Source organism: Clytia hemisphaerica, unplaced genomic scaffold, assembly GCF_902728285.1.
Source record: "Clytia hemisphaerica strain Z4C2 unplaced genomic scaffold, Clytia hemisphaerica genome assembly, whole genome shotgun sequence".
Classification (NCBI taxonomy): domain Eukaryota; kingdom Metazoa; phylum Cnidaria; class Hydrozoa; order Leptothecata; family Clytiidae; genus Clytia; species Clytia hemisphaerica.
This window is the reverse complement of record NW_027104391.1, coordinates 174,683-301,987: the sequence shown is the minus strand read 5'-3', so window position 1 is coordinate 301,987 and position 127,305 is coordinate 174,683. Positions and strand designations below refer to the sequence as shown.

The following is a 127,305-nucleotide window of genomic DNA, read 5'->3' as shown; positions in this document are numbered from 1 at the left end:
AAGGTGTGTCTGTTGGGTATAGATTTGAAACTTTCAGCCTTTGTATATGATGATTTAATGTTAGTCGTCTGAAATGAAAATGTTATATATGCATAACATGCTTGAGTCTTGATCTCCGTTTGTCCCAGTGCACTCCTCCTTTGCATCTTTGTTGGAAGAATGGACCTGAGTGAGCTCTCCACCCTGGCTTTATAAGAGCCTGTTCTCTCCAGCAAGGATGAGTTCAAGCCTGACCATCAACCAACATCAACAAGACGAGATGAAGGTTCTTTGATACTGAAATATTAGCACAAGGATCCTAGGTTATGTATTAGGATTTATTCAGTTCAGAACAAATGTCTTACAATGTAAATATATTCGGTCAAGTCATGTAAACACCTCTCATCATATTAAAAGATCTAAAACAGCCACCCAGAAAACACTGCAAAGAAACTTACCAGCTGGCCAGATAATTTGACTGACAAAAGTGCGGTCTTGATATTTTAATGCTATAATTATTTGAAGACAAGACCAAATTTAAAGAAAGTTAAAGATTATAATAGGTTGATATATTATAGATTACACAAGTCAGGTGAATAAAAACAACTTCACGTGCTAGACTGTGAACAAAGATATTTTTTGGGTTCTCCTAAGATTGTCATTATGATTTTTCAAGTATAAGGTTGGAAAAAGCTGGTAAAAATAGTTCGAAAAAATTGCTTTCATATACTTTTGGAAGGACCACCTCATGGTCAGATGCTTTTTGGCAAATTTCATTTAAACTCTTCAACAGTTTTTTTTTATTTAAGGGTAGCAATCTTGAAGCAATCATGAAGGTATATTTGTGGGGTAATTTTGACTTTTTTGACAATAATTTTGCTAATGTGACTTTTCTCACTGGGTTGATCAAACAGGTGGTTGGGTGGTTTGTTATTTTTAATCTTTAAGGGTAATGAAACAATATTCACTAAAAAAATGCCTAAGAGCGGTCTGAATTTTCATGTAGTATTTCAATGTCTTTATTATGTGTTAACTATTTAAGCATTGTATTGTTGGGATAGGAAAGAGAAAAAAGGTAAGTCAAGCAGGCTTAATTGTCAGCTGTCAGGGGGTGTTAAAAGAACACAAGTTTATTTTTATCAAAAACAAAACAGAGATTTTACCAAGCTGTAAAAACGATCTCAAAATAAACATTCCATGCTTACAGGCATCGGAATAAGAGATAGAAAGTGCATTGCAATTTTTTGATAAGCATGACTTTTGATCCTAAAATGGATCAATTTTCAAATTTTAGCTTGTAAGTAATCCAAAAACGCATCGCGAATTGCGAAATGCGATACGCTAATTCAATCCCTGGCTTAAGATGAAAACAGTGGATTACTTATCCAGGCCAAAAGAACGTTTTTATAACCAAGCCCAAACATGACCTGATAATGTTTGGTGGTCTTGCAAAATTATGGAGAAATGAAAAACACTGTTCACATATCAACTTCGAAATAAAAAGATACAGCAACAACACAGCCTTATTTTGCCTTTGCAGCGGTTTTCCTTTTTTTTTTTTTACTTTTTTTTTTTCTTAGCCTGCAGGTCCACATCAGTTTTTACTTCCAATATTATATGTATACAGTTTGTATACTTAAAGTCTATTCACGATAGGTGTGCACTCTTTTTTCATTTACCTATAACTTTTGAAGGAATTCTTCAATCTTTATAAATTTGGTATCATTGGAAAGATATTAGTGAGTGGAACAATTTGGAGTAAAAAAATCGATAAAAAAGTTCTAAAAATGAAGATGAAAATGAAGAAGAAAAAAATGAAGATCTTGTAGAAAAGTGCTATAAGTATAACTATCATTTTCACTGAAGCAAATCCTTGATTATCGAACGTCATCACTGTGAAAAAATTTCTCAAAAATAATCATTCAGTCAAAAGATATCAAACAAAGTTATAAGCTGATTGACGTCTAAAAACGCTGTTTTCTCCTGTTTTCTGCTGTTTTTTGGGGTCAGTCACTTATAAACTTTGTATCATAACTTTATCTTGAATAAATATTTTAGTAAAATTTTTTCACAGTGATGACCTCCTAAGATCAAAAAATCTCTCCAATGAAAATGAAAGTTATAGCACTTCTCTACAAGATCTTCATTTTTTTCTTCTTCATTTTCATCTTCGTTTTTAGAATTTTTTTAAAGACTTTTATTTCAAATTGTTCCACTCACAAATATCTTTCCAACGATACCAAATTTATAAAGATTGAAGAATTCCTTCAAAAGTTATAGGTAAAAGAAAAAAGAGTGCACACTTATCGTGAACAGACTTTAGTTTTGTATATAGAACCTGACCTGTGTTGATAAATGAATTAACAACAATAATAAAAATAATAATAATAATAATAATAATAGATAAAAACCGTATTGCTTTGAATAAATGCCCCTCCTAAATCAGCTCGGGAAATACCATGTGTTTCCATTTCAAGAAATGAAGCCCAAGACATCAATGACCCAAGAAATCAACAAAAGAAACCAATAAAAGACCAAAGAGAAAAGCCATAAGTGGGAAAAATGATTGTTCGCCAATCTTGGGAATTTGCCAAACTAAAATCAAGTTTTCCTGTCTGTGGTATAAATGAAGATTCCCCGAATTAACACAATCTGGAAATGAGGAAAATGTTGCGCCAGAGGCATTTTAGGCGTAGCCAAAAGCTGTGCCAAAAGGTAATAGGAAATTATCACCGAAGCCAGCCCAAATCAGCCACAGGTGCGTGTAGTGAGATTAAATCTGGCGCTAGCTACTATGCACCAATGCACCAAGGCCAATCTTGAGTCTGTGCCGGATATACATGAAGGAAATAGAAGAAAATCTAAAAATTCACTGGAAAATATTTAGATTGTTTTATTTTGTTAAATTGCAAACGCTCATGAAAGCACCAAATATTTTAATATCCAATCACGGCGATATCGATTGTTTTATTTTGCCCGATAAAAATATTGCTGTGCGATTGTTTAAAAAGAAATATCCAATCAAATAAAGGTAAAGCACTTTCATCCAATAAGAAAGGATTCTTTGAAAAAATAATGCTTGCATCAAAATTCCTGCTTTCGCTTGAGAACTAAAGATAAGAAAACAATTGAAACAAATAAAGTTATATGACTACTCGTTATCCAAGGGGCCAAAAAGCCATTAGCGCCAAAAAGTAGGGCCAGTCATTAACATTCACCATACACGGCAATCTCATTGGTTGAAATTTAAAAAAGACTTTCCGATGGAGCAAATTACAAAGCAACTGAGAAGAGACCACTTTCAATGTGTATTATATGTCAATTATGTAAGCATTTTATTGTTGGAATAGAAAAGAGGTAAGTCTACCCTAATTGTCAGCTGTCAGGGGGTATAAAAAGAATGTGAAGAAAGCTTATTTATATCAAAAGAAAAACAAACAGATTTTACCAAGCTGCCAATAACTGACAGTAGGAACCTCTGAGAGTGTCATTCAAGCTGGTTGGCAAACGATATCATCCACCTATATCATGCATCCTCTCTTATTTCCCCTTTTTCTACTTTGGCCATGCCTAATTGATAGTTTGGTTTGTTTCCTCCAACCGACTCTAAGTTTTTGAGAAAAAGTGTTTCACTTTGAGTCGGAAAAATCAAAAAAATGTTACCTCCTTTTCACATGATAACAACTATCCCTGCGGTTCTTTTTTAACTGACTGCTTTGATTCTTCTATAAAGAACATCCACTTTGCACACAGAAAATGTCCCGGTGTAACCTGTACTTAAAAACAAATATTAAGCACCTAAAAGCAGAGAGTCACAGCTGTATTCATTTAAGCGCACACTATGAATGCCTTTATCTCCAACTAGAAGTTATCTTGCGATCGTGGCGTGTGCCTTTGTGGATCTGGGCTTTAGGCTATTTCTTTACATTTGCGGTTTGATTCCAGAAAAATTGAAGTTTTTGGTGGGAAAATGAAAAAAAGGTTCCAATTTTAGCTACCGACAGATCCACCCATTTTTCAAAGCTTCTAGCTAGGACACGAACCAAACAATCAATTGGGCCTGGCCTTTCCTCTCTTCTATCCTGATTATTTTCTGACTTTCTCAAGTGCTTCTTACTGTTTTCTAAGTATATTTTTCTGAAATTTGCCCATACTGGTTAAAAAGGTCTCTGACTCCGGCTCAAACCACCAAACAGTTAGTCACACTAGGATGTATTTGCAACAACAAGGATGAGAGTTACATGAATCAAGTTCGCAAGACAATTAATTAAAACTTGAAAGTTTGAAACAAAATATAAAACATGCAGCAGCCAAAATCAACCAACCAAAGTTTGTCATTCAATTCCCAAGACAGCGCTTTGATTTTAAGGCCTTGTTTATACGCTAATGTAAACAATTCCGCACATGCAAATGGGTCAGTGTTTGAGGTCCAGCAAAATTTCCGGGAAATAGCCTATCCGGCAGTGCGAAGATCTAGGTGGGTTCCGCCCTCCCCTAAGATCTTTTTCTTCTTTAAAATGGCAATAAAATTTTTTGGGTCGGCAGGTTTGAGGTAGGGTCGGTCGGGTGACGGCAAACCAACAATTTTTTAAGTCCAGCCTGAATCCCTTTCCAGACGATCTCAATCTAACAGAATCGATGATCGAACCAGTCAAACCAAATCGAACGCAATCGACCGATTGAAATTCTATTGTCGAACGCAATCGAATCTCAATCGAATATTACCGCAATTTTCAGATTTGATTGATATTCGATTGCGTTCGATTGATTGATGTTCGATTGCGTTCGATTGATGTTCCATTGCATTCGATTGATGTTCGATTGCGTTTGATCGTCGATTCATTGACCCCGGATTGTTCATCGCATAATTTTAGGGGGGATGTTATTTTGCAAAAATGGCATAAATTCTTAGCCCATTTGTCAAAAGTTGCCTTTGGGTATAAAAAGAAGAAAAAATTATGTTAAAACCCTGTGGTACCCTTTTCAAGGTTGCCACGGGCAGGGTGCCACCGTAAGAAAATCAATATTGTAAGGGTGAAAGACACTCTCACAAGATGTAACTTAAGAAAAACGATCAAAAAATTGCGTTTTTAGCAAAATCCTCAAAATTTTGCCAACTGTTGGAAATTACTTTTTGTGACAGTGTTATTCAACCTCATTATATTGATTTTCTTAACCAGCATGAAAATACCTTTCAAATGAGGGGTCACTTCACTATGTTTTGAAAATTTTTGAAATTTCGATTTTGCTGGCGGAGCGGCGGTGGCACCCTACCCGTGGCAACCTTGAAAAAAGTTCCACAGGGTTTTCACATGAATTTTTCTTCTTTTTATACCCAATGGCAACTTTTGACAAATGGGCTTAAAAAATTAGTCCTAACATCCCCCCTAATAATTTCTACAGGAAATCGAAAGTAATTTCATACGGCTTGTGATGTTTGAGAGCTTGGATGTTGGAAAGCTGCAAGAATAAAGCCAGACGATCTCAATCGAACGGAATCGTCGATCGAACCAGTCAAACAACAATCGAACCAATCGAATATTACCCAGAATTTTGACGTTCGATTGAGATTCGATTGCGTTCGACAATCAAATTTCAATCGGTCGATTGCGTTTGATTTGGTTCAACTGGTTCGATCGTCGATTCTGTTCGATTGAGATCGTCTGGCCCTTTAGAAGTTTTGTGGCGCATTTTTTGCTTGAGAGTCAGGTAAACGATAAAGCGCTTTTGCAGCATTAATCTTTGATACGCATTTTGGTGGAATTTTTATCCAGCCAGGGAAATGCCGTGGCCGCAATGTTTTGCTTTAGTGAGATTGACCATTTTGTTGTGATGATTTGAGCGGGCAAAATTTCTGTACAAACCAAAATATGGCTTCGTTGGAATACCGGTTGAAACACTTGTGGATTGCACCAACAAGACACGACTTATAGTGTGTTATTTACAGAAAAAGCTCCCAATCCTACAGGTGCCCCTACAAGATTCTAAGTTAAGTCTCAGAGGGTGTACGAATGCCACTAAGAAGAAGGCCTTCAGCCTTTATACATTGCGACTACTCTCCTTCTCGAGCTCCATCAACCCTAGCCCTCTAACATTGGATCTACCACCGTGTCCGTGAGATTGGGTAACTTGCATCAGAGGAGGCTAACATGCATAGCCCTCAAATGAAAGACCTGGGTGGTCATTAAAATACAACTACGCATCTCTGCTCGCAGCTCTACTCTAACATTTTTGTTTTGATTTAACTTTGTATTTTCATTTGAGGGCTATGCATGTTAGCCTCCACTGATGCAAGTTACCCAATCTCACAGTAACTGATAATAGCCGAACCCCGTCTAGGTCAGCAGATTGAATAATTTCACTTGCATCCTGGTGGATGAAATCGTTTGCCAACCATTCCAAATCCTCCCTCCATCCAGATTCCAAAAACAAAAATATGACAAGAGCAACAAAAACAATTTAAAAAAAAAATCTCTAATCTTTTAGGCACCTTTGTTAAGGCAAGCTAATGGAATGAAAATGAATCAAAAATTACTTAGCTTATCACACAACAAGATTGCAATATCATCCTATATCAGCATCTTTTTGTTGAGGTTTTAAATGCTGGTGGGTTTTTGCTGATTCTTTCTGCTGATTTGTCTGTTTGTGCTGGACACGGACTTTTAAAAGCACCCCCTCATCATAGAATTGACCTTTGCCCTTCTAAATTTCCTTCGCTTCATGTTAAGCGAACAATAAATTAAGACAGACAGCTTATGTTTTCTCGCCGTTTCACTTGAATTAATTAATGAAATACTTTTGTTTACGAAGAGGCTCGGAAAACACGAGTTAAAAAACACGAGTTAAAAAACACGAGTTACAAAAAACACGAGTTACGTTAAATGTGACGTCATCAATGGGAAATGATGACGTCACAAGTAGATAATTTAACTCGTCAATTTATGGTGCACCTCAATCTTACGAGTTAATTAACTCGTCAATTTATGGTGCACCATAATCTTACGAGTTAATTAACTCGTCAATTTATGGTGCACCCTAATCTTACGAGTTAATTAACTCGTCAATTTATGGTGCACCTTAAATTGACGAGTTAAATTTTCATGAAACCAAAGTTGGTCAAAAATTCTAAAATTCAGATTAAAATTTTTCGATTTTTTCCAACCCCCGGACCTTATTAAAGTCTATTCACGATAAGTGTGCACTCTTTTTTCATTTACCTATAACTTTTGAAGGAATTCTTAAATCTTTATAAATTTGGTATCATTGGAAAGATATTAGTGAGTGGAACAATTTGAAATAAAAAAAACTTTAAAAAAATTATAATAATGAAGATGAAAACGAAGAAGAAAAAAATGAAGATCTTGTAGAAAGTGCTATAACTATCATTTTCACTGAAGTGAATTCTTAATCATCGAACGTCATCACTGTGAAAAAAATTCTCAAAAATAATCATTCAGTCAAAAGATATCAAACAAAGTTATAAGCTGATTGACGTCTAAAAACGCTGTTTTCTGCAGTTTTTTGCTGTTTTTTGGGGTCAATCACTTATTAACTTTGTATCATAACTTTATATTGAATAAATATTTTAATGAAATTTTTTCACAGTGATGATCTCCTAAGATCAAAGAATCTCTCCAGTGAAAATGAAAGTTATAGCACTTTTCTACAAGATCTTCATTTTTTTCTTCTTCATTTTCATCTTCATTTTTAGAATTCTTTTAAAGATTTTTTTATTTCAAATTGTTCCACTCACTAATATCTTTCCAACGATACCAAATTTATAAAGATTGAAGAATTCCTTCAAAAGTTATAGGTAAAAGAAAAAAGAGTGCACACTTATCGTGAATAGACTTTAGGACCCCCCCCCCCCCCCCGTTTATTGATTTTTCAAAAAATTCACAGCTACCAAAAGAAAAGCTCCTCATTTTGCTATAAAGCTTCAAAATTCGTAATTTTATTTTTAAATCTCTACAGGAAACAAAACTCTATACATATGACCTCCCTTAGCATTTGAGCCAGCCTAAATACTTTTTGTCAACTGCTGTCTCAGTTAAAGACTATAGAATATTATGAGAGAAAATTACCATTCCAATAGTTTTAAACTAAAAATAGGCTCAAAAAATAATTTAACCACCATTTTAGAATTTTTGACCAACTTGGTTTCATGAAAATTTAACTCGTCAATTTAAGGTGCACCATAAATTGACGAGTTAATTAACTCGTCAGTTTAAGGTGCACCATAAATTGACGAGTTAATTAACTCGTAAGATTATGGTGCACCATAAATTGACGAGTTAAATTATCTACTTGTGACGTCATCATTTCCCATTGATGACGTCACATTTAACGTAACTCGTGTTTTTTGTAACTCGTGTTTTTTAACTCGTGTTTTTTAACTCGTGTTTTCCGAGCCTCGTTTACGAACGGATGTTGAGGTAAGGAAGCGGAACACGTTGCATTGCACACCTCTACCATTCCCTTTTCTTGCCTTCTTTCGACGAAATGAAAAGAAAGTTGAGGCCTAAAAGGCTTTCTCCCATAGATTGAAACACTTTTTCAAAAAACTATGAGCTTTTCTTTCGATATGGAAGGTTTTTTTAAAGCCCAAAAATTCCAAGTTCAAATTTAGGTATTGCTTCACAACAGAGTTAATTTTCATGTAAAATGTCCATGCGGACGCAAACGGACCAAATACCAAATACACATGTTTTTTTTGAAAGCTGGCTGAAGAATCTGGAAGAACTGAAGTAACTACAACCAACAACGGAAAGAAAAGCAATGAGAGTAAGAGGGATACATTTCAGTCAGCTTGTTGTTGCATCACTTGTTGGTATTGCAGGTGGGTTCTATATTTTCAACCCTATCTATTTTGTTCATCGAAACAGAACTGAACTTGAAAAAAGAGAACACGAAATTACCACAACGAACCTCACCACTACTACTGCTGCTGTTGATACAGACAGACAACAAAAGAAACAATGAATATAGGTATATCTTGATTTTATCTTGATCTCAATCAAACAGAAAAACGTTCAGGGATATTCTTCCAATTATATCTTTCTGCCTTTTATTATAGACCTTTTTTCAAAGAGGACGTCCTGTTGAATAATTATGATTATGTAGTCCAGCCATAAAAACAATGATAGAGCCATGCATAATTACCGTATCATGCATATTGTATAATTATGCATGGTTTTATCATTGTTTTTCTGCTGGACTACATAATTATTCAACAGGGTGGCCTCTTTGAAAAAAGGTCTATTAGTGGGCTGTGACGGACTGGTTCGGTTGCAAATACAATGTAGCAAAACATATTGGCAGTGCGTCACAAAGAGCGATATTTCGATTGCACGGAAGCGCTTCAAAACACCAGCCTTTTTTTAGTTTTGTTTTGTTTACCCAAGCCAAACGCTTCAATCTCGCGTAGTCTTAGGTTAGGGGTCAAGACTAGAACCCCCAATACGAGACATTTGCCCATTTGCCTGACATTCATAGTTTTTAAATACTATTTTTTGAAAGTCAAAGAAGGACAATTAAAGTGAATTTTTAAATCTTAAAAGATGATTGAGTGGGCGGGCGTTAATTGCACGTTCCGAGATCTTAAATTAGACGAGAGTAAAAGATGGGGGCATTTTAGTATGTAAAGAAGCAGCTAAACAGTGCGTCTCAAACCGCGATATTTCGAGAGCACGGAAGCGCGTCAAAACACCAGCTTTTTTAGAGTTTTGTCTCGTTTACCCAAACGCTGCAATCCTGCGTAGGCTTTGGGCTCAAGACTAGAACCCCCAATACGAGACATTGGCCTGACCGAAAAAAAATCATCATCATCAATTTTGTTAATTGTCAGAGTCGTTTACTCACTGGAAATACGCAACTTTCTGAAGTTTCGTTTTTTTTCGGTTGTGCTTCATTTTAAAAATAACGAAGATGAAAAGTTACCATCAATCCCGCGAGTAAAAGAAAGTACTCCGACTAGTCTACGAAAAGTGCGCTCGCGCGGCGAATAGAATATCTCGCAAATTAATATATGCATAAAACTGACGAAATCCTTTCTTTTTTATGCTTAGGTGACGTCACCATCGATCTGACTCGACAATGGAGAACCAAATTTGGCAATGTATAATTATTACGAGCGGCCGAGAAAGTTTGTGTGACGCAAAAATTGCGCGATAAACGAAGCCCTAGAAGAACGCCCACTGAAAATTGAAACCAGGAATTTATTGAATATTTCACTAATGAAGTATCAAACTTTTTGTTTTTTGTAATTAATATAACTTTATAATTTTTAAATACTATTTTTTGAATGTCAAAGGACAATTAAAGTGAATTTAAGCTGATTGGGTGGATATTGGGCGGACGGGCGTTTTGCACGTGCCGAGATTGGAAAGTAAATGAGAGTAAAAGACGGGGGCGTCTTAGTATGTAATATTAATTCATTTTTATTTTATTTTTATTTTTCGCGAATGAAAAATGAATTTTTGATTTTTGAATTAAGGAAATATAGTATAATATATTGTATTTGATTGTCAATGCCAAAAGATACTTACGAATAATCTGCTGTGTTGCTTCGCTATTAACCCCCGGATTGTTTTAGTAGGCACTTCGGTCACGTAAATAAAAACACGTGTATATGTTGAAGCCGACTGTGGACTGACCGCAATTGCAATTACATAAATTATTGTGGAAGGGAACGCTTGAGACGAATGTCTGGGAAAACAAAAAGACAACTTTTGTGAGAATGTTGAGTTTTGTTTATATGGCTGTTTGTGTCGCACTGCTAAATGCCGAGAAAACGCAAGTCGTTATTTTCCCCGAATTTCCCAATTTCTCGATTAAATCCAAATCAGGTAGTTTATCATTTTGGGATTCACTTTCGTTTTCGGACTTAGTGATTTCTTCAGACTATTTCTCAGGAACCTGTGGAAGGAAGTGTGTTTCCTAAAAAGAAAAAACGTGTAACCCAAAAATATGAGGGCTTGATGGCTTGATGACTAAATTGAAACTTGGTATATATATGTCCTGCCTTACTTAAAAATAACTTTGTAAAATCAAATATGACTGGCAGAGTCCATGCACTTGATGTTGATGTGGATAACATTAATTGCAAAGTGCAAAATTATGTTTATGTTCTTCAGTGTTTGTCTTGTTTTGTCCAATATGTTGGTGAAAGTGCTGTCTCTCTTAATCTTAGAATGAATATTCACAGAAAAGGAAAATCAGGTTGTGAAATTTCCATTGATCACTATAAGAATGTGTGTCCCGGTGCTACTTTTACCATCCAGATTCTTGAACTTTTGCCCGGTGATGGTTATTTAAATGGGAAAATTGATCCTGCAATGTTAAAACTTCGACTAGAAAGAGAAGATCATTGGATAAAAACTTTACGATCTATTTATCCATATGGTTTGAATGAGCGAGTAAAATCTATGAACAAGGACATTCCGGCTGGGAAATTATTTCCACCTCTTCCCAGACATGGCACTAAGTTTGTTGAGCACCGTTACCGCTCCAAAGTTAAGGCTAGGATCTCTGATCTAGATTCTCTTGTTCATTCCATTTTTTCTTTTTCTCCGGAAGAACGTTCCAAGAAATGTCGCATTTTGTTTGATAGGCTTCGACAGTCAAATTTACGAAAACTTGCAGAACAAGCTAGCACTTCACTTTTTTCTTGCGAAAGTCATCTGAAAAGATGGTATGAATTATTGATCGATACTTTTCTCACAAAGACTATGAAAATTGATAAAGCTAATGTTAAGAAATCTCCTTCCCACATCCTTCCTATTTATTTCCACAATAAAGGTCTTGAGTTTATTCAGCTCAAAAATATTCTTCGCAAGCCTTGTGTGAATTCCAAACTTCCTGAAATACTTCAAAAAGATCCACCATCGATTGTTTACTCTTTAACTCCTACGATTAGAAATAAAATCTTTAATTATAAAGAAACTGTAAATTCCATCAATACAGCAGATTTAGAAACTTTTGGCACCAACCTTCCATCTTGTGAGTGTCACGATTCTCCTTTTATTGATCTAGACCATGGTCATGTCATGACCGGAGATTTAAGTTTCATTAAAAATAACCATTTGCGAAAATTGATATCCAAGGGACCAAATTATCGTGAACCTCGAAATATCAATTGGAATAAATGCAGAGATGTTATTTCTAGTGGTCTGGATAGTTTTGTGAATAAAACTTCAGCCAAAATTAATGAGACTGACGAAAACTTTCTTCAATGGAAAGTTGAAGTGTTAAAACAGGTGGATAAAAAGATAAAGTTTTTGAAAAAGAAGATCAGGTACAATAAAGTGAGCTCTGTGCTCAAAAGACAAGATGTTACTGATTATTTGAATGTTTTACACACTAATTTTGTTATTGTCCCCATTGATAAAGCTGCTAATAACGTTGCATTTATTTGTAAACGTTTCTATGTTGAAGTAATTTTGAAGGAGATTGGGATTTTGGGTGCAGGAAATGAAACATACATTAGAGTTAATCAGAATAAAGCAGAAATGGTGAATGAAAATGTTCGTTTTTCTAAACGTTTTGGTCTTGCTGTTTCTGAGAAGGACTTGGATCTTCCATGTATCTATTGGACTCCAAAGAAACACAAGACTCCTACTGGTAAACGTTTCATTATCGCTTCAAAACATTGTTCCACCAAACTGATTTCTAGATCTGTCAGTCTAGTTTTTAAGCTTGTTTACAGACAAGTTGAAAATTTCCATACAAAAGCAAAGTTTTTGAGCAATTATAATAAATTTTGGGTACTTCAAAATTGTGATCCAGTACTAGATTCACTCAACCGAATCAATAAAAAGAAAAACGCCAAATCTATTTCCACCTTTGACTTTAGTACATTGTACACAAAGATTCCTCATGACAAACTGATTAAAGAACTATCAGAGGTCATTGATTTTGTATTTGATGCAGGTAACTGCAAGTTTATCGCTATTTCTAAAAATGATAAAGCGTATTGGTCAAAAACAAAACCCAAATCTTCTGTGTCTTTTACACAGAATTCTTTGAAAACTGCTATGAAACATCTGATAAAAAATTGTTTTTTCAATGCAGGTGATATTGTTATGTGTCAAGTGATCGGGATTCCCATGGGAATCGATCCGGCGCCATTTTGGGCTAATCTTTTCCTCTACCAATACGAACAAAGGTATATGAGCAGGGTCATTGAGGAAAATAAGGTTAAGGCTCGCCATTTTCATTCGACTAAAAGATTCATTGATGATTTGTGTGCTATCAATGACGGTAACTTGTTTCAGTCTGTGTATAGAGATATCTATCCAGATGAGCTTGAACTCAAAATTGAGCACTCGGGTAATCATGCTTCTTTTTTAAACCTGGATATTACCATCAAAGACGGGATATTTATTTATAAGTTGTTTGATAAACGGGATGCATTTCCTTTTTCCATAGTCCGAATGCCACATAAAGATAGCAACTTGCCAGAATCGATTTTTTATTCTTCTTTTGTTGGTGAACTTCTCAGGATTGCTCGTTCTACGTTACTTTTCGAGGACTTGAAAGTTAAAGCCAAAGTTTTTATACAAAGAATGCGATGTCAAGGTGCTGAAAACGCAAAGTTAGATTGCAGTCTTCGACGGGTTATAGTTCGTCATTTTTCAGAATTTTCAAGATTTCAACTCTCTCAAGATTCACTCGTTCGCCAGCTCTTGCGGTGAGCGGTCACGGTGTACGGGGCTTCGAACCGGGTTATAGTCCGATTTTTTAAATTCTCATTCTTTCCCCACTCTTTCCATCTTATTCTTTGAACTGTAAAATGTGTGTGAGAGCCACAGGGTTGGATAGTGGCAATCCAATCCCAGTTCCTTCTCTTCTAGTATGCTTTCTTCAACGTTGTGGCAGAAACGTGTCAAAGGTGTGGCAACTTTGTCTAGTAGAAAGTATACTTCTTTTCTCATTGTAATTTTAGTTTCTTCGGCTGGTTCCGTGGTTTTTACGTTTTAGTTTATTTTATATTATTGCGCGCGTTTTATACTTTCAATAAACACATCTTTTTACTATCTTTTATCTGTGGTGGTGTTTAATTAACACTGCTTGGCCTACCTACACAACCCTATTTCCATCATATAGGAGGATATTTTCGTAAAAGGCCGAAATCCTGTGTAGGTCGAAAACTGAGGAACAGATAATGTGTTTTCTTGAAATATTTTTTTGACTCATATTGAGTTACTTCATTCCATCTTAACTCATATTGAGTTACTTTCTTCCTTAAAGTCATTTTAGATCACTAGTTTTACATTGACGGATTTCTATGTCATCATATTTTCCTTTTCTACTCCAACCTGATTGATTTTCTGTGAATGTTCATTCTAGATTTTTGTTGTATTTGTATTGTCTTTTTGTTTTGTGGGTTTTTGTCTTTATTGTTTCCATTTTGAGTAGTTGAAGGTTTTATACTTCTAGACTATATATATACCGTTCATGAACATATAGCCACTAAAATGAAAAATCTAACTTTTTAACCACTGATTCAATTATTATATTTTCTAGACATGCCTATAACCAGATCGCAAACTCGGGGAGGGCAGCCCCCTCCCCGGGTGACTTCCCCTAGGGATGGTGGGAATCGCCCTAGGAGGTTGGTTAATCCTCGACAGGGTAAAGCCGTAGTTGGTGTTTCAGCGGAAGCAGGAAGTCCTTCCACATCTGTTTCATCAGCCAATGGGGATCAGCCATCCGGTCGTGCACAGTCTCACAGGCTTAGATGCATGACTTGCCCTAACCTTTCAACAAATTCTTTTTTCATGTCTAATGTGACTAAAAAAACTTATCAAATAATAAATCATTCCAATGAAACCATTTCCTGCCATTCTCAAAATCTTATATATCTTCTTTCTTGCAAACATTGTAAACTACAATATGTTGGAGAAACTACAAAACAATTAAATATCCGAATGAACATCCATAGAACTGCAAAGACTGGTTGTCAACATATGATAAATCATTTCAAAGATGCTTGCCCAGGTGCAGGTTTCAATATTCAGGTCATTGAAGTTTTCAATGGGGATGGTTATGTAGAAAAGAAAGTCTGTCCAGAAGCTAGAAAACAACGTGTAGACCGAGAAAATTTCTGGATGAAGGAGCTCCGAACTGTCTTCCCCTACGGTCTTAATGAGAGAGCTAGGGGACATGATCAAAATCTTCCAGTGGGAAAACTATTTCCTAAAATCACCAGATTTATCTCTCGAATGACACACAGTGGTAATAATAGAAATAACCATCAAATACTTTCTAGCCACACAGACTTTTTCAATTTTCTTGACAATCATCTTCAGAATGACATCATTGATTCTTTCTATGATATCAGAGTTGCACTTAACAGGCTAAAGAAATCGACTTTGAAGAAAATTGCTTCCGAAATTATCTCACGTGGTCCTTTGGTTTCTCTTGACTCTTTCTCTGAGCAACACTATCTTTACATTTTGGATATCATCGAAACTCTTATTTATATTCCACTCCCTAGTAAAGCAAAGAAAGTAGCACCAAAACATATTTGCAATGTATTTTTTGACAACAAAGCCATAGAACTCATTCATCTTCCTTCTATTTTAAACCAACCTGACATTTTAGAACTTCTTCCTGAACCTTTCACAACCAAAGAAAATAGACCAGTTGTCACTTATTCTCTACATAAAACTATACGAAATAAAATTCTCAATTATCAAGACACTGTAAATTCTATTTTTATCGATGATGAGGTCTCATTTACACTTGACTCTGATCGTTGTGAATGTGTTAATTCAGAATTTTGTGATCCTTTCCACCAACACATTATAACTGGTGATTTGAGAATTGTAGAAAACTCTAAATTACGTAAACTTTTAACAAAAGGCCCCAACTACCGTGAACCAAAACATGTAAATTTTAAAAGAGCTTTAGAAAATATCATTACTAGTTTAGATGAATGCATTGATACTTTAGAGCAAAAAACTAAATTCAAAGCTAGGGCATTTAAATTTTGGAGGGACACAATTATTTCGAAAGTTGAAATTAAGATTAGAAAACTCAAAAAGAAAACGAAAATACATGACACTAAACCTATTCTAAAGAATCCAGAAGTGCTGGCATATCTGGAAACCTTACAGAAAAGATTTGTCATTGTCACAATCGACAAAGCATCTAAGAACTTTGCTTTGATTTGTAAAAAGTTTTATGTTTCTAGATTACTTAGAGAAATCTCTGGAAATAACACCTATCAGCCTTCTAATCTTGATTTGAACTCCATTTTAGAAAATAGCGAAAACTTGTGTAAAACATTTGGATTATCATTATCTGACAAAATGAAAACTCTCCCCATTATGTATTGGATTCCTAAAATGCATAAGAATCCTATTGGTTGCCGCTTCATCATTGCTTCCAAATCATGTAGTACCAAACCGCTGTCTCGTGCTGTATCCATGGTCTTCAAAGTTCTATACAAACATGTTGAGCAATTCCATCATAAATCTCGTTTCTTTTCTAGTTTCAATAAGTTCTGGGTTGTACAAAATTCTTCGCCTGTTATTGGACATCTTAACAGAATCAATGCCAAGAAAAAAGCAAAACGAATTTCGACATTCGATTTTGCAACACTGTACACAACCCTTCCACACGATCTTCTCATTGAAATTTTAACCAAAATTATTAACTTTGTGTTTGATTTAGGTTGTAGAAATAAACTTGGTTTTTCAAATACTTCAGCATACTGGACTACAAAAGGGAAGGATGATAGGTTCTTTACTAGTACTTCACTGTCTGAGTGTGTGTCCTTTCTGATAAAAAATTGCTTTTCAAAGTTGGCAATTCTATCCTTAAACAGTGCATTGGAATTCCCATGGGAATAGATCCTGCTCCTTTTTGGGCAAATCTGTTTTTGTACCATTTTGAATCTGAGTATGTCAAAGGTCTCATTTCTGCTAGTTCGCCTAGTGCCTATAACTTCCACTCTGTAGGTAGATTTATTGATGATTTGTGTGCCTTAAATGACAGAGATGAGTTTCATAATTGCTACAAACAGATTTACCCTAAAGAATTAGATCTCAAAGTTGAGCACCATGGAAACCATGCATCGTTTTTAGATTTAGATATCACCGTTGAAAACAATATTTTTAGATATAAACTTTTTGATAAGAGAGATGCCTTTCCCTTCTTCATTGTAAGGATGCCACATGCCGACAGTAACATCCCATCGTGCATTTTTTATGGATCCGTCTTTTCAGAAATTTTACGGATAGCACGTAGCACACTCATGTTTGAAGATCTGACTCCTAGAGTCACTGAGCTTTTCATTCGAATGCGAAACCAGGGTGCTTCAAACGCTTTCTTGAAGAAGCAAGTTGTCAAATGTTTTTCCAGGTTTCCTGACTGTTTTATGAAGTATGGGAAAACCGTCGAAGAATTTTTACATATTTTCAAATTGTGAAATTGTTTCTTGTGTATTGTATGTGTGTTTGTTTGTTTTTCTTGTTTTTTTTTTTTTTTTTTTTTTTTTTTTTTTTTTTTTTTTTTTTTTCTGTCTAAAGAATTAGCATTAGCATCGGAGGTATTCATTTCCTACTTTTCTCTGCCCTGTGCAGTCCTCCCGTCGCGGCACGCCGAACCGAGTTCTCGGCCAACTTACGATTCTATTCTTTTCAGTTTTTGTGTGATTTTTTTCTATTTTTATGTAAGATTGTGTTTGTTACAAATGTTTGTTTCACCTGTAGTGTACGTGGGATAGTTGGTACAGTGTGTCTTTCTGCCCTTTTGTACTGTATTTTGTTGTAGTGTCTGTTTGTTGTCTGTTATTTATTTGGAAGCTGCTGGTCAGTTCCTTTTTCTACTATGTTTTCCGAAGGCGACTGAGTGTGGGCCCTTAAACATGTGGAAAGTCACTATGCCAGTCACAAGTCTGGGACTTCGGGTTTTGTTTTGTTTGTGTATCTCTTTTCTTTTTTTTAATTTATTTGATGTGTTTGCTTTTGTATTTGTCCCCATTTTGTATGTATTTTGATGAACTTACGGAAGTGTGTTTATCAAAAAAGTTTTTTGCAATTCATTGTTTCTCCACTATTACTTTTCTTCTATCTTTATTTGGATTAGGTTTTTCTTTCACATACCACTATTTAAATTCCCTTTAACTTTTTGCTAAATTACCCTCTGTTTCGGAATGATTAAAAAATAAAAAATACCAAAAAAATCGTAAATACACACAATTAACAAAAATATTCTTAACTTTTTTCGTTTTTATCAGTTTGAGTTATTTATATATCAATACTTTTCTTTTTCTAAAATGACAGATATTACATATCTTCACTATATATATAGTTGTATTTGTATTGTCTTTTTGTTTTGTGGGTTTTTGTCTCTATTGTTTCCATTTTGAGTAGTTGAAGGTTTTATACTTCTAGACTATATATATATAATTTTCAGGTTCAGTTGTTCTCAAGTCAGTTAGGAACATTTGGCGAGTTCCTGTACGCGGCCGCAATAAAAAAAAACCATAACATCACTCATTAAAAAACGGCGTTCGTGTCTCTTCGCACTTTTTTTAGCCTAGGCGATGTAGCAAACATAGTAAGTATAAGCACACTGTGTCTTTTAATTGGCTGAAATTTTTTTTTGCGTCGGAAAAACTTTTTCAAACTTTCAGCGATGATTGACCAAAACTGTTACAATGAAATTATCCAGCGCATTTTTTATCTTCTTACCTTCTTCATTTTCAATGAAGGACTCAAAGTTTACTGAAGGTAAGCACATAAGATATTCTTATAATTGATGATACTCATTGAAACACGCTTCGTTGTGCACTGCGGTGGAGTGCATGACGTAACTCGCGCGGCAATTCACTCGCCTTCTGTTGGAAGATCATATTGGGGTTTTGGCGTTACCACCCTCTAAGCAGCGGTGCCCGGGGGGGGGGGGTACTAGGATTGATGGGTGTCGGGTATGTGCGTGCCAGACCTCTGGACCCTTACCCTTAGAGAGACTGAATTTTGGTGAAAAGGTGACCCTTAGAGAGACTCAGTGTAGAAAAACCCAACCCTTAGAGAGACTTTTTCACAAAAAATTTCTATAATGGGCCAAAGAAATTCGATTTTTAAAAGAATTTCTCCAATTTTCGAAAAATTTCTCTAATTTTTGAAAAATTTTCTCACTTTTTTTAAAAATGTTCTCACTTTTTTGACTTTTCACTTTTCTTTGACCCGAGTTTGTGAAAAAACCGACCCTTAGAGAGACTGATTTTGACTTTTGTTGTTTTGGTAACCCTTAGAGAGACTTTGGGAGGGTGAAAAACCCTACCCTTAAGGCACGCACATACCCAGCACCCATTTTTGCCTAAGTACCCCCCCCGGGGCGGGTGCCTTTGTTTTTCCGCAACTCTTTCCACCATTTTAGATGGCCTTAACAATAAATCCAAAAGGGCGCCATAATCTTGGAAGATAATTTGTTTTGGTCTCCGGCTTTGGGAAGTAGCAATGTTTTTGGTTGTTTTCGATGGAAAATGGTAAGAAACTCAAGTTTACAAGTATCATTTAGTTTTTGCTGGCTTATAGAATGGCGGGATCCTGGATGGTTTCCCTAACTGCAAGTTATGTTTTTGAAGTCAAATTTTGCCTTTGAAAAAGCCCGAAAAAAAAACAAAATCAAATTAAGAATCTTTAGCAAATTTTGACACAAAATTCCTTTCCTCGTTAAAATCTTTAGTTTCGCTATACTAATTTGAGGTCGTACTGTTTGCCCATCTTCGTACTGTGATGATAAAATTGATAATCGATTTATTTACACAGGGATTGCGTCAAGCTGCAACAAGAAGAGGAATATTGGGTCTGCGAAAAATGCCCAAGTCTCAGAAAAAGACCTCGCAAATAGACTAATGTTAGTTCTTCATGATAGTTTACAAAGAAAGAATAACCAGTTATTTACAACTTATTTGTTTTTCCGTTTTCTCTCTTGTTCAAAGAACTGCCTGGTTCAGATTCGTACTTTTTTATTCAGAATATTGTTCCAACCATCTCTTGGTTTACCAGCGAGCCCTTCTTTTTTTAAGTGTCCGGGAACTAGGTTTATCACCCAAAGTTAACAATTTAGCCTCACTCTGTATAATTCAGGATTTTCTCTATCACACGTATACGTCGAGCCAATGTTGAAGTTAAGCATGTTATAGTTATTTTATAATGAAAAGCATGTAAAAAGTAATTTGTGTCTTCTCGTGATTAACTTTCTCTTTGATTAAAAGCTAAGATCTGAGATGACGCAAACTCTCGCGAACAAGTCCGAAAACGAAAGTGAATCCTGAAATGATATACTACCCAATTTCGGATTTAATCGGGAAATTCGGGGAAAATGACGACTTGGGTTTTCTCGCATTTAGCTGCTTCTGTATGTAATTAGGCACTCTAGGCCGATTTTCGAACTTTTAACTACCCCCTGTCAAACTTGGTTCATTGGAAAGCTATATCTTTTCTCATTTCAACGAAGGGTCACTGACCTCTGTAGCATTTATATAAAAAAAGTTATTGGATTTTTTGTGAAGCTGATTGGAGCAAAAATTAGCAGAATTTTACTGCAAGAGCCATCTATAAAAAAGTGGCCAAAAAACAGGCATTTTTTTAGTCAAAAAAACTTATTTTTTTTTAAAGTTTTTATAAAATCCACTTCTTTTTAGAAAAATCTTTCATGCATGATTAACAAAGGAAAAATGGCTTCAAAACAATAAGAATTTTCCCTCTCTAAGGGCATTATACTTAAAGTATACTTTTTGATTTGATGCACCCAATTATATTTTCTTTTATATCTTTTTTTCAAAAACAAGTACAATCAAATAAAGTATAAAAACAGTATACTTTTCTTATACTTTCTGATTGCAGTATGAATGCAGTACAAATTTTATACTTTTAGTATACTTTAATCCTTAAATTTGAACAAAAGTATGAATGCAGTATACTTTCTATATACTGAAAATATACTTTTCTAGTCAATATTTTGGTAAGGGTAGTTATGCAAAAAACTCTCGCGTTCGCCAAAACATCTATATTATATTCATTAGAACAATAAAAGATCGAATTTCTTGATCAAAAAATAAATATTTACAGAACAACAAAAGCCGTCTAGAAATTTGTTCTTAAAGACATAGCATATTCTGTTTTCATGCTTTAGTATATATTTTAACAGATTTTATGATGCACCTAAACTTAAATCAGACAATACATAAACCAACACATAAAGACAGAAATATTTTAGACTTTTTACTAACAAACAATCCAGATATGGTTTTCAATTACCAAGTCACTCCTACCATTCATTCAGATTACCATAATATGGTCCAAGTTGCAACCCATATGACTTTCGACAAAACTTGTAAAAATTTTTACCAAGAAAACCTCACACAACAAATTTGACAATTTTAATTTTCACAGTCACAAAATTAATTGGGAAAATATTTAAAAATATTTACAAAATATTGACTGGAATGTTATTTTAAACCCCATTTCAGACCAAGACAAACAATATAATACTTTTCTTGATAAATGCTTAAACGTTATCACTGAAAATCAAGTCCCTTCAAGAATGTCAAAGAAATCAACAAAAACCATTATACCCAGAGATAGAAGAGTGCTGATGCGAAACCGCCTAAAGCTTAAGAAAAGGAAACCAACTCAAAAGATTCACCAAAAACGTATCAATATTGAACTTAAACTTCAAGAATCATACTCCAATGAAAGAAAGAACCAAGAAACAAATGCTACTTTGAAAATAAAATCCAATCCAAAATATTTTTATTCATACGCGAAACGCTTTTCAAAACACAAACCGAAGGTTGGATCCAAAAACCAATCAACTGACAAATGACAGTCAAAAAATGGCAAACATTCTACAAGATCAATATACCTCTGTTTTTATGGAACCACTACCCAACTACAACTTGCCAGAAATCACCGAAAATCAACCAAATCTAAGTGATATCAACTTCTCAGAGCAAGATATTATAGAAGAGATCGACGCTTTATCCTCCAATGCAGCAGCAGGACCAGACGACTTCCCTGCAATTTTCTTAAAACAACTCAAGTCACAGATTGCAGCCCCTCTCTCTCTAATCTGGAGAAATATAAGGAAACAAAGGCTTCACACCTCAACTTTTGAAAACCAGTTTCATCACACCCATCTTTAAAAAAGGCAACCAAGGCCTACCTGAAAACTATTGACATGTAGCATTAACTTCGCATGTAACTAAGATTTTCGAGAAGATTGTCAGAAATCGGCTACAAAATCACCTAGAAGAAAACAACCTCTTTAACGATAATCAACCTCTTTAACGATAATCAACATGGATTCAGGTCTGGAAGATCATGTCTTAGCCAACTTCTTTCGCACACAGAACGACTCATCCATCACATTGAAAAAGGACGTAATGTTGACGTTATTTACCTTGACTTCAGCAAAGTCAAGAAAAACTTTGACCGTGTAGATCATACAATCTTACTCCATAAAATCGAGAGAAATGGTATAACTGGCAAATTACTGCAATGGATCAGATCCTTCCTTACCGGTAGGACCCAACAAGTATCTGTTGACTACATCCTCTCCAAAAAAATTGAAGTCATTTCTGGCGTCCCCCAAGGATCAGTTCTTGGTCCACTTCTCCTCCTGATAATGATCCAAGATATTGACACTAACATCCTACATTCATTTCTATATTCATTTGCTGGCGATACACGTTTAATGAAGGAGATCTCTAATAACACTGATGTTCAATTTCTACAAAACGACCTTAATCTGGTGTATCAATGAACATCATTAAACAACATGCAGCTCAATGGCTTGAAGTTTGAACATCTTAAATACGGAAAAAAATGAAGAGCTAAAAGAACACTCAAGTTACCTCTCAGACACTGGCTCTCTTATCGAAACCAAGATGGACGTAATGGATTTGGGAGTCACTCTGGACGTGAACATGATATACAGCAAACACATCACAAACCAGATCGAGAAAGTCAAAAGTATCATTGCTTGGATCCAGCGAACGTTCAAAACAAGAGATTGTCACCAAGTATTGCTAACTCTTTGGAAGTCACTGGTACTACCACACATTGACTATTGTATTGCTCCCAGCTGTGGTTACCTTCAAAAAGATATCTGATCCAACAACTGGAATTACTTCAAAAATCTTACCTGAATGGAATCCCTACACTTCAACATCTCAACTATTGGGAGAAGCTCAATGAACTTAAACTATACAGCCTGGAGCGGCGCAGAGAAAGATACAGGATTATCTACACCTGGAGCATCCTAGAACAGCTTGTACCAAATTTTAACTATGCTGAAAACAAAGGTGGCATCTTCAGTTACGATAACCAGAGACTGGGTAGAAAGTGTTATCTAAAAGAGGTGAACATAAGGAGAGACTCCCTGTCAGAAGAAGGTCCCAGACTATTTAATGCCCTCCCACAATCCATCCGTAACCTCAAAAATTGCTCCAAAACTAATTTTAAACATCAATTGGACCATTTTCTCAATTCACTACCGGACGAGCAACTGCTGCCGAATTACCTTCCTCTTAGGAGAGCTAATTCAAATAGCATCAAAGTCATGGTCCATCATCGGATTTCTCAAATCTGATGATAGTTGAGACGAACAAAGAAGCCTTCAAAAAGTATTTAAAAAAAAATAAGTATCATGCCATTGCGAAATTCCACGAAGACCAAGTACACACTTCAAACTTTCAAAACACGCAAACTGAAAGCAGTATATATGACGTCACACATTCTTTCTGGTGCAAGAAAATATTAAAACCCCCGTTTTGATATACAAAGTCAAGCGCAACACGTTAGTAAAAGCCGCTTTAAATCAAGGGGTTCAGATCAATGTTTTGATTTAATCATTTGGCAGTTCTACTCCCAGGAGAATTTACCGTCAGCTGAATAAAAATCTTTTTTTTTTTACATTTGCTGATGATTTTTTAGCTTAAGTTTATGTCTAATGTTATGGTTTTTTGTAGTGCTTTTGCTTGTTCTAAGAGATGAGCGAATTCAATTATTTTTAGTTTTCAAGAGAAGTAAATTTAATCTTTCTTCTACAAGATTACACTTTATAATGCCAATGATCAGTTAGTCACACTAGAGTCCTGCCGAAATGCATATCAAAGATTAATGCCGCAAAAGTGCTATATCGTTTACTTGACTCAAAAGCAAAAACAATGTGTCGCAAAACTTTTAAAGGGATTCAGGAAAAAAATAACCCGCCGCTTTTTAATGAAATTTCCTAAAATTTGAGCCATAGATGAAAAAATTTGAGCCAAGCCGACCTTGAAAACCAATTTGAAGATCAACTTCCCAAGAAAAAGATCTACGGGGGAGACAGAACCAACCCGGATCCGCGAACCGCCGGATAGGCTATTTCCCGGAAATTTTGCCAGACCTCAAACACTTACCCATTTACATCAGCTGAATTATTGTTATTTTAGCGTACAAACAAGGCCTTAAAAATCGAAGTGCTGTCTCAGGAATTGAATGACAAAATTTGGTTGGTTGATATTCTGGTTGCTGCACGTTTGCAATCGGTCATATTGTCTCATTTTAAGTTTTCAAGTTTTAATTAATGTCTTGGGAACTTGAACTTGACTCAGGTAACTTGGATGAGAGTTCAAGTTCCCATTGTTATGACGTCAAAAACCATGTTTTTGAGTAATAACCTTTTTTGGTTGCAAAAAATAATTCCAACACAGTAATTTTGTTAATGTACGCTGCTTTTGATGTATAAATGAGTACCCTAAAATGAGTGCTATTGGTTTGCATTGGAGTTGGACACGTCGTAACTTGCCTGAGTTGATTGCTTCGATTAAGTTCGATTGTATTCGATTATGTTTGATTACGTTTGATCGATTAAATTGCATTCGCTCATATTAATCGCTTTCGTCTTGTGCAGTACTTAGGCTCTCCTTCTTATCTAATTTTCCAATGGTCGTCCACGCTAATGCTCCAAAGCTCTAGAGAAGTGGGTTAATTTAATTGCAATCAATCTTATTGAAAATTATTGTAAGCGAACTAATCGAACATGATCGAATATCAATCAAACGTAATTCAATCGCAATCAAACATAATTGAATCTGGAATCCTCCATTTGATTGAGTTTTGATAAGTTCGATTGCAATTTTTGTTTGAACTTGTTTGATTGACACCTTCGGGTAATACTCAGTGTAATTGCATTAGGGGAATAGATAAAATAGTATTTCCAGAAAATTGGATCGATAAAATTTTTTTCCAATGGGTCATTCTTTTCTTACTTGAAGATTATTTTACAGAAGAAATGAAGTTGCCGTTTAAATTTTTCTTTTATCATTTTCAATTTAAAGGTCAAATTAGCATGTTTTGCCCAAGATATTCTATAGCATTTACACTGGGTATGGAAAACCTGTCTTAACTGCACATCCCATGCAATTGCAAGCATGTGCCAGACTTACCAAAGTTTAAAAAAATAGTTCTTCTTGAGGATAGGTGAACCCCTTATAAAATTTACATTTTTCTATAATAGTCGTTTAGGAGAACGTTTATTGCATAACTAATTACTCTACACTTCAGCCAGCATGGAAATGGTGCACAGTACGTTGAATATATTTAGAGTGAAAAACTCTAATTTTGATCTTCCTTTTTGTTCGACCCTGTACTGATCATCCATAAAAAAAGAAAACTTTCTAGTACAATTGCATTTTAAGCAGGAAGGGCAAATAAAAGGGTCCAGTGCTTTCTTTAATTCTCTGATTTTCTGGATGTATGTAAGTTTTCTCAAAACGTATTTATTGCATTTTCTCCAGCAAGTTAATTCTCATGAAATATGCTCAAATTTGTCATTAGCGAAAGTTGATCCTCACAAAATATAGTCTAATGGGCCTTGGGGAAGTTTCTTCTGCAAAGGTTTCTTCCTTAAGAAGTGCATCAAAGGAAAGCAGCTTTGAACAGACCAATAAAAGATTTGAACAACCATTACTCTGATCATTTTCCTCAATGAAATTATATATTTCTAATTCTAAGTATTTGTGTTGTCTGGTTTGAAATTTCGAGTTGCTTCGAATTTTTGTACTGGACCTTCGTATGAGCATGAGCCAAATAATGTCACGAGTACCTCCTTATTCATTTAGAAACAACAGCAATGGAAAGCTCCAAGATATTTGCAAAGAATAATATCAAGCCACCAGTTGAAGGACGATGTGGGTTCTTTGTCAAGAGGAAACAACGTTATTGTAAAATGAAACCTACCAAAGGAAATCAATTTTGTGCTGAACATGCTCAATTTGACAAAGAACAGGTACCAATTCACTCATATTGTATTTTAACTAAATTTAAATGCTGAAGGTACAAGAAGTTGAATTGTATTTAATTATATTTACGTCCCCTACTGAACAGTTACATAATCTTGTAATATTGTTCTTCAGGATGAGGGAGAAAAAAGGAAAAGGATACCATGTCCCCTAGATCCTAAACAGTAAGTCAAAGAAACAGATTACATATTTGTCTTTCTCCTGCAAAGCCTTCTTTTCAGCTGATACTAAAACTTCTTTAGAGTGAATTCTTTTCTTATTTTGTAATCATACAAACTTGAAAACTAACCTTTGATAAAAGAACTGCAAATCATCAAGCACCTGTTTGTGCCCTTATTGGGTGAGTTAGCGCGTATCTAAATTCTTAAGAATTTCAAATCCCAAATTTAATATCAATAGCACCCATTCTCAGAAATTCATTTGTGGATCTTTAGTTGATACCTTAAGGTTCAAGGATTCGGTTGTGTCATAAATAAATATTAACCTCAAAATAAATTATTGAGGAAAATGTGAATTATGGCGTCATCAAATTGAAATTATGACGTCATATATTGTAAAAAAGCTATAACTTCGAAAGTGCCTGTTGAACAAATCTTATTAATGCCTAACTTTAAATAAAAATCTTATTTGAAAATTCTGATGACGTCACCTAAAAATGCAAAAACAGAAAAATGTAATTAAATTTTTTTTTAAATAACTTTAAAACAAAAAGCTACAAATTAATTACATGCATTTTCGGGCAAACTTTATAAAGATTGGACAAGTACTTTTAATGTTACAGCGATTTTACGAGTCGTGACATCATCAAATTTGATCAAAACATGACGTCATGATTACACTTTCTTTGAATATTAATTTTTGGGGTGATATTTAATTAGGTCAAAAACTGTTTCATAATCTTCAAGGTATAGAGCAACTTTTGATACATCCCTGTCTCAGTGCCCCGATGGAACCTTTTCCCTCAGTGGGGATGAAAATTTCTATCGAAATCCCAATGGGGATAGAAAATCGTTTCCAGCTCAAAAATTCCAGTGGGGATGGTTTTTTAGTCCGATTTTTTCCATTCAATTTTCAATGGGGATAGAATCATAGGGCAATTTCCCAGTGGGGTTGAAAATGTAGGGTATTTTTCCACCGGGGACGATTTTTTGGCCTATTTTTTCACCGGGGCGGGGGGTCCACTGGGTCTGTGACACAGGGGTGTTTTGATCCCTTAGTAGATCTCTGTATATGGCTGCTATGGTTGATCTAAAAAACTTAGGCTAAAATTACTGTTTTTAAGGCATGATTAATCGTGTTTAACTTAAAACAACCACCCCCCTTGACCTGGTGAAAAAAGTAGCCAAAAAATTGTCCCTGAGCAGCAACCAAATGGCCAGTATTTTTCCCCCACTGAAAATTTTAAGCCTAGATTTATCTTCATCAATTCTGTAGAAAGTCCTCCTCCCTGTTACCACAAACAACAAAGAACAAAAATTCTAAAATAATTGATGATATAAACACACCATTGAATAACTGCAAACCATCATTATCACATAGATATATTCTGAAATGACAATATAAAAACATTGTCCCTGTACCAAAAATGTTATCGAAATTCCCCACTGTTTTTTTCGTCTTAAAAAAAATTATCGTAGTGAAATTATTAAAAGCCACTTGGTCATTAAGACCAAGGGGTGTGATAATGATAATGATAATGAAATTGCATGTATTTATCATGTATCAAATGTATCATGTATTTTTTTTTTCATTTCAGCTCTGTTTTTGAGGATAAATTATCATCACATATGAAGAAATGTAATGCAACAAAGAAAACTAATTTGGTTTGTCTTTGTTTGTCTTCAATTTGGAATCCTTTAAGAAATATGGTTTTTAAAAAGACTGTCTTTACAGCCCTGGTAAAACTTTTTTCCTCAGTGGGGATAAAAACTCCCATTGAAATCCCAATGGGGATAGAAATTTTATTGTTCAAAGGTTAAAAAATCCAGTGGGGATGGTTTTGGAGTGCAATTTTTAAACTTTTTAACTTAATAAAATTCCAGGGTATTTATTGTCTGTCACACAAGGGTTTTTAAAAATTTGTGTTTTACTATAATATGCTTGTAGAAAACAGATTTTTTATGTAAAACATTTGATAGAGTGTCTCTATCATTCCCAAGCCTTGAAAAAGGTGAAGCAAAATAATTCCTCATATTTGCTAAAGAAGACCACATTAGAGAACCGCAGTAGTTATCACTGTTGAAATATTTCGACACTGCAAAGGCTTATAGTAAGATATTGTACTACAGAGAATATATATGAAAACATGATTGTGTAATATCAAAAGATCAAAGGTCATAATTCAAAAGTCCATAATTTTAAATACAGTGATTCTTAGCTGATTAGCCTAATTTGTTGATGATAATTTATGATTGATTGTCTGTGTGAACTAATTATCATTATTTTTTTTTTTAACTTTGATTCCTTTTCTTTTACAGCCTTTTTTTGACAAGAATATAAACATTGGTATCAATCATTATATTAGAAGTGAAAAAGAAAAGGTAAACATTACCTGTGTACACTCAAAAGTAAATATGGAGGTAAAATTTTTGATGATGCCTCTCAGCAACCTTTTGACTTTTGACAAATGAATAAACTGTTGGGAATCTGCTAAATTTTTGGTACAATTTCAAAAAATGACAACGTTACTGTAAATCTTTTCATATTTGGGTGAATTGCAGAAAAATCATACAATGTCCCGTCCGCAACAAAAGCGCCATTTATGCTTACAAAGTCAAGACCTGGGAACTAGAGAACCCCCATGTTTGTTTTGTTGTTTTGTTTCTTCCGTTAAAAACATTTATCGCCTTTGAATAATCTATTCTGAATTTTTTAATTTGTAAAAACTAATACGGTCCAAAAATTTGTCCCGTTCGCAACGGCACAAAAGTCTTAATTTCTCACTTTTTGAGACAACTTAAATGTTCTAACTGTATCAAGCCAATAAACTATAGGGACCTACATGCTTTTTACAGCAGTATTCTTTTACTTGACTTTAGAGACATGTACTGGCTATGAGTGAAAAACTTTTGTCCTGTCCGCAACAAAGTCCGCACCTTTTTTTTTTTGCTGTAACAAAAAAAATTCTATAACACGCTAAGGAAGGCTATTTAGTAAAGTTCACAAAAATGTAAAGTTCTTAGAAATTGCATTTGCCAAAGTTGAGTTATGGGTCCTCAAAAAGTGCCTGTTGCGGACAGGACATTGTATGATTTTTCTGCAATTCACCTATTTTTAATAAATTAATGATTGTACTCTATTACGCTTCTTTTTGTTCAATTTTAGTTGCGTCTCTATGAGGTACCAATTGATGAGTTGAAAAATTTGATTGAAAAGCTTAGGGATATACACAAGAAAGTCATCAACCTCATCAGTCAATCTGAGAACACAACAATTCATCAATTACTTTCCAATGAGATTGAAACTCAAAAGGATTGTGGACAAAATGTTAAGAAGCATCTGGTTCAACAGGTAACAAGCAAGTTGCATTTGTCTGTCTGTCTGTCTACCTGTCTGCCTGTCTGTTTGATAATTTTGCTGTAAATCTTTTTGATATAAATAATGAAAATATTTTTCATGCATTCATAGAAGTTAGAAGATGTTATTATAATAATATGTAAGGACAAGCTATTGGTTAGGTGATCTTAATGAATTATCTATATTCAAACTTTGAATTTGAACTTTTCAGGGGTCACTGATTCAGATATTGGATGATAATGAATTCTTCCGTCATGATGTCAATGTTATTGAATTTGGTGCAGGTAGAGGTAAGGGAAGAGGACTTTTTTATTTGTTTAACCAGTTGGAAAATATTTAAAAACACTGAAGTTTACCAGGTACATCAATGGACGAATAAAAGATATGATGTCTCATATTAAATTAAACTTGATGAAGACCTCCACTAAGGGGACAAGCTGGAGTTTTTACAAGCTCTTATTTGATTTGGTTGGTCGTTAAGATGTAATAAAATAATTTTATTACTTTTTCTAAAGAACGCGTCATCTCTATCACTTTAAATGACCAATTAGTGAAGTATCTTGTTAAAACTTAAGCTCATCCCCCACTAAAGGAGGTTGAAATATTGTTAAAATAAATTTATATAAAGAATGACCCTTTGAACGTATATAAATAATTCAAACAGTCTCATCTAAAGTATGACGATTCAAGAGTCTTTACATTATTTTACTCGCTACGATTTTTGACTTGGCAAAAACTTTTGGCTCCCATATCAGATTCTCTTCTTCGTCTTAGATTTTTCTCTAGGACCCGAAATGAATTTTAATGAATCTTTAGCTCCCACTTAGAGTACACAATGACAGTTAGATTAAAGGGAGTGTTAATTTTTCTCTAAAGCTTATGAAACACTCAGGCAATGGAACAAGAACGAGGCAAAAGTAATTTTAAATTTTTCAAACAATAATTACATTTCAGGTGCTCTATCACACTGGGTTCAGAAAGCAATGTCAAGCAAAGAAGGATCACAGCAGTATTTTCTAATAGATCGCCAGCATAATAGGAATAAGGTTCGTGTTTGTGTGGGCCATCATATATATTAAACCCTCAATTTATTTATTATTGCTTTATCACAAGATTAACTGTAAGTGCGTTTTTATATAAGAGCTAAAAAATATCAATTGGCCTAACTTGCGCAAGATATCCCCATTTCAAAAGAACATTGCGTGTGTCCACCCCTAATTTTATCAATTCTCTTAAAAGGGGAGGGTAATGGGCCCCCCGTGCGTCCCCCTCCCAGTTGAGGATATTGGATATCCAGGGGGTTAACAATTTTTGTTCAAAAGTGGATATTCAGGGGGTTAAATATCTACAAGAGAGCGGATATCCGGGGGGTAAAATGTCTTTACAAGTAAAAAATACGATATCCAGGGGTAAGCATCTTTATAAGAGATAAATCAATATCCTCAACAGTGGGGGTAAAATCTTTTTCTGGAAAAGCCCAATATAGAATAAAGGTATTGCCTGACAACAACAACAAATTCAGTATACACTTCATCAAATTTGTCTTTATCAAATAAATAATTAAACTTACAAAGAGGTGATACAATTTTCTTTACTTTTTACCTCAATGCTGAGATCATTCTAACCAATCCAAAACCTTCCTCACTAACGTGTTTATCATTTTTTGGTCTCCTCTTGGTTAGTTTCTTGGAAGGGCCGTTTCTGTTTTTATTTTTGACTCTGTTAAAGTTTATTTTTAAGGGGTCTCACCTGAACCACCCTCAGTTGAAACTTCGGTGAATGTTTCAGTAACTTCAGGCTCTTGGGTAGTAGCTTCAGGCTCTTGGGTGGTAGCTTCAGTCTGTTGGGTAGTTGCTTCGGGCTGTTGGGTGGTAACTTCAGGCTCTTGAGTGGTAGCTTCAGGCTCTTGGGTGGTAGCTTCAGGCTCTTGGGTGGTAGCTTCAGGCTCTTGAGTGGTAGCTTCAGGCTCTTGGGTTGTAGCCTCAGGCTCTTGGGTGGTTGCATCAGGCTGTTGAGTGGTAGCTTCAGGCTCTTGGGTGGTTGCTTCGGGCTCTTGAGTTGTAGCTTCGGGCTCTTGAGTTGTAGCTTCAGGCTCTTGGGTGGTTGCTTCGGGCTCTTGGGTGGTTGCTTCGGGCTGTTGAGTGGTTGCTTCGGGCTCTTGGGTGGTGACTTCGGGCTGTTGGGTGGTTGCTTCAGGCTCTTGGGTAGTAGCTTCAGGCTGTGGGTGGTTCTTCAGGCTCTTGGTGGTGCTTGGGCCTTCGGTTGCTTCGGGCTTTTGGGTGGTTCTTTGGGCTGTTGAGTGGTTGCTTCGGGCTGTTGGGTGGTGACTTCGGGCTGTTGGGTGGTGACTTCGGGCTGTTGGGTGGTTGCTTCAGGCTCTTGGGTAGTAGCTTCAGGCTGTTGGGTGGTTGCATCAGGCTCTTGGGTGGTTGCTTCGGGCTCTTGAGTTGTAGCTTCGGGCTCTTGAGTTGTAGCTTCAGGCTCTTGGGTGGTTGCTGTCGTTCGTTCTGTCTGGGTGCTTCGTTTGTTGATGCTGTGTGTTGCTTCGGGCTCTTGGGTGGTTGCTTCGGGCTCTTGGGTGGTTGCTTCGGGCTCTTGGGTGGTTGCTTCGGGCTGTTGAGTGGTGGCTTCGGGCTGTTGGGTGGTTGCTTCAGGCTGTTGGGTGGTGGCTTCGGGTTGTTGGGTGGTTTCCTCTGGCTTTTGAGTGGTGGCTTCAGGCTGTTGGGTGGTTACTGCCGGCTGTGGAGTGGTGGTAGTAACAGGAGCTTGAGTTGTTGCAGGGCAGACTGGTTCTTTGCCACAGCTTTCAGTATTGTTTGCTGAGTAAACAAACTTGATGTAGGTGATCATGGGACTTACTCCAGTGGTTTGATCAAAGTTCAACGAGAAAGGGTAAACAAAAGTTGAGCCTTGTGCTTTGTTACCACCAGGGATACTCTGGAAAACATAGCTGAAACCTGCGCACGTGTCTTGGTTGTCGATGCGATTAACACCTTTTTCGATGTTGAAGCCAGTTGTGGATGCGTTAAATCCAACCTAGTCATTGAGAAAAAGGTTTTTACGTAACTGTGAAACGTTAGATTTACGTATAAGCAGTTTGCAAGCCCCAACAAACTTGAACGCTTGCCTCCATGATAGTGGTTTTTCCTCGAAAAATTTCTATTGAAAGTAATTTCAATCTAAAGTTATTTTTATCTTTCCTTTGTTTGAATTCACAAGCAGACAAAATATTCTATATAAATGAACCTGAAAAATATAACTTACAATGATTTTGAAGCTAGCTGAAGATGATGATGTGGTAATTCTGATGATGCCAAACTTTTGTCCTGCGCTTTGTTTAGTAATCTCAATATAAGGTGCACAGCTGTCTCCCGCCAGGGGTGGTGAAGTCACCAAGGGTGTTGTGGTGGTGTTACGTGGCGGGCCAGTAGTTGGTGGGCGGGCAGTGGTGATGTTAATAGCGGGGCAGTCATTAGCTCCACAGGACATTTCAAAATTACCAGACTTGAAGCTGATGTATTGAATTTGGGGTCGACCAATGCGTCTGTTGAAAACGAATCTGTATTGCTTTCTGAAAGTGGTGTTCGCATCATATGTGTTTTCTGGTTCGTTTCGATATTTATATAAACATTTATCTTGCGATTGAACACGGATGACTCTATTGAAAACCATCAATTTCCGAGGGAGTTTGTCAGGTTTGAATCCAACCTTAAATGTAAAAGTTTGACGTTTGTCCATTCGTTTTGGAATCCAAACTGTTTACAGCTAGATATAAGGCTTCTTTTTCTCACATCACGGTTTCCTGAATCATTTGTTAAAGATCACGAAGGTTTATCGTGTTCTTCAGAGTCTATTAGGTATAAAGTTTGCAAGTAATTTTTTATTCCCAAAACGATTCAAAGTACCTGATTAAGAGCTGTCTAATCTCCTAGAAAATCAGATTTCGAACAGTCCTGGCCGCTCGTAGACGCTCATGGCCGCTCGTTTCAAAACCAGTGCGCTTTTTAGGTACTTAAAATTGCTTAGGGAGTCACTCACATTTGTGATTGGATCACAATTTTTACAACATCTTGCGAAGAAATTTGGTTCAAAATTGAAAATTACCTGAAGTTGCCATTCATTAGATTTTTGTGGAACCAAGAATTCCATAACACCTCGTTGATCACTGAAACCTTGTTCGACTCCTTTCAAGAATACGGAACAATCAGCTCCACTCAACGGCATGGGTGGTGGTAAAGTGGGCGCCATTGTTGTAGTGGGTGCAGCCGTGGCGTTGGTAGTTGGACCTGTATAGTTGGTTGGGGTGGGTGCACCCGTTGTTGTAGGGGCGGGGGTGGATGGACAACTGGGCTTAGTTCCACACATGAATGTATTTTTACCATCACTGATCTCAAAGAAAGCAATGGTGGGTTTGGCGCTGTTTTGGTTGTAGTGTAAAGCGTAAGGGAACACCATGGGTTTGCCAGCTCTGTCTCGTCTGTTAGATGCTTTGACGTAATTGTAGAATTTGGCTTGAGGACATTTTTGCATGATACCCATCATGTTCGCGCCACGTTGGATTTGAAAATTAGATACAGTCTCGACGAAGCCGACCTGTATATGAGAATCAAAACATAAACAATGGGTTATTCCTGAAAAAAATTATACTCCCTATGTTGGGTAGGTCTTTTTGGGGAAGGGTCACCCCCGGATTTTTTTTTTAATTTTCAGAACCCTCTTGGATTTTTCTGTCTCAATTTTTGGAGCACCCTGGATTTTCGATCTCGTTTTGCTGACCATCCTGGATTTTCCAACTCATTCAATTGACCATTCTATATTTTTCCTTCGAAAACTAGACGCCTCTGGAATTCTTTTCAGACCACCCTGGACGTTACACCTCCTATTTCTGGAATAGTCCATTCTTTGTTGTATTATCTGAGGCTTAGGGAGCTTTAAAGGTAATTGTAAAATGGAATGCGAACAAAAAACTACCAAGACGAGAGTATTTGACGCTGGTGGCTAGGACGTGTGTTTCGTTTTTCACACATAAGCTACTAAGGAGATCATTGATACAGACTGGGAGACTAGCTGGAAACTTGTGATTGGCTTATAAAGAATATAATAAAAAAGGAGAACACATACCTTCAACCTCCATCGTCTCAAAGCAGCAGGAAGTGAAAATTTTATAACACCTATGTCAAAACCTGGAACACTTCGTTTAACTCGTGTGAAATTTGAGCAGTCGCCTCCTAAAGGCGGAAGGGTGGGTTTTGGTGCTCGAGTGGTAGTTACGCCTGGAGGTAGTGTGGGGCAGACGACGGGAGAGCCACACGACATGCTGAAAGATCCACTTTCGAACTTGATGTATCCGATTTTTGCTTTTGATGAAAATAAAGTGAATCTGTTGCTAAACGTTGCATTAGCTTTGATGACTTTATTGTATCGGTAGTTGGTGAATGAGAATTTACAGCCTATCTGTATTCTACCTGGTGCACGTGCTTGTTGCATGTACAATTTCCCAAGACCATCTGTCAATTGGACCTATAGAAAAAAAGGTGAGGTTGATAGATTCGAAGTGGAGTAGTTTTAAAAATCATAAAATACTGTATTAGTTAGCGTACTTAACGTACTAAACGCTTTTCTTATATAAGAATGCACTTTATAAGAATGTCCATGATGAAAATGGCCAAAACATTAAGAATAATGCTAAGAATATCACCATCATTGAATTTTGCTACTCAAGCTAAGAATACCATTTTTAGAGCATTTTCAATTATAAGAATATGGTATTTTCTAAACATAACATGATAGGAATAAGGTTCGAATCGGGAAACGAGTTTGAACTGGGATGCTCTGGGTTTGTGGCGGTATTGGTGCCTAAAATCTTTACCTGTTTCTAATTAGTATGGTCCTGCAATAACGAAGACTTCAATAGACTGCAATAACCAAGACTAACATTAATCAATAAATTTCTTTCTGTGCCAGAAGGAGACGGCATTTCTCTCGACACCGTTCCGTCTGTAACTTTTTACAAATATGTCCCTAGGGGTGTCGTCACTTTAAGTCATTGTAGTACTGTTAAAGGGATTGACTAAAACAAAACTGTAAAACGTGATAGACCAACAAAGTGATCAAAGAAGCGCCGCTTTAACCCGGAAGGGGGTTGCTAGGGTTGGCGAATGAGGGGTATGTGCGGACAGGACCTCCGAAAACCGACCCTTAGAGAAACCAAATATTTAGTGAAAAAGTGCCCCTTAGAGAGACTTTTTTGAAAAGTTGTCCTCCCTTTTTTAAAAATTACTCTTAGAGAGACCTTTTACAATTTTTTTCTCGAAATCAAAAAAGGAATTCCTAAAAATCATGAATTATTCGACCTTTAGAGTGACTACTTTGAAATTTTCTGATATTTTAACCTTAGAGAGACTTTGAAAGGTAAAAAAACCGACCCTTATCGTCTGCACATACCCCTGGGCGCTTTTAACAATATTGCTAGTCAGCTGCAGCAAAAAAAGTTTATTTACCGTAATTTTCCATCCGCTGACATCTTGGGGAACATCAAAATTCATTTTACCATTTATTCCTTTACCCCATTTGTGACGAACGGTGAAAAAGTCATCACATGAAACATTGCCACCTGGCAAAGGGTCATCTATCCTTTCCACAATCTGTTCTCTGTCTAGATTCTCCAAATCATGATAGAAATCTGATTTTACATCTTTTGGCGCGCCCTCGATACTGTAAACAGCAACAAAGAGAATTGCGAAATAGATGAATTGGCGCGTCATGGTTTGTGTGTGAAACTGCAGAACCTACAGCCAACTAAAGTTGAACTCGTAACGATGTCCAACTGATTTCGATAGCTTGCTTTCACCTCTGGTTACACTTTAATATTTTTTTCATTATCCCATCCTTCTTTATATATAGATTCACAATTCCGTTCAAATGAGAATTTATTACATTGCCTCTGTACTCTGTTTGACGGTGAGGTATTATAGACTGTCCAGTTTTCAAACCTACAGGTGCAATGGTCGTATAAGAAATCCGTTTTATAAGAATCTTTAATTGGTTAAATTCCTTATTAATGAGCTCTTGAGCTAAAGTATTGCTTGCTTGGCTTTCATTCACTAATTATTATGAATTTCAATAATTTATTCGTGTAAATCTAAAGGCTCAAAACCAAGAAATCGTTTTGGCAATTTCATTATGCAGGAATTACAATTGTTTGTTCTTAGAAAAAAGTTCATACCAGAGAAACGTCTTCCCAGCAATGGGGAGAAGAGCAGCATGTTAAAGTTTTAATGATAAAAGAACGTCTTTATTTCATTATGTAATAACTTTGTAAGAAGGCTTCACCACGCCCTCCTAATCTCTCTCCGTCATCAAATATGGACACTGTGTGTGTAAAGGCTGCAATTTATGTAGGCAATTTTGAAAATACAAAAAATTTAATTAAGTCTGGATTTTTAATATCAATCTTCCTACGGCCTACTGTGTCTCACAGTTTTCATATTCTTGATAAAACACGCTTTTTTTTAATAAGAATCAGTAAATTTTGAATCAAGCTGGGCTGTTCTTAATTTTTGAAATTTTCAGGCTTAAATGTTCTTACGGCGTTCTTAATATGCGTTTAAAATCTGTTAAAATCTGTTAAAATCAATAATTCCTGAGAGCTGAGGCTCAGATTGTTCTTCATTTGTTCTTAAGTTTTGGTCTTAAACTTTCAGCCTGATGTTCTTAATAAGATTGTTCTTATAAAAGAAGCGTGTACTACATCGAAATCCTTCTATGTCAAACCAGTGTAATACCCTTAATGTCTTGGTTTATTAAAATACCTACTCTCGGGTACTTAATAGCCGTCTTAATTTGCCTAAGTACCCCCCCCCCCCGGGTTCGTGGTAAAATCAATACTGCAGACTCAATTACAAGGATTACACTGTGCAGAATCCAGACTTATTCATTTGCCATTTGATTGCCTAGCAAATACATATATCGAAAACCCCGTCATTTTCATAAAACAGTAACGCAAAAGTCATGATGACGTTAGCTTATCCATAATAAAACGTGGACACAAGACACAGTAGGGGTTTCAGAATATAAGATTGTCACAGTCATGTTATGATTTCTATTTGTAAACATCCTCTCACTATTTCTCTGTTACCTATTTGACCACTACTTTCATTACGCATGGCAAATATGCAAGTATCTATAGCTTTTGATAATATGTTTTAATAATGGTCTCGTTTTGGAGATTCACATGTTTCACGATGTGTTCTTCCCTGAAGTCTAACGTTGATACATGTTTCTAATAAAATAAGAATTTCCAAGCTTCGCCCAATGACTTAGCGATCTAGAAAACTCTTTTATGGTTCCCTGCAAGAAAAGGGTTCATGAAATAAAATTAGGAGTTTCAATCGTGAGTGCTCAAAACTTCAACAACTTTACAGTCAAGTCTCTCTTATTCGAACGTGTGTTATTCGAATTTTTCTTAATTTGAACTTAATTATATGGTTGATCACATTTAGCTTATATTTGTAAAGGGGGGTTTCACGTTTGGCGGAGGAGCGGAATCGGCCCTTTTCTCGGACGGAGTGGCGGAATTTGGCGAAAATTTAGACGGAATTACGGAAATTGGGTTCTCTGACGGAGACGGAAAATTAGACAATTTTAGTGCGGAAAAACGGTATTTAGCAAAAAAAATAGCGGAATTTCGGAATTGGTAAAAGATATTCCAAATTTGCGGAATTTTCGACAAAAATATTGAATTTCAAAGGAATTTTCGGTGACGGTATTTTGGTTCAATTTAAGACGGTTTGACGGAAATTGGAGAAAAAATTGGCGGAATTGCGGAATCGGATACCCCCTGAACCCCCCCCCCCCTGTAAAGGACGAGCGGGGCGATAAATCCGTAATAGCCCCGCTTTTTTGTAATCACCCTGATGTAAACAAAAATTTCTATTGGTTAACAAAATATCGTACGAAATTTTTGAGGCAATCAAAATAAAAGTGTCAGTCGAATGTTTTTTTATAGTTTCGAATGTTTTTATAAGTTCCAAAAGAATAGCGATTGAGTGTTCTTCAATTCTTTTTTTGACCTTATAATTAACGCGGAATAACATAACATGGTATTCTCGGGTGATTTTGGAAATCGATAACCCCCTTCAGTTGGAGAAATCTTATCACTTGACTAAAACGTAGGGACGAATCAAAATAACGTGTTTTTGGTAGTGGGTGTCAATTCTCCTAGCTTACCAGGTTTTTCCGAACTCATTTTCCGTTTGATTAAGGTCTGGCCTTTTCAGCTTGGGGTGTTGTCATACTCCATTCTATTTGGTTGAGTTGGAGGAGGCTTTAAGGCCTGTTTTCGCAACTATAGACGCTTTCAATGAGCACCTTGGACTGACTACCCATTCCCCTCACATGGCATAGATTGACCCGGGCGAAGGTTCATTCACTTACCAAGTGAACTGCTGCGAGTGGTGATCGAACCTCAGTCGCCTGTGCAGTAACTAAGGTCAATGACCACTATACTACAGCGCCTCGCCATACATGCGTAGAAGATTCAATTACAAAAATCCAACTGTACTAACAGGGATCTTTTATTGTCATTTCAGCTCGATTGTTACCACAAAGGTGAAGACCAGGGACCGAACTTCCAACGGCTGAATATCGATATTATCAATCTGAATTTGAGTAAGTTTAGTTGTTTTAATGAATCATGTGTAAAAATATTCTTCTCAACAAAATTTTGTTGTATCTATTCTCCTTTAGACGGGAAGCATTCCTAAAATATTTTTTTATAATTGATGCGAATCAGACTCGAAAAACACTTCCGCTCAGCGGAATAAATTTTCGTGTTGTGCCACTTTTTATTTCACTTTTGTCACTAAAGAAGTTGAATAAAAAAGCAAGTTTATGACCTTATGTGTACCATGATATCTTCACTGGAATTTTGATGACATCGACTTTGCTGAGTGATTTTCGCGGCCGATTCGGATCCCTCATAACAAAACAAACCAGAGATGTGTTGGAAGCCTAATTAGGCCTAATTATCCTTCCGCGAAGGGAAAAGTTTTACATTAATCGCGTACTCAATTAGCCCACGGCATCAGAATGGACAGTATACAGTACAGGTTTGGACCTACCTAGGGGTCTATAAATTATCGTTCTCTCGTTCGTCCGTTCGTCGACTAGAGGGTCGATTTTTATAACCCAAGGTAACTTTGTATATTTTATGGTAAATAAGCTCTAAGAACGCTAATAAAAACATCTTAAGCTCAAAATTGTCAAATATATAGAAGCAAATCAAGACTTAGTATGAATTAAGACGTTCTAATAAAAAAAGCAAACGTGTATGTCTTTTTCTCCTGCAATCTTTAGATAAAGTGGATGCACTTGTAAAAGATAATGGAGAGGTTTCAAACATCTTGGCGATCGGAAAACATCTGTGTGGAGGTGCTACTGATCTTTCACTAAGGTGTTTACTCAACGATCAAAACAACAAAAGGTACCCTCATTTCATCAAATTCTTGAATCCAAAATTCATGAATCCAAAATTCATGACAGCTAATGGCCTTGACGTGTATAAATCATAAAAATATTTTGTTGATGATGGAACAAGGAAAGTCTATAGGATGGAGAAGAGCTTTTACTACTTCATGAGCTGATGTGCGTGAAACGTTCAAGCGAGTGTAATTACGTATTGTCTTTTTCTTCGGGATAGGTTTAAGGCAACTTGAAACGTTGAAACAATGAACCTAACTTTTTGAAATACAACGAATTCACATTGATATACACATTTCATGGTTGTCTTCTCGATCATAAAACTACTGTTTTACCATTAAAACGAGATCGTTAATAGTTTTTGGCTCGAAGTTTGCTTGAGACACGATCGCGCATAGACTGGAGTCGTTTATAATGCATGTAATACTAATAATAAACACAAATAATGACACGGGATTTAGTTTGTATAAACGACTGGAAGAATCCGGTGTTCCAGCCTTATAGATACCCCGGCTAGCTACGCAGAAACTTGCGTAGCGAGAAAACAATTTATCAAGCAACAACAAACTCTCAAAACAAAATCAACTCAAATAAAAAACCTTTAACACACACTTTCCACACACATTTTTTTTTCAAGAATTTTTTTTGAGCAGGAAAAAATTATAATTACAATATTGACACTTTTCTTTTGTTTGGAGTTAGTGCACAAAGGTTTCTAGACGACTAAAATTGTTCCCTCCATTACTTTTTTGCTTTATTTTATTTTAGAAGTTCATGATTTCTACTATGTCTGAATTAGTCGTCTGGCTTGCTAGACTAGATCGCGCATAATAAGAGACAAAGGAGAAGATCCTGCAATTCTTTGTTCCCATATCTTAAAGCAACTTCCAGCACCAGTGTGGATCCACCCAGTATTTTTTTTTTTTTTTTTTTTTTTTAATAGTAATTAAATATTAAATTAAAACGTTACAATATATAAATTGCTTAAAATACGTAGAGCTAGGAAATTCAAAGTTAAATAAATACCCAGTATTTTCCGTTGTTTGGTTTTCGATAAGGCACTTTCTAATGTGTTTAACTTCAAAGAAACTGATTTTGAAAACCTTTTTACTACAGTAATTCTTCAGGGGAAGAACCGTCAGAAAAGAGAAGCAAAACAACGAACAAATTTCGTGAGAATTTACACGGTATCTTATTTGCATTATGTTGTTATCATCGTTGCACGTGGGACACTTACGTTGGCCTCGATTTCATGCAAAAGCATGACGTCACACCAACACAATTTCATTTCATGACCAAGATGGCGACGTGGTCAACGTGCGGTTTTGAAAGACGTCAGCATGGTAAGAATAGTTTTTTGATCTCTTTTTGGAGCATAAAATCGACTTGAATGGGAAATCACTTTTTGTTGCAATTTCAGAGAGATTCGTAAATGATTCGAATTAGGGAGAGCTCGGTGTAATTTTTTGATTGTAAAGAGCTAATTAGGCTACACAATCAATATATTGACGAACAATATTTTGACAATATCATTTTCGGACCGTAATGTAAAAACTAAAAAACAAGTGCTCTATTATAAAAAAGATTTTTCTTTTTGTAAACAATCTCCCTATATTGTTGGAAAATTGCAAATCAAGCTGACATTATATTGCGAACACCTTTTCAATATATTGCCGGCACTCGGCAATATATCGTTAATATATTGTCTGACAATATTTTGCGTGGTGTATGTAGCCCTTAAGGGCTTCTTTTCACGGTACGTTGTATTATAAAATTTAAGATTTCAGGCCATATGATTGAAGCCATCAAGACCGAAAAATTGTTGTTCTTCTCCAAAATTTTGGAGAAACTTTTCCTTCAATCGTCAACGGTTTTATAGCAGAGATTCAATCTATTTTGCTTGAGTTTTGCAGGTAGAGGGAAGAGATAGTTTTCCTACAACAAACTTCTGTAAAAAGAAAATGAAAGCAACTTAGAAATGAAATTTAGAATTTATTCAAGTTAAATGCACGAATCGCAGTTCTACCAGTAGAACAAAAAAATAAGAGTAGGGATGAAAAAGTTGAAATGATAATGGACATAATATGTCTTGTAAATGGACATAATATGTCTTGTAATGTGTTTACTACACGCTTTTTTTTATATAAACGAAATATATAAAAATATAAGGCTTCGATGGCCTAAATCTTAAGAACAAGTTAAGAACATAAAAAGGCTTTGCAGTCTCTTAAACATCTGATTTTTAAGGAAAATGGACAAAAATGTTCGCAAAATGGCGAAAATAAGAACATGTCAAGAACATTTTAGGCTTAAAACTCGAAAACCTAAGAACAACCGAAGGGCTCAAAGATTTTTGATATTCTTATGAAAAAATCGTGCACGCTACATTGTACGTGAGATACGCTCTGGTGCAGAGTATGTAATGTGATAAACGGGCTTAAAATTCGGGTTCGCCGTTTAGATTTCGTGTAATTGGCACATGAAATAGCAAGTAAATTATAAATTCTTTGATTAGATGATACAGTCTGCTCTTGCGAACGGGAAATCTTATTTTTCGAATTAGAGAGAAATTCGAATAAACCAGCTGCGCTGGAAGCTCCGGCTTAAAAAGATTAAAAGATGTGAAAGATGAGTTTGCTGAGTTAGTTGTGTTAGAACGTTGCCCACAAACTAGTAATCAGAACAGATCAGAAAGCAAAGTAATAATTCTATTGCAGAGCGAGTATGAGAAATAATCTTAACGAATAAATAAACCAGTTGGAAGTTTAGCTCTTCTAAGTGATTACACATGCACTTTCTTGCCTCAAGAACCAATCCCACCCCTCGCCCACTCATCCTCCACTAAAAAATTGGAGCTAAAGGAGATAAACATTTAGAAGTCAATATTTCCAAGTTCTTATAAATTTATTTTTTTCTAAACTTGCCAATAGCGAAGCTATGATGCGCCGTTGATTTGATTGTCTGGATAAAATTTTGGGGAGAAAAATAGCCTAAATTACCGGGTGACCCACGAAAAAGTTCAGACGTTTCTCGACGTCTTGAGGCCGAACAAATGTCCCAAAGTGCTTGGAATTTTGATATTTAGAAAGTAGATATCCTAACTTAAAATTTGAGCCATCACTTCTTAAATTTGACCAATTTGTTCTCTACTTATGAGCTTTTAAAGTCAAAATTCACTTTTCGGAAAGTGTAAAAAACACGTAAAAAAGGGGTATCAAATTTGGTATTTTTAGACGTTTTTGATATACAGTTTTTGAAAAAAATCTGAAAAATCTACAAAAGCGCCAATTTTTGTAAAAACTAGTCTTGTTTTAAACAAAAACTACTTTTAAAGGTGTTTTTATTAATTATCAATGTCATAAAACTCGTTAAATAAGTCAATTTGTAAGTGATTTTCTAAATAAGTCAATTTCTAAGTGATTTTCTAATTGATTGCATAAATTTAATACCTCTTTTTTACGTGTTTTTTACACTTTCCGAAAAGTGAATTTTGACTTTAAAAGCTCATAAGTAGAGAACAAGTTGGTCAAATTTAAAAAGTGATAGCTCAAATTTTAAGTTAGGATATCTACTTTCTAAATATCAAAACTCCAAGCACTTTGGGACATTTGTTCGGCCTCAGGATGTCGGGAAACGTCTGAACTTTTTCGTGGGTCACCCGGTAGAGGCCACAGCTTTTAGCTAAGCGTTATTTTTTCTGTTGGGATGGAGGAGAGTAGGACAATCCAAATAAAATGGTACAATAGTGTGTATGTAATAAATAGCGGTATATTTGGAAAAAACCTGTTTCGGGTTTGAAAAATCTTCAAAAGGAACGGTCGCCCCAACCAATGAAATTACGACAAAGTCCATGTGAAAAATATCATTTTCAGTTATAACACTGTGAAAATTTCTCCGATTTTGTTAAAATTTACACAGGAATTGTGTTTCAGTATCCTTTACTGAATTCTCATAGTGTTATGTTTGTAAAAAATCTGTGTTGGGTTTGAAAATTCAAAAGGAACGGTCGCCAGCCGCGATGAAATTACGACAAAGTCCAAATACGATCATTTTCAGCCATAACACTGTTCAAATTTCTCCAATCTTGTTCAAATTCACACAGGAATTGTGTTTTAGTATCCTTTACTGAATTCTCATAGTGATATGTTTGTAAAAAATCTGTGTCGGGTTTGAAAAATCAAAAGGAACGGTCGCCAGCCGCGATGAAATTACGATAAAGTCCAAAAACGATCATTTTCAGCCATAACAATGTGAAAATTTCTCCAATCTTGTTCAAATTTACACAGGAATTGTGTTTTAGTATTCTCTATTGAATTCTCATAGTCTTATGTTTGTAAAAAATCTGTGTCGGGTTTGAAAAATCAAAAGGAACGGGTCGCCAGTCAACAATGATGAATACACAAAACAGGATCATTTTACATCATTTTCAGCCATACACATAACACCACAAAAACTACTCGGATCGTTTTCAAATTTGCACTGTAATGTTGTAATTTTAGTATTTTCTTTTGAATTCCAATAGCTGTGTGTTTGGAAGTTTCATTGTCAAGTTAGAGTTTTATGATTTTCAGTGTCTAGAAGAGAAGTTAGCCATATGCGAGATTTAAGCACTCGATCAGCTGACGATTCATGGCCAAAATTTCTCCAAAGTCTTTCCACATTGTTAGAGAACCAGTATGCATCAAACTTCTCATAAATCATGTCCAAAACATCATGAATAATGATGAAAATGATCAATTTTTCACTGAGATTTGCCCATTCGCTACACAGTCAGCTAGCCCACTTTCGGCAGCCATCTTTTTCTAAATCAAATCACAATATTATCAGAATCCAGATAATCCGTTTTTCAAAATCGGAATAGATCATCGGATTAGATAAACAAAAAAAAATGTCTTGACCGTTGTCGGAAGAGAGAATTAAAGGCTCCTAGGCCGGAGCAATTATTATTATTATTCGAGGGTTTTTATTCGAGGGTCTTTTCAGATAATCAGAGGTCAAATTTACTTGATATTTTTTCGTGTTAATTACTTGGAGCCAAAGCAAAAAAGAAATTAATTCGAAATCAGTGTATTGCGTGGAAATTTGAATGAGCCGTTTGCTCTTTTACACCTTAGATATGGCATTTTTCGGCCAAAAGAGAGAAAATATCCAAAAATTTCGTGCTCGTTTCCCTCGCGTTGTTCTTTAAAAAATATTTATTTTTTCCTCCATCCGCCAAATTAAATTCCCGCCAAATTTATTTCATTTAACGCATTCCCCTAAATTGGTGCTCTTTCAGGCCTTAAAACATGTTTTTTTGCTTATTTGATAACGATTTTGGCCAAACATATCCTACAACCACCAAATTAAATTCCCTTCAAGTTTAATTTTCCAGTCGTCCGCCAAATTAAATTCCCTCTGAAAAAACTTTTTCGGCCATCCGCCAAATTAAATTCCCGCCAAAATTTCTTCCTTTAAGGTATCATGCTTGTAAACTAGGCTTTATTCTGCATTTGGTATGATCAAAACAATGAAAAAGGCACAAATCTATTGCTTAAATTGTTTGAGTTATAGGCAAACAATCGTGGCAAAAAAGACTACAGCTTTTTCAAGATTTTTCGTGTTTTTTTTCGAGCATTTTAATGTTTTGGGGCGTTTGGAGAGACTTTTCCTTAATAAAATACCAAAGAGTTTTTAGACGAGTATTTGGGCGAATATAGTTACTGGTACGTTCTTTAACTTTCCAAGTCTCTAGAGGTTGTTAAAACAAAAAAACGAAAAGTAGCTCTCTTAGGGTCGAACGCGTAGAAATATCTATGATTTTGCAATCACAGCGAGCTTGTGTTTCAGAGAAATTGTTGTTTTTTTGCTGGTAAGGGAAAGATAGTTCTTTTAAAACCAAATATCGAAAGCGAAAGCAATCTGATATCATACTTACGGTTAACTATCTAAAAGTCCGCCCAACAATCAATTCACTATATGATTGGTTGATTTGGCTTTATTACATCATAGTTTAGAGATTTCAACCAATCGGATTAGGGTTTGATTGTTGAACAGGATTTTGGATAGTTAACTGTGAGTACAGTATGTAGCCCAAAATGAGTAGACTTCAAAGACACGTTTTTTTTTTCGATGATCACTTTTTTATTGTTTCTTCAATTTACTTATCAATATGTCAAATGAATTTCGTGAAAATTCGAACGAGTGAGTACAGTTTATATTGTGTAAGGGATCAGTGAAATAGTTCCACTTTAGTCTATCATGGTCGCAAAAAACGAATTTGCCTTTTTCTCGGCAGCAAGCATCGTCATGAACACAAAACTGGCCACTTTTTGAACATTGTCTATCATTGCTATTTGGGATGTCTTCTTCGGCTTGGGTTTGTAAGAACAAACAGAATGACAACATCGATACGATTGCAAGCTTCATCTTTCCTGTAAAGAGAACGTATAATGATTAAATCTTTTTGAATTATAGACATTCTTGAATACTAAATATCTTCTGAAGCCCTGGAATCTAGCAGCTAAAGCCTTATCCAAAAAAATAGACAACCGCTACATTTTCGGACCTGATGTTTTGCACAAAATGTGACGGAACCCGATTTTCGAAAAAAAAATTTGCCGGTAAAACCGGTTTTTTTGGTATTTTCTCAAAATTTTATCATTAGTTGTTTCTGATCTTTTACACAAAGATGCGTATTAGCAATGCCCAAAACATGGCCGAGTCCGATTTAGGAAAAAATATTTTTGCGGCCAAAAATGTCGGAAATATGCCGGAAATCGTCGTTTTTGCAGATTTTCATTCACAATAACATTATAGTAAGGGGTAATTTGTTCGATTTTTCGAGGTTGTTCGATTTTTTTAGTTAAAGCACTTGTTATACATTTTTGGAAAGCTTAAGGGTAGGAGAATCAAAATAACATGGTTGCCAATTTTTTTGAAAATTTTAGCTTGATAAAAAAGGGATCTGTTGTATATTTTTGGAAAGCTCTCAAAAAATCAAGATTAGAGATATATTGCGAGTACAGGTTATTTCTGTACCTAACTCAAGATATTATAGAACCTTGAAAATAGTGTTTTTCAGCCAGAAAGAGCTACTTTGTCCACTTTTGTACTTTTTGAAGGGGGTTTCGCACCTTTGGTTTGTGGATTCTAAAAACATAAGATATCAAATGAGTGACTTTATTCATAACATGAAGGGGGAAACGGGGTTTAGCAGCAGTTTACGTCTATTGTCTGCGTGATGTCAGAGGGAGCGGGTCAAATGGAGGCTACATATTTCAAAAATTGACGTCACACAACGAGTTCAATGACAATTGAGCATCTTCTTCTTGACGTTACGTCACAAAATAGAAATAAGACTTTTGAATAAAAAACTACCAAGAAATCAGATTTACGAGCACATAAATTGGAATTATGTTTGAAAACGAGAAATATTTTAGCGATGAACGGATAATAAACCATTTATTTAGCCGCAGTCTCACCCAATATGAAAAATATTGGGCTACGAGAAAAGATATTGGACTAGGCGAAGCATCGTCCAATACCTTTTCTCGCACGCACAATATTTTTGCATATTGAATTCGACTTTGTCCAATAACTGCTTGATAGATGACCCTCATTAGCCAATAGGAGAGCAACTAGAATATTATCGATTCTTTATGTCATCAAGTTCTTTGAGGCGTGACAAAAGAGAAGAGTAGGGAATATCGCAACATACCTGCAATGTTGCAATTGAAAAGGGAGGTGTTCCAAAGCTGTGCCACTGGCCTTTGATTTTGTAGCGATTTGTCGAGTTGTTCTTTTTGAGCTTCTTCCCAATTCTTTCACCCGTCTTCCTGATGGACCAATGAGTGGAATGCGCATATGACCCAATCCACCCAGCCTTCGTTAAAAGCCCCTCTACATAAGCTTTTGCCTCCACGAAACCCATTTTACTGAGGAAATGTACCAGCTCTCCGGTCACTTCCAAACGGTCTCCACTGCTGTTTTTGTTGGAGGCTGACACATATTTCAACGAGTTTTCAAAAGAACATCTTATTAAGAAAAGACCAAATATGTATCACGTCAATCACGTCAGTTGCTGACTCGAAAAAAAAATCAATAAAATTGACGTTCTGTTTGTTTGGGGAAACTGACGTGGCATAAATTATGCAATCTCTTCTCGTTCGAAAATCACCACATTCTTCAAAAGGAAACCCCATAACACATATTTGGAAAGCCCTTTGGTTATACTTTTCGAATGTTTTGTCATCCAAATTTTTTGCAATTGTTAAATGCGGGTTTTCCCCTGACATATAAACAAACATTAGGGAATTCAAAAAAATTGTTTTTGAAAATCGATTGATAATTCAGTTCCTTCACGTCTTGGTAGATGCTAAGAGATGATGACTGATGAACATTGTGGAATATTTTTCTTTTTTAAAAAGACTGGTATTGAAAAGTCGTCAATCAAATCAGCTTAAGAAAAGTAAATTTAAGTTTGCCAACATCAAACGTGGTTTCCACTGTGTGTTAAAGTATGATACTGTGCAGTCTAGTTAATATACCATCGGGGAATCGGTTTATTGTCCATTGATTAGAAATGCCTTGTTTTTTGGACCTACCTAAGGTAGTCCTTTAAATTAACCCTTGTCCGTTCGTTCGTCCGTTCGTCCGTTCGTCTGTTGCCAGCTTTTCTCGGGATCGGCTCATTAGTTTTTTCTAATTTTTTGCACAATGATGCAAAATGGCAATGCCCAAAATGTGACGGAGCCCGATTTTCGAAAAAAAAATTTTTCCGGCCGAAAATGGCGGAAATATGCCGGAAAAACTGGTTTTCGGCATTTTCTCGAGATTTCATCATTAGTTTTTTCTGATTTTTTGCTCAAAGATGCGTATTAACAATGCCCAAAACATGGTCTAGTCTGATTTTTGAGAAAAAATTTTTTCCGGCCGAAAATGCCGGAAATATGCCGGAAATCGCCGTTTTTCTGGATTTTCATTGGACTTTTCCGTACAATTGGTTGTTTTTTCATTCAAAAAGATTATCCATAGCAATGCCCACCATCGAGCATGTTTCAATTTTCAATAAAATTGATTTTTGAAGCCGGAACTTTCTAAAAAATCGCGAACACGCCGGAACAGCCGATTTTCGCCGGAAAAACGGTATTTCTTGAATTTCTTGAGCTGTACTTTATATTTTTTCATGAAATTTTGCACACTGATGCAAAATGTCAATACCTAAATTGTGACTGAGCCCGATTTTCGAAAAAATTCATCTCCGGCCGAAAATGCCGGAAATATGCCGGAAAACCGGTTTTTTGACTTTTTCTCGAATTGTCATTTTTAGTTTTTTCTGATTTTTTGCAGAAAGATGCGTATTAGCAATGCTCAAAAAATGGCCGAGTTCGATTTTTGAGAAAATTTTTTTTCCGGTTGCTGGAAATCGCCGTTTTTGCAGATTTTCATTGGTTTTTTTCCTTGTATTTCTATGTTTTTCACACAAAAACATTATTGATAACTAAATAATTAAATAAATTTTGATTTTATGAAAATAAAATGAAGTCGCTTCTGTGTTTGAAATTTTTATTGAACTCATTCAGGAGGATCAACCAATTTGATTATTGATAACAATGCATGATTCAATTGTCAATAAAACTGATTTTTGCGACCAGAACTTCCTATTTATTTTTTCCCTACAACCCTTCTCTCTCCCCCCATCAACAATCAATGATGAATTTATTGTGTTGTGTATTTTCGCTAAATGCTATATTTTCTGACTGATTTTTTTCATTTTTCTTTTCGCATTGCTAACTAACTTTCATCATCAGGTAGGTCCATTCAGCATGTTGCTTGTTTTTTCTAAGAGTTTCGATTTTAAAATTAGGCCATGTCAGGGTATCGAAAATATTAAATTTCAGTTTAAAGTACTTTTAACTAGGGATGCTAAAACTTATAATTTAAACACAACCAACTGAATAGAGGGTTGAGTCGAGGTGGTGGGTTTGGACTTAAAGTGCCATTGGTTTATGATTTCGTTGGTCCAGTTAAAATCTTAAAAATTTGTGACAAATTTGATATTCAATATCATCTAAAATTGGAGAGGGATGATAAGGCTTTTTGGATACTTTTTATGAGAATTTTACTAGGAAATGGCTGGTGAGAATGAAATTTCCCCTATTCAGAGTTTTTTGCCTTTTAGCGGACACGCTATTCATCGGAAGTTTTATTGTAGTTTGAAAACTGTTTTTCACGTATTAACAAGGAGTTAAACCATGCTTTTGGTATCGTGACACTTTTTTACGAATTTTCAAATGTTTTCAAATATCTTTTAAATATTTGCCGAAGCGTCTTTTTAAAATAGAAGATAAAAAAATCAAAAACCAAAAATACTTCAAGTTTTTATTGATGGTAAGACTAGATACTGCTCTTTTTTGTTCGAATTGAGTACAACATTGAATAAATGAATAGACCCGCGTCCGAGATTCAGAAAAAGCCTTAAACAGGTTTTCGTAGGGCACCCCCTAGATTAGGGTAAATTTTTGATATTTTGTTCCAAAAAGGGTGTAGAATTGACAAAAAAAATTTGCCCTTCGAATCTCCTACAGTTTTCGAGTGAATCGATTTTTAGTGAATCGGCAGAACTTATCAAGGGTCCATGCTCCAAGGGTCCTTTACTAACGCCTTTATTAACGTTTTTTTTTAGGTCTGAAAATCAAATATCTGAGGCTACCAACGGGTTCAACGTGAAAAGTAAATAAAGAAAAATGGGCTTATTTGTTAAGAATGCCGAGAAATGGCATTTTTAAGGCGAAAAATCGACGTTTCTGGCTTTTTTCTGATGATGTCAGCATTTTTCTGGGAGAATTTTTAGGAAAAATCGTTCTCATAGAGCCCTGATTAATTAGTATCCAAAAATGGTATTGTTTGTTAACTTTCGATGTGTAGATCTCGAGATATTTTGGTTTAAATATTGAAAATTATCGATGTTATTTGTTGAGTCGGCAGTTTTCAGCATATTTATCCACCTTAAAAATGGAATTATCTCGAGATCTAGACGCTAACAATCAAACGCTTTTTCTGAGAGCACTGATCAGTTGATTTAGGCCAATTACATCATAACTTTGAGTTTCAACCAATCTGATCGATTTGGATTGTTATAGGTAAGTACCGTAAATTTAGAAAAAGAAGATAAAAAATGAAGACGAAAAAAATGAACTCGGTTTTTTTAAATAGCTTTTATTTAAACATTCTCGAAAAAATGATCAAATTTCGGAAATTTTCATGATCGTGATGAAGGCAAAAAGTTTTGCGTAATGATGACGTAATGAAGGGTGCCACCTTCAATTAGAAGTTTCTTTGTGTATATCACCACCAGCGGCGGCACTTTTGCCGTGCATTGAAGTTGAAGTAACATGTTGGACCCATTTACGTCTTGAAAACAATTTCCAAAATATTACTCTCAAATGTTTCTGTAGAAAAATATAAATCAGCCCGTCCATAATGAAACCAATACTATATAAACACAATAAAATGTTTTGTGTATCTTCACTCCAATGCAATGTCTTTGAGTAATGAAACAGGAGATTCAATGAATCCGGAATCACCACAAACAGTACAAACGTGACTAGAATTAAAGACGGTGCGAAAAAGTTACGTCGTTTAAGCATCGGTTTTTGTTGCTCCTTATTGGACGGTCTACGCATAACATTTGTAATGACTAACTTTCTTGCTCTAGTCAGCTTGCCTTTCCACACGGAGTATCTTTTAATTGGGCTCGTTTGTCCTTTCAATTCAATACCGTAGGGTGACTTGGCCTCACCCTCCAAATTAGAATTATCTAAATCTTTTTTGACTGGTGTTACTTTCCCAATAAATAATCGTTTGAATTTGCTCCGAAATTTCCGGTAGATATATGCGTATGTGACAATCGCGATTATCAAAAATATAATCTCTAAAGTTGGAAAAATAAACATAAAAATGACTAGTCTAGCCTGTGTTCCGTGTGTGAGGCGTACTACGAGTAGCGCTGCGCCTAGAATACTACCAAGAACCCAATGAACGGTTAAAACGAATTTTAGTTTCTTTTTGCTGAAGTAGAGCTGATATTTGATGTTAAGGTAAATCTCAAGAAACCGGTCAATCGTCAGCGTTATAATAATCAAAAAAGAGGGCACCACGAAAAAACAACAATTGACTATGATGACGTAAGATTTAACACGTGATGTCATTTCGGTGACGTAATCATCACGTGATAAGATGTTTTGAATAATGTCCAATAGACACATGAAGAGTTCTGTGATACTCAAATGGAGTATGATAATATCTTGATTCCGTTTCCGACGCAATTTTAGTAATAGTGTGATTCCAATACTGTGTAAAATGACCGCTATTGAGTAGAACAGTAAGGGTAGATTAGTCAAGATTGTCTTTGTGATGCTCCAGTTTGTCATGGTAACTAGAAATATAAGAAGAAAAATAGGAAATTATTTCATTGATGATAGAAGCACTCCGAACATCTTTTCGCGGGATAAATCGCCAAAAGTTATGATATAACTAAACTGGAGTCATTTATAATCTATGTAACACATTAATATCGGTGTTACATAATTATACAATGATCGTAACGGCATAATGGGCTCTTCCAGAAAAAATCCGTTCATGGGGGGTGGAGGATGAATTGTCCAGGGGTAGTGAAAAAATACCAAAAAATTGCAATGTCCAGGGGGTAAATTCCAATGTCCAGGGGTAATTTTTTGTGTCCACGGGGTTGATTTGATGTTTGTCCAGGGGTATAAACCGTGTCCAGGGGGTTAAAAATCAAAATGTCCAGGGGTAATTCATGAAAAAAATAATATATCCTCCACCCCCCATGAACGAATTTTTTCTGGAAGAGCCCAATATCAGTTTGTTCATTCCATTGGTTTTCCCTAATTCCTGTTATGTCTGAATTAGTCTTTCTAGCATGCTAGGCTATTCTTGCTATGAGTAAGTAAGCCGGGATTTGACCCCTTTCTGTTACTAAAAATATGTAGAAACACGGTGGTCATGATCTGTAAATATCCGACTTTTTGCGGGTACTCCCGCTAGAAAATATGACTTACACATATCAAGAATAACGTATTAACTAGTCAAATTCAAAATGAATGAATAATATGATTCATATATTGTGAGGATAAGATGAGATATATTGGTTGGTGGGATGGCTATCTATGGTTTTTGAAGTGTTTGGATGTACTTCATACCATAAAAGTGATATGTTTGAACAGGCTGTTGACTCTTTCTCGCTAGCCTCAATACGTACGAATGAAATAGTTTTCGTGCCTTTGATATTTATATATACGTTTTTTCAATAAGAACATCTTAAATTTGTTTTTTGAAGGCTTTTTCTTCGGTTTTTGTTTTCTAAAGATTTCTCCCCAGGAGTACTAAACTTTTAGACTTACGACGTCAAAGTTCAAAAGTCCTTCCAAAGATTTTGGACATTTTGCTACCCTTAGAGAGATCAATTAAAAATTACCCTTAAATGCACCCTCAACCTTCTCTCACTGGGATGACTACTATTTCGTGGAATATAGAATCTTACCTCTCATAAACATTTTAAGTAAAACGAGGATCTTTTGGGTTTCAACTTTCTCGTTCTCTGATTTCTCTATAAAAATTGGCCTTAATTAATTAGTCTTTCATCTTCAAAAAAGGTGGGCCTCAAAGACGCCAAATCATTAGGATGGCTGTACGATATCTGAACCCAACAGTTTTGTTCGTGCTTGTATGAAATAGAAGGGAAGGGGAAATGAGGCGAAGGAACACTCTTGTTAAGTGAGGGCATTGCCCCTTTTTTTTTACTAGAATAAAGAAGTGGTAAATTACAACCCTTTTAACAAAATTTGTGCCAAGGCAATTTTTGAAAACCCTGCCTTTCGCGTTAATTAATTGTCGCGCTCGTTTTTGTATTGATACGAAAGTTCGAGTTTAGTTATTCAATCGTTGTTGAAATTACACTAAAAGCCTTGCTAAATGTGTGAACACCTAATTTCTAACCATTTCTAACCTAGTTACTTTGGATAAAACATACTCACTTTTTATACTGTAGCCCAATGTTATGAATTCAATTCAAAGCCCATATAGAACAAAAAAAAAATCAAAATAGTTAGTGCTAGCAGAAACCTCTAACCATTAAGATACTGTAGTTGGTTTAAATCTTCGAATCTCTCTTCCAAACCCAAAAGAACAAGTTTTCAAGTTCAAACAACTAGTTAATTTCTGGCGTTATTTAAAAAAATCAAAAACTTGAATTTATTTTTTTTCTCGTCTATTGAAAGATGAGCTACATCTGGTTGAACGATTTTTTTCGAAGACAATTTCCTTTTGAATCTTTCATTTGACCATTTGAATCTCGAAAATTTCACCTTATGTTAAACCTGCCCTGTATGAGGCCAAATGTTCTTTTTTTTCCAAAATTTTATTTTTTCTTTATTACTTTGACCTTCATTTCCCAATTTTGGAATAATAATCTTGAAAGCTCCTGCTTTTTCCCATTTACTATACATTAACCCACACGATTTTTTAAGAATGTGCTCTATAAGAATACACTCTCTTTTTTATAAGAGCCAGTAAATTCTGATGAGGCTCGGTTGTTCTTATTTCTTTGGTACTTTAAGCCTCAAATTGTTCTTATCCTGTTCTTATTTATAGAGTAAAATTGAGGCATTTTAGAATTTATTTTCAATTTTTACTACTTTGACAAGTAAATTGATTGAAATTGAGTAATTCCATGCTATCAGCATTGTTCTCGTAATTTTTGGCGATTTTGAGCCTCACTGTTCTTACAAAATGAGAGGAGAAGAGTGAATTCATGATTAGTCGAAATATGAAGAATATACTAAGAGGTTATTCAGCTTCCTTGTCATTTTCCATGAAGGTTATTTTCTAAGTACATTCCATTCCTAGTCAATTTCATCATAAATTGCTATAAAAAGAAGTGAGTAGAGCGAAAAGTGAAGCGAATAAATTTTTCTATTCTATACGAGGTCTAAAGACTAACTACTAAACGTTTTTTTTTTCATAAGGACAAACTATATAAGAACATAAGGCTTCAATGGCCAAAATGTTAAGAACAAGTTAAGAACATTTTAAGGCTTTGCGGACCAAAATGTTGAAAATAAGAACATGTTAAGAACATTTTTAGGCTTAAAACTGAAAAAGTGAAGAACATCCAAAGGCCTCAAAAAAATTGGACGTTCCTATGAAACGTGTATATGGTTTGAAAAAAAGGTCGATTAGTCATTTACTTTCTTCAAAACCGTCGCTGTGGACATTGCATTGCCTGCGTTTTTTTCTGAAATACGTAATCCAGTCTTCCTCTCTTTCCAAAATTCTTCTCAATTAAAGTTTAGAAAAATGAAGAGTTTCAAATAAAAACAAAATGTCACACCTACCCTCTCGTGTGTGCATCGTTTCTCTTGAATCGTGGTCCCAACGCCAGCGCATAGTAGACCCGGTATAAAAGCTCACAAAACTGGTACAAACAAAAATTTAAGGAAAAATTGACATTCCCCTTTTCTCCTTTCACAAAAAACACCTGAGTGTAAGCTCGTATTTCGTATTTCGTATTTCACTAGAAAGCAAGATTTTCACAACTATCACAAGTTCACGTGAAATTTCTCTCGGTCGTAATTTACAAAATGGTTCTCTTTCTATATGTTCATTCTTCATTTTATTGAAATAATAAATTGTGCCATTACCCAACTAAACTGCCTATTTCTCTAATAAAAACCATTGCGCTTCATGCTGGCTATACGTATTTTTCAATTAATTTTCCATCAGTCGTTGTTGATTGATTCGAAGTTTATGTTTGTATTTGTGTTTTACAGCTTGTAAGGTTTTGATTAAAAAGCGGTGTCTCAAAATTAGTAGTAGATCAAACTCTGTTTAAGAAACTTTACGGTGTTTTCCTGGAGGGATTGCTTATTTTTCGGATATCATTTTGATTTGAGTAATTTTGATGTAGTGATTAGTTTTCCATTCGAAGACGTTGATTGAACTGGAATTCAGATTGATGATTGGTCGAAATAAAGATTTGACTTTAAGAATATTTCGGCCTCACTGATAAAAACAATAGGGCTCAGTCAGTCAGAATTTACTAGTGCTTATGAAAAAACGTTATTACAAATGGCTTTATTGCAATGAAAATTTGACACTGGTTTTAGTTTTTTTGGAATTTTTTTTTTCGCTTTGTCGGTATTTGAATAAAAAAGTAAATTTCCGTGTGACCATATTTGCGAAGTCAATTATGAATTTCACTTTACTCTTTCAAATTAGCAAATCTCTCTATGATGTTTTTGTAGGAAAACATTTTTGATTGGACTTTTCAAATGACGTCACAAAAAACTTGTGCATTGTTTTGAAATTATTACCATGGCAACTTGTTCCCATGTCTCGTGTTATTCCCAATGAAATTTGTTAGAGCAGGCCATGGTTAGAGATGTGCACTGATTGGCTAAAATAAAAGAGACTAGTTAAAGAAAAAAACTGAGTATTTTGTACTTTACAGACCGGCCAATATGTCACCTGTCAGAACTCAGGAACTACTGACGCTTTTAACTTGAAATTTTCACCACTATATATAATATTGACCATCGTGCAAAATTTAAATTTAGTCACGTGACCATGAGGTTGAACGTTTTACCTTTATGGTCACGTGAGCGGTTGGTTTTTCACAGACCGGTCCTTATTTTACCCGAAATGCTCACTTTCAGCATAACGGCTCGTCCGTTTGCTGAAATTTTGGCTGCAAGCTTGTATTATCAATAGTTAAAAGCATTTTCCAATCACTAGATACATTATCATAAGGCTACTTTAGGCAAAAAGGGCATATAAAAATAGTCTGTAAAATACACGGTAACAACAGGTGGAAAAAGCCTTGATCATATACATGTCAATTGGAGCTGCCTCTCAAAATTCAAGCAAAAATAATTCAAATGAAAAAAAAGTTAGAGGGGGTCCTATTTTCGGCATTTTCAAAGAATGATTGCGATGATGTCATCAATTATGCCAAAGATTTTACCTCCCTATGAATTTTTTTTTTTCATCATTTTTCAGAAGACCACATTGCCGACGACGAAAGTGACGAAACAAATACTCTAAACGAAGGAAAAATACACCACAAATTAAAGTAAATTGTTTTTATATTTTGTTCACCTGTAGAACTTGAAAGCTTGAATACACCACCCTAGGGCCTATTTTTTTTTCGGGGAAATATGAATCATAAATTGAGATGACAATCTCCCCTGGTCGATCAAGAACTACAGTTGGTTTTCACTATTTTCACTTCGATTACAATTTGATTGATTCCTAAGTCGATTGACTAAACGATCTTTGGTACAACGTTGTCTAGGCGTTCATCTAACTGAACGATATTTATATGGACGACAGTTGGACGTTACGACGACGTACATACCTTTTTCGTAAGAACAATACCTTGTGAAAATTGCATCAAAAAGCGTGTATCTGATGAATAAACTTTTTTATTACAGATTTTCCATTGCTGAACAAGAAGAAATTGGTCATATGTGCAAACTACTTATTGATTATGGTCGCATACAGTACATTGAAAGTCGTGGCTTCAAACCACATCTTGTAAAATACATAAGTCGAGATGTGACACCGGAAAACATTGCACTACTGGTCAATAAATGACAATATTTTTATGTTGCCCTCAAAGAGATGTTATATATAATAGACATTATTATCCGCGCGTAAATAGCGACATTTGATTGGCTTCTTTGCTGTCCAATATTTTCGAATATATAGCTTCCATGGAGGCTACATATTTCAAAAATTGACGTCACACAACGAGTTCAATGACAATTGAGCATCTTCTTTTTGACGTTACGTCACAAAATAAAAATAAGACTTTTGAATAAAAAGCTACCAAGAAACCAGATTTACGGTCTTTAAATTGGAATTATGCTTGAAAACGAGAAAAATTTTAGCGATAAACGGATAATAAACCATTTATTTGGACGCAGTCTCATCCAATATGAAAAATATTGGGCTACGAGAAAAGATATTGGACTCGGCGAAGCCTCGTCCAATATCTTTTCTCGCACGCCCAATATTTTTGCATATTGGATTCGACTTTGTCCAATAACTGCTTAATACAAGAATGTGATATGTGGTGAAAATATATTTTATTTAGTTTTTATCGTTTATTCTACGCTAAGAAACGGAATGAAAAATCCCGGTTTTTGGTGAGGTGCTCGCTACACTATTAAATTTAATAAATTTTTAAGTTTTTTAATACCAAATTCAATTTTCAATATTTAGCCCATTGATATGATGTGTCAGAAAAAAAATAAGATGAATTTATAGAAACATTTTTTCTTTTACCAAGCCTCAGACCGTATTCAAACGTTACGAAATTTAATTTAAGGGCATCATTTGAAGTATCTCCTTACACAGCGTTTTTAAACAAAAGTAGAGAACAAATTTTCCCCTCCCGTGCCTTGCGAATACAAAACTTGAGAAATTCTTTTGCATAGCCCCCGTCACCGGGGGGGCCAGGGGGGCCATGCCCCCCCCCCCCCCCCAATATTTTGCAAAGTATTTTTTTTTTACTTTGAAAACTCTTATATATATCGTTTATATCATAAAAAATACAGAAAATGGTCAGAATTTTATATTTTTAATCTTAAGAAATATTACCTGTCTTCAAGGAATAAACGATTTAGACTGGGAGTCGTTCTTTTTTAATGTTGCGACAATAAAAAACTTATCCCGTGATTCTGGTTAAAATCTCAAAATTTACATTGGATCATATTGATATCTATCTTTTAGCTATCATACAATGCCAGGATGTCGGGGTTCGAATCACATTCGGTGCTGTGATTTACTTGGCAAGTGATGAATAAACCTTCGCCTAGGCCAACCCATGCCATGTGAAAGGAATTGGGTAGACAGAAATTCAAAAAGTTGTCGGTCTGTCGTATTTTTTTTCTGTCAGCGGTCGCATTCGCAACCCCACTTAGTGATCGAAGCCCAACTTAGCGGCCGAAACGTCATTGTTATGACGTCAAAAACCATCTTTTCGTGTAATAACTTTTTTTGGGTGCTGCTATTGGGTTGCATTGGAGTTGGACAAATCGTCACTCACCCGAGAAGGGCTAGAAGCGAACCTCGTTGGTAAAATTAAAGTCCTACCAAAGTTGCGTGGCCTAACACAGACTCAGCGTGTTTCTTAGTTTTTAGGCGATGAAACCAGAGGAATGTAAAGAGATGGAAAAACAGCTTTTCTGATTACTCAAAGTTCAACGATCACTTCTATTGAAAATTCTATTGTATAAACGTTGATTAGGTCATTAAATGAAAGTCCAGAAAAGACGGCTCGCCATACAAATCGGACGGTTTCTACATGATTTGACGATAAAAATGAAAATTTGTTTTTCCTAGTTCAATTTTTAAGAATAAGGAGCAATATTTTTACCAATGTATAGCAAAAGAAATTCTTAACGCAATGATATTAAATTGGTTCTTGTAAAACTGTCAGAAGTCGAGTAAAATCAAGATGAAGTTATAATTTTATCGAGCTCTAGCTTTCCATATTATGGTGCGGTCATGATGCGGTTATATCAGTAGAATCGCTAGGAAATTCTGAGCAAGAAGATATAGGTACCTTTTCGTATAGAAGAGGTGTACCCAAAATATAAGCCCTAAAAGTTTGCGCATAATCAGGCTTAAAACAAAAGAATGTCACAACACGCTAATTATGCAGATTTTTTATAGCGACAACAAAAGAAACCTATTTACTCGACATAAACTCCCTTAAGGGCAAGAGACCTGGTATATGACGAGCCGTTTTTCCATTGTTTTCAAGAAGCTGTTTTTCCATCTCTTTACATTCCTCTGCACAGACCGCCTAGTTTTTGCAAAAATAACAGATTGAAACTAAGATTTACCGCTCAAATTTCGAAAAAATATCACTCGAAAACAAAAGAATCGCTAGATTAAATCCGTCGTCAAAAATACGTTGCACATTTTAAGGCTTCACTTTTTCTTGCCTGAGAAAGGTCAAGGTTCGCTTCTAGCCCAACGGGCTTATATTTCATTGGTTTCGACCGCTGAGATATCCTTTTTTTTCATTCATGAAATGTCAAAACAAAAGAATCATTCATCTGTGATGTGAAGTTTGTTTACTCATCTGAGTTGGGCTTTGGCCGCTAAAAAATCCCCTTTTCGGCCATGATTGAACTTTAAGTCATTGATGAAAAGCTGTGAAAGTCTGTTTTTAGTCTGTTTTTTTTTAATATTTTGCTAGCTTTACAACCTTACAACATAAAACAGTTCTCTAAACAGCATTTTCAATCTTTGTACCACCATGAACATATATAAGCGACTGGACATCCATCTCCTTTGTATTTTTGTAGAAAGCACTGCTACCTTCGGTGCCGCCTCGTTAAAATCATAAAATGAAAGTGAAACAATAAATTTTGATGATATACCTCTTGCTAACAACGTCAGAAGTTCGACAAAAGTCTCTGTTGTTCTACTCTTCCTTCTTTATTTTATTTATATCATACTCTTAGGTTCCAAATAAACGGGCCCCCCCGCTTGTTAATTTTTCGAAAATTTTCCAACCCCCCCGGACCTTATTAGGACCCCCCCGTTTATTAATCTCGAAGAATATTTTCAGCTGTTAAAGAGAAGGTCCCTTATTTTGCTTTAAATAGCGTAGTTTTAGCCTATTTTTACCTTATTTTTGGGTTTCAGAAGTACAATTTCCAACCCCCCCGGCAATTAGGTCCCCCCCGTTTATTAAAATCTAGAAAATTTTCCAACCCCCCCGTTTATTCGAACCCCCCCGTTTATTTGGAACCTAAGAGTACCAAAGATAACAGAGGCAAAATCATCTTCAGCTTGTCAAAACTCCGACTAATATTTCTAAAATTAGGGAGCCATACCAATTACTGTATACACTTTTTTTACGATCAATCCAAATTTTTCAACATAAAATCATAGCATTTGTCATTTTTCATTTCATAGCTGACGATTCGAGTACTATACACTACAAACTAGTTTTACCAAGCAGGCTCAATGTTTCTTAAGAAATCGGCCTTTCGAGCCTTAAATGTTTCTTATGTTTCTAAACTTTTTGACATAATCTAATTAGCCTCATGGAAGGCTGGATCGGAAGGTTCTTAAGAAAAACCTAATTAAAAAATGTTATTTTCTCATTCTCAGCCTCAGCATGTTTCTTAGTTTTTAGGCGATGAAACCAGAGGAATGTAAAGAGATGGAAAAACAGCTTCTTGAAAACAATGGAAAAACGGCTCGTCATATACCAGGTCTCTTGCCCTTAGGTAGTTTATGTCGAGTAAATAAGTTTCTTTTGTTGTCGTTATAAAAAATCTGCATAATTAGCGTATTGTTGTGACAAAATTCTTTTGTTTCAAGCCTGATTATGTGCAAATTTTTAGAGCCTATATTTTGGGTACACCTCTCCTGTATGAAAAGGTACCTATATCTTCTTGCTCAGAATTTCCTAGCGATTCTACTGATATAACCGCATCATGACCGCACCATAATATGGAAAGCTAGAGCTCGAGAAAATTATAACTTCATCTTGATTTTACTCCACTTCTGGCAGTTTTACAAGAACCAATTTAATATAATTGCGTTAAGAATTTCTTTTGCTATACATTGATAAAAATATTGCTCCTTAAAAATTGAACTAGTAATCGCGGTAAAAAAGGAAAAACAAATTTTCATTTTTATCGTCAAATCATGTAGAAACCGTCCGATTTGTATGGCGAGCCGTCTTTTCTGGACTTTCATTTAATGACCTAATTAACGTTTTTAGTTTACAATAGAATTTTCAATAGAAGTGATCGTTGAACTTTGAGTAATCAGAAAAGCTGTTTTTTTCATCTCTTTACATTCCTCTGATGAAACCAACTATCACTTGTTGATTAAATTTTGACTCAAAAGTATATGGAATAATTTTAGATGAGTATGGGCATTGCGTTTCAAGTCCGAAGGGCTAGAGGTCAATCTCTAACCTTTCTCAGGCAAGAAAAATTGAAGCCTTAAAATATGCGCCGTATTTTTGATGACGGATTGAATCTAGCAATTCCTTTGTTTTCGAGTGATATATTTTTCGAAATTAAGCGGTAAATTTTAGTTTCATCTGTCATTTGTGTAAAAACCAGGCGGGTCGCTCAAGGCCGCGCAACTTTGGTAGGATTTGTTGGCTTCAAAAGAATTGTTCTCGTTTCTGAATCACGTGTCGCTCCAATTAACTCGTCAAATCAGACTATCATGTAAAAATCTTTCAGTTCTTTTCTCAGAATAAAAAAAAATGGGCGTTGTGATTCTTAAAACTTTGAAGACTATTATGTAAAAATCCTTGACCCTAAAATTGGAGGTTTGTTTCGATTGAAAGTTTTAAATTAGTTTCGGAAGGGTCGGAAAATTCAGGATTTTCAGGGAATTTTTTGATTTCCAGAGAAAAATTGTAATAAAGTCTCTCCAAGGGTATAACTTTTTTTAAAAATCGAAAAAAAAAATTCAAAAAGTCTCTAAGGGTCGGTACATACGCACATACCTCTCATCCGCCAACCCTCGGGGCTACAGTCCATGATTTCGAAACTTAAAAAGACATATGAAAATATATGAGTGGGAATTCACCGGGTGAGAATTTTCCGGGTGGGAATTGTCCGGACACCCTTTAGAGGGTCGAAAGTTTCTTCTGATGCTTGGGTCTAAACGACATAGGAAGGCTTAAAACATCCAAAATAAATTAATTGGTTATACACTGTTGCTGAAAGGAAAACGCTGCCTTGATTTGGCTTGTAGACCTCAAAATCCAAGTTTAAGTATTCCGTACAATTTAGAGTTTTAAACTCACTTTGAACATCAGAATCAGAAATTTGATATAAATTCATGTATAAAACATGTAATCGTCAGCCGTGCAAAATTACTCGAATCTGATTGGTTTAGAGGAGTGCGATTAATCGTTAATTGCACTATTACCACTTTTTGCACTCTTCGGCGGGGGGACATTCTTTTCTCTCCCAAGTCCTGTGTCAGAGACTTTTTTTTACTATATAATAAACTAGATATAGCTTACACTAACTGCCACCTTTAAAATAATATGTTTAAATATTATTACTATTATTTATTTATTTACTTATTTTTATCCTTTTATTTGAAGAAGAATTGAATTGAAGAATTTATTGAAGAAATAAATGTGAAGATTTTCTTTTTTTCTAAAAATAACAATGTAAAGAATCTATCTACAGGTGTATGTACCACAAAAGGCCCTGGAACTGCAGAATGTCAGTGTAAATAAATAAAAATGATGGGTTAGTTTTAAAAATGACAGTATAAACAATCCATGGGCTAAGCGGTTTTTCTATATGCAATAAATCTAAATAAGTACCGTGAGATTGGGTAAACTTGCATCAGTGGAGGCTAACATGCATAGCCCTCAAATGAAAGACCTGACTGGTCATTAAAATACAAAGTTAAATCAAAACAAAAATGGTATAGAGTAGAGCTGCGAGAGTTGTATTTTAATGACCAGCCAGGTCTTTCATTTGAGGGCTATGCATGTTAGCCTCCACTGATGCAAGTTACCCAATCTCACGGTACAAATTGCAACAATGACTCCTTTATAACTGCTTTAAACTGCATCCCATTGAAGAACCCTCCCCAATTTCTTTTCTTACTGGTTATCCCGTAAAATATATATAGGGGAAAGATTCCAGAAAAGTATCGAGAATCTTAGTGCGGAAATGGGAATCTTATACAAAACAACAGTACCACTGGAGTTTTTAATGATTCAAAATGAAAATCCTGATTAGCAAAAGGTGTATCAAAATCGGTGAAGTTTGATATTGAAGCTTGATTTATTACCTTGTTGCCCATTTCCGACGACTTATTAGCAGACGCCCACGCTAAAAGGCTTAAAAGCAATTTTTTTTTTAATCTTCAGAATAAAGAAAGTGTGATACAGTACCTCACCCTCCTAACCCAATGATTTTTAGGGATCGTTTGGGCTAGAGCTGTTGCGCTAGCAATAACTGGAACCATTTGAGCTACAAAAACATTGATTGAACTTGATTAAACTGCGATATAGGTAATCAAACTTTAATAATCAAACTAAAGATTTTCTGGTAAAGTTCGATTATTGTTTGATCAGGTTCGGTAATCAAACACCTAACCTAACCGTTCGATTTCGTTCGATGAAATTTTATGGTTCGATAACGAAAATCGGTTTGATAGGGTTTAGTTGACATTCCCTGGGCTGGCATCGGGATCGGGGAGGAAAAACTCGAACTTTTTCTTAAACCAAACTCATTGAATACCAATCAAACTTCATCAGATAAAAAACTGTCGTCATCAAACTTATATAATCATACTAATCAAAAAATGTTCTTACCAAATCAGGCACGGTAATCGAACAGCTATCGTTTGATTTTGTTGAATGAATAGTTCAACAGTTTGATTACTGGCAAAAAAATGATTGCTGAATTTCAATTGGCATGATTTCTAGGAAATACGTGGAAGTACTTTCTAAAACTGACTGTTTGTCACAACTGGTTAACATTTAACACATAACTATCTGGTGAAAAGCGATAACCAATTAGAAGCGAGGTTAGTAATGTTCACTACTACTCGAAAAAAAGGGAAAAAAAATCATACCTGTGTTTTTTGTAGTGGTAGTAGTGTGTTGTTGTTGATGTTGTGGAAAATTAACTCTTTTTGTACTACTTACTGAGCATTATCAATTTATTGGTGCATTCACTAACTACACAAACATAAAATACTTAGTAGTAAACGAATAAGAAACCTGTTTAAATACTCTACAAAAGACCAGAAAACATGATAAAAATCTATACAGCAGCAGCAAATTTGAAGCAGCCATTAAAAAGTTCTCACGATGAATATGTTTACAAAGGCTTGGTTACACTTCTTACATTAGCGTATTTTAATTATTAAGAAAAGCGCTGTTTTTTATCTTTGTGAGTGAGTCCACCTTTAGAATATTGGCCGTAGTACGCCCGCAGCCAAACACCCACGCCATAATTTGCGCCCCAAAAGTATTGCCCGGATAAACTACGGAATGTGAAACATACGGAAACTGAAAGACGACAAAAACAAAAAAAAACAGCGAAAAATTTTAACCCGCCTCTCACTCATCGCGAAACTATAGGCCATTTCACGGTCGAAATGGATCATGGGTAATCAGGACTGATTGCGCCTCCATTACGGCTTCCCGTTGGCTAGACGCAAAAATCTTCAATTTTTTTCAAAACTTTGGACCAATAGTAAGTCGTTATTAGCGCGCAGTGGTCCTGATTACCCATTACGCTTTGCGACTGTGAAATGGCCTATTAGCCTCACTGACCTTTATATACCCTGGACAAAGCTTCTCAATCCCAGCCAAGCAAAATCTTTGATCGGAGTTTTTTGAAAATTGGTACCCTAATGTCGGCACTACTCGATAGCGGTGTAAATGCATCGAGAGCGCTAGGTATACTTTTCCTCAAATTATTTTTGATGATGTAGCGGCGTTAGACGTTAATTTTTAACATTGCAATGGCTTCTCCTTGGGTACCAATTCTAAAAAAACTCCAATCAAAGATGGCAGATATTGTTTGGTCCAGGGTTATATAAAGGTCAGTGATTAGCCTCCGTCTCGGAAGAGGACTGGGCCCGAATTTGCGGACGTTTTCACAGTTTCACTTTCGTTTTCGGCTATACGACAGCGTTTTCAAGCAGAAAGCAGAGGAAATCTGTGAAATTATGGCAGGGAATGCTAACCTATTTTTCCAGAGTTTCTCAAGATTGGAGCAAGATTATTGTTCTAGAAAGTTCATAAAGGCCTAATAGTTTCAGATTAGTATGATTTCATCAGAAAAACATTTACACCAAAGCTCCTTAGTGATATGTGAAGGCTACCAAAAATAGCAATGTCCTCCATCAGAACAACTTTAACCTACAGTAAGGGACAAGGACAGTCAAGAAGTCTACTTTGTTGAAAATTTGCACAAAATACTTAGAGAAAATGGTACTATGGAAGCCCATTCTATACTCCTAAATGATAGTTGAAAGATCAGCAGTTGAAAGTTGATTAAAATGGAATAAAGTATACATATATATTTGCTGCTGTTGTTTGCTTTGTTTTGGTGTTTAAAAATATGTAGGTACTTATCAGTCCTAAAAAAATACAAATTCGAATATAATGAGGGCAATGAGTCTGGTTAAATGTTACTATATTTACAAGAAAGGATTACTGAAAAAATACTACTGTATGTATACTGATGAACTAAACTCAAAAACTAAAACTTTACCATAAATTTACATTACGACAATTTAAAATTCTATCTTTAATAGCAACAGAGAAAAAAACATGGCTCAAAGTTTTAAAAACAGAGCTAGTCAGAGCTTCAATTCAGTATGTATAGAGCTTTCAAAATTTGAAAACAGACTCTGCATTGGTTACTACAAGACATACTATCCACACGGTTTTTTCGATTCATGAAAAAAATAAAGTACCTATTTATCAAAAAAAGGTTCTCTTTTTTTTTGGTAATCAATTCCAACAAACAACAATCAATATACCAGTTTTTTGAAAACCATCCCACAGTGTAAACATTATCAACCAAATAAACCCACACCGCCAAAATTGTAAAAATAAGTCAATATAATTTCTATCAACAATTTCTCGTAAAATGTTTTTTTTCCAACATTCTGATACCAATCATGGCTGGAGGCATCATGTGTAGAGTGACTGTGTGGCATTTCATTGCTTTTAATGATCAGGATACCAAACATCAACCAAACAAAACTGACGCCAAGCCAAATCTGTCGATTAAAAATTTCCATGAAAATTATAATTGAAACTTATCTCGTAAAATGCTTTTTTCAACATTCTGGAGGTGTTCAAAGTTAGAGGTATCATATGTAGAGCGAAGCAATACATGAACAGTCATTTGCTATCCCATTTGCCATGAGATATATGAGTCAACAAATCAAACAAAAACCAACAAATCATGTCTCTTCACTTTCATGTCACATCGTGTTTATATGGGGTATCAGAAAGCCAATCCACAAGAAGAGCCGTCTTCCTTTATTATGGAGTGTTCCAAAACTATTGGTAGGTTGTTTGGAAGTAAAGAAACCCACACAGTTTGCTTTATTTTGAAGATTTAACTTGAAAACAAACTGCATCTTTCCAGCAGAAACTCATGTTTCAACCTGCTACATAACATTGGAGCTTGAGAATCCGTAGGCAGAACTTGTAACATGTATTATGTGTATAATTATGTCAGTCGACTTGATTCATGATACATAACTTACATTTCACTGGATGCATTTTCGCTGTAAAATTATCCGCAAAATTTTCTGACCGCGTTCTGAGACGGAGGCTAATTACGCCAGACGCCACCAATGCTCCGCTGCGCTCCACTGCGCTCCGCTCGGTGGCAAAAACAAAGACATTTTTTTTCTTCAATATAAAAAAGAACAAAGAAATTTTACGTTACAATAGCTTCTTTTAATTGAAAACAAAGAAAAATTACACTGCAATGTTTTCTTTTTAAACAAATGAAAAAAAGGAGGTTTTCGAATGTTTACTGACGATTACCTCGGAATCGTATGTTTTGTCGTGCAATTAACGATTAATCACTCGTAACAAAGGAGAAAATACCGTAATTTGCACTCGTCCTTCGGACTCGTGCAAATTACTATTTTATCCTTTGTTACTCGTGATTAATCTTTAATTGCACTCCAAACCATACGATTACTAGTACAAATTTGGTCAATTTGTATATGTAATCACATGATAACGAGTGCAATTCGAATATAATTGCACGAGTGATTTTTTTGTTATTAATTTTCCGAGTCCGAAAGGACGAGGAAAATTCGAAACAAAAAAATCACGAGTGCAATTTTCGAATTGTACGAGTTATCATGTGATTACGAGCTAATCGCACAATGGCTTTCACTACTTTTTCCCAGTTAGGAAAAAAATTACAGAAATTACACTGAGAGTTTTATATTTTTCTCTTCTCTTTATGTCTTTCTTTTATTGTTGTTTATTGATTTTCTTTCTCACAAAATAAATTTCGAATGCAATTAAAACGTTCGATGTAAAAAGAATGTAAGAAAAAAACATTAAAATTCCACATCATCAATTCTAAACAAAAACTCTTAAATAAAAGATCCGAACTGATTTCCACGTGTAGGCACGTTAATAAACATTTGTTGAAAAACATAAAAAGCATCCCACCGGACACTTGAATCAATTTAAAGTTTTATAGTTTTTATCGCCTAATTTGTCATAATTGCTTTTAATCATTTTTATCACCTAATTTGTCATAATTGCTTTTAACCTTTTTACGATTTTTTTACGATTTTTTCCACACTTCAAATCTGTACATAAGACGGTTTTTTAAAAAATGTTTTTACACATCTGATGATTGCGATAAGCATGAAACTTTAAGTAATGTATTTTTAACCTTGTAAATTTTCGAAAGATATAATCTATGATTCGCTCTACGAAGTATTGAGCACTATTTTAATGGTTGTCCAACCAAGATGTTAAAATCAATTTTGTAAACATTGGCGTCGCATTGGAGAGTGTGATTAACGATTAATTGCTCTCTACAGGATGCAATTAACGATTAATTGCTCTCTACAGGATGCAATTAACGATTAATTGCTCTCTTTGAGGGCGTGCCAAATAAGAAAAAATAACCCATCGTGCGATTAGTTCCAAAATTACGAGGTTTTAAAGTTTTTAAGAAAAAATAACCCATCGTGCGATTAGTTCCAAAATTACGAGGTTTTAAAGTTTTGCTTGGAAAAGCTCGTGAAGACGTCATCACAAAATCACAAAACGTTCAACCTTCATAACTTTTGATAGGAAGATTTTCAAGACATGTTTTATACTTCAATTTTCATCAGCTTTTCATGCTCTTTCCGCTAAAACCATCAGATTTTAAATATTTTCAAAAAAATAAATTTTTGCCCAGCCACCTGATGACGTCATCTGGCAGGTGGCAAAATTGAGTGTTACTGTTTAAAATCAAGTTTTAGACTCTCTAAGGATCATCTGTGCCAAATTTCATGCTTTTATCACGATTTGAAGTATTTTTGTGCTAACCAGGGCCAGTTTAATACCTTAAGGGAAGAAATTTTCGCGAATCAGAGCTACCCAGGGCCAGTTTAATAGTCGGAATTGTCACTTCTTAGAAACACTCGACTCTTACCAATTCTCTGAGGAAAAACTTTAGTCAAGGAGTTTCACTCGTATTTTTGTCTGGGTATCATCTTTCTGATATTTTGTATAATGGCAGTAAAAGGTTCTTAAAGTTTTTGACATCACATCCACGTCACTAAACGAAGATATGTGTGAGATTTTAATACCCCCTACACATCTCAAACTAAGCTGATGTGGAAGTGGACTCAATAGTAAGTAAAGAAAATTCCGATAAAAAAATAAGAAATGGATAAACAATCAAAATATTTTGTAATTCCATTGAATAAATTTTCTTTCAAATAAAAAGAGAGAAATATCGCGCATGTCCATAAAGTTCTCACGTTAAAAATTGTTCATTCAAATGAAATTATCGCGTAAAATATCTACATCCATTGTGCATGGCGTAGACAAATCCAATAAAATGTCTTTTCATTTATAAAACCGAATTGTCACCAAAGAGCAATATGATTATCACGTATCGAAGAACCAACTGACAAAGCATCAATCAATCAATAGATTAAAAAAGTTTTTATTTACAAAATCGCTGTCCATGAGTGAAGATCGAGTCTTTCAAAGCTTTCTTCTTTACGTACAGATCAAAGTACGATTGAAGTCTCTTTTTTCAGTTTTGAAGTTCAATATCTTATCTTCCATAAGGGTGGTAACCACGAGCCGCTGACAAAGCAGCATCGCCAGCAGAAATAGATGTTGCTGTAGAATAGACGACGTGAGGATCGGCGACTGTGTTTCCTGCCATCGGTTGTTGCGCACTGGCTCCGATCACGTTATGTCGAGTTGGCCCAAAGGTTGATGTTTCGCTTGGATACGCTGCGCCCAAGGCTAAAAATATGATAATATGATTGATAATATCATATACATACAAAGTACTGTTATTGATCTATGATGTTTACTTAGAACTTTTGGACACTCAAACTTTTAAAAGTTATTCTCAAGAGATGACTTACGTAGATTACTCACTTACCAACTGTTGAGCCTGCTGCTAGTCCTTGGATCATATCAGTTGCTTGTAACGTTCGCTGACCAACTTGTGGAGAAGTTAAGACTTGTTGACCTGCTGCGATGGTTGCACCAGCGTATGGGGAGGCAGCTGCGACTGAGGTTCCTACCGTTTGCACTGCACCTGCAACTGCACCACCTGTTAATTACAGAAATATTTTGTTACTACTTTAATGGGATAAACTTTAACGGGGATTAAATTTCGCGATTTTATCGAGCTTATATTTTTGACCAGATACCAAAGAGTGATCTATTTTAAAACCTACTATTGAGTAATTTTTTATAAAATAAGGTTTTGAAATATTTTGACGTGCATTCATCTGGTAAATTTGAGTGATAGTCTTACCAGCGACGACAGTTCCAGGGAGTTGATAATACGTATTAGATGCGGGATCATACACATATCCACCAGTTGCTGCAGCAGGAACTGAGAAAAAAACAAAATAGTAATGAAAAAGCAACTGAAGGTTCAAAAGGATTTGTCGAATCAATTATTTTATTTCTTTTTTTATCAGGTTGAAAAAAAAAAAAAACATTATTTACACCAGTTTAAACCCTAATTAACATACTTTTGTCTATAATTCATTAATCCTTTTACCAAGGTGTGATCAGTGTTGATATTTAAGGCTTATAGCAAATATGTTTTGCTAACTAACTTCTTACCTGTATATTGTACACTATGTTGAGCAGGGTTTACGATTAATGGTTGACCAAGGTTTGCATATGCACCGTATCCTGTCACTGTTCCAATATTTCCTGATCCAATTCCTCTACCTCTTCCAGCAGAAGCATACCGGATAGCTGAAAAAAAAGCAAAATATTTAAGATAAATTCATTTCAATTCCTTGTTTGTTGTTACCTTAAGGGAAGAAATCTCTGCGGAAAAAAATTTTTGTGGAATTTAATTTCGCAGTTCACAGCTCAAAATTCAGAAGTTTCACAGAATTTAATTTTGCGGTTGAGACAAATTTTTGTTTAAATATGGCTTATTCTGCCCCAAAAACACTAATACTATAGGTTATTTTCTAAACCTGTCTAAATCATGATAATATTCTTATTTCGCGGATTTGTCAAAAACTTGTTCCACAAAAATTTCTTTCCTTAAGGTATTTAATTCGCAAATAAATCAAGAAGGTCATTTGAAAAAAACCCTTCCCGTAGACGAGAATCAGTATTTGAGCATTCGAAAGGTAATCATTAAAATAATAAGAAAGTTCTGGTACTCACTCATACCTTCAGCCTTCTTTTTGTTCAAATGTGCTTGCTGCTCATCTGAGCCTTTTACTTCGACCTACAACAAAATAAACCAATCTCAAAATTCAGTTTAGAACAGTAATACTGAATAATGACTGACTGAAAAAAGGCAAATTTTAAAATCTAGAAAATAAGCAAAAATTAGCTTTTCAGAAAAACAAAAATACTGAACAAATGATTGCAAAATAACATTCAAACAATATTAAAGTCTAAGGCTAGAAACAAACAGAAAAATAGTGGTAAAATTTCTGAAAAGAGCTGAACTAAAATTAGTTACAGTGTCAGTCAAAATAGTGAAAATACCTGAAACTTTTTAAAAATATTGATTATAAATTACGAAGAATTGAAAAAATAATTGGTAAAACAACATTAAAATATTTTATATCACACCGTTTTTCCATTTATCTGATGATATCGATCTTTTGTTACAGCTGCAACTACATCAAATGTCTCAAATCCAACAAATGCAAAGCCTAATTAGGTAATCATAAATTAGAAATATTTTGCTAAAAAGAAGACATAGTAAATTCATACATTCAAAAACATTGATTAATGGCATATGGGACTATTAAGTTCTTAGTTAAAATACTTTTAAGTATAAAATCATAAAATGATGTATATATTTTTAGATTTTGAAGGTCAAAAATTCTAGTAATGTCAAATGTTATTCAAAATGTTAATATTCTGATCTCAAATATAATATTTTGGTTACTTAAAAAACAGGCTAAGTTGTGCTGTGGCTATTTTTCATTAATTGTAAATATTTAAACATCTAAAATATATGAGTTCTGTCAATATATTTTGTCTAGAGTTAAATGCAAAGGTGTGCAACTAGGTTTCTACTAATTATAAATCAATATAAAATAAAATTGGCTCAAGCAGATAGAAAGCTGAAAATAGTAATAGGGATGATAGTAATCTTGTGCACGGACAAGTTGAGGTCAGTTACCCGTCCAAGAAAAGCTTATACTTCATAACCATATCCCTTATCAAAAACATATATACCAAAACAAAATTTTAAGGAATTTGTAAGTATGATTACAACCAGATGTAGCAGAAAATGAATTGATAGAATTTTTTTTTTTTTATAGCCTAGTCAACAAATTGTTGGAAAGGAAAATGATTAAGTTTTAAATCACAGTTAGTTAGCCCTCTCTAAAATCAGTTATTCTACCCTGGTATGGATTTGACGGGTGTGGGTTGAGTGGGTGCTTGGGTTGAATGGACATGTGGGTAGAATTTTTTTATGGACGGTCAAATTTTTTTTTGCGAAGTTCAAAAATTTATTTGCGTGGGTTAAACTTTTTTGCATTGTTAATTGTTTTTGTGTGGATCAAAAAATATGGTGATTTTCGTAAACTTGGATATTTGAGGGGCATAAAGTCCGAAATTCTGAATAATAAACATACCTTTGGGACATTTATACACATGATGAACAGGCATATCGACAGCAAGGACCTGAAGGATAAGAAATTAAGATTTTTAAATGTCTTATTTTCAAAACATTCCTTGTTTTTTTAATTTTGAAGGAGTATTTGAAGAAGAGAAAAAAGTTCAAATTACCTTTCCAAATTGTTCAAAATATTTCTTTACATCATCCTCTGTTGTACCAATACCAATTCCACCAACAAAAACTTTCATTTCTGGTGAGCACTTCATTGGACCTTTGTATTGAAACTGTTCAAGAAAGAAAAGTTTTGATTTAAATTATTGATCAAACACCAGTGGTCATAGCAAAGCATTTATCAACTTCAATTGAGGGCATTGCTGATTTAGACATAATTTGAAACTGACTTGCATGCAAAATGTAACAATATTGATACCAAGATTTTTAATTCTTACGTTAAGTTGTGCAGCACCATTGGCAGTAGTAAGAGTTGTGTTGGCCTTATCTGGGTCATACTGAAAATGAAAAATATTCAAAAACTGTAATGAGACAAAAAATAAATAAACAAAAGTCTAAGACTCATCTTGTGTCATTCAGTAAAAATCAAGTAGATAGGGCATTAATATCAAAGATCCAGAGATCGACTGACTTAAAAAACTTACCAAGGGTTTATTTTGAACTCCAGGACCTTGAGGGACAGCTGGCTTAGGATCAACCTTCAAAGAATAACAACAATAATGAAGTCAGAAACTTGATCTCACCTCAGATTTTCTCTGGAACTTTCGTACTTCAATAAACTATGTAAAGGAAAGAAAAAAGAACTCTTTTATCTTCCAGACCTTCCTAGCCTCAAACAAATGTTTCCAACCTGTTCCAAACTCAAAATAACATATTTTCAATCCATCTCAGCAGTGTCAGTGAAAGGCTCAATACAAACAAAATATAATTTTTTATAATTTTTCTTTCAACCCAGATATCAAAGATATGAAGCAGAGAAGTGCAATGAGATAGAAAAACAGCTTCTTGAAGACACGGCTCGTCATGTACCAGGTCCTTTGCCCTTAAGGGAGGTGATGTGGTGGAAGTCTTTTGTTTGAGTCTAATTAGGCTTAAACTTTAGGGGCTTATATTTTGGGAACACCTCACTCAGACCACAAGATACCTATTTTCTTGCTCACAATATCCTAACATTAACAATTCTAATGATTGCTTTCCCCGAAACTGGACCAAATATTATTGAAACAAATCAATATCATTACAACGAGAATTTTTAGGCAATAAAATGGTGTAAAATTTGCTACTTCACACGGGATTGCGCACATCTTATTGAAAAGCAGGTAGGTGCACAAATGTAAAACGCAAATCCACTTTTATGGCCAGCCATTTTTAGGACAAGCCATCTTTTCTTCAACTTTTCCTAATCAAACTAACCTTATTAATAAAGCTAAAACAAAGGCATGGGGTAGTCAAGGAAGCTGGTTTTCTATTTCATCCTACTTCTCTGTATGAAGCAACCAAATTAAGTTTTAAAAATGAAACCAAAACTACTTCAATATATTGGCAATATTGCAGGTGTGCCAAAATGTATAAAAAACACAGAATGATTCTCTTATAGAAACGTCATTTTTTTCTTGTCATTATATAATGTAGAGTTTCTTTCAGACATTACAACCTACCATTTTTCCATCAAGAGTATGTCCACCTTTATTATTTTGTTCAATGACAGCTGAAACAGCTTCTGGTGTTTTGAATGTGACGAATGCAAACCCTCTGTGAAATTAATGAACAGGTAAAAGATATCATGAAATAACAAAAGAAAAGGGTTTTTCTCTTCAGTCTGAAAATATACAGTGGGGTATATGAGATAAAAACAGCAATTATTGCTCTTTTTTGGAGTTTTGGAAAGTAATTTTTTTAGATGATCATTGCTCAATGCATAAGTTCCTTCCAAAAACAGCAATTTACTTTTCTGCTGACTCAGCATTTCACCATTGCTTTTTTAATTTAAAACGTTTTTTAAAACAAAGTTTTTCATAAGATACTGTTAGCAAGGCTCAAATTTTTTGTCTGAACATATAAACGACTGGACGACTATCTTCCATTGTGTCTTTGAAGCGAGCTTTGTTACCCACTGTATTAAAAAATTGATCGGGGCTGCAAATAAATATTTCTAGTCAATCAGACATCATGTCGGGACTGAGATGAAATTCTGTCGGTCAAGCTCTAAATCCTGTCGGTCATTCAGTCTATAAGTTTTCTGAAATCATACAGTCTTGAAAGTTATGGAGAAAGAGAGTAGGTAAAAGTGACCTTGGAACTTCTAAAGTTACGAAGAAAGCAATGCGATATAAGTGAACTTAGAAAGACCCTTGAAAGTTACAACGATAACGAGTTGATAAAAGTGAGCTTAGAGACACTCTTGAAAGTTACGAAGAAAGCAAGTTGATAAAAAGTGAACTTATAAACACTCTTGAAAGTTTACAAAGATAGCAAGTCAATAAAAAGTGAACTTAGAAACACTGATGAAAGTTACAAAGAAAGCAAGTCGATAAAAATAAAAACGCATGAAATCAAAGTAAACTTTAGAAACACTCTTGAAAGCTAAAAGAAAGTAAAAGAGTAGTAATAATAGACAAAGAGACAGGGGTGTGAAAGATTTGTTTTCAACTCAAATTAATGTTTTTTTTTCATTCGGACATCATGACCGACACAAATGATTTTCAGTCGGTCAAATGGCTTTTTCAGTCGGACATTGACCGATGACCGATGCTTATTTGCAGCCCTGATTGATATATAAAATTCTACAATATTCCGTCACAATTTCATTTTATTGGAATTACTAAGGTAAAAGGATTGATAGAGCTTGACATTGCATAAGTATTTTATCAACTGCGTGTATACTTTTGCATCCCTTTTGTCACTCTAATAATTTTTTTATGACATGAAAAAAATAGTACGCCAAAGTTGAGAGCCTGTACCATGAGATTATCATAATTTGAATCCCATACTCTCTAAAATTATTCCATACTTTTGAGTCTAAATTTAAAAATATTAGTCAGAATTTTGACAAGCTGACAATGATTTTGCCTCAGTTATCTTGGTTATGATATAGATAAGACTTGAGAAGAGTAGAACAACAGAGACTTTTGTTGAAGTTTTGAGGTTTTACCAAGGTATTCCCAAGAGGTATACCAAAATTTATTGTTAGGTTTTATGATTTTAATGAGGCGGCAACGAAGCTAGCAGTGTTATCTTCAAAAATACAAGAAAGGAGATGGATGTCCAGTTGTTTATATGTTTATGCTGACACTTACCTTGGCTCATTTGTATGTTTATCTTTCATTATAACACTATCTGCAATTTCTCCGAATTTTCCAAAGTAGGCTCTAAGAGATTCATCATTTGTCAATTTACCAACACCTCCGACAAAGATTTTGCTAAAAAAGGGAGAAATAAATTTTTTGCGAATTTCCTTGGTTTCCAATACCAACGAAACGATAAGATTGAACATGGTTTTTGCAGGGTTTCATCTCCAGACGATCTCAATCAAATGGAATCGACGATCGAACCAGTCGAACCAAATCGAACGCAATCGACCGATTGAAATTCGATTGTCGAACGCGATTGAATCTCACAATTTTCAGATTCAATTGATATTCGATTGCGTTCGATTGATGTTCGATTGCGTTTGATTAGGACCTGACCCTTAGAGAGACTAATCTTTGTTAAAAAGCTGACCCTTTTCGAAATCCTCTTGTTGATTCGATTCTTTTGAGCTATATATGAGAGTTAAGGAGGAATAACGGGAAGCGGTGCGCATCACGCAAAATATATTTAGGACATGCCTTGTTTCACTCAAACAATCGAATGTAGTTGAACGACAATCGAACCAGTTGAACAACAATCGAACCTATCGAATATTACCCAGAATTTTGACGCTCGATTGAGATTCGATTGCATTCGACTGGTTCGATCGTCGATTCTGTTTGATTGAGATTGTCTGGTAATCTAGAACTATTTGGGAGTAGAGAGCTTTTTACAGATTTTAAAACGTTTACTAATTCTTTAGATATAGAAAAAAGTAACATTGGTAAAAACGAATTTCCTTTGATTGGTACACTGACACACGTATTTGCAAGTCCAACAACCATGAATTTTTCCCTATGGAACTAATACAGTTGGTCTTTTGAAGACACAATGGTTATTTTCCCAGAGCTCTTTTTTTCAAGTATAACTGTATAATGGATAAATTAAAAAGTCAATTTTTCAAAAGCTCCCTTACCAATGTTCCTCATTCGGATTCCTGATGTAGGGCTTTCGTGGTGCGTAACCCATCGGAGCAGCACCTGCGACAATCATTGGTTGTTGTTGTTGGTAAACAACAGCTGGCTGTTGAACTGGAGTTCCTGCAACACCAGACATAATTGGTATAGCGCCATTTGAAATTTGTTGTATAGGAGCAGCCATGGTTTTTTAGTTTATGAGAATATTTATCGTCTTTTACCCACTAAAACAATAAGAAAATGATACCGTGGCCTCCAAGTATTGTATATATGAATCCCACTAAAAATGAAATCTCCTAAAACAAAATCCTTCGAATATATAACAAGAATGGACGTGTAAATACGATTCTACCGCCGAAATCATTCCATGTGAAAGCTTGATCCACGCTCAAAAGGAAAAGAGTAGGAACGCATAAATTAAAAACCGTTGCATTGTGGGCTTGCATAATTTGAGCCGTCTGAAGACCAAAACCATAAAATGAAATTTTTTAGACAATTTTCAAGTAAAATCAAGCTTATAAAGGGTGTTTCTTACTAATCTAAGACTGTTGATCATTATTCTTTCAAAAAAACTAGATTTTAGTAACCATGTAGGGGTTAAAATACCTCAAAATCTTGTCCCTTTAAATGGAATGTTTTCGTCTGGGTAAATTTCTTATTCATAGCAAGTTGGCCATTAAACTCCCGAGTAGTTTTTCAGCAGTCTATATCTCCTGTTTGAAATTCTCGAATCAAATTTGCTTTCAATTTTATTTCATTCCAAATATTTGACAATTTCAAGATTTAATCCTTGAATTTCTCCTATGTTGATTTTTTAAATCCTAAATATATTTTAGCAGAAAGTTCAGAGTAACTTTTTGGTATGATAGCTAGTTGGGTGCAAATGAAAAACTTCTCAGCGAATCCTTTATTGGCAGAAACCTCCAGGCAGAGCTGAGGGGAAAATCTTGGAGAGAAACTTTTGGAAATTATTACATAAAATGGTATAAACACTTACTACAATTATGATTCCCACATTTTCACAAGTACCCTTTTACGTTGGGAATCAACAATACCATAACAACAACAACATTGTCGACGATGCTGGGTAAAAACTTTTTCCTTCTCGAATATTTTCACCTTTTTTTTGCAATAATGAAAGTTGACTTTGATTTTTCTATTGATACTATTATATTTTCACGTTACCCTACATTGTTGCCAGGTATCTGACATGCTAAATTACTTATATAAAGCTTATGTAACTTTGCTTACAAATGTGTGTATCACAAGATATAATGTTTCTTTCGCTATATATTTTAGAAATGTTCCCAAGTGTTCCCAATCTTTTCGTGTGTCTATATTTTAAAGGAAGTTTAAGCGAAATATTTCAAGATCAATACTTCTATAAACAGTTGTGATGGTGTTTGGTACAGAACTTTTAGTACCTTTATGTGTTGGATGACTTGACTTTAGAAAAGGGGGTGTGTCCCTAGTCTAGCTCAAGGGCATACCATGAAGCCGGGTAACTTGCATCAGTAGAGGGAAACTTGCATAGCCCTCAAATGAAGTATCTGGCTGGTCATTAAAATACAAGGTTAAATCAAAAGTCAACTGCTCTAACTTGGGATGATTGGTCGAAACATGGGGACTGTGTTGATAATATCTGGCCTGTATTTTCACTTGCTGTTTAATCTCTTTGACAACAAATTTGTTTTGATAACTAACTCCACCAAGTTTATCAATCATAATACTTTCTGTTATAGCATGTCATGAACACTTTTACTGATAGGGCGCCCTTTTTAACATTTTTGTTTTCATTCAAAATGACTGGACGCTGGTTGGAAAATTAGAGAGTGCCCGTCGCCTAACCATCTATCGCCCGATTCGCGTGTGTTCCACTATGGATTTTTTTCATATTTCGATCTAAAAACCTACTCAATGCGAAAGAAAAATCATGTTTTTTTTAATACTCAAATCGAATGACTTTGGAGGTTCACATAGTGTCCTCCCCCCCCTTTATAAAGGGGGGGGGATTCTGATTTTGGCCCTATTTTTAAAGTATGGGGGAAAATGAAAAATTTGAAATTTGCTGGGGGGAAATAAAGAGGGGGGAAAACCATAAATTTAGGAAATTTTGACTGGGGGAACTTCACTGATCTCAAGGTTATCTTATTGCAAAACCTGTTTAAGCAATAAAATCAGCAAACCTTTTTAAATAAACCAACTTTTCAATACAATTTCATTTTCCCAGCACTTTCAAGGCTATATTTTCAAGCTTTCCCAAAATTTCAAATTTGATTTAAGGCATTTTTATGATAACCATATGGGGGAACCGCAAAATCTTCAAATAGCTGGGGAAATTCAAAAAAGAGGGGGGAACCGAAAAATTTTGAAATATGGTGGGGGAAAGAAAAGAGGGGAGAATGGAGAAAAAATTGGATTTTTAGTGGGGGGAACCAACCCAGGAGGACACTATGGTTCACAGAAATGGTGGCCAAATTATTGCCGTCCCATGTTTTGTCAGATAGTCCCAAGGTGAAGGCTTCTTCATAAGCGAAAGTCATATATCTATTTTTCAGATCTGGCATGCAGGAATAGTGTCAGGACCTGCAGGTGACCTGGTAGGGTATGGGTGTGGTTTGGGTGTTGTTACGTATCAGATTGGCTCGGCTAGGAATTGGGTTATTATCAGTTAGGGTTAGGGTTGGAGCTCAAAAAAAGCACCCCTGTCCGCCCAATATCCACCCAATTATCTTCAATTCACTTAAATTGTCCGTTGAGTTTAAAAAAATTGTATTTAAAAACTATGAATTTATAATAAATAAGTACAAAAAACAAAACGTGTGATGCTTCATTAGTGAAATATTCAATAAATTCCTAGTTTCAATTTTCAGTGGGCATTTTTCTAGTGCTTCGTTTAACGCACAATTTTTGCGTCACACAAATTTTCTTGGCTGTTTGTAATAATTATACATTACTAGGGTGGGGCGTCAAATGTCAAAGTCAGAAAATTCAAGATGTAGTGTTTTTTTTATGAAAATTTAACCTATTGTGAGGCATTCTGCGCAATTTTTAACGTCAGAAGTCCAAAATTGGCCGAACCCCCCTGGGGGTACTGATTCGCACTACAGGCAAAAATTGGAAAAAATGGCATTTTCTGGCCTTTTCAGGCCTGTAAATTTGTCAAAACTATTTCAAATCTTATTTTTTTCATTTGCTGTACTAAATTTTATGAAGAAATAGCAAAATAATCATATTGGGTTGAAAATTGTGCCCATTGGAACCCTAAACGAGCTGTTTTAAGCCAATTTTGGGTAGCAAAATGCTTTTTAAGGCCAATTTTGCAAGTACATAAACTTTAAATTTCAATTCCAAAATAGGGGATATACCCAAATGCCAAACCCAGATGACTTTGATTTTCCTGCAGTATATATTTCCAGAATACTATCACTGCAAGAAAATTCGGGCCCACGTCTATTGTCATTTTAGAGATTTTTTCAGTCCAAATTTGGGTTTTTGCCTGAAAAATGGCTCTTAGCAGGGATTTTATTTCCAAAATGGCGGACATAGACGCATCCGAGACCCAAATGATTTTGATTTTCCTGGAGTATCTCCGGAATACTATCACTGCAAAAAAAATTTCTGTCAGCATTTAAACTCAGTTTGTAGAAGCTTGCCTTAAAAAATGCTATTTTTTGATAAATATAATTTGTTTTTGCTAAAAAGCGATTTTTGAAAAAAGTGAACAACTTGAAATTCATTTTGCTTAAAGACTTTATTGAAGACTTCCATCTCTGAAAATTTCAGACATGTGAATTAATCAGTTTAAAGTTTATGAACTTGCAAAATTGGCCTTAAAAAGCATTTTGCTACCCAAAATTGGCTTAAAACGGCTCGTTTAGGGTTCCAATGGGCACAATTTTCAACCCAATATGATTATTTGGTTGTTTCTTCATAAAGTTTAGTATAGCAAATGAAAAAAATAAGATTTGCAATAGTTTTGACAAATTTACAGGCCTGAAAAGTCCAGAAAATGCCATTTTTTCCAATTTTTGCCTGTAGTGCGAATCAGTACCCCCAAGGGGGTTTCGGCCAATTTTGGACTTCTGACCTTAAAAATTGTGCAGAATGCCTCACAATAGGTTAAATTTTCATAAAAAAACACTACATCTTGAATTTTTTGACTTTGCCCAAGAAATGGCTGTTGACGCCCTACCCTAACATTACCAAATTTGGTTCTATTGTTCTTACTATCAAGTCAGAATCGATGGTGACGTCACCTAAGAATAAAAAGAAAGGAATTTGTCAGTTTTATGCATATATTAATTTGCAAGATATTCTATTGGCTGCGCGCAAGCACATTTTCATAGACTAGTTGGAATACCGCTTTTTACTCGCAGGATCAATGGTAACTTTTCATCTTTGTTATTTTTAAAATTAGGCACAACCAAAAAAAAAATTAAACTTCCGAAAGTTGCGTATTTCCACTGAGTAATTAAACGATTTTGAGCCAAATGTCTCGTATTAGGGGTTCTAGTCTTGAGCTATAAGCCTACGCCAGATTGCAGCGTTTGGGTAATCGAGACAAAACTTGAAAAAGCTGGTGTTTTGAAGAGCTTCCGTGCGATTGTAATATTGCACTTTGTGACGCACTGAAGAAGGGTGTCGGAATTAGAACAGAGATGTCAACATTAGACCAACTTTTGGGAGAAGGTGACAGGCTTAAATAACAAATTACTCTAGCATACATTACTTTTTTGAGCCAGTACAAACAGGATAAATTACCTTGTCCCTAGGTAACAGGTTATTTATGGTGGAGTAATTAGTTATTTAAAGGCCTTTGAATGGAACCCTCCTGTTTTCCCAAACAAATATTTAGGGGCCACTTGTAGACCAATTTCATGTGACAGAGGCGTTGTGGTATAGTGGACATCAACCTTGATTCCTGTACAGGCGATCAAGGTTCGATTCCCACTCACAACGGTTCACTTGGCAAGTGAACAAACCTTCGCCCGGGTCAACCCATGCCATGTGAGGGGAATTGGGTAGTCAGTTCAAGGTGCTGACGGGATGCTTACTCAAAGCATCTATAGTTGGGAAAATGGGCTCCCAGAGCCTCCTGTGACTCAACCATAATAGATAGATAGATAGATAGACATCATTTTCACCCTCAATCAGCCATTTTTCAGATTATAGACCTTTGACTCAAGGGGTGAAAATATTATGTACAACAGTATAGTCCTAACTCTCCATATAAAATTTACAGGATTTAGACACATGTGTAAGCAAAAGTTCCAAAAATGAAAATAAAAGGATATTGATAATTGAATAGTCCTCTAGGAGAATGCGACAATCTATTGCATAACTAATTACTGCAACCTAAATTATGATAACTATTGCCTATAAATAAGTTTTATTCAAATTGGCAAGCCAACAATCTCCCGAATTAGCACGCTATAATCTTCCTGTGCGACATGCTATAAAGTATTAGGGTTTTATTTCCGTAATACAGAGCAAATGATTTCCGGCCCAAATGGCTGAAGTAATTCAATATGCAGACCTTAGTCAATAGATCGTTGCGCTCTCCCAAACAACCTATACTACATTGATGATTAGAGGCACAATCGTTAAGCTAGAATCACTCTGCGTACCCTTTGCTCCAGAAAATGATTGACTGATTTAAAGGGGGTCTTATACTATATTTTTTTTGGAAATAAGGAAACTTTGGATGAAAATGAGCTATTTTATATTAAAAAACCTTATTAAACTCAGGCGAAAATAAAAAATGTAGTGTTTCTGGAAACCGGCCAGGTGATAAAAAATATTTTTCTGACCCTGCCGCAGACTATGGGTTCATCTATATGGTTCATCATAAAAATCAAGTTGACTGTTCAATCTCTTAAACGTCTTTTGGTTAGATATTCCCGCTTGTAAATCAAGTTTTGTTGGTTAGTAGTTGATACATTAGTATTCAGATTTTTATATTTATTAAAATTATTCAATTTTTTTCTTTAAAGATTTGCGCATGTGAAGTCATCATTGGACTTTCGAAATGAACAGATTCGTTTGCTAAACAAGATTTTGAAAAATTCCTTGATAAAATCATTTAGGCATTTAAGTTCTGATTTATTTGTACATCCAAAAGCTTGACACAATTGCATATCTTTCAAGTTTGCTCTTCTAATTACATTTTTCTTAAAACTTCTCTACGTCTATGTACATCCAAATTATAATTTGCTATAAAACATCTTCTTTTTACAAATTTTGTCTATAAAACAGTTTCTCTATCAAAATAAAAGTCCAATGACGAGGTCACGAAACCCTCTTTCTTTCAAATAAAGAGAAATTTAAAAAAAGCATTGATAACTCAATTAATATAAAAGATTTTAAACATTTTCTTTTTGCAATGTTTTTATTCAATTAGACCTGCACTTTTTCAAAAAATAAGAATAAAGAAATTTTTGCCCTTAGTTCTCCTGCAGTTTCTTGCATATTGGCATATTGCATCTTTCCTTGCTGCAGTAAAATTTGACAAAAAACAATGAATTTTGAAGTTACATACTAAATAACTGCCTGATTGAGAAAACGTGCATAAAGAATTAATCAAGTTGATCTAAAAACAAAATTTCAATGATTTTTTATTTGATGTTGACAACTTGGTTCTCTTGGTTCTAATTTTAAATTTGCACAAAAACTTTCAGATTTTTTCATTTGAAATTTGTGCAATCCGGGTGAGGATCAAATTAAAGTTCTCCATTAAGGGAAGAAAGTTTTGAAAGATAATACTTTGGGAAGCTCCTTTTCACGTGGTTCAGAAGTAAGTCTTATGATTTAAAAAAAAGGGATCCCTCTAAGAAAAACATAAAAAGACAATTTTTTGATAGAATTTTTTGAGACAATGACTGCTACAATAATAGTTTCAGCTATATAATCTAAAAATATACACAGCTTTAAACAAGAAAATTAGAAAATAATATAGTACAGTCTAGTTGTGTACAAATGGTGCATAAAGGCCTAAAAGTATGAGACTTAGCACAATTGTAGTTTAGGGGTCAAAAATGGATTTAAATCTGAGACCCAAAAAAATGAGGACTTGAGTCTTTTGCGGCAAAGAATCTTATGTTATATACTGTTGGGAAGCATTTTCCATACCCATTTAGAAAAACATTACAACCCATAGTGTCCTCCAGGGTTTGTTCCCCCCACCAAATTCTTGATTTTTTTAAATCTCCCCCCTCTTTTTTTTCCCCCTATGACTTTTCAGTTTTTTAGTTTCCCCCCTCTTTTTTGCTTTCCCCCCAGAAAATTCTGAAAATATCATCCCCCCCCCCCATATACCCGTATAAATTTCTCAAATTTCAACCTGACACAGACGTAAAATTTTGCTGCAAAAGGAATACTAGACAAAGTAGAACGAAAATTGGTTAATTTTCAATCATGATCTAATCACATGATATCATGTGGACTGACCTTGGTTGCTGAGATAAAATTGAAGTGATTTCACACTTCCCCCCACCAAATTTGCCAACTATCGATGTTTTCCCCCCTCTTTTTTTCCCCCCTTTACTATTCAAATTTTCATTTTCCCCCCTCACCCATTCAAAACTGGAAAATTGATTTCCCCCCCCCTTTATAAAGGGGGTGGAGGACACTATGCAACCTATATCCGAAAATGAAGCCAATAAAAGTTTTTGCGGAAGATTGCTTGAAAAAAGACGTTATAGCTGATATCAGCAAAAATTTGAGGACCACCAGCAAAAATTTGAGGGCCACATTTATTTTTGTGAAATTCGATAATGGACCTCTTACGTACTAGATACTATTAGTTAAATCAGATGCAAACTTATTTTACATGCTTATCATGGGTATCAAGAATAATCAATTGACTTTTTAACCAACCCATTTTGAAATATGTAGTAATCGAATGTTTTGATCGGCTATGAAAAGAAAAATAGAAATTGATGATATAAAAAAAAATTAAAAAACCATTGCCCCAAAAAAATATTTGAATGTTTCCCCTAACTGATTTTCCAGGCATATCAGCCAGCTACACCTATATTTTTATAACTAAAACTTTACCATTTATTGTCTAAACGTTTTTGGAAATTTCCCTTTATTTTGAATTGCCTCAGGTGTTATCACAAATTTTTATTACAACGTGCGTTAGTACAGCCATCTCTATATGATTCACACGACTTTAAAAAATCCATGTTCCAATCTTTAATATTTAAGACAAAATCACATTCTCGAAAGCAAAAAATCTAAGGGGTACTTTAGAAAAATAGAACAAGATCTAAGGGGGGAAATAAGGGTTCAGTACAAATGGAATTCCAAAATGAGGGGGAAGAAATAGATATGAATAATTCCCTGTTTAAGGGGAGACTGGAAAAACCATCTGAATCAAAAGTTATTGAAACAATCATTCAAAATTTCTCATTTTACAGCAAAATCTTTGTCGGTGGAATACCTCCTGATGCATCAAGAGGTATGAATATTTGTTTATATTTCTAGATACCTAAGATGTTACAGAACTTGAAAAAAGTGAAATCTAAATGTCAAACTTTTTTGTGGTGCGCCTGGCAGATTTAGAAGTTTTTTGGTATATTTTTACTTATTAAATTGTTTCAACCAATTGTTTAGCCAATTTTGAGTGTGTTTGTGTGTAGACCTATGCAAAACGAATTAGAAAAATCATTGAAAAATATAAAAATATATGTTTTTTCTTTGCTTTTTCTTATCAAAGCACTATTATTCCAAAATTAAAAAAAGACTAAACCATGTTACCTCTTTTTCATTTTAGATACCATCACTGAATATTTTTCAACTTATGGAGCTGTTTCAGATGTAATTATAATGGTAGATAATGTAACAGGGCGCTCCAGGTAATATTTCTGAAGTACCATCGTACAATTTAAACCGAATAATTCTTTCAAAATGTACCAAAATAACAAATTCCACTTAGAAAATGAATGCATGAATTATTTCACCCATTTTATAATAATCTGTTTAAATGTTTTCTTTGCCTACTTAGGCAAGTACTTTTTTATTTTCTGGTTTACGGACATTTGGAGATGATCTTTTGGGGCGGAGGATGGAAAAAAATAAAAATAAAATTGTTGTTTTCAAACTTTAATGTTGGAGAAAATAAAATGTGTTTTGAGGAAACTTACATACACAGCAGAAAATCAAAGAAAGTTTTTCAGCTGGAAAATTGTGTTGAGCGCCATTGGAGGAAGCATATTGGGAAAAAGAGATAACTGTTTTTATACCCTTTTATCTTCCTTTCCTGCTCTTATAAAATGAAGTTTTCTAAAAAAATCCATTTCATGGTAGATTAAACAGAATCAGAAGTGCAAAAATAAATAAAATTTCTATGAATTTCAATTTTATTTTTATTTTATTTTTGCCAAAAAAAACGTCGGCGATTCCGTAAACCAGAAAATAAAAAAGTAATTGCCTTATCTTGAATTTTCTTAAATTCTTTGTCCCAAAATTGATTTAGTTCCACTATGAAGTTTATATATAAGTAGTTTCATGCCACTTTGGTGACAATCTTCCTGACTGACATATAAAGTTGAGAATCTTTTGCATCATTTAATTGATTACGTATTTTTCTATCATTAGAGGATTTTGTTTCGTTACTTTCCAAGATCAATTGGCAGTGAACAAAGTTCTTGCTGCCTCTCAAAAACACAGTATAAATGGAAAAGTTGTAAGTAAACTATTACTTATTCATCAATCTTCTCATTTTCTCTCATAACTTTAATGTTAATGCAGGTCGCCATTCTGCAGTGCTAACCTTAAAGCCCGTCTAGAATTGGAAACACAAAAAACATGAAGATGTAGTTTCAGCTGGTTTCAGTTGTTCAATTAACTTTTTTAATACTTATCGCACTTCAAAGTTGTAATGAAATAGAGCTCTGTAAATTCTGTATCTTTTTTTTTTAATTCTATCTAATTTTAAAGAAGTGCCACTGTATTATATTGACAAATTTGACATTGACAAGTTATTTTACAAATCAGGTTGATGCCAAAAGAGCTGTGCCTAAAGGACCAAATCAAAGCCAGATTCTCCGTGCAATGGTAAATAACTGCTCAGTTGTCTGTGATGGATGTGCACCTGCACAGTGCACTCAATTACCCATGACTCGATGATAGATCCTGTCAAAAAGAATAACAATTTGACACTTTGTACTAGATGTGTGAACCTTGGTATAAAATACTCAAGTCTATTGAATTCGTGTGCATATCTTTCGGAAAATAATTGAATAAAATTGGGCCGTTTTGATTAGATTCGATAAAAACGAAATTAAGTCTTATTATTTTTCTCAGGGGGTTTCTTCAAATCGTGCTGATCGAAATCCAGATTGTAAAATTTTTGTTGGGGGAGTGGCGCAAGGAACTACAGAATCAGACTTAGAAAACTACTTCAAGGATTATGGAACGGTACATTTTATTATTTTGTTGTTATTTGTCTGGAAATGCGAAAAAGTGTCTCATTATTTTCAAAAGAAATGAAATGAGTTTTACTGAAGCCTCCTTGCATTTTTATGAGTTTTAATTGCATTTTTGGCTATTACAAATACAGATTCGTAACAAATGCATATAAAATTTCAAAGGCTGTTAAGAACACTTTTTATTTTTTAGGTCCTTGAAGTCAAAATACCTAAAGACCAGAATACACAAAGAGCAAGAGGTAGGCTTTCAAATAAGTTTTTCAACAAAATTTGAGGTCTATAAAGAATGACCCTCTGGTTTGAAAAAATCTTTTGTGTCATGCTTTTAAAATCGAAGGACTAATTTTCCTAATTGTTATCCAAAGTTTAGTTATTATAATGAACAGAATCTTAGGTTTGTTGAAATTCTTTTATCTTTTTTATTCTGAAAGCTAATTATGGTAAAAATTGTAAAAAGAATTCTTTAGACAGCTTTAGAAGCATATCAAGCTGATTTAAAAAACTGACCAGTCTTGAGATGACTGTTAAAACTGTTATTTATTGGTATTTTTTAGGATTCTCCTTTGTTTTATTTGAAACTCCTGAATGTGTGATTGCTGCTACTAAAGAAAGATACCATCGAATAAATAATAAAACAGTAATGGTTTTTGTTTTTTTATAAAATTATGATGATTTTTTTTTCTTTGATGTTGCATGAAATTAAATGACAAATATCTGAGATTTGGGAGGATTCTTATTAAAATGCTTTCCCAATTCACACTTGATATCAAACTTCTACAATAACTCAAAATCTTGTGAATTACAAAAGATAGGAGTAGCTGCAAGTCAGAAAAATGCAATTTTATTGATTTTGGGTGGCTGATTTTTTGTTTTTAAGATCTTTTAAACAATTTTGGAACTTCTTCCTTCCACCCATGTGCAGGTCGAGGTCAAAACAGTTCAAATCCAACACCAAAAAGGACATTCAGAAGGAAGCGATGATGGGCAATTACAAAGTAATTAATGAAACAACAATATTGTAATTATAGAAAAGTGACTTTGCTCATTTTATGGGCGTTTCTAAGAATAATTCTAAGACATTTTCCTTGACTTTTATGCACAACTTTCAAAAATCGGAAGCTAAAGGAATTCCAATCATGTCCATCAAATATTGTTTTGCTAGAATAAGATTAATTAAGAGGATTAATCAATTAAGTTGCCTAGGAATTGTGGTCTGCACATAGATTGTTATGTTCTGTCATATTTACTTACTAAACGTCATTGAATGTGAGATTTTACATGCTCCTTGTTATTTTTAGGTCCACCATCACCCTTTATGAGGTCAGGTGGAGGGTTTTACAACCCCCAAGGATACCCTAGATATGTTGGAGGTAATTGCTATATTTTGTATGGAACTACACTCTACATTTTTCTTGCTCCTTTTCTTTGGAAAAAGAATTTTGATTTTCTTAAAACCATGCAATGCACCCTTTTTTTGCTTTGTCACATCAGATCACATGGCTTTCATCTATTTCTACATAACGAAAAAAGTTAACTTTTGTCACCCACACAACACCTTTTTTGTTCAGGTCATGGAATGAACTCTCAAGGATACTATGAGAATCACCCTCCGTATGAGCCTTCCCCTAGTGGTAGCACGGGTTCAGTGGGTATGCACTATATTTTATGATCTTGCTGCACTACAAGTGGAACACTTTCAAATTCCAAACTATCACACTATAATTCTTATTTGAAAACATCTCGTAACATGTTTTTCTTGTCTCATATTTTCATTTTATTTTAACAAAATTAAAATGAAGATCTGGAGTTGTAAAATGTTTTCCTGTTTTTCTTTTACAGCCTCCCTCGAATCTTCTGGATATGGTGTATCTTCTCGAGGGCAGCAAGGGCTAGATAATTATTCATATATGGCACCAATGTATGCTGGCATGGCTGGTAAGCTTACCTTTATATCTAGTGTTGCTGAGCTATTTTCATGTATTTCTCAGTTTATTGTTTCTATATAGATTTACAAATATTCAGTCTCCATTTTATCAGAAAAATTGGACTCGCATACAACTATAATACAAACTATAATATATAGTACAAGTAAACTAACAGTTTTTAGCAATATAAGATATAATGCAAAAACCTTTTTCTTTCATCCCCATTAGAGCTCTCAATTAGTGGTCGATATCCTCTCAGACCTCCCTACCATATGGCAGCTGCTAGCGGAAGTCAGGTTGGTGGATATGCACAATCTCCCAGCGCAGTAAGTCCTTCTTCGTACAGTGATTACTCCTCAGGTGGTGGTAGTGGGGCTGGAGGTGCAACACCGGCTGCCGCTTACGCACCAAATTATGGAGCAGCTATTGCTACTCATAACAGTGTCCCCTCTGGTGTTACTCCGTTCGCTCCAGCTAGCACACCACAACCTGGACCTGGTAGCCAATCATTTTCTCGATAAAAAAATGTGTCGAAAAAAGAGTGGCTGGTCTCGTTTTTCTGTTTTGGTTTTTGAAACTTGGCTTGATCTGCTTGCTGTCACCTAGTCTACGGATGGTTTTGGCTTATCATGTTTTTGTTTGTGTGTTTTAAATGTTTGATTGATGAAGGACAAAAAAGATGGAAGTTGGATGATGGATTGAATTTGACCCTCCAAAACCCAACCCTTGTTATTAATAAGAAGAATCGGTTACTGAACTACACTATGACAACGAGAAAAGTTACTATTATCTAAAAAAATTAATCTATTCAAAAAAGAGTATTCATAGATAGGCTTTCTTACTTATAAAAAAACAAAGTGTTATTATTATTGCTATTATTAAAAATGTGTTTATTACCCTTTATCATCAACAATAGACTAATTTTTGTTACCAAAAAGTTAGTGACTTGAAAATTATCGTTATTGTTATTATGATTATCATTATTCAACCTTTTCCCCAGTACCTTCGTGTGAAAGCTGGCTATTATATTCTGATAGGTGATTTGGAAGTAACGGGCTCACTATTTTATTGTGTTTATATGATATGTGTTTGTTTGTTTTACTTTTTTGTTGTTACTTTCATTGTTACTGCGAACGAATCTTTCAAAAAATTGGGGTTAATTTTCATTTTGATTACTTGAAAATAAATTTTTCGTGGTTTTAGTGGGTCTTCTCTGAGTTTTTTCGTTTTTCTTTTTTAATTATTTGAAAACCTATTTTTATCCTTTGAAAATTACACAAAATGCATAACAACATCAAACGATCGAATTCGAAATGAATACAGACATGCTTTTACTATCCATCTTTTAAACTACTCTGTGCATGATGCTTCTTTCCGCTTCACTGCTCGTCCGCTCTTATGCACATTCGCACATTTCATTATAAAACTTTCATTTTTTTTGTCGTTGTTTTGATTTTTATAAAATTCTATCTTTTATTGTTTTATATCAATAATAACAAAAGGTAAGTTCATCTGTGAATAAAAGATTGCCTTTGTTGTATAGAGTTTATTAACTATACACTTTTTTTATAAGAACAATGAGGCTCAAAATCACCAAAAATAAGATCAATGATGAGCCTGAAATTACTCAACTTCAATCAATTTAGAGGTCAAAGTAGTAGAAATTGGGTAAAGTGCCTAAAATACCTCAATTATAAATAAGAACAGGGTAAGAACAAATTCGAGGCTTAAAGTGCCAAAAAAAATAAGAACAGCTGAGCCTCAGCAAAATTTTACTGGTTCTTATAAAAAAAAGTGTATATTGACAAAGGGGTTGTACTTTTTTTCACAGAGGACTTCAAGTTGTTTTGAAGGTTTTTTTTCGCTTTTATGATAATTACAGTTTTATTTATTGTTTACAAAGAAATATTTCGTGCTGGTCACAAGTTACATCACTCGTCCCTTTTTTTTTCATAGTTTATTTTTCTATATGTAAAATCAAAATTTATGTTTTTCAATGAAGAATTTGATTTTTTTTTTTTCGTTTTAGTTTTTATTTTAGGCGTTAGTAGTGTTTTTGTCTTTTTTTCAGGAATATTCTTTTTTGCAAACTACCTACCACTGTATTACTAAGAAATATCCTCTTTTCCTAAACTAAACCGGTTTGTAAGAAGGAAAGGCCTTTCTATATTATACAATTCAATATTGGTATGTTAATTACTTCATAAAAGTCAGTCTGTTTAGCATCAGTCTTTGTTTTATATCCGCCTTAGTAACCGGAAAGCTAACAACAGACCTAAAGAAATTTTATATTCTTTTGAGAATTCACTGATGAAACGTTTTGAAATTTATAATCTTTTTCCTATCTAGTATGAATGAAATAGCTCTATACTTCTAATATTCTATTAAAATAGATGTTCAAACTTTTTTTTTTGACTTTTTCTTTCAATGGTTTAGCCTGGGAATGGAGTACATTTTTGAGGCTAAACCTTTGAAAAATCTGACTCTCTCACTGCCTGCTGATGGTTTGATGTCCTTTTACCAGTACTTTTGTTCGAAAAGGGTCAGAAAGGCCCAGGAGCCTCTTGTTATAGTTTTTTGTTTTTGTTTTGTTTTGCATCACACACATCACCCTTGCGCTTTTCAGTAAATCTTTTCTTCATTCTTCTAAAAAAGCTTTTCCGAGATAAAGTTTCCTTTGGAGAAAACTGGCTTTATAAAGAAATAAAAGGTTTTAGGTTCTTTTCACACTGTGATGAAAAAGCAGTGTAAAGGGTCTTTTGCCTTACTTATCTGTAAGATTTTTTTATAAGCATCTAGTAAAAACTATAAGAACAGTAAAGTAACTACAAAAAAAGAAAAATTTGTAGACTGGGTACTTTTATTATTCCTTGTTATTAGGACCAAGTCTTCAAAGTATCAAGACCTATATTATGTATGTTATAAAGCAGATATTATACTTAAAAGAATACTAGCATGTACAAATTTATTATACCAACGTAAATTTTTTTCACTGTCGTTTTAAAGCAAAATATTTTTATGCTGATAGATTGAGAACTATTTTAAAGCTATGAACAGAGTCGCACGATATTGATCGAAATCTTTCACAACTCTCTAACTATTAAGTTCAGGCTTGCCTTTTCGTATAACTCGATTGATTTATTTGTTCAAGACTTTTCAACAAAATTTCTATCAGAATAAAAAGTGGGTTTTTTTTTCGTTATCAAGTTTTGGCTATAATATTTATTTTTCTATAAAACAAAAAAAATGGGGACAATGATTCCTTTTGTTTAATGTTTGTTTGTTGTTTTTTTTGTACTTTTTTTATTTATACAAAATTATTGATTTACATAAAAATTTAGAGATACAATATCGATTTTTGTCGTTAAAAAACTCAGGGTCAATTATTTTATTTTATAAAGAATCTTGTTATCTGTTTGTTTGTTTATTTGTTTGTTTTTGTTTCAGTGTTTTATATACGATTATTTTATGCACGTTCGATTTTTTTTTTGTTTATATCACAAAAAAAACATAAGAGATATATTTTTCTACACCTTCTACTTATGGTAACATCATTGCGAAAAGGAGATTCTAACTGCAAACGTTGAATCTGAAATTGGTGTCAAAAAATGACTCAACATTCAGTTCTAAATATTTTCTGAGCCTCAGCATAATTTTGTGGGTTGTTGAAACATTTCTCTATGAAAAGTTTTTTGGCTAGGTAGATTCTTGCACCTTTTTCGTTTGAAACTTCAATGAAATTCACACACCTTAATTGTCTTACATTAACTAAAAAAAAATTATAAATTATATGATTATTTTTTGTTTTCTCAGTTCAATGATTGTATTTTTCCATCCTTGTAAAAAAAATTTTTGGTCTATGATTTATGGAAAAAAAACAAGTGAAATTGTATGATTAAAAAAGTCGTTCAAATAATCCTAATCGATTGAGATACATTCAACTGATAAAATTAAATGCTCAATCGGTTATGGTGTATCATTTGGACGACTTTCCCTTTTTTTCTCTGTTATGGTGTTACTTTTCACTCAAAGAAAGAATGCGAATGAAAATGAAATTTTCCAATTGTCTTCTTCATTATGCCATCCATTTCAGCTTTCCAAAACCCGTACTATTATTTTTCGGATAGTATCTGCAATTTTCACCTATAGCTTTTTGGCAAAATTTAAACCTCGGTGTATCCAGAAAAAATGAGATCCATTTAGTTGGATCTACAAAGGGTCCAATATGATTTGTATTTCCCAACAACATTACACAGTCTTCAAATTAGCCCTACTGTATGATTTTGTGGTACGAAAAATTACCAAGTTGACCAACTCTGAATAAAATTTAGTCATTAGTGTTAAGTGTCTTTCTGTCGAATTATACTTTATGCCACGAAATATGAATGCCGTTTATTCGTGCTTTATATATATATATATATATATATATATACTTTCTAGCAGCCTTAAAACACCCCCTTCTCAAGGCTCAATGGAAAAATTGGTCAAAATATCGTCCCCAGTGGAAAATAATACTCCAACTTGTGTCCCCACTGAAAATAATGAGATAAGCAAATCCTCACTGCAAATTATTGTACTATTTTTTCCATCCCTACTGAATTTTCTGGCTAGAAAACAATGAAATTAGAATCCCAAGCCTTCAAATAACATGGGAATATCGATTCCCATCAAGTCTTGGTCCGTTATTTTTTACCCCCACCGGGTATGTGAGAAAGGGGTGTCTTAAATAGCACCAAGCTTTTCACAATGTAAGAATACACATTTTTTCATAAGCAACTCCAATTTTCGGCTCAGGGGGAGTCCCTAAAGATTTTCCGAATTTCAACCAAAAAGTTGCTTAAGGCCTTGTGCTAAAAATGCCTAGCAACTTCAAAAGTTTTGGCTTTTTATCTCATTTTATGTCCAAAACACCTTTTAATAAATTTGGTATCCATTGGTACACATTATAATGCCAAAAATGCCTCTGTTTTAGCATGAAGGTAATAAAGATAGATGGAGAGTCGATGCCTTTTGTTCTGTTCTGATTTATCATCGGAAGCAAACAGCTGTTTGGTTGCTTTGAGAATAATATGATTAATTTTGGATATACTAGCCTTGTCATGAAAACTTCACATAATAAGCACAATACTCTAAACTTCTAGGGGAAGCTGCCCATAAAGCCATCGATAGATTTAAAAAAGAATTACGTGTTACGATTAGGAACCTTGTATCGATCATTTTGTCAGAGTATGAAAAACCGCTGCCCACTTAGACGTGAAGATTTTAAGATAAGAAACTTTCAATGATATGTGATGCAACTCTCAATGTTCACAAAATGCCAGCCCAAAAATATATCCTTATGAAATTAATATATTCTTTTATCCTTAAATCAGTTGAAACTATTTCGAATCGCATTTAACTAAGATTTCTTGCAAAATTAAGTTTTTCAAAATCAACAGACCAGCCTCTTTCTGTTCTTATAAAGTTATAAATTGATGTTTTTTACTTCCAATGATGGTACATCAAAGAAAAGCCGCTTTGAATAGATTTATAAAAGATTTCAACGACCATTTAGGTCATTACCGAGACGTTTTCTCTCCATCTGTATCTTTTTTACCTTCATGGTTTTAGGTATTTTTGGTAAATTTCTCGGGTCATGTTCAGTTTCAGGACTAGGTTGCTAAGGCCAAGTTGCTTATTTTTTTTGCCATTCTCAGGACTGGACCCTTAGTAACTCGGTTGCTTATAAAAAATGTGTACGATCAAGGAAAAAACCATTGTAATTACTCAAGGAGTACTTCAGCTTTAACTTATTACACATCACTATATGTGTTTATATGGATCCCAACACGTGATTCTCTCATATGATTTATTTCATAACATTTCTATAAGAATCAGTAAAATTCGACTGAGCCAACATTTTGTAATTTTCATTTAATAATGTTTTGATTGCCTCACTAGTTGTCTTCCCGCTTTTTCTCTTCGTTTGGTTAAAATGCGTTGCATACGGGCTAACGACCAGCCAAATACTCTGGAATGACATCAAAAGACAATCTAGAAGTCCTTGGTATCTATTGGTAGCTATCAATCTTGAATATTAACCTTTGACTAAATTCTATTTATATTTCCTATGAAAAGCAACTATAAGTATTTCAACATTAGAGCTTTTGACAATCCAAACATAAGAGAGAGAGGGAGTAGGAGTTGATCACATGACAAACACATAGCTCTATCATTATTATCATTTGACATGATTTGATTACTTCATGACCTCAAGGAAAACAACTTTGAGCTTTGACTCTTTGTGTGTATTGTAGATTATTGATTGACAGGGCACTGGGTAAGAGTTTGTGAAGATTAAACAACAAATCGTGTTTAGGATGTGATTTGAGTGAAAACGAAAGTACAATGTTTGTGTTATAGATGTTGTGTCAAAGAGGGAGAAATCGTGTTTCGTTTTTAACAGCAGAAGTGCATTGTTAGAGGCATAGAGAGAGGCTGTTTGGTTTGAAGTACTTTCTTGTTAGCCTATTGACAAAATACTGTCTCACAACTTTTGGATAGATTTTAGGATCGAACAAGGTTTTCCAAAATGAGGCTCCTTACAATTTTCACGCTTGGATTGATAGTAGCATTTGCACAAAGTAGCCGAATCACGGTCTGTTATTACACTAACTGGGCTCAATATCGGTATGGAGATGGGGTTAAATTCTTACCTGAAGATATTGATCCGAACCTATGCACGCACATCTTGTATTCGTTTGCTAAGATTGATCCAACATCACACGAGGTATTGAATTATGAATGGAATGATGACTCGATGATCCAACGAGTGATAGCTTTGAAAACACAAAATCCAAGTTTGAAAGTGATCTGTTCCATTGGTGAGTAGAAAATTGAAGCCGCAATAATTCTTGTGTCTTGGCAATCTCTCCTATCAAACTAGTAATTGCTTCAATTTGCTTCGGAACAATAAGCAACGATAAGATCTGAGGCAGGGATATTTGGTTTATTTATTCACCCTTTTCCGATTATGAAGCCCTTCCCTAAAAACAATTCATGCGCAGCATCCTTAAAAAAGTAAAGAGTGGGTTCATGTATCTTTGTTTTTCTGCGACGGAGACGGTATCTACATCCTGACTGACTGAGAACGACACTCGGGTGCGGGTATTTCCAAATCGATTTAGTCACTCCGCTGCCGTTCTCAAAATTTCAAATACATAAACTCGCTAGGGAAAGCAGGGATACAGTCTATAAATGTTTTGATGTATGAACAATGAAGTTTTATCCATCAATAGGTGGGTGGAATCATGAGAAACAACCCCGTTATTCCAATATGGCTCAAACAGCGGCTACACGAAAAACCTTCATCGATTCGCTGATGAAATATCTATCTGACCACAAATACGACGGAGTTGATATTGACTGGGAATATCCTGGAAACCGACCTACAGGTTTGTCATATAATCATTTAACTTCATCTTTTCATTCTACTTTCGCTTTCCCATGTCAGAACCATAATAAGCGAGTTAAGAGACTGGTTACTGGTTACTAGGCTGAGAATAAATAAATCTCAGAAAGCTATTGTAAATCATCAATCATTAAACCTTTTCCAAACTCGTGTTGGCTCATTACAGAAATCTAATGCAAAATGAGATTGTGGTTCTTTCGAATTTGCTACGTGCTACAAAGAATTTACAACTCTTTAAACTTTACAATCATTAGGTACACCAGCTGGGGATAAAGAAAAATACACCACACTTTTACAAGAGATCCGTGCACGATTCACACAAGAAAATACTGGATACTCTCTGACAGCTTCAGTTGCAGCCGGCCGTAAAGTCATCGTCAAAGCATACGAGATTGAAAAAATCAAAGATTATGTTGACTGGGTTAACCTTATGGCTTATGATTTGCATGGCTCGTGGGAGAATGTGACTGGACACACTACAGCTATGGCTGATGTTGTTCCTACTGTCCCTGACTCACTAAACGCCTGGCTTGAAGGTGGTATGCCGCCCTCACAAATAGCTCTTGGAATCGCTACATATGGGCGTTCTTTCACTTTAGCTAATGCTAAAAATGCAGAACTTGGTGCACCAGCTAATGGACCTGGATTGGCAGGCAGATATACTCGGGCACAAGGATTCTTATCGTATTACGAGGTCTGTGCTTCAGACTGGGATGCAATGACAACGTATGAAGCCAGTGCAGCCAAAGCGCCTTATGCTTCTAAAAATAACCAATGGATCGGCTACGAAACGCCGGAAAGCGTCGCTTACAAAGTCAAGACCCTTGTTAACGGCCACAATTTGAAAGGAATCGCTGTTTGGGCTCTCGATCTAGATGACTTTGGAAACAAGTTCTGCAAACTTGGCAAATACCCAATCATCAATGCAGCTAAAAATGCTATGTCAGCAGATGCCAATGACAACAAAATCAAATTCCATTCGTCAGCAAGGAAACAAAAAGTTTGCGTGGCTAATCCAAGATGGCACAGTTTCAAGACGTCACTTGAGAAATGGTGCAAACTGGAATGTTTGAATGCCAAATTATGTCCACCTTGGATGTGCATGTGCTTTTGAAAATGTATTGAAATAACTGACCTTTTATATATATCTGGACCAAGCTATATCCACCATCTTTGATCGAAACTTTTTTTGAATTGGTACCCGTGAAGAAGCCATTGCATTGGTAAAAATTAACGTCTAACGGCGCTAGATCATCAAAAGTTTTCGAGGGAAAGTAGATCTAGCGCTCTCGATGCATTTACACCGCTATTGAGTAGTGCCACCATTAGGGTACCACTTTTCAAAAAACTCCGATCAAAGATTATTTGTTTGGCCGGGATAGAGGGAACTTGTCCAGGGTATATAAAGGGTAGTGATTGAAATGAAATGCCATCTCTAGTCAAGAGAAGCTGTCTAGTCTCTCTAGTTACATTGATTGTAGGGAATAGAAGAGCCTTTTCTTATGCTTTATCTTTATTTACAAAAAATAAAAACGCATTTTATTGGTTAAACTTGAAAAATTTATTAGATATTTTACGCATTTTAGTTTATTATACAAATTATATCATTTTGATAGAAGATTAAAATACATCAACAGATTAAAAAATATCGAGTCGACTTGCAATTTCCCTTTCGCAAATTCGCCAAACTAAAAATTAAGAATCCCCATAATTCGAGACGGGGTAGGAAGTTATGTGGATGTTATAGATGATGATGACCATGACGAAAAACCGCGAAAAACGCTAAAATTAATTCCCGCGAAAATTAGTTCCAAAAAGTTATGATTCTTTCAGCTGCTAGTAATTTTGATTGAGGACCTAATTCTGAAATCTGAAAAATAGATTTTGAAAAGAGTTTCCCAACGAACCCAAACATGATCAACCTTATTGGCCTTAATTTTAGTTGACCCTAAATTTTAATCACAAAGGGCCGATTAATATATAATGAATAATAGCGGACGAACTAATGAATTGTAGCGAATGTAATGATGTTGTATTCAAAAAAGTTGGTTAAGGAAAGCTTAATTATAAGCTTTTAATTTGGCCCAAATTTTTAGTCGGCCCTAATTTTAGTCAAAAAAGATTCAACAAAAAATTATCATTGAATGCGGACACTTACAGAGGCCCGAAAATACTTGATTGAAAAATATATCTCAAAGCTTCTTAAAAAAAGTAGAATTCATAACTAGGCATTTATAAAATCTAGAAAACTAGGAAATTTCTACTTTTCTTTGAACAAAGAAGAAAGTCAAAATTTCATCCAAAGAAAACGACAACAGTGAGGTATTTGATTTTTTGAACACCATTTTATTTATCTTTCGACGTATCATATAAAAAATTACTAGTTTTTAAAACAAAATTGTTATTCTAAAATAATAACATTGACTTGAAAATATATCATAATGAAGTTATTAGAACATCATAACAAGTAAGAAGTATAGAGTATAAAGGATGAGAACTGACAAGAATTGGACTGGCGAGGATTCAAATCCTACAAAAAAACGCAATCAAAAGAGACAAAGAAAAATGCATTAGAAAATTTAACTTAAAGATCTTTCCTGATTGATAGAAAAAGTTCAAAAGTCCCTAAATAATTTATAAAGCCTAAGGTTGTGATGATTTTGAAGTATTGTCGCATCATCATCTATTGCTTTTTGGGTTTTTGTGCATTAGTGTATTTTGAGTGTGACTTATACCATAATGAGAATGGGATGACAAGAGATGGTAAGCACATCAAAATGAAGATGGTCCACTCGAGCTGAAAAAGAAAAGAGATTGAAAATAAGTTCCATTTAGTAATTGAAGATGAATAAGTTTTCCAATAACAATAATAATAATTTGAGAAATGTTGCAACTGTGACCAATATCCAAAAAAGGAAAAGTTAGCCAATACAATTTTATAATAAGTGCATCATTTACTTACAAGATGAGGGGAATGTTTTCTGGCGAAGTCAACTTCGGTCATGATACCTCCTTCACCTGGGAATGATGTGAATGCCCTCTGAAAGAAAGGGAAAATCAGAAGAATTTAATCATACTGCAACAAAATGAACAGAAAATAGAGACCCTGGCAATATTTGAAAATACAGAAACAGGATTTTAATTGTTTTTGAAATACCTAGAGAACATAGCATTCACGCAGGACAATTTTGCAAAATTTGACTCTAAACTGTGGCCTGTAGCCACATAAATTCAAGTTCCAATAAAATTAGTCGACTTATAAATGTAGAAGTAACTGTGAATAATATTCAAATTTTTTATTCTTACTTGGAGTTCAGCTCCCTCACTTGGGACGTATGTGATTTGAGCAGAGGTAAAGTTAAAATATCCAGCTTTCAATGGTTTGTAAACGACAATGTGAGTGACGTTTCCGTTTGGTGCAATGCTTTTCCAGGCAGCTGGTAATTGTCCACGGACAACTTCAAAGTCTTGGATTGGGAAAGTCTCGTCGGCTAAGTTGACTTGAGATGCAGCACTGTACACGAAAAACAAAATATCAATAATGTGATGAGCATGAGTATTTTAATAAAACAACCATCCTTTAAAACAGCTTTTTCATCAATTTGATGAATTTACAATACCGATTAATAGAGTGAATTTTAAAATGACACGGGCTTGGTAACTAAACAATTGAAACACTGGCCCAAGGACATGGTTATCGAAACAATGGATTTGCTAAGCATTTGCTTGCCAAAAATCTATAGTTCCCTTGAGTTAATTTGTCATTCACCAGTCTATAGCACAGTAGACAAAGGAAATCTCCTGAGATAAAAAAGAAAGTCCATTTTTTGTATAAAGACAATGTAAATAGATCTTTTTAGCCATAGTCACTTTCTAGATGACTCTGCCAAATCAGGCCAAATATCCCTGATCAAATCATCAATGAATAAGTGATGGTAAAATGAATGTTTTATTTACCTAGTTCCAACATTGTAGATACTGTATTTGATTGTGAGTTCTCTATTTTCAACGATGAATTTATTTTCTACTGTCTTTGATGCTAGTAATTTGGCTTGTGAGTCAAGATCAGCTGAGAAGGCGGTTGCCACAAATAATGAAAACAAAACGTAAAACATCTAAAAAGAAAATAATAATGAAATATAATTAAATTCAGACCCATTATTTGATACAATTTTAACTTTTCGCAGGGATTTTTCTATAAAGCACTTTGAGCTGAGGCTGTTTTAATAAACTTAGATCGAGTTTCTAATATGCCTGAAAGGGAATTTTCTCAGCAAAGCTGTATATTGATGAAGCTGGGAGTTTGGTTGGTGTTCAGAGGGCAAAACTGAACATAATTATAAAACATATTTTGAATATGTAGAAAGCAGAAAATTCATTTTTCCGTTTTGAATATGTAGATAATATTAGAGATTTTTGTTTGTAAACAACAAAGAAGTTTAATTTTGCTAGAAAATATCTTTTATACTTTGGATTGAGTTAGATTGAGTTTTTTGGCTTGAAAAATCCCTGTTTTTTTCAAATCACTATGAAATTATGTAATTGATTTTAACCAAAAAGAAATGTTGATTGAAATATCAAGCTACTCAAACTCTAGCAATTCTTTAGTGTTGAGATTAAATTTTGTTAACAATAGGGCCAGTCTGGTATTGTCACCCTATGTGAAAATCTTTGGAAAAACAAAGTTTTGAAGTTGAATTTCATTCCTGGATGATTTTTTTATTCAAGACTTCAATTTTTAGAAAATACAAATATCAGAGCTTAATCAAACTGGCTTAGTCCAGAAATTTGACCTAGAGTAGTTATAATCAGACAAATCTGGCAAAAAGTTCTTTGTAGTTTAGATGCCATTTGAAATAAAATGTGACTCCCCAAGCGATTTAAAGTACTTTAGGCGTACAAACTTTCGCGAGCAGAAACTTTCGCGATTTTCGCGCATTTTGGCCCTTTTCGCGAAAGTAAATGTATTTAAAAATTCTAGGAAGGGCCATTCGCGAAAGTTTATGCTCGCGAAAAATTCTTGACAAAATAGATAATTTGTAAATCTTCAAACTTTAAATAAAATGTAAATTTTATGGAACTTTTTAGCCTGCTATAAGACTAATAAGTCAAAGGACAAATGTTTCAAGCCAATCCAAGAAGTATTTGTCCCTCTAAGCCATTTTTTCATGTGAAAATTCTCAATTCTACGTCTTGATTCGCGAAAGTTTATGCTCGCGAAATATATTTTTCCGTTAAATACGCGAAAGTAAATGTCGTGAATTTTGCGATTTTTCGTCCTCGCGAAAGTTTCTGCTCGCGAAAGTTTGTACGCCTAAAGTACCTGAAAATAGGACCGGTCTTTAGATGGGCTTTTAAGGGTCGATAAATAACCAAAAGGCTGCTAAGAGTCCCAGACCGGCCCTGATCGCCATCGCCTGGTCGATATCATTTTACAACAGCCCAGACCGGTCTAATGAGCGCTCAGGACCAGTCTAACAAGTGGCCACTAGAAGCAGCCAGGACTGTTAGAGATCACATTTCTCGATGGTCTGAAGGCCGGTCTAAAACAAAAATTTGTCCGCTACTAGACTGCTTGCAATAGCGGACCGAGACCAGTCTGATTTTCAGGTACTTCAAATCGCTTGGAAGGTCACAAATATGCATAATCTAATACTTGTCTTAGATTTCAGCCCATGGCTAATATATTAGGCTGCATTGAAAATCAAATTTTGCTGTCCAGTATTGCATTATTTTTAAAACCCAGACGCTTTTTCAAAAAAAAAATCTAAAATGCTAAAAATCATTCCTATAAAGTTTGACTTTATGAAAAGAAAACTGGCTATGATCAAGTAATTTCATTCTAGAGTTGAAAGACTCATCATAAACTTTCAAAAAAAAACAAAAGTTTGCTATATTTCAGTTAGTCAACAGAAAATTAGAAAATGTAACCTTGCTAGTTGCGGACATAACTTTATTGTCAAATTTAGCAAAAAACATTAAACTGCATTATTATTTGGCTTTTGATACTTTGCTGTAATTGAACAAAAACTTGTAAACTGAAATCAGTTGTCTTGAAAGGTCTTTGTAACTATGATTTCCTGAAAATTGAAGATTCATTTGCAAGAGAGAATCTTATCATATGTTATTTTTTGTTGAAATTTGATTCTAAAAGCTAGGATTTGAGCTTGACATATCACTGTTGTACAATGAACACAGTCAGAAATAAAAGGGGGTTTTGTGACATTCCTACCTTCTGTCATATCTGATACCATATCTGGTGGAATTTTGAGGTTACCATATCAAAACTTTGAAGAACTCAAGTAGAAATTTCTCGTGGATTTAGAAGAAACGCGAATTTAAGAGGTTACTTCAATCCTGAGTAATACTTAGAAATATGATGTGGTTAAATTGAGGTTACCCAAATGAGGTTACCTCATTCTAAAGCTTATAATATAAATCAATACCTACTGAAGCAAAATTGCTCAAAATTTAAATATGCCTCAAGTAGGCCTCATTCTAAGCAAAAACTAATTTGGATTTCTTATAAGCTGTATTTTTGGGGCTAAATTGAGGTTACCAATTCACAATTTTCATAAACCCACTTTTGTCATCTAATTGTCTTCAAAAAAGTGGATATTTTGTTGGCAATTGGTTTGATAAAGGTAATAGAAGCTAAATTCATCAAGAAAATTATAACTGATAAACAAAAAGGTTGTATATTTAAGGTTACTCTTGTAGAAAAGCACCATTTTCACTGTAATTCTGTGTTAAGTTAAAGCTAATAAGGCTATTAATCAAAGATCAATATTATTTGTTTTGCATGACTATAACATCAAATCATAAACTAAATCACATCTCAAGATAGATTATTAGAAGTAGAAGAAATCAGAATCTTTAAAATTCAAATTTTGATGGGTCTTTGAGGTTACTACAATCCACCAAAAAGTAACCTCAAAAATCACACCAAATCTTCAATATTTTTCGCACCTTTTTTGACCAAGTGTTGCCATGTCAGTATAGAGTATGCTCTCAAGTTTTTAGAGGTTAAAATAGTTTTTACTAAAAGATGTGGTGTTTCAAAGGTTACCCTATAAAAATGGTGGTAACCTCAAAAATACCCCATAAAATCTTACGAAAAATTTATGACAATACCGTGTTAAGACATCGACCCTGGTTGTAAAATTTCAAAGCCTAAAAATGATTATTTATGATTTTATTCTAAACTTACCAAAAAGAGCAATTTTTTGACTTTCCAAAAATGTCACACAATTTTTGACTGTGATCCAATCTCATAATCAGTAAATATGATTTTTCCTTAAAAGTCACCCTGCATTTTGATAAAAAGGGCTAAATGGGTATTTTACAATAATGCTATGTTGTGGACATAACATTTTTCCTTACAGGGTAGAACCATAGAAGATTTTACATCATTTAAAAATTATTTTGGAGTGTCTTTTTTTATTGGAAAAATTTAAGTAACATTATAGAGACTAAATTAATATAAAACCAAAAGATTTAGTTTGGTTTCAGTCATTTTATGTTTTTCTTAAAATAAGAACAATATAAGAAGACTTATCAATGATATTAAGATTTTCTCATATTTCAAATGGACCTAGAGCACACAAAAATAACTAAAGGACACACTTTAGTATTGTCAAGGTATTAAGCATAAACGCTTGTTAAAAATGTGATAGATACTTTCAAAGAAACAAACATTATTTTGTTGTCAAAATTTTCATTTTAGACCTCAATTTGACATCAGAGTATTCATATGTTTTCTATTTCTAATAGCCTTGAGCATTACTTCAATATAATAAAAAAGCATGCAAGCTTGCAAATACACTTCATCAGAGACATTTTAGACAAAAAAGTTACCGTAACTTGGTCTAATGTCAACACCCCTCCTCTAATTCCGACACCCTTTTTATCAGCTGAAATTTATAGAAAGGTTGAAACTGTTTTTCTTTGCTTAGTGGTCGGAGAGGAGATAATCCTTTTTCAATCAGTGATTCAAGCTTTCATATTATTCCTCTAAAGAAGGGTGTCGGAATTAGAGGAGGGATGTCGATATTAGACCAACTTACGGTATGTCCACAACATGAAATAAAAATGAAAGAGACAAATAAAGTGAAATCTTCTCAATAGAAAATTATCAGACTTTTTTCTGCTTGAGAACAACTTAAAAATTTAAAGGATATAAGTGTGCAGACATACCTAAAACATGTGAACTGAAACCAGACGCTGTTCACTTCAAGATGATTTTTCTCCCCGACAAGGATAAATGGTGTCTTTTTGCAACTTGCTCTAGTTTCCCATCTGGGAAGGACTTAAAATGTAAAAACTGATATGAGTTCAGGCATTTCAATTTTTTTCTGTGTCAAATCTGTGCAGACATAACTTTGTGGACGGAAAAAGTTATGCCCGCAACATTTTTAATTTTATATATTGAAAAAGCTTTTTTTGGCAGTTCTTGCTGTTTTTTCATTTTTCATGTCAAGTGACACACATGATAATTTCTTGTTTTTGACCAAAGTCCATCACCTGGGGACAAGTATTTTTTGTAACTATGTTTAGACGGTTTAGAAGGTTTTATTAGAACGCATTAAAAATCAATTGCTCCAGAAGCAACGGAAGAACTCTGGAACTTTTCGGAGAGAAAAATAGTGCTTTTTTAGCTGCTCTGGAAAACTCTGGAAGTTTGGCTTGAGGCCGATCAAAATTGAGTTGTAGGTAGCCTGAGGCTGGGCTTAAAAAATTGTTGGTTTGCGGTCACCGAACCTAGATTTTTGGAGGTGGGTATGAAATTTTCGTTCATGGAAGGGTTAACAGTTTGTTTATATTTAGGTAATTTTGAATAAAAAACAGAAGTGCTAGCAGGGAATTTAGGATTCTTATACTTGAGACAAACAAGATGCGAGTTTTGATTTTTTATTATTTGAAGTTTTTGAAGGAAAAAAATCTTCTTTGAAATGGCAATATAATTTTTTGGGTCGGCAGGTTTCGAGGTAGGGTTGGTCGGGTGATGGCAAACCAAAAAGTCCACCTCTGAAGGCGCTTGAAAATTATACATCTGAGGAAAATAGTCCTTCCGCGAAAAATTCTACAACAAGAATCTTGTTGTGCGCCAGAAAGTCAAAAACTGAAAAGGCGCGCTATTCAGAAACACAAACACACTTAACTTTGTAGTCGTTCCTAGTCCTTTTCAGTTCTGCAAATTGCATAGATCCGCAACGTTGCAATATTCCGCAACGTTGCAGTTTTTCGCAGCGTTTCCCCAGGGTTGCGCTGCTATTTTACACAACGCTTCCAATTGAAGCTTGTGATTTTAAAAATTATGAACGCCTACCAATTTTCTTCTAAAATAAGGCGGATCTCTAGAAATTGCTTGGTTCCCGTCATTTCGACTTTACAAAGTGGGTTGGTTGGTCGGTCGAAAATATTTTTTTGTACATACATACCATCTTTGTTCATTGATTGTGAGCCCCATAATCATCATGCAACATCTTGTTTTTTAGAAAGTGATGCTTCGCGAGCGCGGTCTGCTTCCACGAAGGTCCGAATTATGAAATCGGGTTAAAAAATCGAGAAATCATGGATAAAATGGTTTTTGGTTCACTTTCCGCTGGCGCGCCGCGCTTGCTATTTCGATTTGAAAACTTGTAAACACTGAGCACCCAGAGGTTGACAATTAGGAATCCAGAAATGGCAAAAGGGGTCTCCGACTCTCCGACTCTAACTTCAGAGTAAAAATCAGGGTCGGTCGGATGACGGGAACCAAACAATTTTTAGAGATCCGCCTAATGCAAAATCAGGCAAATACTTGCTTTCTTGAACAAAGTAGCGTTTTTTTTAACGAAGTAGCATTTCTTCCAAGAATGATTGTGAATAAATCGCTAGGTAGGAAATTAAAATGCTAGGGTGAAAAGTTTCCTTATGGGTTGTTCTTCTAAATGCACATTATTTTGGGACACCGGTCCAGGCCATGCGATGCCGATTTTGGTCCAAAGGCCAGACCTGCAAAATTATGCAGCAGTAAAGCTGCGGAATTTAGGACCCTCCCGGCGCTCCGGAAACATGCTCTGGAACATTCGGGAGATTCGGGAGCACTTCCGGTGTTCCAGAGGTAGATTTTCGGCGATTGGTCTCCACCGGAATGTTCCAGAGAAGATATCCGCGATATAATTACGATAGCGCTCGCTGTGCTAATCATTCATCATCTGAAAACTAACGCGCGTATTTTTAAAAAATCAGCCGACTCATGGAAGTGAAACCTCACGAAACCTCATGTTTTTTAATTTTTTCAATAATTCGGCCAGTGATGCTTTCGAATATAATATGATAGAATATGACATATTCCCAGACGATCTCAATCGAACGGAATCGACGATCGAACGCTATCGACCGATTAACGGCTGTGCAGCAACAATGGTCAACAACCACTTATAACACAGCATCATTGCTTCTCCTGACTTACTGAATCTAGGTGACCCAGAATTAAAAATCTAACAACTTACCATGATTATAAAGTTTCTAAGATTTCTCACTCGGTCTTCCAGTCTTTCGTCTTGTGTTTACGTTTTGTTTTGACTTTTTGAAAGATACACGTTCAAAAGGTAGCCTTCTTGATTGGCCTCGTATTGAAAAATAATTTATGGGAAATTGCTTTTGAAAGCGAGGCTACGTAATAGATTTTATTTGAGGGCGGAAATAATTACAGGGGCGTACTGTTGCCTTTCCGCCCTTACGATGCACAAGTTTATCTTCAACAGCAAAATTCAAATGTTAAACACGGAATTGCGGGAATCTCGGACATTTTAGCAAAGTTATTCGGTATTTATGGAAGCCCAAATGCACAATCAACATAAAAGGGGTTGCGGAACGACCGTTCCGTTTTCGCAAAGCGAAGAAATTTCGACACTAACAAATTATTTTTATAAGTCAAACTTTTATTGATAATGTTTTCCAACTCAACTCTTTCTTTTTTATAAGAATTTTATAAGAACAATACGAGGCTCAAAAATTAAATACGCCGGGTTTTGAGCAATTCAAAAACAATATCAGGCTCAAAGTGCAAAAAAGGACAGCCAAACCTTTAAAAAAATTTACTGGTTCTTATAAAAAATATAGTGCAAGTGAAAAAAAAACACACGTTTCTTGTGCAATGGCTGAATGACCAACAACAAAGATATTACATTAGGCTTTAGGCTGGTAGTTTATCTGAATAAATTGAAAGACTTGTTTTTGAAACAATTACTTAGCTCTCTATAAAACTTTTACAAAGACAAATTTATCAACAATTCAAAATTATATTATACATTTCCCTTCAAAATTTAAAAGAAAATAGTGCGTAGTTTGAAAGATGATCTTGAGCTTTTCAGCCATTAGAACCTAGGTATACAATCTCTCAAAATGTGCTACCTCTTTATGATATCATTCACTTCAAATGTAGTATCAATTTTCCGAAAAGGAATCAGCAGCCTAGCAATAATTTCCAGTAACTTATCAAGACTAGTGAGATTTTTTGCGTGATGAAATTTTGTCTTTTTGTGAGTCTATTTTTGCGATATTGTGTGTTCGGCAAAAAGATGTTCCCAATGTTTCATTTATAAAATCAATCCAAACCAGTCCAAACTAATTTTTTCAAGAACCTTGCCTTGCAGAATAAAATTAAAAAACTTCTATAATTCATATAAGTATATCTAAGTAATGCCATTACTATTTATTAGGCGGTAAAAATAACAAGCGTTATCTACAATCTCACGTCAAAGAGTTTATGAAAATATAAGTTGATTCGCCAGTAAAAAACACTTTTTTGTGAAAGATATATTGTTTGAAAATATATTCGAGCTAGCATCAAAAGTAACATACAGGTACTTTTATCATTTTTAAGTTGTCTTTTGGGCTAAAGTCATCAATCATGCTTTTGTTATCACTTTATCGTACAAATATAAATCGGCATTATTCTAATTGATGATGATCAAGCTCCAATGTTAAACAAAAATCTCTCGAGAGTCAGCAAGCGATAATGGAGGAATCAACAATCAATCAAGCCAAATCAAAATGATTCCATTATCGAATAAATATTGAAGAAATCTTCAAAGACGAAAATAGCAACTAGTAATTATCACTTTGATTCTGCTTTCCAGTACAGTCTTCTCTTTTGTCTCGTAAACATTGCACGGAATAACATGGAACTGGCAAAATTTATATTCAGCAGGATAGGACCATTTTATTATTCTCCATCAATCACAATCTGTTCATACAGTCATAATACTATGTATATTTTGGTTTTATGCTGCTTCTTTGTTGTGCACGTTCACCCACCAAAACTCTGAAACACTGCTGATTCAGCCAGTCGGCCGATCGGTAGTTAAAAGTCACCCATCACATCAATCAAGCTCCTTCACCTGAACCCTGAAGACAGAAGAGATGAAAATAATTATAGTTAGAGTAAAATGAAATAAACACACGACCCATATGAATAAAAATAAGCCTGTGGAAAGAAAACATGGCCATATGATATCCATGAAACACATGGCCGAGAAAAAAACATTTTGTTTTGTGAGATGAAATCCAATTTAATACAAAATAGTCAACACAAAGAAAAAGTACTAATGTAACATTCCAAAGGTAGTTGAAACTATAAAGGTGAAAAAAAATGAAGATTTACCTTTCAATGGGCCATAAATCAGTCCAAAAGTTAATGCATGCACCTCAAAAACCGAAGAGATTCGTTGGTTTTCAGGGCCATCTTTGTTGTTTTGAAAATGAAACGCAGGGAAAAAGACTGGGCCCAGACATCTGGAAGAAGCGGGAAAAAAGCAAAGAAGATAAAGCTTTGACACTCTTACTATTAATTGTATAAAAGTTGCAATTTTAATTAAAAGTCTTACTTTATAATACTTTTGATATCAATCATATTCTATTGCAATAAATATTTTTACAAAACAGATACTTTTAATAGTGCTACAGAAAATTGATCCCATCCAACACGAAGCAAAGTCGATATGTCACCCTACGATTTTTTTTGAAATTTTCGTACATATAACATATACAAATTTTTTACGCCACACGCCCAGATCTAGAGAAAGGATGCTACACTCCCTATTCGGGCGCTTCGCGCCCTCAAAACGGTCGTTCCGCAAAAATATCGCAAACCTAGGTTTGTGCTTCGTACCTAGGTTTACGCCCCGTAAACCCGGGTTTATGCTTTAAAATCTAGGTTTACGCTTCGAGACTTGCTTTTTTTGGAAAAAGAAGATGAACGAACCGTTATATTCCCATGGAAAAGTACTTCAATTTGATGATCTTCTAATGAATGCGTTCTACTAGTTCTTTAGAACTTTTTAGGGCAATAATTCAGGTCTGGGGACACTATAAATTCTAAAATCATGGCAAAAAAAGCAAGTCTCAAAAGTTGCAAAGTTTCCGGAAAAGAATTTGCTTTTTTCTGTCTCTCTAATTTATTTTCTTACAGTACAAGAAAGTAACGAACATTTTTGGTCAATTTTTCTCATTTTTATATTAGATCATAGTCAAAAATAGTGTGACATTTCTTTTTTCGAAAAAAAATCACATTTAAAAAAAAATTCAATAATTACCTCATCAGTGTAAAGTAAACATTGAAATTCAGATATGTTGTTTCCATGAGGTTACTATTTTGTGTTCTGTTTTTAAATTTTTGAAAAATGTTGGAAAATTGAGGTTACTAGCAATTCTACACACCTTCCTTTTATTCATCATAATTTTCATATAGATAGTCGTGGAAACTGAGAATTTTGTAACACAACTCTCAAAGCATCAATCAACAACATATCAAAAAAAGTGGGCAATATATTCAGCGGAATGTTGGATTTTTGAGGTTACTTTTCAAACAAATTTTCCAATCATTCATTCATAAAACCAACTTTATCTGTGAAAAATGAATCAAATTTGCTAGCTTTTGGAATAATAAATATAATCCGAAAATGTGTAAGACATTATTATTCAATAGTTAGAATCATTATTTTGTTGGGATTTTGAGGTTACCTTGTGAAAAATCAAATAAACCATTGCATTATCATCATAAACCTGTTAAAATTTTGTTATGATTGCATATGGGAACAATATAATATCTTTCCTATCAATTATCTTAACTATCAATCAAAATATAACATATTATACAATTAAAACGTTGCTAAATTGAGGTTACTTTAAAACACTAAAACTGGAACATATCATATGGTATAATATTTAGTGAACCGGAAAGTAAAAAATGAAAATGAACTAAAAAAGCTTGGAGAAACATTTACTGAAAGCATTTGCTGCAAAATGATAATCACCACACCACACAAGTTCTTGGTTGAGCTGAGCTATCGCAAATCGAGTATTCAAAAAATGTTGTCATATTGAGGTTACCAAGAGAAAATCAACAGAAACTTTTCCACAATATCATAATTCGGTCAAAGTCATGCATTGCAAGAATGCAAGAAGTGCATTCTAACAGTAGTAGTACTTTTCCTAACTATCAATCATAATATAACATTACAATTGAAACAAAATGTTGCTAAATTGAGGTTACTCTAAAATACTGAAACTGGAACATATCATATAGTAATTGGAACCATGGAAGGGTACTCATTATCCAATTCTTCACTTGTAATTGCTTTCTCCCTCAAACACAACACACTGTGCGATTCAAAATCATCCTTAATCCAAGAACCACAATTGTTACATTTAACTGTTTTTTTGTTTACATGAGTTTTTAAATGTCTTTTCATTTGCCATGGTTCTTTGAAACGTTTGAGACAGATTGTACACTGTCTATCAGATTTGTTTGTCTTGCATGTTTTATGATGCCTGGCTAGGTTTTCTTTTCTGTCAAAACTTTTAGATCACTTGTCACAATTAAACTTTTGAGTATTTTCTTCCGAATGTTTCTTTTTGTGCCTTGCAACACTTTTAACATGGTTCATGATTTTACCACATTTCTCACACTTCCAAGAAAAAGGTGCCATTATAACTATTCATTAACTCTTATTTCATTAATTCTTCACTAAAAAGAATTAAAAACATTAGTTATAATTAACCTGTCTTCATCACTAAAAATAAAAATAAAATATTGCTTCAATTTGGTTTGACTGATAACAAAAAGTCTGCTTTCACTCTGATCAAATGTATTGTTGCTATATCTACACAAAACAAAAATGGACAATGCAAGGTTATCTTTTGCAATGGAATAGCTTCTAAACATAAACAAATAAGAAGCAAAATGCTAAACATTCCTGTTTGGTCTTATATTATTGTTACTATTATCTATCTACACAGTCAGCATTTTCATTTGGAAGTGCGGTAACCTCATAAAACCTACATTTTTCAAATTCTCAGACTATTTCTAATGGAAAAAAGAGATCTTCACCAATAACTAGCAAATAATAATGAGAGTAATCTAAAATACTATTATTTTATGTTTTAAAAAATAAACATATTTTTAATAGCAAAATGGAGTTAATTTAAACAATAATAAACAACATAAAACATAAATAGCGTCAAAGTAACCTCAAAAAGTCAACATAATTTACTTCTTTCTTAATTTGTTCATGTTAAGAAAGATATGAACAGGTCACATTGCTTGATTTCCAGTTGAAATGATATAAAATAATATCTCACCTGTCTTTACAAGTCATCTTATTTTGGTAACCTCATTTTCTCAACATTCCTAGGAAGGTAACCTCATTGAACAAACAAAAAATGAAAATTTGGCCTTTTAGCTGCATAGATATCAAATTATATTACAATCTGACCTGTAAAATAGTAAAGATATCAAGTTTAGAAAAGGTAACCTCGATTTTGGAACCTCAAAAATCCAACATTGATTTTTTGCCTATAGCCTTAGTTTGGAGCAACCTCAAAATTCCGTGTTTTCTTTAAAAAATTGTTTGGCCTTAGCGGGTGGCTCCTAAATCAATCACCTAAGGGTAACCTCAAAAACCCAACCTGCACAGCCACAAAATGGATACAGCTTGAAATGTCACTTTTACCCCTTTCATTTTTGACTACGATCATTACGTGTATTAGGACATGATCCGAATTTTAAAATTACAATACAAAAGAGATAAAGTATAAAAACAAAAAATATTAGCTCAACATGATCTAAACAACAAAAATACTTCTTATTTTTTCCAAAATAAAAAGCAAAAGTTTAAAAAGGATGATGGGTACCCAGGATTCATCGAGTAAAATGAGCGAAAAGCGTCATCTATACTTTTTCAGTCAGTTCAGGAATTGCTTTGAACAAATCGGCGACAAGTCCAACGTCAGACACTGAAAGGAAAGCCAACATAAAGATTAGTTCTATCGTAATTTAGAAATGACAATATTGGCTCTTCCAGAAAACTTTTGTACATGGTTGGGGGGGGGGGGGGGGTAGAGGTTACATTGGATATTTTGTGGATATTTTGTCCGGGGGTTTAGTGAAAAATCTGCAAAATTTGCCTTGTTTTTCTTTTTTTGGGGGGGGGGGTGGGGTTGCTCTGTTTAGGGGTAATTTTGAATGTCCGGGAGGTCAACTGACGATGTCAGGGGGGGGGGGGGGGGGAAGATCTGTTGTCCCGTGGGAGGGAGGTCATAATTCACTATGTCCGGGGAGTAAATTTCCAAAAAATGTAATATCCTCCACCCACCATTCAATTTTTTTCTGGAAAAGCCCATTACGTTTTAACGTCATAACGAGAAAATAAAATTATATCTAAATAATTATCAAAAATCACGAAAAGAATGTTCTTGACATTAAGCCTATTTTTTTTAGGGCACACTGTATGAAGAAGAAGGGGGACACCATCAAGAAGCAGACTATAGATAACATATTTTTACCATCTTTTTCTGATACTAATGGGGAAACCCTAACTGAATAGTAAGAGCTACTTAGGTTACCTAACCATGACAAACGATAGTCCTCGACCCAATGAGCATAAATATGGTATGATATCAGGGACGACCAAAGCAAATGTTTCAGAAAATGGAGCTAGAATGCTAAGCAACCAAAGCCCTGGCCCGAAAATTGATGTTGCTTAAAAAAAGTGTGTATTGAAAAATTCGTCGTTCTTTCAGACTCAAATCTGAAAATAGGGTGTGGTGGCCAACTGAACCGGCCTCACAAGGTCCGTCAGCAACCGCACCCAGAAGAAGAGGAACAAAGCAATATGGATACGACGAACATCTAGTTCGAGTTGACGCAAATCACACTGGCTTGCACTAAAGTAGAATTGGACTTTAAATCTCTTTAAATCTCTGTTTCTCCAGGCCTCGCAACCTTGGAAGACAGTATGGCAAAAGCAAAATACAGACATAATATCAGGCAGTCAAAACAAAATATCATCTCAAAATGTTCGGGGTTTTATACGCTGTGACTCTCCATCGTTTCGGTATGAGGCCTATGCCTTTTTGTGGTGGGTTTAGTCTCTCTCTCATTGAAAAAAGAAACCAAAAAGAACATCAAAATCAGTGCAGTCTCTCTCGGTCTACGTCAACGAATTCTTTAAATTTTGATGAATTTTGTGATTCAAAAACAGTAGAGTCTCTTTAACTCGAAACTCTTTGACTCGAGTGTCTCCTTTAACTCGAACAAGTGTTATGGTTCCTTCAGTTAACAATGCCTCATAAGCCTTACTCCATTAATCGAAATTTCCTTTACTCGAACAAATTTGTGTTCCATGGGAGGGTTTGAGTGATGGAGACTCCACTGTACAATAATTTGTCATTGAGGAAGAACTGATTAGAAGTTTGTCAAAGTGAGGTATATAAAGACGATATTATAATTTCATTCGTGTTGAATGGGTGGAGGTTCTTAATAAGAAAATCTGATGAATAATATGTAATACACATTTTTTTACAAGCAACTCCAATTTTCGGGTTAGGGCTGGGGTTGCTTAAGCATTCTAGCTAATTTTCTGAAAATATTTGCTTTGACCACCCCTGATATTATACCATATTTAAGTTAATTGGGTTAAGGGCTATCGTTTGCAATGCTTAGATTATCTAAAAAGCTTTTACTTCACCAGATAGTGAAAGAAATTGACTAATTTCAGGGCTCGAGCCTTAGTAACTTGGTTGCTTATAAAATAATGTAATAGTTTGATAGAAATACCTTGGAAAATGGGTGCATCAGCGTCTTTGTTGATGGCAACGATAGTCTAAAAATAATTGACATTTCTATTCATTGCAATATCCGAAGTATCCTGGAAGAACTAACGGTGAAATCCTAATCTCAAAATAGATCTACCTTATCGGGGGAAAAATGTCAGAGTTTTATTTAGTCAATTTTTTTTTTAGTTGGGGAAAAATTACGTAAAACCAAAATTTCAAATTCGTCACTTTTCCCCGACGAAATTTACAATTTACTCTCGGGTACCTAATAGCCGGGGGGTTTGGAATAAGCAGGGGGGTTCGAAAAAAGATCTTGTAATTCGACGTTTAAGGCACTAATTTTAGTTAATAAAGGTGTAAAAAATTTAGTAGATTTTAATTTTGGTTGGCGTTTAAAAAATAGGGTAAAAGTTTTGGTCGGGGATAAAAAAACCATTTCGACGCTCTTGGAGCTTGATTATGGTGTCAATTTCTATCCTTTTGTATTATCAGCATCAAAATAATTAGTGGCACAAAATATTTTGAAAATGGTTTAAGAAGCTTTGCATTTCATCATCAGATTGTTATTTCTGTCGAAATTAGTCATTTTGTCAGCATAAAGACAATAGAATAATTAATTAGATTCATATCTCTAAAACTGGCCTTCCAAATTTTTTCCTACTGACAAGTTCTATCTATTCATACTAAAGGCATCTCATTCAGCATAATTAAAATATTTGGTGTAACAAAGCTTACAAACATCATACTTAAAAATGACCCTGTCAATATTTTTGTCAAATAGTGTCACTTTGTCAAGAAAATGACTGGTTACTTCAAAGGTCACTTTTTAATATTCTGAGGACTTGATATAAACATTCTCTACGGTGGAGAGAGCAGATAAACTCGATAATCCAAATTTATCTGGTCGCCGGTCGTGGTCGCTGGTCGTGGTCGCCATTTCTGGTCGATGTTTAGAAACTCCCAATTTTAAGACTCTAATAAATCTACCGTGATACGTTCATGTTCAAAATTTCAAATTTCAAATTGTTCTAGATTTGGCCACCTCAGCAAGAGTTATTTAAGTTTTGAGATTTATGACGTCATTTTGAATTCGCAAAAATTGATGTTTTTTTTGTTTCGAATTACGCTAAATCCAATAATCTAAACATATCAGACTATGTTTTAAAAAGATTTCACCAAATAATACGAAACCTTTAAAGACTCAAATTAGATTTTAATTTACACCGCGGTGGGCACGTATTCTTTCAAGGACATGGCTCTATAAAAAGATCTTTGGTGCGCTGATTATCCTGATGATCCTGAAACTCTTTTTCCTGAATAAAGTGTTTTACGAAACGTCAAAACAAGGTCAATCTGACTTATACATTACTTCTATATAACGTTACACGAACGTTGAAAGAAAACGTTGTTGTGTCAAATGAGAAATCATGAAGAATGTACCTTGCTGTCTTTCATTCCAGCCAAATGTTGAATGGCACCTGAGATTGCCACCGCAATGTAAAGTTCAGGGGCAACCATTTTTCCAGTTTGTCCGATCTGCATATCGTTTGGCACGTATCCTGCGTCGACGGCAGCACGAGATGCTCCGACTAAAGAAGGAAGGGTTATAACAGTAGATTAAGTACAATCTGTGGAAAGTCACCTGTCATCAATGCCATCAGAGGGAATGAACCGGCTACAAAATTGATACTTTGGAATCCCGTCCACTTAAAGAGTAAGATCATCGAACAAAACACTGGACTCACAACGACATGGATAAGTTGAGAGATATGACAATTTCATCAATTCCAAATGGATGAATTATGTTTAATATGTTATGTGAAAAGTCGGACAAAGATTGTTGTCGCGCACAAAAAATGACACATGAAACTGCAAGTAGCAGCATAAATATTCTCTTCCCAGCTGGCACAAAACGTCGTTTCAACGTTTTTCTAATATTCACAACGTCCATATAACGTTAGATGAACATTGAAACAGGTTCTGTTTCTAAGACCGCTCTTCTTAAGAAGAAAACCACATACTTTGCGAGAGGGGAGAAGAATCCAAAGGAATCTTGATATAGGCTAAGTTCTTTAATTAGCCAAAATCAGTTCTCTTATAAAGTACGACTCAGATCTTTATACATGACTATCGCTCAAACCGCTATCCGTCGTCAAGGAGTTCGTTTTAATATGAAGAAACGTCTTACCAGCAGCGTTCATTTTGTCTGCCAACTTGTAAAGGAGCTCGAAATTTTCACCACTCTTCAATCCGCGTCCTGTGAATAACAAATTTTATTTTTTGAAGTATTTTTACATATATGTTCTCTAGTAAAACGAGTTAAAGGTTTTCTACGGGAATAAAAGGAGCTTATTTTAGGCAGTGTCTTCATGTTGAGTCAGATAAATTAAAGCTACTTTTTTACGCAACGATCAAGTTAAAGATCGAAAGTTGTTTCGAGATGTGACCTCACATTCTATTGCTTTTGTAAACAAAAAAAAATAGCAAAATTGATTTCGAGCAAATTTAAAATCGAATGTTTTGATTATAAAGATTATAAAGAAAACTTTCTATTTATTATAAACATAAAAACATTCGAAAGAGTATCAGTAAAAATCCCTTTGTTTGAAGAATGTTTTTTTATTCAATGTATTTTCATTTTTTCAAAACCTTTTTCTTATCTTGTCGCACTTGTTTTACTACATCAGCATCATCAGACCTTTCAATCAAAACAAAACCTTTAAACTAGAAAACTTGAAATCTGTAAAATCTCGACTTTTAAAACCAGAAAAATTGGAAAAAAAAACGCGCTATGCCATACCTCCAGAAACAACCACACTGGCACTAGTGATTTCTGGCCGGTCACTTTTTGATAATTCAGCACCTTCCCATTTGGCAAGATCTTCTGAACCAGTGATCGGGTCAACTGAAATTTTTATAAATGTCATGATTAATAAAATAAAATATCCACAGTAGACATTTCTGGACGTTTTGTATAGCGTCGGGTGTCATCGTGAATGGGAAATTTCGTATATTATAGGAAATTTTTCATATTTTGGGAAAACTTACCGTGTGTCGGTCTGTTTCGGTTAGCGAGATTCTGCGTAGTGAAATCGACGCCTTTCAAGTGTATTGACGCAAATTCGATTTTTATTTTGCTACTGCAGGAGCTTCAAATGTTTAAGGTGATACGAAAAAATCGAATGTTTAAAGCCCGAAACCTTGGACTCAAAGGATTCGAAATAGTCGCAAAGAGGAATAGACGTTACAGTGTAGAAGAAAAGCCGTAACGTCTAGGCTAGAATTTGTGTCTCAGTTTGTTCAAGTTTTCTGGAACAAAATCCGAGAAAACGTAGGAATGCTCTTTTTAAAAATGAAGGATACCATTACATTGATGCGTCGAGCTAGATTGAATGCTGAAAATAGCTACGCTCCACCGCATAGACATCCAGAGATTTGCTTAAAATTGTATGAGACACGGAATGTTGCCTAACTGTAACAAACTGAACTTCGCGTTATCTTTTTAGTCAGCGAAGAAGACTTTGGTACAGGCTAGCGGTGGCTGAGCGACGAATCTTTCCGCAGCCGAATAATTGTCCCACGTCACAGGGCTCAAAACAAAATCTTTAAGGTGTGTTAAGGATGAGCGCGTGCGAACGCAGGCTGGATAATGCATGAGGCAGACCGACAGTCTGGGTCACAATATCACCAAAATTATTTTATCCCAGTAGGAACGTCTACATGGTGTAAAAGAATCTTTTATCTCAGTACTCTTAGGTTCCAAATAAACTTTTAGATTTTAATAATTAAATAGAGATTTAGAGATTAGAGATTTTAATAAACGGGGGGGGGGGCTAATTGCCGGGGGTTGGAAATTGTACTTCTGAAAACACAAAAATAAGGTAAATATAGGTTATTTAGAGCAAAATAAGGGGCCTTCTCTTTGTCAGCTGAAAATATTCTTAAAAATTAATAAGGATATTTTATTTGGAACCTTAGAGGAGAAACGTCTATAAAAGAATATTTTATCTTCAATAAACAATAACACAGACCCCAAGGCAATGAAACTTGAAATTTCGTTAGATTCTAGTCCTGATAAGTCAGACAAGCATAAAGTTCAATCTTAATTAAAGTGCTTTTGTTTATTTCTTCAAAATATTCTATTATAGCCCGGGGAAGAGTAAGCAGTTGTGAAGGTGCTCCAAACCGCCGCTTTTTCTCCATAAATCACCATGACAGCTGTAAATTTCACGCTTATACAATAGAAACTCTCTAACTCGATCCTCTATAGCTCAAATGTCTCCTTAACTCGAAAAAGTTTTCTAGTCCCTTAAGTTAACAAGGCCTTATAAATCTTACTCAATAAGGAAGGCACTCGAAAAAAATTGTGTTCTCCGTGGGAGTTAAGGACAATCCACTGAATAATGTCTCGCGTTTACTATCCCTTTAACGGACATCGCCTTACCATTTTCGGATGCGATACCAGAAGCACCTTCTGCAGCAGGATCGAAAGATGTAGCGCGCACTGTCATCACTTTGATACCATCATTGGACTTGATTTTGGTGACAGCATTTCCTATGTAGAAACACAAAAATAGAGAATCAATTGCTACTTGGATATTTTCAGATAAGCAACTTTATGGGTCTCGCCTTGAATGGCTAAGTATGGGAGATGATGCCGCTTTTTTGGCGAGGTGCCCAAGAAAATGTTGATAAGAAATTTCGATGTGAAATAATAAAACAACCGAAAAGTGACGGGCGGAAACTTTTTTTTTTGCAAGTTTAAAAACAAAGTAATAAAGGTGCAAAAATGGGGAAAAATATTATTTAATTCAAAATAAAATACTTCTCACATCAATAGAGACTTTTTTTTTGTAAGAGCTAAAAACTTTTGGCTGTGACTTGTATGTCCTTCCTTTTTTTCGTGACATTCAGTCTTAAAAATGTTTTATAAAACGTTATCTTATGAGGATTAGATTATTCTAAAGTTGTTTTTAGGTTTCAGTCAAAATAAAGCCTGATGTTCTTTAAAATTTTCAAATTGCGGTCTTTTAAAAACATGTAATTGAGAAAGCCCTTTTGCACCCGACCTATTTAGGGATAGAAGATTTAGCAAAAAAATATAAATCTTATAACAATAAAATTGGGTATGAAATGTGGGATAAAAAGAAACAGAAGGCTACACAATGTCACACATAGAGAGAATAGCCAGAAACAAAAGAAAAATATCACTCAAATTTGCAACTAACTTGAAAGTTGGTAAGTTAAAAAATTAGCTTCGAGGAGACCTTCGAGGAGACCTCAACTCTTTTTGATGCCAAAATTTGATTCTCAATAATGGTCAATTTGACAACATGGAAAAACATCCTGTTACCAGGGTTCGGTATCACCATACTAATATCAGCGCCAATGAACTTTTTCATCATCTACCTCTTCATAAGGTGTCGAGAACTTCAAAACCTACCAAACTCACTGTTAATATCATTATCTATTGGTGATCTCTTGGTCAGCACAATCTTATCACCTCTCACCATAGCTGAGATTGTCAAAGTAGCTAGTCAATTGGTACAAACTTTAGCAAAATCGTTAACAGGGATCGCAACAATCAGTGGGTATACATTGATAAGCATCGCTTTGTACCGGTACGTCAAAATAGTTCGATCCGGGTTTACTGGCAATATTAAAGCCAAGAAGATATTCCTGATTGTACTGCCATGGTTTTCCCCATTACCCTATATCGTTTTTAAACGTGTTGATAGTGATTTCAATGACTTTTTCGTTGTGGCCACTGTACCGTTAATATGTCTAATTATCTTTATCTTCTCTCGTAAAACAAAAGAAGCGTTGCAACACCAGTTGGAGGAAGCCAAGTCAGATGCTATCAAACAAAGAGCTGCAAAGCGGAACCAAAAGGCAATTACTGTTATCAATTGGGTGATTGTAACATCTTTGTTTCAAGCTTCCGGGATTATGATTGTAAGGTTACTGTTGGTCATTGGACGTATGGTAACGTCTGGAGATCAAGGCTTCTTTGAGCAATACAGTGACGAGATGTTGATGACTGGACGACTTGTTTGGTGTTTCTGCTCCATGTTCAATCCTGTTATTTATTTTCTAAAGCATTCAGGGTTCCGCAAACAAGCTATCCGGGCTTGGAGGAAAGTTTTCAGACGGAACATACAGGTAAATGTACATCAACCCAGTATACAACTTCAAGAAACGTGAAGTATTTGACAAACAGAACATTTTGAAAAAGAAACAAAAAGATAGTAATAATATATTAAACCATTCCTAGTAAATACATCCTGTCATGGACACGAACAGACCGAACTACTTTAAGAGCAGAAACTTTTGCGGGCAGAAACTTTCGCAAGGTTGCAAAGTTGAAATTCATGCACACTTGGTTGGTCGGCTCAGATGGTTTCCGATACTGTCATTTCATCACATTTTCCCTTAATTTCTTTCCATCACATCGAACGAACAAGAACCGAAATTCTTATACCGAAAAGTTATTTGTGCTGGGATATTTCGACAACGTTTAAATACCAGTTTTAATTTTTTTTCCTCTTTGGATTCCGTGTCTTCCGTTTAATTTTTCATTTTTAATTATCAGATATAGACATAGAATTCTACATTTTTCGTCTGCCATTGTACTGTAAAATCTTTAATCTAACTTAATTAATTAATTCTAAATTTTTATATCATTCGCAAATGAGAAGTACGAAAAGGAAATCTGGAGGTTGAAACGCAAAAATCGACACCCAAAGATTACTTGGAAAACAATCCGTCGTTGTCCACACTTCAACCGTGCCTCGGTAAAATGTTCACTTTGTCTCAGTGAAAAATTCGAAATCGCAACATTCAACCAGCCCGACAAGCTGTTGAACTCCAGAAACGAACTGATCTCGAAATACCGCCACGTGAACAAGTTCACGCTAAAACAACACGACTCTAAAGACTGCCGTCAATTGTTGTCAAAAGAAGCCAGTACTGTATATTGTTCTTCGTAAACATTTAAAACGAACTCTAGTTTTTTAAAATTATATTTTCAACTGATGTTCGTCTCCACGGCATGAAACTTTAGTATTGAAATAAAACACATAAACTTCATTCAACAATAGTTTATATGCTTTTTAAATGACTACCATCGTAAAATAGTAAGTAAACTAACTAACTAACTCTGTTTAGGATATTAAATGTCCATCTTACCCGCATAGATAGTTCGAACGAATGTGTTTTCATCTTCGATTTCGGTGACGTCAGAGATGGGTGCTACGTCTAATTTTGCGGCAATTCGAGGAAGAAGGTTCTAAAAGAAATTTTCATACAAATTTATCTTCTGTAGATAGTTATGGTCGAAATTATTGGTCAGCAGGCCATATTTTAGAAAGGCAGGGCAGTGTCCGTGGGTGGCCACAAAGGGCACTTTTTCTTGTGTTTTTCCGCTAAAAAGGCTGTTTTTACCTAAATTTTAGTGATTTCAGGAGAGACAGCGTCCGATGACCGGACGCTAAAAGGGCGTGAAAAATGGCCTTAAAGGTCGAGCTTCATTATAAAATTTGCATTTGGATATATAAAGTATTTGGAATAAAGGTTAACTATTTGAAGATAAAACATATTTTTTTTCTGTCTATATTTCTTTCTTTAATCCACCATTTCAAAATCCACTATAGAGAGCTACAGAGAGTAGTCAATAAAATTTGGGAAACCGCAATCGCAGTGGAAAAGTAATGTGACGCCACCGAGCTAAACGACCGACGACTGCCCATATAAAGATTGATCACGTGACTAAAATTAAATGCTGCTTGCATTTCCTACCCAGGTGGTAGTTATTCAATTGAAATTGGATGAACCCTGTATCAATAATGGACGTTGGATTTTACTGTATGAAATGCTAGAGAGGTTTCTTTTCAGGGGTTTGCAATTACAGAAAAGATCTCATTTAATTGTTTTGTTAATCGCAATTTTGTGGTGATTTTTTAAAATATATTCTGTGTACTTACATAAGAATAATTGATCTTCATAAAAATCTGAAACTCAGTAAATAATGTCTTGCCTCACTTAATATTTTAGAGGGCAATACCGTAGAATCTTGAACAACGTCAAAGTGTAACCGCACTTTCGAGTGCTACACTCCACCTTAGTAAAGCGATGCAAGCGCTTAACAAACTGAGCTCCATCCTCGTTCTATTGGCTATTTGATGCTTACTGTTAATCCCAGATAATACTTGACATTGTCTGTTTTTTCTAATGCAAAAGATTTACGTAATTCGTTGCGTTAGATTTCATTTTGTTACTTGGTGTGAAACCATTGTATTGTATTTGTCTTTTTTCATGTCTGATTTTTTATGAGATATTGTTTCGAGAAGTTCCCCCTCTAAGAAGTTAACCCACTTGACATTAGCCTTCACCAGGGTATTCTCTAGCGTCCATCACTGACGTAATTTAAGTCTGAGCAGATACAATGAGACAAAGTTAACAGAGCTGGTGACTCACCTTTCCAAAAGATGTTGCAGTGGCAAGGATGTGGGAGAATTTGAATTGGTTCTGCGCCTCCAACACCAACGGTGTCAACATCTCAGGAAGGAAACCTTTGTAAAGATCATGTTGAGCTACTAGTACTTTGTTTACACCTTCAATCTTCGAGATTGATTCAACAGCCTGGTTGTAAGAAAAAAGAATAGAATAGAAAAAAAATAATGAAAAAAGAGACATTATACTCAATTGGGTTCAATTCGACAGGGCTATGATTGTGGGTAAAACCATATTTTTTAAATGAAATTTTATTATTGAGATATTGCAAGATTGAACTAAAAAAAAACAGCTGAAAAGACTGGAATAGGAAAGCTAGAATCACGATTCACTAATTTATATTTTTATACACCTATTTATATACACCTATTCCAGTCTTTTTGAAATATCAAATATTATTGAGATATTGCAAGATTGAACTAAAAAAAAAACAGCTGAAAAGGCTGGAATAGCACAGCTAGAATCAGGATTCACTAATTTTCAGCCTTTCCAGTCAAAGAGACCTTTATAAACCAATCAACAAATTTGAGCTTAATCCATGGCTTGGATAAATAATAAGCTTCCTCTGAGTATTGGAGATATAGAGATTGAAATTATTTCATATCAAATTTCAAGCCCTGAAGATATGAATTAAAAAAACATACTGGCCCGCAGTTGGTTCCAGCCACAAGGCATGTCACGTCACCTCCAAGTTGTTTAGCCGCTGTCACTGAGTGGAGGGTGGCGGGAGTCAATTGGTTGTCATTATGCTCTACCACAATCAAAGTACTTGCGTTTCTGACTGAAGCACTTAATCCTTGACGGGAAACAGCTCTCTACAAGAAACAAGTCAATCTTTTATAAAGAATAGTGTCCAAATTCTATGCTTACTCAACAAATGATTGATTTCACAATTTTTTCTTTTTGTTAAAACTGAAATGTTTATAAAGATCTTACAAAAGGTTTGTTAAATTAATTCATTTTATTGGCTAGCCGGTTTTAAACCCTATAATGGGCTACATACAATACTTTTCATAAAGATTTTAAAGAAACGGTGTATTAAAAAAAATCAATACTTTTCCATAAAACCAAAACAAAGAATAGAAAAAAGAATAGAAATTTGAAACCAGAAATCCGCAACTTACTGTTTGTCTCAAAACTTGTCCAAGCATTTTGGTGTATTTTTTATTCTTTTCTACAAGGAGAAAGATTATAAAATGATGTTTTCATTTCATCAGCCTGTTCATTCTATATACCTGATTTGCTCAGATATGTTATACCTGATATGCTCTAAGAATATAATCTATAAAACACAGTGGACTCAAAAGGGGGTCAAGTGGACATCAAGCATTCTGACTTCAAAAATGATTGAATTTTAAGCCAAAATTGTACACAGCTCTTCTTTGAGTTGATATTCTTAGAAATTGAATTTGCTTTTCAATTACCAATGCATCTTCCCTCATTTTGTATATTATTAGCAACCCCAGGGGGAGCACTCTAGCCCCCCCTGAAATCTCAAGATTGACAAGTGCTTTGGATTTGAAATTTCGATAAGTGGTAGATGTGGATAATAGGAGATAGTTTGAAAAATTTTGCTTCAACCACCTGTCTGGTTGGTATTTTACAGACCAAAATGTAAATTTGGCTAAATTACATACTGGCTGATTGGCACGATTGATTTGATTGAAATATGTTACTAAAAGGCTGTTTTGTCAAAGATCATGTTCAAATCGTTCAAAAATAGTGAGACATTTAGGGAACTCAAAAATTGATAAAAATATAGTATTTCTTGAATAACTTGGGAAATATTTCAAATAAAACGTTGAAATTTTATATGATGATCGGTATTTACACAAAGAAAATATTTTGATGAAAAAAATGGTAAAATTTTACTGTGTGGCTCCAGGTCCAAATATGTCCAAATATGTGTTTTGTCAGCCACCTCAAAGGAGGAAATGGTTTGTTTGAAAATGACACTTGAATCGGTAACTAGAGGTATCATATTATCTCCAAACAGATAAAAGAGCAACATTTTGAAACTGGTTGGTTTTAAAAAGCCAACAGTGTTGTCAGCTGTTGTCAGCCACATAAACGACTCATAGCTTATCTTGAAATATCTTGTAACCTAGTGAGCCACTTAATTTCGCTCCAAAACAATTGGAAAGGTTAATCTTTCTACTTATCCTTGGTGAAAAAATAAACTGTTAGCCACCAAAAATACTCATTTTATTAACATATTTGTCAGCCACTTTGAAAATGTCACAAAACAGGCCTTTATTTTTAAACACGATCCAAATAAAAGAGAAAAAGAATGGAAAAAATTTGGTGTCTTAAGTATTTGTTTCTATGCAGCCTGGTCTGTAAAATAACGTTGCCCCTTGCATGAATTCAGGAACTACTAGAGCTTTAGACTTAAAATTTCAACTAGTGGTACATATTGACCATCTCAGGCTGTGTGCAAAGTGGACCCAAGCGTTCCCAAGTGGTTGGTATTTTACAGACCGGTCTGTTTTTTACAATGCTAGTTTTTAGCATAACCTCACATATCATTCCATTGAGATTTTGACTGCAAACTTGTATTATTAATACAAAAGACTTATCAAAAGTCTATCGTATTTTCCAATCCGTATATCCAAGGCAAAAAGGCAATTTTGGACTGGTCTGTAAAATATGCACAATACAGCAGATGGCAAAAAATTCAACCTGTGCCAAAAAACATGTTGCATCGAGTTGCCTCACAGAATTTGAGCAAAATTTAAAAAGGTTAGAGGGGGTCCAAATTTTGGTATTTTCAAAGAATGATGACTTCATCAGATGGCGATGAAGTTGTCAATGGTGCTAAATTTTTTACAAAGGATGCCAATTCATATTTGGTGCTCTTGCAAAATTTCAAAATTTTGATTTTCCAAAATGTTAATATTGAAGCCATATAATAACAAACAAAACCATAAAACCTATGGGCCTACTGAGGATACCGAAAACTACTTAGAGATATGTGTTTCCATTTTAATAGTTGAAGGTTTCATACTTTTAAACTATAAGCATTAAATTTAGGGCTTCATCTAACCGTTCCAAAAAAGGAAAACTTTGAAAATCTCAAAACAAAACTCTACTTTCTCAGGTATTGTAAAAAAAGGTTTATTTTGCTATTTTGGCCTGACATGACCCAAAATGTTTGCATAACTTTGTTTTATATACATTTACTCCAAGATGCTTCAGCCTATCCTCGGGCAGGGGGGGGTCAGGATCCAGATACCAAACCCAGGGCCGGGGGTGGTGTGTCAATTTTTTTTTCCAAATTTCAAAAAGTCAAGTTGGTATCGATACCAAAATGAGGGGGTGGGTCCCCCTTTTTTTGAAAATTAGGGAATCTTCAATTTGGTATCGATACCAAAATGAGGGGGTGGGTCGCCCTTTTTTTAATTTTTGCTGAATTTGAAATTGGTATC

General features: G+C 34.7%; 9 protein-coding genes and 1 long non-coding RNA gene across 17 annotated transcripts; 3 read left to right on the top strand and 7 right to left on the bottom strand.

The window, feature by feature from the left end:
* The first annotated feature begins 8,668 nt into the window (after nucleotides 1–8,668).
* LOC136819896 (tRNA:m(4)X modification enzyme TRM13 homolog) lies at nucleotides 8,669–58,446 on the top strand. The gene is made up of 14 exons (XM_067076140.1): nucleotides 8,669–8,967; nucleotides 26,108–26,274; nucleotides 26,402–26,451; nucleotides 28,044–28,110; nucleotides 28,765–28,827; nucleotides 29,612–29,797; nucleotides 30,015–30,093; nucleotides 30,758–30,849; nucleotides 39,394–39,472; nucleotides 40,160–40,286; nucleotides 41,399–41,625; nucleotides 57,344–57,416; nucleotides 57,778–57,986; nucleotides 58,402–58,446. The coding sequence occupies exons 1-13, from the start codon at nucleotides 8,958–8,960 to the stop codon at nucleotides 57,938–57,940; spliced, it is 1,383 nt and encodes a 460-aa protein (XP_066932241.1). The 5' UTR covers nucleotides 8,669–8,957; the 3' UTR covers nucleotides 57,941–57,986; nucleotides 58,402–58,446.
* LOC136819887 (proteoglycan 4-like) lies at nucleotides 31,328–34,390 on the bottom strand. Its single transcript, XM_067076123.1, has 3 exons — nucleotides 33,908–34,390; nucleotides 33,068–33,511; nucleotides 31,328–32,839 (listed from the first exon to the last, which is right to left on the bottom strand). Exons 1-3 carry the CDS (start codon nucleotides 34,343–34,345, stop codon nucleotides 32,036–32,038), a joined length of 1,686 nt encoding a protein of 561 aa, XP_066932224.1. The 5' UTR covers nucleotides 34,346–34,390; the 3' UTR covers nucleotides 31,328–32,035.
* Nucleotides 31,539–32,030, bottom strand: LOC136819927 (uncharacterized; the record flags this gene model as incomplete). Its single annotated transcript, XM_067076167.1, has 1 exon — nucleotides 31,539–32,030. A coding segment is annotated over one exon (492 nt), but the record flags the coding sequence as incomplete, so codon positions are not given.
* On the bottom strand, nucleotides 35,259–36,673 carry LOC136819886 (uncharacterized). The gene is made up of 2 exons (XR_010848496.1): nucleotides 36,304–36,673; nucleotides 35,259–35,323 (listed from the first exon to the last, which is right to left on the bottom strand). It is a non-coding gene; the product is annotated as an uncharacterized lncRNA (long non-coding RNA).
* LOC136819903 (uncharacterized) lies at nucleotides 51,509–55,750 on the bottom strand. Its single transcript, XM_067076146.1, has 2 exons — nucleotides 55,681–55,750; nucleotides 51,509–52,700 (listed from the first exon to the last, which is right to left on the bottom strand). Exons 1-2 carry the CDS (start codon nucleotides 55,730–55,732, stop codon nucleotides 51,586–51,588), a joined length of 1,167 nt encoding a protein of 388 aa, XP_066932247.1. The 5' UTR covers nucleotides 55,733–55,750; the 3' UTR covers nucleotides 51,509–51,585.
* Nucleotides 58,447–69,773: 11,327 nt separating the features above from the next.
* On the bottom strand, nucleotides 69,774–77,819 carry LOC136819893 (heterogeneous nuclear ribonucleoprotein A/B-like). Of its 7 annotated transcripts, none has more exons than XM_067076134.1 (13): nucleotides 77,450–77,819; nucleotides 76,482–76,604; nucleotides 74,844–74,937; nucleotides 73,929–73,964; nucleotides 73,623–73,682; nucleotides 73,344–73,457; nucleotides 73,190–73,238; nucleotides 72,171–72,253; nucleotides 71,760–71,817; nucleotides 71,190–71,327; nucleotides 70,873–70,953; nucleotides 70,492–70,665; nucleotides 69,774–70,349 (listed from the first exon to the last, which is right to left on the bottom strand). In XM_067076134.1, exons 1-13 carry the CDS (start codon nucleotides 77,632–77,634, stop codon nucleotides 70,153–70,155), a joined length of 1,392 nt encoding a protein of 463 aa, XP_066932235.1. In that variant the 5' UTR covers nucleotides 77,635–77,819; the 3' UTR covers nucleotides 69,774–70,152. The 7 variants fall into 7 exon arrangements, with proteins under 7 accessions (XP_066932235.1, XP_066932236.1, XP_066932232.1 ...); XM_067076135.1 differs by lacking the exon at nucleotides 73,929–73,964 and adding an exon at nucleotides 73,830–73,883 and having other exon boundaries at nucleotides 70,488–70,665; nucleotides 71,754–71,817; nucleotides 77,450–77,817; XM_067076131.1 differs by lacking the exon at nucleotides 73,929–73,964 and adding an exon at nucleotides 73,830–73,883 and having other exon boundaries at nucleotides 71,754–71,817; nucleotides 77,450–77,817.
* Nucleotides 77,820–78,364: 545 nt separating this feature from the next.
* LOC136819892 (heterogeneous nuclear ribonucleoprotein D-like) lies at nucleotides 78,365–90,714 on the top strand. Of its 2 annotated transcripts, XM_067076129.1 has the most exons (13): nucleotides 78,365–78,537; nucleotides 85,874–85,914; nucleotides 86,230–86,311; nucleotides 87,054–87,141; nucleotides 87,453–87,512; nucleotides 87,762–87,875; nucleotides 88,077–88,125; nucleotides 88,441–88,523; nucleotides 88,809–88,881; nucleotides 89,185–89,256; nucleotides 89,455–89,535; nucleotides 89,726–89,821; nucleotides 90,040–90,714. In XM_067076129.1, the coding sequence occupies exons 1-13, from the start codon at nucleotides 78,455–78,457 to the stop codon at nucleotides 90,330–90,332; spliced, it is 1,215 nt and encodes a 404-aa protein (XP_066932230.1). In that variant the 5' UTR covers nucleotides 78,365–78,454; the 3' UTR covers nucleotides 90,333–90,714. The 2 variants fall into 2 exon arrangements, with proteins under 2 accessions (XP_066932230.1, XP_066932231.1); XM_067076130.1 differs by lacking the exon at nucleotides 89,455–89,535 and having other exon boundaries at nucleotides 90,040–90,419.
* A 5,514-nt stretch (nucleotides 90,715–96,228) lies between these two features.
* LOC136819895 (chitinase-3-like protein 1) lies at nucleotides 96,229–98,909 on the top strand. The gene is made up of 3 exons (XM_067076139.1): nucleotides 96,229–96,674; nucleotides 97,089–97,244; nucleotides 97,516–98,909. Exons 1-3 carry the CDS (start codon nucleotides 96,383–96,385, stop codon nucleotides 98,373–98,375), a joined length of 1,308 nt encoding a protein of 435 aa, XP_066932240.1. The 5' UTR covers nucleotides 96,229–96,382; the 3' UTR covers nucleotides 98,376–98,909.
* Nucleotides 98,910–99,586: 677 nt separating this feature from the next.
* LOC136819897 (translocon-associated protein subunit beta-like) lies at nucleotides 99,587–107,848 on the bottom strand. Its single transcript, XM_067076141.1, has 5 exons — nucleotides 107,758–107,848; nucleotides 101,219–101,376; nucleotides 100,568–100,775; nucleotides 100,224–100,301; nucleotides 99,587–100,058 (listed from the first exon to the last, which is right to left on the bottom strand). The coding sequence occupies exons 1-5, from the start codon at nucleotides 107,758–107,760 to the stop codon at nucleotides 99,945–99,947; spliced, it is 561 nt and encodes a 186-aa protein (XP_066932242.1). The 5' UTR covers nucleotides 107,761–107,848; the 3' UTR covers nucleotides 99,587–99,944.
* A 5,489-nt stretch (nucleotides 107,849–113,337) lies between these two features.
* Nucleotides 113,338–125,048, bottom strand: LOC136819901 (electron transfer flavoprotein subunit alpha, mitochondrial-like). The gene is made up of 10 exons (XM_067076145.1): nucleotides 125,002–125,048; nucleotides 124,522–124,692; nucleotides 123,842–124,006; nucleotides 122,555–122,654; nucleotides 119,811–119,921; nucleotides 118,167–118,271; nucleotides 117,555–117,623; nucleotides 116,807–116,955; nucleotides 115,368–115,413; nucleotides 113,338–113,545 (listed from the first exon to the last, which is right to left on the bottom strand). The coding sequence occupies exons 1-10, from the start codon at nucleotides 125,026–125,028 to the stop codon at nucleotides 113,481–113,483; spliced, it is 1,008 nt and encodes a 335-aa protein (XP_066932246.1). The 5' UTR covers nucleotides 125,029–125,048; the 3' UTR covers nucleotides 113,338–113,480.
* Between the last annotated feature and the right edge of the window lie 2,257 nt (nucleotides 125,049–127,305).

Bases quoted from the DNA above. Each gene is read 5' to 3' on its own strand.
- LOC136819896 (XM_067076140.1), top strand. The intron at 30,094-30,757 runs GTAAGGGAAGAG...ATTACATTTCAG, and splicing joins TGAATTTGGTGCAGGTAGAG to GTGCTCTATCACACTGGGTT. The intron at 57,417-57,777 runs GTAAATTGTTTT...TTTTTATTACAG, and splicing joins AAAATACACCACAAATTAAA to ATTTTCCATTGCTGAACAAG.
- LOC136819887 (XM_067076123.1), bottom strand. From the start codon at position 34,345: ATGATGGGTATCATGCAAAAATGTCCTCAAGCCAAATTCTACAATTAC. The intron at 33,512-33,907 runs GTAATTTTCAAT...TTTACATTTAAG, and splicing joins CTAATGAATGGCAACTTCAG to GTTGGATTCAAACCTGACAA. The intron at 32,840-33,067 runs GTAAGTTATATT...CTCAATGACTAG, and splicing joins CAGCTAGCTTCAAAATCATT to GTTGGATTTAACGCATCCAC.
- LOC136819903 (XM_067076146.1), bottom strand. From the start codon at position 55,732: ATGCGCTGGCGTTGGGACCACGATTCAAGAGAAACGATGCACACACGA. The intron at 52,701-55,680 runs GTAGGTGTGACA...TTATATTTCTAG, and splicing joins AACGATGCACACACGAGAGG to TTACCATGACAAACTGGAGC.
- LOC136819893 (XM_067076131.1), bottom strand. From the start codon at position 77,634: ATGGCTGCTCCTATACAACAAATTTCAAATGGCGCTATACCAATTATG. The intron at 73,683-73,829 runs GTAAGTTTTTTA...TTTCATTTTCAG, and splicing joins GAGTTCAAAATAAACCCTTG to TATGACCCAGATAAGGCCAA. The intron at 71,328-71,753 runs GTGAGTACCAGA...CTTTTTTTTCAG, and splicing joins AAAGAAGGCTGAAGGTATGA to CTATCCGGTATGCTTCTGCT.
- LOC136819892 (XM_067076129.1), top strand. From the start codon at position 78,455: ATGATTCCCACATTTTCACAAGTACCCTTTTACGTTGGGAATCAACAA. The intron at 88,126-88,440 runs GTAGGCTTTCAA...GGTATTTTTTAG, and splicing joins GAATACACAAAGAGCAAGAG to GATTCTCCTTTGTTTTATTT. The intron at 89,822-90,039 runs GTAAGCTTACCT...CATCCCCATTAG, and splicing joins AATGTATGCTGGCATGGCTG to AGCTCTCAATTAGTGGTCGA.
- LOC136819895 (XM_067076139.1), top strand. From the start codon at position 96,383: ATGAGGCTCCTTACAATTTTCACGCTTGGATTGATAGTAGCATTTGCA. The intron at 96,675-97,088 runs GTGAGTAGAAAA...ATCCATCAATAG, and splicing joins GAAAGTGATCTGTTCCATTG to GTGGGTGGAATCATGAGAAA. The intron at 97,245-97,515 runs GTTTGTCATATA...TACAATCATTAG, and splicing joins TCCTGGAAACCGACCTACAG to GTACACCAGCTGGGGATAAA.
- LOC136819897 (XM_067076141.1), bottom strand. The intron at 100,776-101,218 runs GTAAATAAAACA...TTTCGTGTACAG, and splicing joins ATCTACAATGTTGGAACTAG to TGCTGCATCTCAAGTCAACT. The intron at 100,302-100,567 runs GTAAGAATAAAA...CCTTTCTTTCAG, and splicing joins GTGAGGGAGCTGAACTCCAA to AGGGCATTCACATCATTCCC.
- LOC136819901 (XM_067076145.1), bottom strand. From the start codon at position 125,028: ATGCTTGGACAAGTTTTGAGACAAACA. The intron at 122,655-123,841 runs GTGAGTCACCAG...AATTTCTTTTAG, and splicing joins CTGCAACATCTTTTGGAAAG to AACCTTCTTCCTCGAATTGC. The intron at 113,546-115,367 runs GTATTTCTATCA...CTTTCCTTTCAG, and splicing joins TGATGCACCCATTTTCCAAG to TGTCTGACGTTGGACTTGTC.